At 41.9% G+C, this 121,896-nt stretch overlaps 2 protein-coding genes across 3 annotated transcripts; one reads left to right on the forward strand and one right to left on the reverse strand.

The window, feature by feature from the left end:
• The first annotated feature begins 30,819 nt into the window (after positions 1–30,819).
• LOC137347016 (G-protein coupled receptor 12-like) lies at positions 30,820–32,898 on the forward strand. Its single transcript, XM_068011016.1, has 2 exons — positions 30,820–31,035; positions 31,460–32,898. The coding sequence occupies exon 2, from the start codon at positions 31,475–31,477 to the stop codon at positions 32,456–32,458; it is 984 nt and encodes a 327-aa protein (XP_067867117.1). The 5' UTR covers positions 30,820–31,035; positions 31,460–31,474; the 3' UTR covers positions 32,459–32,898.
• A 33,496-nt stretch (positions 32,899–66,394) lies between these two features.
• On the reverse strand, positions 66,395–118,874 carry wasf2 (WASP family member 2). 2 transcript variants are annotated; one of them, XM_068011717.1, is made up of 9 exons: positions 118,743–118,874; positions 94,715–94,880; positions 93,050–93,184; positions 90,207–90,360; positions 86,638–86,755; positions 83,992–84,122; positions 81,105–81,260; positions 70,194–70,705; positions 66,395–67,886 (listed from the first exon to the last, which is right to left on the reverse strand). In XM_068011717.1, the coding sequence occupies exons 2-9, from the start codon at positions 94,845–94,847 to the stop codon at positions 67,732–67,734; spliced, it is 1,494 nt and encodes a 497-aa protein (XP_067867818.1). In that variant the 5' UTR covers positions 94,848–94,880; positions 118,743–118,874; the 3' UTR covers positions 66,395–67,731. The 2 variants fall into 2 exon arrangements, with proteins under 2 accessions (XP_067867818.1, XP_067867817.1); XM_068011716.1 differs by having other exon boundaries at positions 118,712–118,874.
• Positions 118,875–121,896: the final 3,022 nt, after the last annotated feature.

Raw genomic sequence — 121,896 nt, forward strand, 5'->3', positions numbered from 1 at the left:
AAACCAGGCTTAGCATCTTGCTGGCTAGGATCTTACGAAGTCCTGATGACCAGCAACACTTGTACATGTGGATATGGAAGGGAAAGGCCAGTGGAAACACTGGACACAGATCAAGGAGAATGGAAATGCAAAGAATAATTAGGACTAATTAGTGATGACCGGCTTCTGCTATGTTCTCTCTTTACAGGACCATGAAAACCACAGTAAACAAAGAACAAAGAACAAAGAAAATTACAGCACAGGAACAGGCCCTTCGGCCCTCCAAGCCTGCGCCGATCCACATCCTCAATCTAAACATGTCGACTATTTTCTAAGGGTCTGTATCTCTTTTCTTCCTGCCCATTCATGTATCTGTCTAGATACATCTTAAAAGACGCCATCGTGCCCGCATCTACCACCTCCGCTGGCAACGCGTTCCAGGCACCCACCACCCTCTGCATAAAGAACTTTCCACGCATATCCCCCCTAAACTTTTCCCCTTTCACTTTGAACTCGTGTCCTCTAGTAATTGAATCCCCCACTCTGGGAAAAAGCCTCTTGCGATCCACCCTGTCTATACCTCTCATGATTTTGTACACCTCAATCAGGTCCCCCCTCAACCTCCGTCTTTCTAATGAAAATAATCCTAATCTACTCAACCTCTCTTCATAGCTAGTGCCCTCCATACCAGGCAACATCCTGGTGAACCTCCTCTGCACCCTCTCCAAAGCATCCACATCCTTTTGGTAATGTGGCGACCAGAACTGCACGCAGTATTCCAAATGTGGCCGAACCAAAGTCCTATACAACTGTAACATGACCTGCCAACTCTTGTACTCAATACCCCGTCCGATGAAGGAAAGCATGCCGTATGCCTTCTTGACCACTCTATTTACCTGCGTTGCCACCTTCAGGGAACAGTGGACCTGAACACCCAAATCTCTCTGTACATCAATTTTCCCCAGGACTTTTCCATTTACTGTATAGTTCACTCTTGAATTGGATCTTCCAAAATGCATCACCTCACATTTGCCCTGATTGAACTCCATCTGCCATTTCTCTGCCCAACTCTCCAATCTATCTATATTCTGCTGTATTCTCTGACAGTCCCCTTCACTATCTGCTACTCCACCAATCTTAGTGTCGTCTGCAAACTTGCTAATCAGTCCACCTATACTTTCCTCCAAATCATTAATGTATATCACAAACAACAGTGGTCCCAGCACGGATCCCTGTGGAACACCACTGGTCACACGTCTCCATTTTGAGAAACTCCCCTCTACTGCTACTCTCTGTCTCCTGTTGCCCAGCCAGTTCTTTATCCATCTAGCTAGTACACCTTGGACCCCATGCGCATTCACTTTCTCCATCAGCCTGCCATGGGGAACCTTATCAAACGCCTTACTGAAGTCCATGTATATGACATCGACAGCCCTTCCCTCATCAATCAACTTTGTCACTTCCTCAAAGAATTCTATTAAGTTGGTAAGACATGACCTTCCCTGCACAAAACCATGTTGCCTATCACTGATAAGCCCATTTTCTTCCAAATGGGAATAGATCCTATCCCTCAGTATCTTCTCCAGCAGCTTCCCTACCACTGACGTCAGGCTCACCGGTCTATAATTACCTGGATTATCCCTGCTACCCTTCTTAAACAAGGGGACAACATTAGCAATTCTCCAGTCCTCCGGGACCTCACCCGTGTTTAAGGATGCTGCAAAGATATCTGTTAAGGCCCCAGCTATTTCCTCTCTCGCTTCCCTCAGTAACCTGGGATAGATCCCATCCGGACCTGGGGACTTGTCCACCTTAATGCCCTTTAGAATACCCAACACTTCCTCCCTCCTTCTGCCGACTTGACCTAGAGTAATCAAACATCTGTTCCTAACCTCAACATCCGTCATGTCCCTCTCCTCGGTGAATACCGATGCAAAGTACTCGTTTAGAATCTCACCCATTTTCTCTGAGTCCAAGCATAACATTCCTCCTTTGTCCTTTAGTGGGCCAATCCTTTCTCTAGTTACCCTCTTTCTCCTTATATATGAATAAAAGGCTTTGGGATTTTCTTTAACCCTGTTTGCTAAAGATATTTCATGACCCCTTTTAGCGCTCTTAATTCCTCGTTTCAGATTGGTCCTACATTCCCGATATTCTTTCAAAGCTTCGTCTTTCATCAGCCGCCTAGACCTTATGTATGCTTCCTTTTTCCTCTTAGCTAGTCTCACAATTTCACCTGTCATCCATGGTTCCCTAATCTTGCCATTTCTATCCCTCATTTTCACAGGAACATGTCTCTCCTGCACGCTAATCAACCTCTCTTTAAAAGCCTCCCACATATCACATGTGGATTTACCTTCAAACAGCTGCTCCCAATCTACATTCCCCAGCTCCTGCCGAATTTTGGTATAGTTGGCCTTCCCCCAATTTAGCACTCTTCCTTTAGGACCACTCTCGTCTTTGTCCATGAGTATTTTAAAGCTTACGGAATTGTGATCACTATTCCCAAAGTAGTCCCCTACTGAAACTTCAAACACCTGGCCGGGCTCATTCCCCAACACCAGGTCCAGTATGGCCCCTTCCCGAGTTGGACTATTTACATACTGCTCTAGAAAACCCTCCTGGATGCTCCTTACAAATTCTGCTCCATCTAGACCTCTAACACTAAGTGAATCCCAGTCAATGTTGGGAAAATTAAAATCTCCTATCACCACCACCCTGTTGCTCCTACATCTTTCCATAATCTGTTTACATATTTGTACCTCTATCTCACGCTCGCTGTTGGGAGGTCTGTAGTACAGCCCCAACATTGTTACCGCACCCTTCCTATTTCTGAGTTCTGTCCATATTGCCTCACTGCTCGAGTCCTCCATAGTGCCCTCCTTCAGCACAGCTGTGATATCCTCTTTGACCAGTAATGCAACTCCTCCACCCCTTTTACCTCCCTCTCTATCCCGCCTGAAGCATCGATATCCTGGGATATTTAGTTGCCAATCATGCCCTTCCCTCAACCAAGTCTCAGTAATAGCAATAACATCATACTCCCAGGTACTAATCCAAGCCCTAAGTTCATCTGCCTTACCTACTACACTTCTTGCATTAAAACAAATGCACCTCAGACCACCAGTCCCTTTACATTCATCATCTGCTCCCTGCCTGCTCTTCCCCTTAGTCACACTGACTTCATTATCTAGTTCCTTACAGGCTTTTGTTACTACCTCCTTACTGTCAACTGACCTCCTCAATTGGTTCCCATCCCCCTGCCACATTAGTTTAAACCCTCCCCAACAGCGTTAGCAAAAGCACCCCCAAGGACATTGGTTCCAGTCCGGCCCAGGTGTAGACCGTCCAATTTGTAATAGTCCCACCTCCCCCAGAACCGGTCCCAATGTCCCAAAAATCTGAACCCCTCCTTCCTGCACCATCTCTCAAGCCACGCATTCATCCTGACTATTTTTTCATTTTTCCTATGACTATCACGTGGCACTGGTAGTAATCCTGAGATTACTACCTCTGAGGTCCTACTTTTTAACTTGGCTCCTAACTCCCTAAACTCTGCTTGTAGGACCTCATCCCGTTTTTTACCTATATCATTGGTGCCTATGTGCACAACGACAACTGGCTGTTCACCCTCCCCCTTTAGAATGTTCTGCAGCCGATCTGAGACATCCCTGACCCGTGCACCTGGGAGGCAACATACCATTCGGGAGTCTCGTTTTCGACCACAGAACCGCCTATCTACTCCCCTTACAATCGAATCCCCTATGACTATAGCCCCTCCACTCTTTTTCCCACCCTTCTGAACAGCAGAGCCAGCCACGGTGCCATGAACCTGGCTACAGCTGCCTTCCCCTGGTGAGCCATCTCCCTCAACAGTATCCAAAACGGTATACTTGTTTTGGAGGGAGATGACCGCAGGGGACTCCTGCGCCGCCTTCCTGCTCTTTCTCTGCCTTTTGGTCACCCATTCCCTTTCTCCCTCAGCAATCCTAATCTGCGGTGTGACCAATTCACTAAACGTGCTATCCACGACCTCCTCAGCATCGCGCATGCTCCAAAGTGAGTCCATCCGCAGCTCGAGAGCCGTCATGCGGTCTAACAAGAGCTGCAGTTGGACACACTTCCTGCACGTGAAGGAGTCAGGGACATCAGCCATGTCCCTGAGCTCCCACATTGAGCAAGAGGAGCATGACACGGGTCTGAGATCTCCTGCCATTTTTAATCTTAAGCTTAACTCAGTTAAATGAAAAAGGAACGAAAAGTTTTTACCAATCACGATAAAACCAGAGAAATAGAAAAAGCCTTACCTTATATACACCCCACCGAGTCCTTTTTTTTGGTTAGAGGAGGAGGGCGGGTGGGAGACACTACAAGTGTGGTGTCTCGGGTTCAGAAACCGCCCAAATATATAGTGTTTTACTTACCCAGCAGCCCCCTGGCCTCCGCCGAGAACAAAAGGAAATTAAGTTTACTTTCAAACTGACCTTCCCAGCTGCTCACTCGCTCGCACTCTGCTCTGGAAAAAGCTTCCCAGCTGCTCACTCGCTCGCACTCTGCTCCCAAAAAAGCTGCTGCTGGAATGTCTGGCAACCACCAGCACGGAAAGAACCAAGTCGGTTGACTGGGAGACCCAACATGGCCTGTTCTATAAGAACTTGAGCAATGCCAATTGCAATCGGGCTCGTGGAACATTAAGTGTAACGGTTAACAAACTAGTCTGCCTAAGGAGTAGCTCGGGGCAGTTGGGAATGGGGAACAGCAGTGCCTGAAGTTGCAAAGCATGGAAATGAAGGTTCCCGTTATACTTAAAGCAGTCATGCATAAATCTAGCATATCACCCACTGTAGTTCTAACTTTATAACCCCTATTCTATCTGTGTGCAGTTTCTTGTTGGATTAAGTTCTATTCAAGTTATTTGTTATTAAATTGTCTAATCAACGTGAATGTTGACTGTTGGGTCCCATTTTGGGTAATCTGTTCATTATTTGTATCCTGAATGAGAGAGGTTGTTAGACTCCATTAAGTGTACATGAGCACATTGGCTCACTTCATGGCTGAACTGCACAGCCAGATTCACTGATCAATTGTAACTCTTCATTTAAAAAATTGAATTGCTAGAATAATTGTGTAGAGCCAGTCGGTATTTATTAATGAATTATGGCTGTTAGCTATAATGAGTTTGCTGACTTCTAAATCATATTGAGCAAAGCAATGTTTAAATGGAATTTTAAGTTATATTTAAATTTAACCAACATGCTGGCAAAACACTAAAGAATGCGGGGTGGAGAACACAGGGATCATGGGAGATAGCAATTGGCCAAAGTACAACCTCGTACCCAAATACGCAACCCAGAGAGATTCCCTCCTTACGGGATCTCGCTGGCTGGGTGTAGGGAATAATGTTGTCTGCCTACATCCCATAGGGATAGGGACGAGAGCCTCGCATGGTTTTAATACCACCCTAAACTTTACCCTTGAAATATTCCAGTGCCTGCCATGAATCGACATAGTTGGCACATTGTGGAGAAGGACAATGTTGTGTGACGACCAGCGAACCTTAATACCAGTACGGTAACATCCACTGCCCAGTAATCAACACGACTTTCTGCTTCCACCCCCGGGCCCCAACGACAATCAGACATTCGGCGAGAGCTCACATCCGGCCTCCCCGTAGGGAGTGGATGAGTATAACCGATGATCTAACAGAGGAATTGTTGAGATACCTGCTTCCCGAGGGGAAGCGAATCCCTAAACTGCTGGAACATCTACTGAAGGTGAGGGAAAAGGCCTAGACAGCAATGAAGCAGTATCACCGAATCCAACAGGAGGTCAAGCAACTGGGAGAGGATGTGGTAGCCAATCTGGAGGACGTATCGTGGCGGGAGGCGGTTTGGGACTGGGGTATTAGGGTGGATGTCTACCCCTGGATTAGAACTGATTCCCATGTACTGGTAGCGGTGCAGTTGCTAATTGCTATTGGACGTATGGTTGAATGTTGTACCCAGGCACCTAAATTGAGATGTTAGACATAATTTAGAAAATGTAACCGTGCAGATCTAACCACCAGTCTGGCCAACAGTGATGGAGCAAGGAGCACTTAGTGTTAGTTGGCCATCTTGCTAGTAGCCTAGGGCCAAAAGGGGGACTGAAGAGGAGTACCCAGGGAGTACTGCAGGCTTGACTAAAATTGCAGTAATTTATGTAGCACAATACAAAGTATCAATCCCAGACTAAGCCTAGTCACTTGGACACAGGTGAGGTCATAAGAGGATGCTAGGGAAGGATCCGAAGCTCATCGAAGCCCATAGGATCCCAGATTATTCGCCGGGCAGCGGATCCTAGGGTAATGACTACCTTGGGTCACGTGCTGGCCAAGGACCAAAAGGGGGTTCTATAGGGGAGACTGGCATAGGGAACCATGGGATACTTGGCATAACTTAGGCCCCTGTAACTTGAGAAAGATTGCCTCCTAGATATCCAAATTATATGAATACCTAATCAGAAGGAAACGAGCTCAGGAGGGAGACACCTGAATCCTATGAATAGCCTAAGAATTCTTTGAATAGGGTAATCAAGAGGTTGGTGAGGTGAATAATGTAACCAAGGCAGGATGAGATCAGGGAAAGCAATAGATGGGAGATGATGTAATTAGGAAACAGTTTATCAAGTAAACCTCCTGTAAAACTGTATAAAATTACTGCTGGAACAAGGTACTAGCAGAACCCCTACAATCATTCGTGAGAGTAGAACTTCTCCGTGCATGCTCGTAAATAAAGATCGCTCATTTGTACAAGCAGGTATGATAGCAACATTTAAGAGGCATCTTGACAAATACATGAATAGGATGGGAATAGAGGGATACGGTCCCCGGAAGTGCAGAAGGTGTTAGTTTCGGCAGGCATCAAGATCGGCGCGGGCTTGGAAGGCCGAATGGCCTGTTCCTGTGCTGTACTGTTCTTTGTTCTTTGTTCTTTGTTCTTTGAATGCTGGCCTTTATATCTAGAGGATTTGAGTGCAAGGGGGTACAAGTTACGCTACAGTTATTCAAAGCCGTGGTTAGACCACACCTGGGGCTGAATTTTATTCTCCCACTGCCAGGAGCAGCGGCAGATGAAAAACAATGGCAGCCCGCATGTATGGGCCACACACCGCAACGCCGCCGCACACCACAACACCGCGCAGCGGCTCATCTAAATACGCAGGGCCGGCTGCCACCCCCCCCCCATCCCTAATTTTATAACGGGGGCGGCCTCAGCGACTCTATGAACAGCATTAGCTGCCTCTGCACAAGCGCTGGTGCCATTTTTAAAAGGCTGCCAGACCTGCCACAAAATCTGCAGAGTTAACCCATACTCCCCCACCCCCCACCTCCCACATTATACCGTAAGTAAATTGTTGCCATGTTCCCCCCAAAACATTTGCATTGCATAGTTGCCGTCTCCCTTCCCCCAAAACCCTTGACCTGCCAAGTTTACCTCTTCCCCCCCACAACTGCATGAAGTGCAGATGTCACCCCTTTCCCACCCCTCTACACTAGAAATCCAGAGTTGACCCCATTTCCAACCACCCTCCCCCCCACTACACTAAGAATCCAAAGTTCCCCCCTTCCCCATCCCGGTGGTGCCAAAGTGGACGGGAAAGTGAAGGCGCGTGAGTGCCGTCCATTGCACGGAAGATCCCGGGCATCCAGTAAGATCGCGAAGAATGGTATTTAAATTGATTCATTGCCTTTATTTAAATATTTAAAGATGGGTCCATCGATGAGTGGCGGGGGGTGGGGGGTGCGCCATGAAGCCTCGCCTCCGCTGGGAAGATCGAGCCAGCACTCCTGGCGTCGGCCTCCATGGTGGTGCTGCACCCCCCCCCCCCCCACCCCCCACCACCCCGCCACGGAGCCTGATGTCGGGAGCTCAACAAAATCCCAGCCCTGGAGTATTGTCAGCAGTTCTGGGTACCTCAACTAAGAAAGAACATATTAGCCTTGGAGAGAGTGCAATGAAGATTTACTAGATTGATATCTGGACTCCAAGGGTTAAATTACAAGGAGAGACTATACAAACTGGGGTTGTATTCTCTGGAGTTTAGAAGGTTAAGTGGTGATTTGGTTGAAGTTTTCAAGTTATTAAGGGGAGCAGATAGGGTAGATAGAGGAAACTACTTCCAGTGGCTGGGGAGTCTAGGACTAGGGGGCATAGTCTAAAAATTAGAGCCAGGCCTTCTCTTTGTCTATTGCCCCAAGACAGCTCAATAATATGCCTTCAATTCCATGAGCTTCAACTTTTGATAACAGTCTCTTATGAGGGACTTTATCAAATGTCTTCGGGAAATCCATATAAATCACATCTACAGACATTTTCCTGTCAACTATGTGATGGAAACCACACCTGCCAAATGGAAACATATTAATTTTGTCAGATGGAACACGACTTGAACCTTTTTGCTGGACATTGCACAGAACCTGTTTAAAAAAGACCACAGAGTTGAACAGCTGAAACATGGCTGCACATTTGCATTCTGAAAGACAGTTGAATAGAGAGTCAATGGGAGTGCTCACTGATTCAATTAACAAGATTGGTCTGGGCAATCATAATAATCAACCTTCTTTGTCTGTGTAAGAGCCAGAGCTCCACACCCCACCAAGTGTGACTGGAGAACTTTGAGAATCAACAACCCTTGCAGGCAATACTGTTTCAAACAAAGAGCTGGTCACATGACTTACCTGCTGGCCAGACTGGGAATGGTTTGAATTGTGCCTCACAGAAAGTGTTTCGGGCAGACTGCAATTTGAAGACCAAAGAGAAGGAAGACCTTACTCCCTGTCTCTCTCTCTCTCAAGTAAAGTCCCTGAGACCCACGGAATAGGCTTAAGTCTCAAGACAGAGGACCTCCTCAGCCTTCTGGTACCAGAGAAGCAAATATGAAAGTGTGCATTGAGCCCCAGCGAGAACTACAAGATTGCAATTCTAACCAAGGACTTTACAGCAAAACTAAAGACAATAACTGAATTCCATTTACTACTCCAACCTCGCTGCCCACTTAATTCTTTATCCCCCTTTGTATCTATTTGTGTGTGTTTTTATCTCATATGCATGCTAGCGTGGTTGTGCGCGTATTTTAGTAATTTTAACCAAGTTAGAGTGTTAAGGCTAATAAACTTACATCTTTTGTGTTTAAACCTAAGAAAACCTGTCTGGTTGGTTCACTTTGCAATTACAATTAGAGATCAGTGAGCAAGGACTCACTGAGGCATTAAGCTAAAAACACTGTTTCAAAAGTTAAACCCTGTTACAGCCAAATCAGGAACAGGCCAAGAGGGGAGCCTGAGACCCCTTCCTCACCCGGTTGTAACAACTACTTTATCACAAAAGGGTGGTAGAAGTTTGGAACTCTCTTCTGCAAAGGGTAATTGATGTTAGTCAAATGTTAATTTTAAATCTGAGATTGATGAATTTTTGTTGACCAAAGTTATTAAGGGATATGGGACAAAGGTGAGTATATGGAGTTAGGTCACAGATCAGTCATGATCTCATTGAATGGCGGAACAGGCTCAAGGGCCTGATTGGCCTCCTCCTATTCCTATGTTCCACAGAAAAAAAAGAACAGTTTTTTTCATTGACAAGAACCTTAATTTCCAAGCATGTTATGGTTAAAAAGTGTCTCTAAACATTAGCATTTGTATATTTCACTTCAAGAAATGGATTATTTAAGAAACATGCCAAGACTGTCACACATAGTCTGATGGGAAATCAAACACGAAATCCATTTAGCTCTAACATTTTGATTTTGTGAAGTTATGAATCACCAAAGAAAATCCAAGCAATGAAAGTTTATTGATTATTCTGTCGTCACCAAGCATTCTGAGGAAGAAATTGGTCTCAGGTGCTGATGCAAATGGGTGCTATCAGATTGAGTGCCTGTTGTACACAGTGCCTGACATGCAGCTCCATTGACTGCAATGGAGCATAGGATATGACAGCATAATAATACTACTGAGCTAATGATCTTGAGACATGAGTTCAATTCCCACCATAGGAGCTAAGAATTTTAAATGCAGCTAATTAGATAAAGTGGGAATTGAAAGAAAAGGCTAGTATTAGTAATGGTGACCATAAAACTACTGATTGTCATAAAAACCCATCAGGTTTGCTTATGTCCTTTAGGGAACAAAATGTGTTGTCCTTCCCCAGTCTGATCTATATATGACTCCTGACCAACAGCAATGTGGTTATCTCTTCACAGCCCTCTAAAATGGCTTAGTAAGTTACTCACTTTTATTCTACTACCACCGTCTCAAGGGGAATTAGGGATGGGCAATAAATGCTGGCCTTGCTAGCAATGAATATAAAAAGTCAGCCTAGGTAATGCACAATGATGCTAAATGATATAAGTTGAAATGTAAGCAGAATTCAGCACTGTACAGATTATAAAAGCAAAAATTGGAAAGAAATAAGCTGAAAATCAGTAATAAAATTTGAAAATAATCCTACGTTGCTACAGCACTGAAGTTGTCATTAAAACCTTTAATAAACTAAATTCAGATCCATTGGTTCTAAGATCTTTAAAATCTTCATTATATGTTTAACAAAATTGTGCATCAATATGAACAAACTGCATTAGAATCTCAGCAGCAGTTGTAATGTTCTAATAATTGAATTGAGATAAATATAACTTGTTTACCAATACATTAGGATATTGGACTGGGACTCTTGCAAAACTAGAATGGAACAGAATAAATCAGGGGATTCTATACAGGAGCAGATACGAGTTATTATGGGCTCAGAACTCCACCGCATTATTGCAGGTGGTTCTCTGGTGTCACAGTATCATAGCATTGCAACTCTTAAGTCCCTGGTTCCGTCTATCTCACAATTCATGCTGTGAGGATGAGATTTACACAAATCTAACCTGACAGCAGCTATAATGGACCTTGGTGCTCTCACATTGTCAATACACGATCACTGGCAGAGTAATTATTGGATACCATGGCACATTTGGTTAACACATTTGTCATTACATACATGCAGATCCCTTAGATTGAACACAAGACTTCAACTGATCACATCTTTCCAAGTATGACCTGTTTCATATAATGAAACAGACTCCAGCACTGTGTAAAAGTCACAGAGGACATGGTTAGCACAGTGCCAGGATTGTAATTTTCAAGTCATCAAATCAGATGTCCTCATTGTTTATAACTGATATAAGTTATAGTTATATGACTCAATCAAGACAAGGAATGTATTTTTCACAGAGGACTATTATAGACCCCCTTTGTTGGGACCAATGTTCAAATTATTTGGTTATATCCTTTCAGTAACAGCACGTTCTAATGAAAATGTGTTTCTCACGCTATAAATAAAGCTGTACCAAACATGTCCTACGGATACGCTGGATTAACTGCATCAATTCACTTGTCATCATTCATACCCATATAATTCTACATATATTGCATATTCCTTTTCCTTACAGAGAGAAGGGAGTTGAGAGAGGCAGGGGGTCTGAGGAAAGCATTTTAAAATGACAAGCAGATACAAGAGTGAAATCATAAAAATTGTGAAAGCCCATTTATGTCTGCAGGTCAGAAGTGTGATTACAATATGTGAAGATAGGGGCTGTAAGAAAAGGCAAGCCTGTGGACTAGAGCAGATCTCCTGCATTGCGAAATATGAGCCAGCTTAATTAAACAAACAGTACTGTTTTCTGTCAGTTACCTCAGGAGGGATTTAAGTAGATGAAGTAATGGGCCCCTTTTAAATAAATCTGTCAGGCATTAAACATTTTACTTGCTTAACAAAAAAAAATTGTTGCGAAATCATACCATTACATGCTCCTTAAACTTTTAGTTTGCAAACTATAATATTGCGTATATTGAAAATAACTATCTAAACAATCAGCGAAGATTCATATTGTGCAATATACCTCACAAAACTACAAATAAAATTGAATTTCTGCAGTTAATAGAGGAAATATTGGGACCTATTGGTGGCCGTACTGAAGTCAGCAGTAATTATTTGGGAAGAGAGACAGAGAGAGAGACAGAGAGAGGGAGACAGAGACAGAGAAAGAGAGAGAGAGAGAATATATTGCCCATTATAGCCAGTGGGAGAAAGAGGGTCATCTTTAATGCACTTTGAGAATTATATTCCACTGATGTGACATGCACAGGGGGCTACAGGTATGTTCTGGAGTCTACTACTTGCTTTGATCCACTTCACTCAATCCTAATAGGCTAAAATTTTCCAGAAGACAAAGCAAAAAACACTTCATTGTTTCGGGGCACCTTTCACAGACTTCTTTTCAAATCCTTCTAGTGTCATCAGTATCCCTCCCACATCCCTACAATCCCTCCCTTGGAAAAGTAAAGCATTTAACTCACTATCAAAGTCAAGGGAGATCCACAAGTAATTAATAAATCCTGCAATAACTTAAAATTGAATCATGATAAAAGCACAACTTGTTTAGGAAGAAGTCTTATTCCTGAGTCAAGTACCAAGTTTGAAAAAGTGCACATAGAAAAATTCAAGTTGTAAACCTTTATGCCATTGGAAGTTTAGTCACTTGTTTCATTCAATCTAAATATCCCTGGAAAAGCACTTAGCTAGAGAATATTTTATGCAAAAACTATTAGATGTCTAAAAATATGGTTGGTGTTTTTGGATTTGTTGTATTTAATGTGCTTGTAGTTATGTGCCCAACATTAGAACACAAATCAGTAATTCTACAGAATGGAAAGCAGGTGTAATCTGGAAATGGGTTACACTTATACTTGGGCTCATCTGAGCATTTATTTGAACTTGACCAAACTACTAAATACAATCAAATGTTTTGGTGGAATACAGGCTGCACTACTTACCAAATCAATTCAATGTGAATACTGCTAGAAAGTTAATAAAATGCAGCAACAAAGAGAACACTTAACAGAGATTGGCAGTAATCCTTCAAATTTGAATTATGTTACTTGTAAATCTCAAGAGGTTTTGATTGAAATATCGGCCCATATTTTGCAATAGCAATGACAGTGAAACTGTCAGCATTCATTGTGATTACTCTTCTGAAACTCCAGCTTCTAGAGTCTGCACATGCGCAATTAAATGCAGAAATCCAGAAGTTGCTGTCAAATGATTCTATACCTCTCTATAGGCTGTGCTGTTGAAATTCCCCCAGTGTAAAATCAATTAGAAATTACTGAACTGATGAGAACTTGCCCTTAAATGCTATTAATCTCGTTGTAAAAGTGCTTGAAAAAGTTGCACCTTGTTGAATGAGCTGTAACTGGGTTTTTCACAGCGTACTAAGTTCATAATTACTGCTGAACAGCCTTACTAGCACTGAAAAACTAATTTTATATTTATATTATATTTATACCAAATCTCTCCATTATGAAAAAAAAACACTTGTTTTTTATATGTTTATGATATTTCAGCTTCTACCTTCATTCAATGCTTCAATCATTTATTTCCGTCTCTGAAAATCTAATTGAAAGTGAAGGATAATTAGTTCCCAGTTTGCCGTCTGTCAGAATTCTTCAACGTGATTGGCTGCTTATCCTGCTTAATGACATCACTGCTGATGGACGCCTGGAGACCCCCTTGACTTGGTGCCAAATTCAAACTGATGTCGGGAAAGGGGAAATCCACACCTTAGAGATCACTAGATCTTTGTGGGAAGCTTTCTTCAAGTTCAGCAGTGAGCGCTGTCACTTCACCACTGACTACAAAATCCAGGCCACATCAGATTTTCAATGCCCTCTGACATTTCTGCATAGATAAATAGAGATAGATAGAGAGAGAGGTAGATAGATAGATAGAGAGAGAGGTAGATAGATAGATAGAGAGAGAGGTAGATAGAGAGAGAGATAGAGAGAGATACTTACATTAAGTGACTGGGTTAGATGGTGTGTATAGTGGAACATACAAAATAAGGGTCCAAGGGTTCAACTTATACACTTCAATTGGTTTACTCTAGAAGTTTCAGGATGTGTGTAGTCCAATTGGAAGTTCTCCACAGATTCTATTATATTCTGCATTGATTGAGCCTAGGCTGGGTCTCCTGACTGGAGGCAGAAATTGAGGCAGTTTCATTACAGTCGTATACTCAATTCTGCTCAGTTTTCCATTATTGGTTACGTTGCAGCCAGGATCCAGTGCATCTGGATATAGATCCAAGGAAGTCCATTTATATACAAACACTGGGCTGGAATTTACAGCCCCCCGACATTGGGGGTTATGGCGGAGGGGGCGGATGAGGGCCGTAAAATGCCTCTGGCAGAGGCCCGCCAGAGGCCTCGACTCTGGAAAGGCCCACCCCTATATTGCCGGCAGCGGCAAGGGCTCATGGCACCCACCCCCCACACCCCCCCCCAACTCCCCACTCCCACCCGCCACGCGGTGACAGGAGCAAAATCTTCATATTTTAAAAATGCAAACAAATGAATTAATTACTTACCCGCTCCTGCCATCCGTATCACTCCGATATTGGTGCTGGTGCCGGCACACCCATGTCTTCGGATCTCTATCTGGAGATCCGAGGCCGAACACGGTGGGGAGGGGGGAGCAAGTCAGTTTCTCTGTGCAGGGATGGGGGAGGGCGGGGAGCAGCATCAGAGTAATTTAATTGGTCTAGGGGATGGTGGCAAAGAGTAAAGTTTAAAGTTTACTTTTTAAATTTTAAAGAGGGGTGGGGGGGAGGTCAAGTGCACCAGGTAAGTGTCTTGGGGTGATTGTCGGGGAGGGGTGTGTTGGAAAGGGCAGGTACTTAATTCTATGGTTATTGGTGAGGGGTGGGGGGAGGATCAGGATCAAGTTATTTAATTTTTTTAAAACAATGTCCCTTTAAATTTTAAATTGCAATGTAGGGCTCAAAGCCATTTAAAAATGGCGTCAACCCCTGCGCAGTGGTGCCTGGCGCCATTACTGGGGACGGACCGCACACCCTCTCCACATCATTGGGCTGGGATGGGATGGGGGTGCAGTCCGCCCCGGCCATTTAAATGAGCTGCCGTGTCTAATATCACAGCAGCTCCACGACGTGCAGACAGCATGGGTGGGTCGCCATTGTTAACGCCACGGCAGAAATGTGTGCGTATATACATGTATATAAAAATATATCTATATGTTGGGCTGAATATAAAAGCCTCATTATACCACTGACTTTTGCAAGTGAATTCTAAATGAATACAAATTTACACTTGCTAAAGAAAAAGTGGCAAAGATATAGAAAATCAACCAGGAAGACATGAAATTAAGATGTCAACTCTATTCAATATTTTGGATGAGATGTTAAATCGAGATGTCATGTGCCCTCCCAGGTGGACTTAAAAAAATCCCATGGCACTATTTTAAAGAAGAGTAGGGGTGTTATCCCCAGTGTCCTGGCTAATATTTATCCTTAAATCAACATCACAAAAACTCATTATCTGGTGATTATCACATTGCTATTTGTGGGATCTTGCTGTGCACAAAGTGGCTGTCATGTTTTCAACAACAGGGACTACACTTTAAAGAACTTCATTGACTGTAAAGTGCATTTGGCCATCCTAAGGTTCTGAAAGGCACTATATAAATGAAAGTCTTTCCTTCTTTGTTTTCTTTAACCTTCTTATGCAATATAAAATTGAAGACCGAGTTGAAAAAACTAACACTTAGAGCCTAACTTTTCGCTGTTCTAATCTATGCCACATTTTCCTTCACAAAACACTTACTTTGAGGAAAGAAAATATTTTGACTTTAAATATGATATTACAGATGAATTACTATACCTAACAGCAAGTTCTGACATTATCTTCAACCACATCCTGCTGAATAAATAGCAATGGCCTCTAGATAATGCAACACACACTGTGAGGTTAATTGTATGCTTCTATTAAGTAAACAGCCCTAATGAGCAAAAGCAATTTCTCTGATATTTGTCTCTGCACATTTGTTTTAACACATTCTGAAACACAAAAGAAAATAGTGGGATAATATTTATTTATCTTTATAAATATTGGTATCAGTTTCATTCTTCCTGCTTCCTTGTACATTGTAATATTCTTGTAAAATTGCTAATCTCACAACGCATTCTTTTCCGCTCAGCAATAACATATATCATGCATTCTACAGGATATTAAGTATTATGCGGCACAGTGGTTAGCACCGCAGCCTCACGGCTCCAGCGCCCCGGGTTCGATTCCGGGTACTGCCTGTGTGGAGTTTGCAAGTTCTCCCTGTGTCTGCGTGGGTTTCCTCCGGGTGCTCCAGTTTCCTCCCACAAACCAAAAGACTTGCAGGTTGGTAGGTAAATTGGCCATTATAAATTGCCCCTAGTATAGGTAGGTGGTAGGGAAATATAGAGATAGGTGGGGATGTGTTAGGAATATGGGATTAGTGTAGGATTAGTATATATGGGTGGTTGATGGTCGGCACAGACTCGGTGGGCCGAAGGGCCTGTTTCAGTGCTGTATCACTAAACTAAACATTTACTACTGCAGCTTTACAGAAGAAAGATGAATAATTAAAGTTAAAAGACCACCAATTAAAATGTTTTCCTCTGCCATATATACCACCTTGTTCTTCCATTTTGGTTAATTTTCAGTAGGAGGGCAATATAAAAGTAAATAACATTCTAGTCTTCAGGCTTAACCATTAAGTACCAACAGACTGAAAACAAAGCACCTGTTCCGTTATGGTTAAACATGAATGTAATGTAAAATAATTGCATCCTAATCATCAGGCTTAAAGACTGGTTATAAATACGAGTGGAAAATTAAGCAAATCTAGCTTACAAAACACCACATTTAAAGTTATAATTGAGCCTAATTCTTAAATAAACAAATAGTGCCCTAAACTTCAATAAGTTGTTCTTCAGATTAAGAAACTGCAATGTGCTATTGATCAAAGAGGAGCTTATTCAGACAAAATCATAAGATTTACCAAAGGTCAGATTGTGTAGATGTTTCAGTGTGATAATGGTTCAGTGTGATAATGGTTCAGTGTATTTCAGATGAGTTGTTCAGATACAGGTAAAATATCCCATGACACTATTCAAAGGCAAGTCAGGAGTTCATCTGGTATCCTGTCCAACTTTCATCACTTAAATGACACCATTGAAAAGATTATCTGGTCATTTATCTTGTTAACTGTCTGCGGGATCTTGCTGTGTTTGCATACATAACCATAGTGTCAATGCTTCAGAATAATTCATTGACTGAACTTCTTTTTCGCATTACCTGAAGACAGGAAAGGTGCCATTTGAATACAAATTATTTCTTTCTTACCTTGTTTGTTTTTAGTGATCTTTTTGTGACTGCCATGATTTTTGTCTTCTTACTTAACGGATATATGCAAAATCTCAGATGAGCGGGGTTTCTTTGACTCTTAAATAATCTAAAATTATTGTATAATAAATAAAGCTGTATCCGATTGCCCTTAACTGGATAACAGGCACAGGAATATGGGAATGTACAGGATTGTTATGTCCATCTAACCCAGCTCCCTTCACCTTCCCTAAAAATTCCTGTCATTTGCATTAGCACTGTTGTACCAGCTCCAGCTCCAGAACCTTGTTGGCTTTCAGTACCCTCAATATTTCCATCATTTCCTTTTCAGCTTAGGTAATAAGCACCTAGTCTAGGATGACATGTAGTGCAGTGCTGAATTGTCATATATGCCATCTTTCAAATGAAACCCTAAAGCAAGGCTCCAATTGCCCTTGCAGGTGGAAGTAAAAGATCCCATGGAACTATTCAAAGAGCAGGAAGTTCTCTAGTACTTCTCAATTTACATTAACTTCTATTCTTCTCAACTCTGATGGTGTCCTACCCTACAGTCATCAAGCATGTTCCCTCATATGAAAAAAAGACTGATAAAAGTAGAGCATGGTTGCGAAAAAAATTATTCATCAAGTACTGTTTACTATTCATTTACTGTCAGTACTACCCTCTGTGAGATATGCAAATATAGATTGCCCACTGATAGCACAACTTATGAACTGTAATATTTCACAAGTGTTGCAGACTCAGCAGATACTTTCCTAGATCTCTATTGTCCTCTAAAATACATCTGGGGCCTTACACCTGTGATATTTCATCCTCTGATGCCTACACATGCAGTATTGCATACATCAGTGTTGAAACTGGCAGATTATATTCTGTTTTACAATTACAACCAGACAGTACACCTTATTTTTTCCTAAACCCCTTTCAAAGAGGAAAAGACATCTTTCAAAATTACTTTATACAGGAAGGAACCTATATTTTCTTTCCTTATAATGAATAATCAAGGCTGTTATTAATTACTGCTAGAGGTAGAAATTATGCATTCATTATATGAAATTAATACTCACCATTGCAAACTTACACAAAATGTTTAAATAGTATGACATAACTTTAAAAGCTGACAAAAATATCATTGTTCAGTTAATTCATTCCACATTACAGATTTGATTGCTTCCTATTTATTTTAGAGCAAAGATAGCTTTAATTATTATACAATTGCATTATTAGAAGAAGGAGGAATTAACAACAATAAAGCGATCAAAGACTTGGAGTCAGGATTGACTGGTATGAATGTGAAATCTCAAAATATTTAAAACAAAACTGAAGAGTTATCGATATGAAAAGAAACCTGTAAGGGATACAAATCAACAGATTTTCTTTTTTTTACAATTCTATTAGGAAAAGAGTGTGGTCAGAAGCAATGTGGTCCCTTGAAAACTGATAACGGTGATATTGTGAATCAGGGACAGGGACTCACCAAAATTAAAGTTAGCAAATTAACAGTAATGAAGAAAATAATGGCACTAAAGAGCAACAAATCCCCTGGACCAGATGGCGAATCGACATAAGTGTGCATGGTGTCACTAGAAGCAGCGTTACTTGAATGAATTTCTCCCTCTACTTTCCTAAGTGGGGAATTCTTTATAGAAAATAATCAATACTGCTTTCAAGATCAGTATGTTTCAACTCCAAGAGGCACTGCTTAACTTAGTTCTGGGAAATGAAGTGGACAAATAACTTTCAAGAGAGTAGAACAATTGGGAGATAGGCACCACAACAGAGTTAGGTTCAAAATGAAAACAAACAAAAAAAATCATAGATAAGGATGCTGGCTTCAAATATGTTCAATGAAATAAGAAGAGATGTGGCCCAAAAAAATGGGCAGACGAATTAGCAAACAAAATGATGGATTAACAGTGGGGAATCTTCAAATACAAAATGAATAGAATTCAAAATAGATTCATTTCTACAAAGCAAACAGAAGATGCATCAAAAGATAGAGTCTTAGGATAAATTAGCAAGTTTAAAACTAACCTGAAACTTAACAGGTAGACATATTATAAATATGGGGCAAAATACTAAAGAAAGTCATGAGGTTAAAGAAAGTATAGTGGGGAACTGAAAGGGAGATAAAAAGGCTAAAGGGAATATGAAGAAAAGTGTAACAGATAATGCAAATAGAAACAGTAAGGGATTTCAGAAAGGGAATCCAGTTATGGGCCGTGTTGGAGATATTAAATAAATGTTTTACTTTGCTGTTTACAAATGATGGTGGAAGTGATAATTTAAATGTCCTAGAGGAAATTATGGAAGTTGGAGGTAACTGTAGAAATGGATGATGTTCTGAAAAAGATAGCAGAACTCAAAGGTGAATAGGTCACTGATGGCATGAATCCAAGATTGTTTAAGGAAGTGAGGAAAGAGATAGCAGAGCCTTTCATCACATTTTATTAATCCTTCTTAAATATACAGCTTGTGCTGTAGTATGAGAGGGTTGTCAATGTGACACATCTGTTCAAAAAGGAATGTGGGAATAAAGGAACAGGAGGAGGCTGTTTAGCCTCACAAGCCTGTTCCACCAATCAATGAGATCACGGCTGATCTGTGACCTAACTCCATATAAAGGGAACGAAAGGTTACAACCCTTAACTTGAGATCAAATCAGTTAGCGTGTAAAGATGTCTGGGATAATCAAAGACAACCAGCATGAATTGTACAAATAAAAAGAACACAGCAGCTACAGTATATATAGATTTTCAGAAGGTGTTCAATAAGCTGTCTCCCAGGAGGCTTGTTACAAGACTTCAAGAATGTGATAGAAAAGGAGATTTCGCACATGGATAGAAAGTTGTTTGAAGGTTAGGAAACAAAGTGTTAGGGTTAGGGTGGTGATCAGATCAGAGAAGGATTGAAAACAGTTAAAATCAGGTGCCAATGCTAGGATCTCTTGATATATAGCTGACAAAACAAAAGTAAGAAGTTTGAAAAAGGTATGGTGAGAACTGTAAAGACCTCTGGAAAACATAGTTGGCTGAATTTTAATAGCTCGAAATAAAAGTAGCTTCAAAACATATGGGACACACACTCAAGACGTACGCTGCAGAGCCGCTCCAATATTTTGGACTGGCAGCTCATTAGCATGGAGGGGACAGATGTAAAGGGGCGGACGCTCCGTCCCCACCATGACCCCCGACGTTGGGGGGCTGGTAAAATTTAGCCCAGTGAGGTTAGTAGAATGGGCAGACTGGTGACAGATGCAATTTTGTGTGGAGAAGTTGGGCGGCACAGTGGCGCAGTAGTTAGCACCGCAGCCTCACAGCTCCAGCGACCCAGGTTCAATTCTGGGTATTGCCTGTGTGGAGTTTGCAAGTTCTCCCTGTGTCTGCGTGGGTTTTCGCCGGGTACTCCGGTTTCCTCCCACCACCAAAAGACTTGCAGGTTGATAGGTAAGTTGGCCATTATAAATTGCCCCTAGTATAGGTAGGTAGTAGGGACAGGTGGGGATATGGTAGGAATATGGGATTAGGGTAGAATTAGTATAAATGGGTGGTTGATGGTCGGCACAGACTCGGTGGGCCGAAGGGCCTGTTTCAGTGCTGTATCTCTAAATAAAAAAAGTAATGAGGTAATGCATTTAGGGGAAAAAAGGTTGGGAATATAAACTGAGGGGTCTAGAGAAGACCATGTTCAAATATACATTCCCTTGAAAATGTAAGTGCAGGAAATAAAGCCATAAAAAGCCAAAGCATTTGAGGTTTTATAATTTGGTGAATAGATACACACTATAATTGCAAGCAGATAATGATATATCTGTAAAAGGCATGACTTGGCCACAGTTCTAGTTGTGTGTTAAGCTTTGGACACCCCAATATAGAAAGGACATCAAAGTCACAGAGCACATATAATGTAGATTCACCAGGATACCAGGGATGAGAAATTATAGTTAAGTGGAGAAACATAAGTTAACAACAATAAATTTCATTTATATAGCACCCTTAACTTAAAACAGCCCAAGGTGCCAGCAACAAAGGACCATGAATTTTAAATTGTCATTAAGGCAGTGAGGAGAGACTCGAGAGAAATTTTTTTTTGCAAAGAGTTGTTGGAGCAATGCATAGAGAGTAGTTGAGATAGAGATCATTGCATCTCTTAAGGGAAGGGTAGGATGGGGTATAAAGGAAGAAATAATGGCAGTTTGTCAGAAAGGTACAGCAATAATTATGGGGGATTTTAACCTACATATAGACTGGAAAAATCAGATGGGTAGCGGTAGCCTAGATGAGGAGTACATGGAATGTTTTCGGGATAATTTCTTGGAACAATACATTCTGGAGCCATCCAGAGAGGAGGCTATACTAGACCTGGTATTGTGCAATATAGGATTAATTAATGACCTCATAGTTAAGGTGCCCCTAGGTCGCAGAGATCATAGTATGATTGAATTTTACATTTAGTTTGAGGGAAAGAAGAGTGGGTCCAAGACTAGTATTTTAAACTAAATAAGGCCAATTATGAGGGCATGAAAGCAGAGCTAGCTAAAGTGAACTGGCAAATCAGGTTAAGGGATAGGTCAATAGAGATGCAGTGGCAGACATTTAAGGGGATATTTCAGAATACACAGAATAGATACATTTCAACAAGAAATAAAAATTCCAAAGTGGGGCCCACTATCTGTGGTTACCTAAAACAGTTAAAGATAGTATCAAACTTAAAGAAAAAGCCTATAATTGCACAAAGATGGGAGGCAGGTCAGAAGATTGGACAGAATATAAAAAACAGCAATTAATGACTAAAAGATTGATAAGGAAGGTAAAATTAGAGTACGAGAGAAAGCTAGCTAGAAATATAAAGACAGATAGTAAGAGTTTCTACAGATATTTAAAAAAGAAAAGAGTTAACAAAGTGAGCGTTGCTCCTATAGAAAATGAGTCTGGGGAATTAATGGATAAGGAGATGGCAGATGACTTGAAAAGATATTTTGCATCGGTATTCACTATTGAGGATACAAGTAACATCCCAGTACCAGCTGTAAGTCAGGAAATGGAAGGGAGGGAGGAACTCAAAAAAATTACAAATCACCAGGAAAGTGGTACTGAACAAATTGTTGGAGCTGCGGGCTGACAAGTCCCCAGGTCCTGATGGGTTTCATCCTAGTGAGATAGTTGATGCATTAGTTTTAATTTTCCAAAATTCCCTCGATTTGGGGAAGGTTCTGTTAGATTGGAAAATAGTGAATGTAACTCCTTTATTCAAAAAGGGAGGGAGACAGAAAGCAGGAAACTACAGGCCAGTTAGCTTAACATCTGTCTTAGGGAAAATGTTAGAAGTTATTATTAATGATGTTATAGCAGGGCATTTAGAAAAATTCAAGATAATCAGGCAGAGTCAACATAGTTTTGTGAAAGGGAAATCATGTTTAATCAATTTATTGGAGTTCTTTGAGGGAGTTACATGTGCTGTGGATAAAGGGGAACTGGTGGGTGTATTGTACTTAGATTTCCAGAAGGCATTTGATAGAGTGCCACAAAGGTTATTGCAGAAACTAAAAGCTCATGGTGAAGTGGGTAGCATATTGGCATTGATAGAAGATTGGTTAGCGAACAGGAAACAGAGAGTAGGCATAAATGGGTCATTTTCTGGTTGGCAAGATGTAATGAGTGGTGTGCCACAGGGATCTGTGCTGGGGCCTCAACTTTTTACAATTTATATAAATGACTTAGATAAAGGGACCGAAGGTATGGTTGTTAAATATGCTGATGACTCAAAGATAGGTAGGAAAGTAACTTGTGAAGATATAAGGAGGCTACAAAGGGATATAGATAGGTTAAGTGAGTGGGCAAAGACCTGGCAAATGGAGTATTATGTGGAAAAGTGTGAAATTGTCCACTTTGGCAGGAAGAATAAAAAAGCATATTATCTAAATGGTGAGAGATTGCAGAGCTCTGAAATGCAGAGGGATCTGGGTGTCCTAGTGCATGAATCGCAAAAGGTTAGTATGTGGGTATAGCATGTAGTTAGGAAAGTTAATAGAATGTTATCATTTATCGCAAGGGGAATTGAATACAAAAATAGTGAGGTTATGCTTCAGCTATACAGGGCATTGGTGAGACCACATCTGGAGTACTGTGTACAATACTGGTCTCCTTATTTAAGGAAGGATGTAAATGCGTTGGAGGCAGTACAGAGAAGGTTTACTAGACTAATACCTGGAATGGGTGGGCTGTCTTATGAGGAAAGATTGGACAGACTAGGCTTGTATCCGCTGGAATTTAGAAGAGTAAGAGGCGACTTGATTGAAACATGTAAGATCCTGAGGGGTCTTGACAGGGTGGATGTGGAAAGGATATTTCCCCTTGTGGGAGAATCTAGAACTTGGGGTCACTGTTTAAAAATAAGAGGTCCCCCATTTCAGACAGAGATGAGGAGACATTTTTTCTCTCAGAGATATATATATATATCTCACATATACAAACTGGGTGGTTTTATTTTAATAAATAAAGTCAACAGATGAAACTCTCCACCGAACAAAGGCGGTGGGAGGGGTGCCGCTACCGCCCGGTAAACGGGACCTGGAACAAGCAGAGGTCAGCAGCCGCCAGCATCTCAATCTGGTGCCGAGGAGGAGGGGTAGGGGGAGGAGGGTGGGGGGAAGGGAGGTCGGGAGTCTTTGGAATTCTCTTCCTCAAAAGGCGATGGAAGCAGAGCCTTTGAACATTTTTAAGGCAGAGGTAGATAGATTCTTGATAAGCAAGGGGCTGGAAGGTTATCGGGGGTAGGTGGAAATGTGGAGTAATCAGTTCAGCCATGAACTTATTGAATGGCGGAGCAGGCTCAAAGGGCCGAGTGGCCTACTCCTGCTCCTAATTCGTAAGTTCGTATGGTACATAAACATTTGGATGTTCTAATTGTGGGAGAACGCCCAAACTATTTGGCAGGACAATATAGAACACCGGGCCATCGAATGTGTTATGAAGTTAGAAGCTAGTGTTGGCGTGCTTAGAAGACCAATTAACTCCTGGTTATGAAGCAGTTCCTGAAACATGATCCAGTGGTGTATTTCTTGCTAACTAATCGATCAATAATCAGATATTTGGTCAAGATTCTGTAATTGGTTTGATGAAATCTTACATATCAGTTATATTATGGAAGTTGATCCTGGTCTAATATTCCAGAGAAAATTAATGAAGTGTTGCATTGTTTATTTTTTGTATAGAGGAGATATTGTTCTGACCGACTACTCAAGTCAAAGCCCCCAATCAAAATATCTGATTCTGATTGTGGTAGGAGAAATGCAACATTGATTCAGTCCTGTCCCTCCACAGATTGCCTAACATATCATTTTAAACTTTCCAAATTAAAGAAAGACCCAGCCAAATTGTACCGTCTATTAACCCCCGAATGAGGCTAACCAAACCAGGTGTCTTTAGATCAACAAATTAACTGTTTAATTAGAAAAACTAAATTCTTAAACACTACTAAGATATAAACAACATTTAAAATCAGAAAAATTAGAGTCCTTGCATATTTATGCTCTTGCCAAATTGAAATTTTCCAATGTGGAATAGTCCAAGGTTGCTTAAAGTCCTCACAGCCATCCGATGGGAAATAAAAAGGTTCTTCAACAGTAGAACAGTCCGTAGTCTAATTCAGTGGTTGAATAGATGCTCTTCTTTTCCAGTGATGAATTTCAACAATTACAGTTCAGTAGTTAAAGGAATTGGTTATTTTCTTTGAAGAAATTAATCTGGTTTGACATCAGAATTCTGAGAGTATAATAAATAGGGTTTAAATAAACCAAGAAAGAGCTCTCTTTTCCTTCAGTATATGCTGGTCCGGCTGTCTGTCTGTGTCTGAGAGTTAGAACAGTCTGTTTCCACTACAAGCTAATTCAAAATTAAATTGTATCATTGTATCTCTCGATCTTCCTTCTGAGTGGCTGTATCCCGGGGCAACGAGAATGCATTCTTTAACTCAGTCTCTGGAGCTTGTTGCCTGAAAGCAGTACTCCTCTTCCAGCCTTAAAGGCACACCGCATTCTTCCCGGAAAAAAAACCTATAGGATAATAACAATATTACTGTTGTACATTGTATGGCTGTGTCGACTGGACATTTCTTACTTTTACTAAAATTGTTCCATCATTTACAGCATAAACCACAGTCTAAATGAATGCTTCTTTTATCACTTTCCAAAGTCTATAGATCACATGAGGGCTCATGACCTATCGAGTAATGAGAAACAGGACTAGGGTTTTTGTTCAGCCCGCAGGATCACTACTTTGGCAGATATTGTAAGCAAGAAGTTTCACTCCAGTTCAAAGAGAAAACAGGCTCACTTACAGCAGTGGTCTTTGGCATTGAGTTACAAGAGAAATACCAGAGAAAACCCCCAAAACAGAACTTGCTGGAGATCCTCTTGCCTGATCTGTTTTTTATTCTGCACCTGATTCTGTGCAGATGAATGGGTTTGTGCCAGCACATGGAATTGATAAACTACAACAATAAAGCAGAACAGGAATCCCAAAATGAAAGCCAAGATTCAGAAACCTTTATAACCTGCCAGAAATTGCTTTAATTCCTGTCACATTTAACCATTTTCAAAAATAGTGTAAGGATTTCATTGGGCAAATGGGAAAATAAAAGTCATTAGCCACATACAAAAGCAAAATACTGCAGATGCTGGAAATCCAAAGTAAAAACAGAAAATGCTGGAAATACTTCACAAGTCAGGCAGCTACTATAGAGAGAGAAATAGAGTTAATGGTCTAGATTTTACTGCAGGCTTCAGGACCCTGATATCAGAAACAAATGGGGGTCGTGCCCATACTTGCTGGGAGCCAGACTGGGGGATTTATTTTCCCAGAAGCAGCCTCCTAATTGGCCGCCTCCACATTCACCATCCTGTGAAAGATGGTGGGCAGGCTCCCAATGCTGCTGGTTTAAATCAGACAGATGGCAGTTCTAGATCTCTAGACCAGGAGAGATAAGCACTGCTGAGGCAGGTGGAAGACCAGGAGGGCACCTCAAAATGGAGACGCCCTTGGAGGGGTTAAATTAAATTATTAAATCAGAAGGGGGAAGAAGGTAGGCCCCTCACGTTGTACGGGAAACCACTCCAGAGGCATCACTTGGGCCTTGGGGGCAGCTTTTCCTGCCTATGGCCCCCTGTATGGGGGATGGACCCTCAGGTGCTGATGACGCTCCCAGCCTGCCGCAGGGAAGCCCCCTACAATGAGTGGCCACCTCCACACATGGTGGGGGGCTGCTCTGCCACTGGCAAAATGCTGGCGAGCCATCTAAATCATCCCTAATTGGGGCCTTAATTATGTAAATTGTGTGCCCGCCTCCATTCAGCCGGCAGCCAATCGTTTCCCGGGCAGTCCTGAGAAAATTCCTTGGCTGCGGGAATGTCAGGGAGCCATCCCGAGGCAGCTCCCTACTACATTCCTGCCCCCTCCACCTCCCAGCCTCCCCCCACCACTGGTCAATGACCTTTCATTAAGAACTGGAAAAAGTTAGAAATGTAAAAGGTTTTAACAAGTACAGAGTATCACTGACAACACATCCTTGGAGCTGTTGTTCAAGCTGAAACACACTTTTGATGGAATTTGTGCATTTATCCAATGTGGATAAAAGGAGGCTTAACGTTTAGCCCTAAATATGACTTCTCCTCAAAGGTGCATTATTCAATCTTAACTATGAATCTTTGTTTCCCCCCCAAAAAAACACTAAATAAACAGTAAGGTTTAGGAGACAACAAACAGTTAAAAATTAGTCTCTTTTGACACTGCTGAATCTTGTAAAATGCATAATTAATTTGCTTCCATCTGATTTTTCTAACCTGAAGATAAAAATAGGCAATTTGCAAATCTTTGTACTGCAGCCTCTTTAATCATTCAGCGCTTAGCATAAACCCATATTTTATGCAAAACTGATTAGATTTCAAAATGGCCTGCTGTCTCTGGGTGAAATTTGGCAGGATTAGATTTTGTGTTAGACATTACAAAAATGAGGTAATTAGAAACATTGCATGTATGCAGCAGAGTCTGAATAATGTGAGCAGATGCAATTCAGAGAGCATTTAAATTCTGTATTTAGATCAGGTGATCTTTTTAGTTTGTATTAACTGTAAAATCTACATTTTTTAAAATGGGGAATGAGTATAGAGGAAAGTATTTATTCCTGGAGGAATCTTTCGGAATTTAGACATTTTTGTTTTCTAAGTAATCTAATTTGCAGGATTCTTGTTTTGAGCCCTATACATTGTCCAAACAGAGGAGGGAATAAACTGGGTGTGGAAGCTAAAAGGATATCCTTGGAGCATGTGCACTCCTTATTTATTTGTACTAGTGAGTTTGGTCGATTTTCAGACTAACTATGAATAGTCATTTTTCTTTGGCGCCTCGACTGCTTACTGGTATGTTTTGCAGACAAATTGGTCTGTTTTCAGTCCAGTTACGCTGGACTCTAGTGAGAATTCACCAGTGCAATCACGACTCTGCTGCTGGAATAGAGAGCATTTAAGCTTTTGTGGAAGAACCCTGTAAATGAGGTATTAAAATATGGAACAATATTTAGTTCCCTGCAACATCTGAGTACTGAGCCTGCCATTAATGCATCTCTTTATGTATCAAACCTTGCCATAAATTTAGTGAGATGTGGAAGAATAATTCCCTAAGTGATCCAAAGTATTAAAAATTCAACAGCCCCTGGGCACATTCTAAATGAAACTCTTATTCACTTTTGCAAGATAACTACATTGTAATTTGTGACTGAAAACAATACACTTCAGCCAGAGTGAAAGAAGTCACCACTGAAATTAAATTCTCAATTCCTAAGGTCTTTTGCTTTTATCTACCATGACGATAGGAAATAAATTTGTCTAATTTGAAAATATTTTAGTAATGTTCCTAATATAGTATACAGAAAATATAGTATGGCAGTAGCTGTGGCTCAGTTGGTAATGCTTTCCTCTTTGAGTCCAAACATTGTGGGTTCAAACCTTACTTGGGACTTGAATGTAACAATCTAGGTTGATACTCCAGTATAGTACTGAGGGAGTGCTGCACAGTCAGAGTGCCTTCTCAGGTAAACATAAACAAATTACAATGAAGAATAGGGGAGTAGACTAGTATTTATCCCTCAGTCAACATCAAAGAAACAGATTATGTGGTTATTATCACATTATTGTTTGTGGGAGCTTGCTGTGTGCAAATTGGCTGCTGAATTTCCTACATTGCAACTGTAGCTCATTGGCTGTAAAGCATTTTGAAAGATCCTGTGGTCATGAAAGGTGCTATAGAAATGCAAGTCTTCATTTTTATTTAATTGGCCCTAAACTGATTTACTGCTGATCATGGTATTTTTCCTGTGAGGAAGACTGCAGTTTAATAATTGCAGTCTTCTTTGGGTCTTCAGTTAATTCATTGAGGTGTAACAGACCATTAGATTTTTTTTTTAAAAAAAGCTTAACAGAAAGAGCAAGGTACAGATGTAATACACACAGACATATCACATTCACTTAAGAACATAGGTAAATTAATTTATTTGCAATTTCAGTTATCAACTGAATTTGGGGAGAAAAGGTGATTGCAATCTCAAGTATATTTTTGTTTATTGCTTTGTATTATTATGTTATATTTCTTCCCTTTAGCTTTCTGCCTCTCTCTAGCTTTTAACTCAGTATTATGGCTCCACCTGGGGGCTCCATTCTTTCAGCTCCCTATCATGGTTCACCCTCAGGCTCCTACTGTGCCTTCCCACACCCAACTTTAGTCACAGTACTACAACTTCCCACTCACAGAATTACTACTCATTATTACAGGCTAGCAGCACTGCTGTGAATCACCTGGTCCAAATGACTCACTTCAACCACTTGCTGGGCTCCACACTGCTGCTCTCCCAACTCTTTTTGGGGAGGGAATCACATTTTCAGTACAAAGTACCTGGAGTTTCTGGCAGTTGGGAGAGGAGAGGTGTTGGTGTGGGAGGTGGAATTTGCAGTGTGAAGTCCCTCAGGTTTTTGCCAGGGAAATGTACAATCGAGAATATTTAGGGATTTCTGCCACTGTGGCAGTGGGGGGGAAGGTGGCTGGAGGGAAATGGGGAGGATTTATTTTAGAGAGTAACAGGAGATTTCTGGTGGAAAACTCACATAAGAGTTGCTGAAGAATGCATTTAGAATAGTGAGTATTATTTTGTGCTCGGGGGTGGGCGTTGGATTTGCAGTAGTATTTGGGGATTCTAATAGGGAGGAGTATTTACAGTAGAATAAGCCTGGACATGGAGGATTTACTGTATTTGTGTGTGTGTGTATGAGGGGCGGGGAGTCAATTGACGACAAAGAATACCTGGAAGTTTCTTACAGGGGTTACTTGCCAATAGGGAGCATCAGAAGGTTTTGTACCACAGCGAGGACCTGGCAACTGGGGGATAGGATTTATAGTCGACATCACGTGGGTCTTCCTGGAAGACCTTATAATAGGGAGTATGGAGGAGTTTCTGGATGGGTGGTTGGGGGGGGGGGGGGGGAGGGGGGGGGGTTGGGGTGAGGATTTAGAAGAGAATGCCTGGGAGTGGAAGGAGGTTTTCCTGTACAAAGTACAGAGAAGGGATATTTGCAGCAGAGAATGCTGTGGAATTGTGGATTTATAGCACAGAATGAGGAATGATTTAGTTTAAAAACTGGCATGGGGGAAAAAAATCACAACACCCCAGACCCTGCTTCTTCAAAGAAAGTAATCCATGCCAGCTAGGACTGTTCCATAAAAATGTCCCTTGCACTTTTAATCGTTTCTTTCTCATGCAGAACTACCCCACCTCCACCTTCATCCCACTGCCCTCCCTGCTTCCTATAAGAAACCCCATGGAAGGTCTCCCGAGAATAGTTAAAATTATGTGACTTACTTTCAATGGCCATGATAAATCTATCATAAAAATACAATGACATCAATTTCCGGTTCAATTACTCCAAGGCCTGTCCAACACCAGTGATGTAAATTGCAACAAAAAAAAAGCGGACTTTAATCGGGAATCTAATGCGGTTTTTAATTATAGGACATGTCCTTGAATGTTATTGTAGTCCTTTCCCACCGGGAAGGACGTGTCAGGAGAGGAACCGCGTTCTGACTCTGCGCATCTTTGGAGGCAATAAAATGCGACATGTATTTTCTAACAGTTAAGAGAATTTTTTTTATTTCCAAAATATACTTTATTCATAAAAATCTGTTAAAAAAAATACATTACCAAACAGTTTCAAACAACATCAAGTCAAAAAAAATCAAATAACAGTTAAGAGCATGTTTGGTGAGTGAAGGGTTCTACTCTTTACAAATCGTTATAACATTTTATAAATCTTTATAAATCTGTTAATCCATCATGCTGGTCAGGTCGATGCATCGTTTGTCATTTTTAAAATTTCAGAGTCTTGCTGCAATACAATAATTGCGAATCTCCCCGTTCTCAGTGCCGGCTTTGTTTATATAAATGTATTTGGGGTATTTTATGAATGGAGCTCATTTGCATGCAGCGCGCGTCCCCCGCACCGCCTGATGACTGCGCTCGGTGTGAAGTCAGAGCGGTGCCTGTGCATCAATCTGGCGGCAGGAGTGAGTCAGTGACTGCTTCAACTGCAAACTCCCAGATACAGCAGATCACAGCGACTGGAGCCTGCAAGCAGTAGCAGCTGCTCCTCTACAGCGCCAGTCCCCTGCTTTCTACACACACATATATTTCTCAGATATATATTTCCGCTCTCTCTGCAAACCAAGGACAAGAACTTGAATGTGCAACATCTAGACAAACAGGTAATGTTCAGATTCCAGTTACTGTTGAAATAGGGGCAGAAAATCAGAAGGGTTTAGGAGGAGTGCATTGATTGCTTTTTAAGGTGCTCAGCGTCGGTTTTGGGAAAGGTTGCAAGTTAAATGCGAATGTTTTACTTGCTCTCGTTAAAGTATTTCCAGTGTAACTGGAGAAGTGGATACAAGTAACATGTATCTTGTATGTATTGCAATAATGTCAATATAGTGGGACCAAATAAGATGTGCATGTTTGGATTAAGGAAATGGTAACCGATTGTACTGAAACTAATTCAGGGTTTATTGAACATCAAATTAACTAGAACTAACATGCTACTATATATATATAAATAAATATATATAAAAAACACTAAAACTGTAGTGTTCAGAATTGTTTTTAAATATGTACAAACACGCTCCCTTGTTGCAGGTAGTACCCAACAACATGAATGAGAATATTTCTAAGAACTCCACTGATGACCAGTCGGGCTGGTTCCAACCCATTGACGACAATTCATCTCTAGACTTAGCCTTGGTGATACAGCAGCCTTCACTCAATCCCTGGGATGTTGTGCTTTGTGTTTCTGGGACGATCATCGCCTGTGAAAATGCTATTGTTGTTGCGATCATATTCTACACGCCAGCTTTGAGAACACCTATGTTTTTGCTGATAGGCAGCCTGGCCACGGCTGACCTATTGGCGGGACTGGGACTCATTGTCCACTTCGTGTTCCTCTATTGTATTCGATCTGAAGTAGTCAGTCTGGTTACAGTCGGCCTCCTAGTTGCATCGTTCAGCGCTTCAGTGAACAGTTTATTAGCCATTACAATCGACCGCTACCTCTCATTGTACAACGCACTGACTTACTACTCGGAGAGAACTGTCACCCGCACCTACATCATGCTGATCCTAACCTGGGCTGTCTCCATCTGCCTGGGACTGCTTCCCATCACCGGCTGGAACTGTCTCAAAGACATTTCCACATGTAGCATCGTGAAACCGCTAACCAAGAACAATCTGATCATCCTGTCCATCTCATTTTTCATGGTGTTTGGAATGATGCTGCAGTTGTACATGCAGATCTGTAAAATAGTCTGCCGGCATGCTCACCAGATTGCTCTACAGCGTCACTTCCTCGCAACCTCTCACTATGTGACAACCAGGAAAGGAATTTCCACGCTCGCTGTCATCCTCGGAGCCTTTGCAATCTGCTGGTTACCCTTTGCAATATATTGCCTGATGGGAGACTACACCTTCCCGACTTTATACACTTACCTTACTTTCTTACCAGCCATCTACAACTCAATGATAAACCCAATAATTTATGCTTATCGGAACCATGATATCCAGAAGGTTCTCTGGACAGTGTGTTGTGGCTGCTTCGCGAATAAACTTTCGTTTAAGTCTAGATCGCCTAGTGACGTCTAGCTACTTAGGATCCATTTACCGCAGAATGAGTGGAGTCTTACTGTGCCTGTCTATTTATTAGAGCTGAAGACTGAATGTCCAAAGCTCCTTCAGTCAGACCATTGCACTAAAGCCAAATCAAAATCGGGAAACAAATGATATTGAAGCTGAAAAAAAAAGCAGCTCTGTTCTCAGAATCAATGCAGGACAAACCAAATGGACCAAGACATGAAATGCAGTTAAAAGACTTTGTGTACTGTACTCAAATTTGCACAACTGTTAAAAATTAAAACAAAAACTGTATAAAATGTACACGGCACTTTGAATTTCAATCCTTACTGTAACATTGCACAAAGTTTATTTTTTAAAAAAGTCGTTTGTGAATTTTTGGTTCTTGTTTGAGATTTTGGATGTATTCATGTTTACAATCATCAATAAAAGGTCATAATTTGTGATAGAAATATGTTGCTTTCCTCTTTTTAACTCCACATTCTCTCCATTATTTTGACATATTCCAACAATTAAATGCTTGCACAAATTGGTTATCTTTACCTCTGGCCACTCTTTAAATGTAAGATATGGATTGAAACTAACACCTTAAACATGATTCAACCGAAATAATTTTAATAATCCGTTAATTAGAAATATTCAATAAAATAAACTAGTGAGTCCACAATATATTTCAGTATTTATCTTTTGTAAATATATAGACAAATACATGACAAGTAGCTAACTTTTATGTAATATTTTTGCAACGTAATATGTATTCTTATTGAACAATTACATAATCTACTCAGGTAAATAAAGATACCGTTTGAGCATGATCAGATTTTTTGACAATGTTGCAACGGACAGGAACAGCAGGTGGAGCAATCTTCCAATTTTGCACGGATTTAACTACGCACATATTTATGATGCAGGCTACAGGCGAGATAGGAATTGCAGTGCACCCCCACCCCAATAAAATCCAGCCTCCCTAAAAGGCATTTTTTCAGTGTCAAACGTGATTCCCGAATAATCATCCCTGTAAAATCGCACCTGTCTAAATCATTAAACAAATTCCACAATATAATTACTAGTTAGTACCAGCCAACAGATTCCCTTTACTGAGTTGATTTGGAGTGTACAGCAGTTTAATTAAATAAGAACATCTGTATGCTGATGTGCTTAAAGTGCCCACCAATTACAGTTGTGTCTGTACAATCGCCAGATGTTGATTTATTGGTTTTAGAGGGAGCTGGTTGGGACCAGCGAGCTGAAATAAGGGACAAAATGAGACTGTCCTCTAGCCAGTGTCATTGGCACCTGTCTATTGTTCAGGAGGCTGTTTGTCTGCAGTCTCTCTCTGTCTCTGCTTCGCATGTTCCATAGAGAAACTCACTGACGTCAATGGCTGGATCAACTCCACATTTCAGTGCTCTCTCTGGGAACGTGGCAGGAATAAAAAGCCATGCTAAATGACTTTTGGGAATACAGTAGCTCCGTGCAAGCGGGGTGAGATTGTAACGGGCTCCAGGCAACAAGCTCAGAAAATAAAAGCACCTGCACTCTTCACTGGCAGCAGAGCGCAGTGCCCGAGGAAAACCACAACCCACAATTTAATTAAGCCATTATTATTTTTCATTCATTTATTAAACAGCATGGATGGGTTTGTTCCCGCTCCTAATTAAGGGGGTCAGTTGACTGATTTTTAACTCATGCAAAAGCCTTACCTCCTATTTGAATCAGACTGCCTTTGGTTTCACTCCGCCCTTCGATTATTGTCACTCCCTCCTTTCCACTCTAATCTTGCTGCAAATTATTGTGGGGGGTTTTTCCCAATGCAATGCTCCGGCGCTTTTTCAGGAGGTTGCTCTCTCTCAACATTCTCAGCAATACTGACTAGTGAAAACTATAACGGATTTAGTGGGGGGGAAATCGAGCTCCTGCAGATATTTCACAATTTTGGAGGAAATTAAATGGAATTTAGTTCATACTTTCGGTTGCCTCTTTGCAGCTATTGTAAAATGGGATTGAGTGACCTCCTTCTATTTAGTACTCACTAATTCGCGTTAATCTACACCGGTGGCGATTTAAATGACAGCGTGAAATACATTTTCAAATTGGCACCTTTTAATTTTATTGTCATGTGACATGTTTGACAGAAGAACATAAGAAATAGGAGCAGGAGAGGCTATTCCGGCTGTCCAACCTCATTCGCTATTTCATATGATTATAAGAACTTCAATAATTTCAGAGCATGACGGGCCCCCAGTTTACTTATAATTTTAGTTATATTTTCTTTTTCACAATTTTTTTTTCTTTTGTTTATTTCATTTCATTGTAGTTTGTTCAGTTTGCTTACCCACTGTTTTTTTCATGTTTGTACTTGCTGCTACTCAATCTTCAGTTCGTTAACACCTTATCTGTACTAATGCTTTGTCTTTTAACACACCATTAACATATTGTTTGCCTTTGCTCCGTGACCTTTTGGTCAGCTATGTGGCCTGGTCCAATCTACACCTTCTCCTTTGTTATCTCTTGCCCCACCCCCACCTCACTTGCTTATAACCTGTGACTTTTCTAATATTTGTCAGTTCCGATGAAGGGTCACTGACCCAAAACGTTAACTCTGCTTCTCTTTCCACAGATGCTGCCAGACCTGCTGAGTGGTTCCAGCATTTCTTGTTTTTATTTCAGATTTCCAGCATCCGCAGTATTTTGCTTTTATTACTTGCTCATTATTTTTTTCACACAGGCATTCCTTATTTACTTTGTTCAATGAAGAAACCTAAATTATCTAACATCAATAGGTAAGACATTGTGGATGCAGTAGCTATGGTTAAACCATAGGAGTTAAAATCAAAGGATTGGAAGATAACAAATGTTATGGCATTATTTAAAAAGGGAGACAGAAACAAATCAATTATCTACATGCAACCAGATTATCAATAAGAAAGACTTACATTTATATAGCACCTTTCATGACCACTGGATGTTCCAAAGCACTTTACAGCCAATTAAGTACTTGTCATGTGTAATCACCGTTATAATGTAGGAAATATGGCAGCCAATTTGCACACAGCAAGCTCTCACAAACAGCAATGGTGATAATGACCAGATAATCTGTTTTCATAGAATCGTAGAATGGTTACAGCACAGAAGGAGGCCATTCAGCCCATTGTGTCTATGCCAGCTCTCTGCAAGTACAATTCACCTCGTCTCATTCCTCCGCCTTCTCCCTGTAGCCCTGAAATTTTTTTTCTCTTCAGATAATTGTCAACTTCCTTTTTGAAAGCCACGATTGTTTTTGCCTCCATCACACTGTCAGGCAGTGCATTCCAGATCTAACCACTCGCTGTGTAAAAAAGTTTTTCTTCATGTCACCATTGCTTCTTTTGCCAATCACTTTAAATCAGGGTCCTCTTGTTTTCAATCCTTCTGCCAACAGGAACAGTTTCTCCCTATCTACTCTGTCCAGACCTTTCATGATTTTGAACATCTCTATCAAATCTCCTCTCAACCTTTTCTTCTCCAAGAAAAGCCTCAGCTTCTCCAAATTATTCACCTTACTGACACTCCTCATCCCTGGAACTATGCTCTTGAATCTTTTCAGCAGCCTCCCTATTGCCTTCACATCCTTCCTAAAGTGTGGTGCCCAGAACTGGACACAATATCTCCAGTTTTTGAGATATTGATTGAGGGATAAATATCAGCCCAGGACACTGGGGAGAACTCCCTGCTCTTCAAGATAGTGCAATGGGATCTTTTACATCCACCTGAGTGGGGCCACAGTTTAATGTCTTATGTAAAAGACAGCAGCTCCAACTGTGCAGCACTCCCTCAGTATCACACTTGAGTGTCAAGCTAGATTTTGTGCTTAAGTCTGTTGTGTAAGATTTGAACCCACAACCACCGAACTCAAAGGTGAGAATGTTACCAATTAAGCCATGGCTCCTAACTATGAGAGAGAAGCCAAATAGAATGTTTCCACATGGAGGGGGGAATAGATTAGAAATAAGAACCTGTCCTAACAGACAACTTTGTATATTTTAATGGTTTTGTCTTAATAAAAATAAATGACATGAATGATATATTTAGAACATTACTATCAGAAAAAAAATGTGTTTCTAATATAATAAAAATAAGTGATCAACTATTGAATTACAATTTGGGAAATCTAATAGCCCGTACTTATCAACTTCAGGCAACTGAGAGTTAATGGGTATAATCACAATGGTAGCAATGGTTTACTGTACATGCAATTAGATGCATATGAATTCTTCCTCAAATTAACACAACTAATTTACTGCAGTCTCATGAATATTTATAGGCAAAAGGCACTGCGGTTCATATTTTTAAAATTTAAAACTTTGTGTGGATAGAATAAATCATCAAACACTAGTAGATCATAAAATAAGATGCACCATGGGATTCTTGTTCATTGTTTCTTGTAAAGAAAAATCAAACATGCATTTATATAGCACCTTTCATGTCCCAAAAAGTCCCAAAGTGCTTCACAGTTAGTGAAATAACTTTAACATGTTTTTTAATTAATACATGGATGTGGACATTGCTGGCCGAGTCAGTGTTATTTCCCATCCCCTATTGCCCTTGAGAAGGTGATGAGCTGCCTTCTTGAACCGTTGCAACTGTAGCAGTTTGATACAACTGTGCGGCTTGCTGGTGCATTTCAAAGGGCAGATAAGAGTCAACCACATTGCTGTGGGTCTGGAGTCACATTGAGCCAGATGAGATAAGGACGGCAGATTTCCTTCACTAAGGGACGTTCGTGAACCAAATGGGTTTTTACAACAATTTGGTCGTATCATGCAAGTCTTTTTTAACTTTAGCAATAATTCGCTGCAGGAAGCAGGTCTGCTGGAAATCCTACAAAAACATCTACACTGGACTTGGTTGTTGAATGGAAGACATCAGAGCTCAGGACAAGTCCTAGTACACAACATTACTATACACTGGTAGAATGCATCCAGGTTAAATATATGGCATTTTAAAATTATGGCTTCTTGCTATCAACTTAATTTACCAAGTCAAGATAAATGTGCACTTTCTAGGCTAATGGGTTACAAACAGTGCCCTTCATGGTAACTACAATGGAATTTGATTGCTAAAAGTTCAAAATTCTCTGCAATTTTTTATTGGAAGTATATATTAGAGTTGGAGAGCTCACAAGACAAGAATTGTGGAGCATTGTTCTGAAAAATAAACTTTGCAGCTTGACTTGATAATGTAGATAAGCATTATTTTTGTGGTTTGGAATTGTCAGTCGTCGTCTTCTTCTTTGGCCTCCTTGTCTCAGGAGACAATGGGTAAGCGCCTGGAGGTGGTCAGTGGTTTGTGGAGCAGCACCTGGAGTGGCTATAAAGGCCAATACTAGAGTGACAGACTCTTCCACAGGTGCTGCAGATAAAATTGGTTGTCAGGGCTGTTTCACAGTTGGCTCTCCCCTTGCGCTTCTGTCTTTTTTCCTGCCAACTGTTAAGTCTCTTCGATTCGCCACACTTTAGCCCCACCTTTATGCTGCCTGCCAGCTCTGGCGATCGCTGGGAAGTCGGGAATAATTTGGGAATAAAATATTAGTAAATTTATGTAATTTGCTTGATGTGTTGAGCTTGTAGTTAGGCAGAATACTGTGGTTTATAAATGATGCAATGTTAAACAATGGATTAAAGAACAATAACCTATAATGGCAAAATAAGGAGGTTGTCAGTACACATAAGAATATACAACTATTAGAAACTGATAACTGCACAAACCTGTACATTATTGATAGTTCATAACTCTAGCCCATTCTAACCACATCCATCCATCCTTTACCTCTCCAGAAACAATTTAGCTTTCAGGAAATACCTGGAATCTGTTTATGCTTTCTATTTCAATCACTTCCCTAGCACCTGATCCACAAGTCACATGTTTTGGGCAAACAGTGCTGATTATCTTCCTAATTTGCAATTTATGCTCCATGGTATTTGACCCTTTCATCATAGTAACCAATTCCCCAATCAACTGTGTCAGTGAGACAAATTTCTCTCAGATTTAATCCAATGGCTTTGAGAATGAGGAAATCCTCCTTAAAGGTTACTTACTTAGGTGCTAAGGGAGGAAGGAATACAGACATGCATTTATATAACACCTTTCATGACCATAGCACTTTATAGCCAATGAAGTACTTTTGAAGTGCAGTAAATGTTGTAATTTTTTTTTTATTCATTCATGGGATGTGGGCCTCACTGGCCAAGCCAGCATTTATTGCCCAAGCCTAATTGCCCTTGTGAAGATAGTGGTGAGCTGCCTTCTTGAACCGCTGCAGTCCATGTAGGTACACCTACAGTACTGCTAGGCAGGGAGTTCCAGGATTTTGACCCAGTGACAGTGAAGGAATGGTGATATAGTTCCAAGTTAGGATGGTGTGTGACTTGGAGGGGAACTTTCAGGTGGTGGTGTTCCCATATATTTGCTGCCCTTGTCTTTCTAGGTGGTAGAGGTTGCAGGTTTGGAAGGTGCTGTCGAAGGATCCTTGGTGCGTTGCTACAGTGCATTTTGTAGATGGTACACATTGCTGCCACTGTCCGTTGGTGGTGGGGGTAGTGAATGTTTGTGGATGGGGTGCGAATCAAGCCGGCTGCTTTGTCCTGGATGGTGTCGAGCTTCTTGAATGTTGTTGGAATTGCGCCTATCCGGGCAAGTGGAGAGTATTCCACCACACTCCTGACTTGTGCCTTGTAGATGGTGGACAGGCATTGAGGAGACAGGAGGTGAGTTACTCACCGCAGGATTCCTTGCCTCTGACCTGCTCTTGTAGCCACAGTATTTATGCGGCTGCTCCAATTCTGTTTCTGGTCAATGGTAACAGGATATTGATAGTGAGGGATTCAGCAATTGAATGTCAAGGGAAGATGGTTAGATTCTCTTGTTGGAGATGGTCATTGTCTGACACTTGTGTGGTGCGAATGTTACTTGCCACTTATCAGCCCAAGCCTGGATATTGTCCAGGTCTTGTTGCATTTTTACACGGACTGCTTCAGTATCTGAGGAATCGTGAATGGTGCTGTACATTGTGCGATCGTCAGCGAACATCCCCACTTCTGACCTTTTGATCATTGGAAGGTCATTGATGAAGAGCTGAAGATGATTGGGCCTAGAACACTACCCTGAGGAGCTCCTGCAGTGATGTCCTGGAGCTGAGATGATTGACCTCCAACAACCACAACCGTCTTCCTTTGTTCTAAGTATGACTCCAACCAGCGGAGGGTTTTCCCCCTGATTCCCATTGACTCCAGTTTTACTAGGGATCCTTGATGCCATACTTGATCAAATGCTGCCTTAATGTCAAGGGCAGTCACTCTCAGCTCACCTCTTGAGTTCAGCTCCTTTATCCTTGTTTGAACCAAGGCTGTAATGAGAACAGGAGCTGAGTGGCCCTGGCAGAACCCAAACTGAGCATCAGTGAGCAGGTTATTGCTAAGTAAGTGCTGCTTGATAGCACTGTCGATGATACCTTCCATCACTTTACTGATGATTGAATTGAGACTGATGGGGCGGTAATTGGCCGGGTTGGATTTGTCCTGCTTTTTGTGTACAGGACATACCTGGGCAATTTTCCACATTGCTGGATAGATGCCAGTGTTGTAGCTGTACTGGGACAGCTTGGCTAGGGGCGCAGCAAGTTCTGGAGCACAGGTCTTCGGTACTATTGCCGGAATATTGTCAGGGCCCATAGTCTTTGCAGTATCCAGTGCCTTCAGTCGTTTCTTGATATGACACGGAATGAATCGAATTGACTGAAGACTGGCATCTGTGATGCTGCGGACTTCAGGAGGAGGCTGAAATGGATCATCAACTTGGCACTTTTGGCTGAAGATTGTTGAAAATGCTTTAGCCTTATCTCTGGCACTGATGTGCTGGGGTCCCCCATCACTGAGGATGTGGATATTTGTGGAGTAGCTTTTTGAGTCTTAATATGTATCAATGGATCAAAGTTAGTTTAAACAATAAATACTCTGCTGTGTATAAAGATGTGTGTTACCCAGGCACATGTAGAAATAAAATGCATTTTTTAAAATTAAGTTTTCTTTATTTGTGTGTCGCTGGCAAGGGCAGCAATTGTTGCCCATCCCTAATTGCCCTTGAGAAGGTGGTGGTGAACCACCTTCTTGAACCATTGCTGTCCATCTGGTGTAGGTACACCCACAGTGCTGTTAGGAAGGGAGTTCCAGGATTTTGACCCAGTGACAGTGAAGGAAAAGCGATATAGGTCCAAGTCAGACTAGTGTGTAACTTGAAAGGGAACTTACAGGTGGTGGCGTTCCCATGTGCCTACTGCCCTTGTTCTTCGAGGTGGTAGAGGTCGTGGGGAATATAAAGAAAGTAGGAAGGAACTTAAGCAAGGAGTCAGGAGGGCTAAAAGGGGGCATGAAAAGTCATTGGCAAACAGGATTAAGGAGAATACCAAGGCTTTTTATACATATATAAAGAGCAAGAGGGTTGTCAGGGAAAGGGTTGGCCCACTTGAGGACAGAGGAGGGAATCTATGTGTGGAGCCAGAGGAAATGGGCGAGGTACTAAATGAATACTTTGCATCAGTATTCACCAAAGAGAAGGACTTGGTGGTTGATGAGTCTAGGGAAGGGTGTGTAGATAGTCTGGGTCATGTCGATATCAAAAAGGAGGAGGTGTTGGGCGTCTTGAAAAACATTAAGGTAGGTAAGTCCCCAGGGCCCGATGGGATCTACCCCAGAATACTGAGGGAGGCAAGGGAGGAAATTGCTGGGGCCTTGACAGAAATCTTTGCATCCTCATGGCTACAGGTGAGGTCCCAGAGGACTGGAGAATAGCCAATGTTGTTCCTTTGTTTAAGAAGGGTAGCAAGGATAATCCAGGAAATTACAGGCCGGTGAGTCTTACGTCAGTGGTAGGGAAATTATTGGAGAGGATTCTTCAGGACAAGATTTACTCCCATTTGGAAACAAATGGACTTATTAGCGAGAGGCAGCATGGTTTTGTGAAGGGGAGGTCGTGTCTCACTAACTTGATCGGGTTTTTTGAGAAAGTGACGAAGATGATTGATGAAGGAAGGGCAGTGGATGTTGTCTACATGGACTTCAGTAAAGCCTTTGACAGGGTCCCTCATGGCAGACTGGTACAAAAGGTGACGTCACATGGGATCAGAGGTGAGCTGGCAAGATGGATACAGAATGGGCTCGGTCATAGAAGACAGAGGGTAGCAGTGGAAGGGTGCTTTTCTGAATGGAGGGCTGTGACTAGTGGTGTTCTGCAGGGATCAGTGCTGGGACTTTTGCTGTTTGTAGTATATATAAATGATTTGGAGGAAAATGTAGCTGGTCTGATTAGTAAGTTTGCGGATGACACAAAGGTTGGTGGAGTTGCGGATAGTGATGAGGATTGTCAAAGGATACAGCAGGATATAGATCGGTTGGAGACTTGGGCGGAGAAATGGCAGATGGAGTTTAATCCAGACAAATGTGAGGTAATGCATTTTGAAAGGTCTAATACAGGTGGGAAGTATACAGTAAATGGCAGAACCCTTAGGAGTATTGACAGGCAGAGAGATCTGGGCGTACAGGTCCACAGATCACTGAAAGTGGCAACGCAGGTGGATAAGGTAGTCAAGAAGGCATACGGCATGCTTGCCTTCATCGGTCAGGGCATAGAGTATAAAAATTGTGGAGGGGCGACCTGATAGAGGTTTACAATGTTATGAGTGGCATGGACAGAGTGGATAGTCAGAAGCTTTTTCCAAGGGTGGAAGAGTCAGTTACTAGGGGACATAGGTTTAAGGTGCGAGGAGCAAAGTTTAGAGGGGAAGTGTGAGGCAAGTTTTTTACACAGAGGGTGGTGAGTGCCTGGAACTTGCCGCTGGGGGAGGTGGTGGAAGCAGGTACAATAGCGACGTTTAAGAGGCATCTTGACAAATACATGAATAGGATGAGAATAGAGGGATACGGACCCGGGAAGTGCAGAAGGCTTTAGTTTAGACGGGCATTATGATCGGCACAGGCTTGGAGGGCCAAATGGCCTCCTGTGCTGTACTGTTCTTTGTTCTTTGTTCTTTTTTCTTTGTTTGGAAGGTGCTGTTGAAGGAGCCTTGGCATGTTCCTGGGGTGTATCTTGTGGATGATACACACAGCTGCCACTGTGCTCCGGTGGTGAAGGAGTGAATGTTTACAGTGGTGGATGGGGTGCCAATCAAGTGGGCTGCTTTGTTCTGGATGATTTCAAGCCACTTGAGTGTTGTTGTGACATAGGAACATTGGAAATAGGAGCAGGTGTAGGACATTCAGCCCCTCAAGTCTGCCCCACCATTCTACTAGGTTGTGTTTGACCTCAACGTCATCCAGTCAAATGGAGTATTCTATCACACTCCTGACTTGTGTCTTGTAGATAGTGAATAGGTTTTGGGGAGTAAGGAAATGAGTTACTCACTGCAGAATTCCCAGCGTCTGACCTGCTGTTGTAGCCACAGTAGTTTTATGGCTGTTCCAGTTCAGTTTCTGGTCAATGGTAACCCCAGGATGTTGATAGTAGGGGAATTCAGTGATGTCAATGCTATTGAATGTCAAGGGGAGATGGCTAAATTTTCTCTTGTTGGAGATATTCATTGCCTGGCACTTTTGAGAAACTTGCAGAAACAAGCAGAAATAGTAGGAATATCAGAATATCCTGATGAAATAAGATTGAGGTCTACGTAGTTCACCTTCTACCATCTTGAAAGTTACATGATACAATGATAATGGAGATGTTGACCAATCGTAGCAATCAATCTCTATCAATTAGTCTCCAACAAACAGAGGTGACTTGAGGAAACCCCTAGTGGTGGAAACTTTTGGCAATCATAAGTCCAAAGTCACAAGCATGTCACACTCACCCCACATCATGTGTCAAATCATTCGTATACTGTATCCTAAAATGTTATTTTCTGAAAGAAATATACTGGTAAGACATAAAAAGTTCTTGAGCCAAATTTGAGAGTTATAAGAATCAAGAGGTGATGGCTTAATACTTTGGTGTAATTGTAAGAGCTTGTAACATGCAGACATGTAAATCCTCACCCAGCACAAATGACAAGTATCAAACCCCATTTAGATGTCACAAGCAATAATGCATGTTCATTACGACAGTAGAGTAAACAACATGAAACAGTTCTGAGTTCAGGAGTGCATGGGCTAGCTAAATCCTACACACATAATAATAGCCAGTCCACCGAGATTACTCCCAGTTTTTTGACCATATTGTATTCTTTTGGGTCATCTTTCCTCAGGCTAACACCGGTTTCTATATGGAGCAATATTAAGAAATCCAATTTAAAAAAAATCACTGCCTGTGTGTTCTTCTATGCAAGGTGCTCAAACATGTGAATTTTTTTCTGTTTGACAACACCTATGCAGTCGTATTCAGCTGGCCTCCGACACCGGAAACATAAGAGGAATGTATGATGGCATGAAGAGAGCTTTTGGGCCCACCATCAGGCAGATCGCCCCCCTCAAGTCTAAATCAGGGGACACAATCACTGACCAACACAAGCAAATGGACCGCTGGTTGGAGCACTACCTAGAACTGTACTCCAGGGAGAATGTTGTCACTGAGACCGCCCTCAATGCAGCCCAGTCTCTGCCTGTCATGGATGAGCTGGACGAACAGCCAACAAAATCGGAACTCAGTGATGCCATGGATTCTCTAACCAGTGGAAAAGCTCCTGGGAAGGACAGCATTGCCCCTGAAATAATCAAGAGTGCCAAGCCTGCTATACTTTCAGCACTCCATGAACTGCTTTGCCTGTGCTGGGACGAGGGAGCAGTACCACAGGACATGCGCGATGCCAATATCATTACCCTCTGTAAGAACAAGGGTGACCGCGGTGACTGCGACAACTACCGTGGAATCTCCCTGCTCAGCATAGTAGGGAAAGTCTTCGCTTGAGTCATTTTAAACAGACTCCAGAAGCTGGATGAGTGTGTTTCGAGCAGAGAGATCCACCATTGACATGCTGTTCTCTCTTCGCCAGCTGCAAGAGAAATGCCGAGAACAACAGATGCCCCTCTATGTTGGTTTCATTGATCTCACCAAAACCTTTGACCTCGTCAGCAGATGTGGTCTCTTCAGACTACTAGCAAAGATCGGATGTCCACCAAAGCTACGAAGTATCATCACCTCATTCCATGACAATATGAAAGGCACAATTCAGCATAGCGGTGCCTCATCAGACCCCTTTCCTATCCTGAGTGGCGTGAAACAGGGCTGTGTTCTCGCAGCCACACTGTTTGGGATCTTCTTCTCACTGCTGCTCTCACATGTGTTCAAGTCTTCAGAAGAAGGAATTTTCCTCCACACAAGATCAGGTGGCAGGTTGTTCCACCTTGCCTGTCTAAGAGCGAAGACCAAAGTACGGAAAGTCCTCATCAGGGAACTCCTCTTTGCTGACGATGCTGCAATAACATCTCACACTGAAGAGTGTCTGCAGAGACTCACCGACAGGATTGCAGCTGCCTGCAACAAATTTGGCCTAACCATCAGCCTCAAGGAAGTGAACATCATGGGACAGGACGTCAGAAATTCTCCATCCATCAATATCGGTGACCAAGCTCTGGAAGTGGTTCAAGGGTTCAAGAGTTCACCTACCTAGGTTCAACTATCACCAGTAACCTGTCTCTCGATGCAGAAATCAACAAGCGCATGGGAAAGGCTTCCACTGCTATGTCCAGACTGGCCAAGAGAGTGTGGGAGAATGGCGCACTGACACAGAACACAAAAGTCCAAGTGTATCAAGCCTGTGTCCTCAGTACCTTGCTCTACGGCAGCGAGGCCTGGATAACATATGTCAGCCAAGAGCGACATCTCAATTCATTCCACCTTCGCTGCTTCCGGAGAATCCTTGGCATCAGGTGGCAGGACCGTATCTCCAACACAGAAGTCCTCGAGGCGGCCAACATCCCCAGCATATACACCTACTGAGCCAGCGGCACATGAGATGGCTTGGCCGTGTGAGCCACATGGAAGATGGCAGGATCCCCAAGGACACATTGTACAGCGATCTCGTCACTAGTATCAGACCCACCGACCGTCCATGTCTCCGCTTTAAAGACGTCTGCATACACGACATGAAGTCCTGTGACATTGATCACAAGTCGTGGGAGTCAGTTGCAAGTGATCGCCAAAGCTGGCAGACAGCCATAAAGGCGGGGCTAAAGTGTGGCGAGGCGAAGAGACAAAAGAGTGAAGCGCAAGGCGAGAGCTAACTGTGTAACAGCCCTGACAATCAATTTTGTCTGCAGCGCCTGTGGAAGAGTCTGTCACTTTTGAATTGGTCTTTATAGCCACTCCAAGCGCTGCTTCACAAACCACTGACCACCTCCAGGCACTTACCCATTGTCTCTCGAGACAAGGAGGTCAAAGAAGACCCTGAGAGCAAAGCCAGTGCAAGTGAATGTAGGGTTGAGAACCAGCTGAGGTGATGATACACATCTTTTCAATTACCCACAAGTTCCAAAAACCACCTCTTGAATAAATTGGCAAGTTTTTGGAGCGAGCAAGCACAATGAGTCTGAAGCCTGTTCTTTTACTAGATGCAATTTTAATTGCCTGAGATAGTGATCAAGTGTCTGGGCAGTACTCGTGCATTGTTCAGAAATGCTGGCTACACCTTTGGAACAATGGGTTCAAACTTGGATTCGAAAAACAAATTATTTGTCTTCGAGAGAATATTGTTAAGGGTCACATTTGAAATCTTTGCTTTCCCAAATAAACAGAAAATACTGGAAACACTCAGGGGGTCTGGCAGCATCTGTGATGGGAAGAGGGTAGAGTTCAGGTTTCAGGTCAATAATCTGATCTGCTGAGTTTTTTCAGGAGTTTCTGTTTCTATTTCCGATTTCCAGCATCTGCAGCATTTTGCTTTTTGTTTCATTTCTTTCACACCTCAGTGCAAACCTTCAAGGTGGGATCTGGTTTGTCAGTGTCAGCTTTGAAAGACTCGAAACAGAGAATGTTGATGATGGAAAACCTCTTCTGACGCAGCTGAATTGCTGTTCACGGCTGACACTTTGAAAGATTACAAAATATTTTAAGATTACTTTGAAAATATTGCATTGCGAGGAGCATTTTGTGCAAAATGCAGAATAATATGCCTCTCCTTAGCAGTTAACAATTGTTTATTGCAATATCAGAGTCTTCACTGGAAATTATCACCCACTGCAGTTAAAGAAATCTAGAGATTAAAGGAATGATACTGGGTAAAACAATGTGGAGCTGCAGAAGCATTGAAATCTATTCAAATGATGAACAAGTTCATTGAATCATGATACAGAATGTCCATCTTTGATGAAACTAGAAGACACAATACCTGCAACTTTTGGAATAGGGGCTCATAACCAGGCCAAATGGGAAGACTGGGTATTTCGACCCAATTCCTAGGATCATGAAATCCCATTACATAACTTGGGACTAATTGGCAATCTCATTCAGACGCCACAAAGATTGCAGCTGTGGAAATGGAAGGGCCACAGGGTATAATAAGGGAAGGTTTTCAGTTGAGAATGCAGTTAATCCCCTAGCATGGTACTGACACCTTATTTTGTCAAATGGACAGAGTGGTCACAATCAGTTCATTCAAACCCTTCTGTTTTGAAATGCAGAACAAATTTTAATCCATGCAAGTGCAAAGCTTACCATTGACTTGCATCAGGTCTGTGACATTGATTTGGAATCCCAGAGGACAAAGCACAATGACCTCCATGTGTGTGGATGAGAAATAATACCACCAATGTCTTTTCATCTCTGACAGTCAGTCTTATTTAGACAATGTAGACTTGTTAAACTTCAAAACAATGTTTGATTTTCTTTCTGGAGATCTCCATTTTGCAATCCTGAAGAACACAAGAGCACAAGAAATAGGAGCAGTAGACCATACGGCCCATCGAGCCTGCTCCGCCGTTCAATAAGATCATGGCTGATCTTACATTCAACTCCACTTTCCCACCCGCTCACCATATCCCTTGATTCCCTGAGAGACCAAAAATCTGTCTATCCCAGCCTTAAATGTATTCAACGATGGGACATCCACAATCCTCTGGGATAAAGAATTCCAAATATTCACAACCCTTTGAGTGAAGCAATTTCTCCGTTCTAAATGATCGGCCCCTTATCCTGAAACTGTGCGCCTGTGTTTTAGATTCGTCGGCCAGCGGAAATAATCTCTCAGGTTCTGCCCTATCCGGCCCCTTTAGAATCTTATATGTTTCAATGTGATCACCTCTCATTCTTCTAAATTCCAGAGAATATAGGCCCAATTTACTCAGCCTGTCATCATAGGACAACCCTCTCAACCCAGGGACCAATCTAGTGAACCTTCACTGCACCACCTCCAATGCAATTATATCTTTCCTTAAATGTGGAGACCAAAACTGCACACAGTATTCCAGATATGGTCTCACCAAAACCCCGTACAATTGTAGCAATACTTCTTTATTCCTGTACTCCAATCCCCTTCCAATATGCCATTTACCTAAAATAAAAGCAAAATACTGCAGATGCTGGAAATCTGAAATAAAAACAGCAAGTGCTGGAAATACTCAGCAGGTCCGGCAGCATCTGTGGAAAGAGAAGCAGAATTAACGTTTCAGGTCAGTGACCTTTCATCAGAACTGGCAAAGGTGCCTTCCTAATTGCTTGCTGACACCGGCGTGTTAATCCTCTGCGTTCTTTGGACAAGCACACCCAAGTATCTTTGAACATCAACACTTACAAGTTTCACACCCTTTTTAAAAAATTCTGCTTTTTTATTCTTATGACCAAAGTGAATAACTTCACACTTCCCTACATTATACTCCATCTACCATCTTGTTGCCCACTCACTTAACCTGTCTATATCTCTTTGCAGCCTCTCTACATCCTCCCCGCAGGTTACCTTTCCATCTACCTTTGTATCATCAGCAAACTTAGATACATTACTCTCTGTCTCTTCATCAAAGTCATTAATATAGATTTTAACAAAGTTTAATACGAGAATTTCAGAGTGCAGGAGCTTTGTGATCAAGGTACACAATAGGTCAAAGTTTGACATCCCTTTAATACAAAAGTCAATCCAAGTCATTTGATATGGGGAACTTCTGAGTCTTCTTCTGGAGGCTTCCATTTGCTAATTTGGATCATTCTGATATATCAAGCAACAGATTGACTAACGGAAAGAATTCACTTGTCAATAGAGTGCTGCCCATCAATGATAGCTATCACAATGTAACTGACCCTAGGTGAATGATGTTGCCTGTGATTGGTGCCACTGAATAACAACAGAGACTGGAATGATGTAAGAAGTGGATCACGGACTCATCAAGCATGGCAAATCTGGATAGTCAGAATGCACCATTTCCCCAGTAAGAAGTCAATAGAATCACAGGGATGGGAAAAGGAAAATATATGAAGGAGAAAAAAATTGGAGGGATATGGGGAAAGAGCAGGAGAGTGGGACTAATTGGATTGTTCTTCAAAAGAGCTGGCACAGACTCAATGGGCCAAATGACATCCTTCTGTGCTGCATTGTTTTATAATTCTATGAAATGAGGGCAGGATAAAAGTAGTGGTTGGCGACCAGCTGGAATGGGGATCCTCAACAGGTCTGAGAACGGGAGGCGACATCTTACTTGGAATTTTTTTTTTTAGGTGCTCATTTTCTCCAATCATAAATGGGATAACAGGAGGACAGCTCTCCACTAACAGGCTGGTTTAGAATTTAGGAAGGCGTTGCTACAATTGGTGTGCATCAGTCCAACTAACACCCCAATCAGTTGCATATTCAGCTGCTTCGAGCAGGGAAACCAACATGAATAGACCAGTAATTTGGAGGTTGATTGTGTCAAATTTTACTTGATAACACTCCAGTAACACACCTTGGGGCATTTTTCTACATTAAAGGTGCTATATAAATGCAAGTTGGTGTTGATTGATCAGGGTACTGTTACACAATGAGCACCGAGCTGGTAATTCCATCCTCACACTTTGAGATTATTTTTATACAAGGAGAGCAATCTTAATGCTCCAGATTGTCAATTCTGCAAAACTTCAGCTTCTTTCCAGGAAGGAATAATAAACTGGTTCTGCTAGCAAAAGAATTTTGACCATCATGGCTGGACTTTTAAGGTTTCCAAGGATGATCTAAGGTTCACCATTTTTAATCATTCTAGACTGCTACATCGGGTTTGGCAAATTGGTACAAACTTGGCAACTGGGTCACGACTATTTGAACAGTTCTCATTTGTTTCATACTGTAACTAATGTAGCAGGGTTAGATCTTATGCATCCTCTGTATCAGAGATTGGCAGAGTGTAAGGAAGCTGCTTATAGAAAACGTTGCTGGGTCTGAACGATAATGATGACCTCATCCAGACAGTGATATTTCTTTCAAACATATTAGACACAGCTGCATCAAGGAACAAAAGTGTGTACTCAATTTCCCCTTCTCTAGTTATATTATAGCTTCAGGCTTGAAGCATTAGTATTGAGCTGTAAATTTTGTATACATCTATGAATATGGTCAAGGTATTGAGCTCTAGCTTGAGGGAAAAAAGTTTTATTTTTTGTTGGTGAGAAATGGGCTGGATTTTACAATTGGGTCGAAAATGGCGGCGCGCCCGTGCGGACTGGATCTTGTGGAGCCACCGTGATATTCAGCGCGGCGGCCTATTTAAATGGCCTGGGCGAAGGGCACCCCCCCCCCGCCCCCCCCACCAAATGACGTGGACGGGGTGGGCGGTCTGTGTCCGTCAATGGCGTCAGCCGCCACTGTGCAGGCGCCAAAGCCATTCTTAAAGGGCATCAAGCTCTACGTTGCTATTTAAATTTTTAAAGGGAAATGTGTTATAAAAAATAAAATGTATTGATCTAGACCTTCTCCCACCCTCTCCCAACAACCATACATTTAATTCCTTGCCCTCTCCCCCGCAAAATACTTACCCTGTGCACCTGACCTTCACCCCCCCAAAGTTCACAAAATTTAATCATTACCCCTTCCCACCATCCCTCACACCAATCAGAAGAGTTTGACCCTGCCTCCCACACTGAAATATTTAGCTGCTATCCCCTCCCCACCAGTGTTACACCTCTGATTTCCGGACCACCGGCAACAATATCGGAGTGGAATGGACGACAGGAGTGGGTGTGTCATTAACTCCTTCATTTGCATTTTTTTCAATATGTAAAGTTGGCTCCCGTCGCTGAGCAGGTGGGGTTGGGGGTGGGAGGGCCACCACGAGGCCTCGCCACTGCCAGCAATATGGGCACGGGCCTTCCCGGCATCGGGGAGCGTGGCTGCCCTCTGCCGGAGACATTTTCCACACCTCCCACCAACCCCCACCCACCACAACCTCCGACGTCAGGGAGTGGTAATGGGGGCGGTAAAATCCAGCCCATTATATTCTGAAGGTATTGCTGACTTCTTCCCATCACACAATGAGCATATTTACTGTGCTTCCTGCCGTCGCTCTGATCTTGGGAATTTCATTAACTATGCTTCCAATTTCCACCCACCACTCACCATTACATGGTCCATTTCCGACTCTTCCTTTTGAGACTTTCTGCATCTATGACAAGCTCACCAGACTCCCATATTATCCAAGGTCCCAAACACCTTTTATGCAAATGAGCCATTAAAATGTACTTCCTCCAATCCACTATATTGTATTTGCCACTCACCATGTGCCCTTTCCTTCATTTGGAAGGCCAAACACAGATTATGTGACGGCTTTTTCTGTCTGAACTCCTGGTAGTTTAAATACCCCTCATTGACTTTGATCTCTCCATCTTTGACCTATTTTATTCCAACCAAACTCAATGCAAGCTTCAGTAACTGTACATTCTTCTGGGTACACCTTAGCCCTCTGGTCTACTTTAATACCACCTCTGAATTACAGATGGGTTCAGCTCTGAATTTACAAAGGTATCCATCATTTATCCTGTTCAATTTAATAGATATGGATCATTGTAAAATGGGCAATCAACCTAATTTAAAATGAGAAATGTACATTAAACCAAAGAGAACTAGATTTTAGTTGCATCAGAAATAAAGGTACCAGCTGGTCATGTGTGGAAGTTAACTTCTATCCTAAAAAGTTGTTTGATGGACAAAGTGCTATTGACATGATTCACAGAATTATTCACAGAACACCCTGATACACAATGGACACGATAGTTACTTTCAGAACCCAGCTAGCAGTCTGCTCTTTTCACAGCAATGACTCCTCTAACTTGAAATAAATAACTCGAAATGAGCAACTTTAACTGGTAAGCAATTTTTGCCTCTCCGAGGAGGTTCCATGGCTGTGGAGGGATATAGAGGAGAGGTAGAGAGGAAAATGGGGGAAGAGTTGGAGGGCAAAGAGAGGAAGTGTTTAGTTATAATGTCCTGGCCAGCTGGCCATTGTGACGTGAAATTGTCTTGATGAATCTGTTGCTCTTTTCTTGCCCATCAATTTTCTATGTTTGTGAGACAAAAAGTCTCAAACCAGAAATGTTCCTGCTCCTGTGCAAGTCTGCTGGATCTTCTGGATCATTAAAAACACATTTGCCGCCATTCCTTGTAGAACACCCTGAAATCTATTTTTAAGAATAGATAATTCTTTCAATAGCAGATTGCTGAAACTCTCAAAGTACAGCTCACCTTTCCAACAGACCAGACACAAATACAGTGAAATTTAAAGTTTGCACAAAAGTGTACCTATTTGCTTTCATAGCAAACCATTTAAGCAAGTTAGTGTATGATCAATATAAACATTTCAGTATTTACAATCAAGTATTTCATTTGCTAAAAATCATGCTGTAAGTGTGGCTCTCCCCTCACATTTTTATGCCTCTATTTCTCCTCGCCAAAAAGATTTCAGATTTTTTTTTTTAGAACATTACAGCGCAGTACAGGCCCTTCGGCCCTCGATGTTGCACCGACCTGTAAAACCATCTGACCTACACTATTCCATTTTCATCCATATGTCTATCCAATGACCACTTAAATGCCCTTAAAGTTGGCGAGTCTACTACTGCTGCAGGCAGGGCGTTCCACGCCCCTACTACTCTCTGAGTAAAGAAACTACCTCTGACATCTGTCCTATATCTATCACCCCTCAACTTAAAGCTATGTCCCCTCGTGTTTGCCATCACCATCCAAGGAAAAGGACTCTCACTATCCACCCTATCTAACCCTCTGATTATCTTATATGTCTCTATTAAGTCACCTCTCCTCCTCCTTCTCTCCAACGAAAACAACCTCAAGTCCCTCAGCCTTTCCTCGTAAGACCTTCCCTCCATACCAGGCAACATCCTAGTAAATCTCCTCTGCACCCTTTCCATAGCTTCCACATCCTTCCTATAATGCGGTGACCAGAACTGCACGCAATACTCCAGGTGCAGTCTCACCAGAGTTTTGTACAGCTGCAGCATGACCTCGTGGCTCCGAAACTCGATCCCCCTACTAATAAAAGCTAACACACCATATGCCTTCTTAACAGCCCTATTAACCTGGGTAGCAACCTTCAGGGATTTATGCACCTGGACACCAAGATCTCTCTGTTCATCTACACTACCAAGAATCTTCCCATTAGCCCAGTACTCTGCATTCCTGTTACTCCTTCCAAAGTGAATCACCTCACACTTTTCCGCATTAAACTTCATTTGCCATCTCTCAGCCCAGCTCTGCAGCCTATCTATGTCCCTCTGTACCCTACAACACCCTTCGGCACTATCCACAACACCACCGACCTTAGTGTCATCCGCAAATTTACTAACCCACCCTTCTACACTCTCTTCCAGGTCATTTATAAAAATGACAAACAGCAGTGGCCCCAAAACAGATCTTTGCGGTACACCACTAGTAACTAAACTCCAGGATGAACATTTGCCATCAACCACCACCCTCTGTCTTCTTTCAGCTAGCCAATTTCTGATCCAAAGCTCTAAATCACCTTCAACCCCATACTTCCGTATTTTCTGCAATCGCCTACCGTGGGGAACCTTATCAAACGCCTTACTGAAATCCATATACACCACATCCACTGCTTTACCCTCATCCACCTGTTTGGTCACCTTCTCGAAAAACTCAATAAGGTTTGTGAGGCACGACCTACCCTTCACAAAACCATGCTGACTATCTCTAATGAACTTATTCTTTTCAAGATGATTATAAATCCTGTCTCTTATAACCTTTTCCAACATTTTACCCACAACCGAAGTAAGGCTCACAGGTCTATAATTACCAGGACTGTCTCTACTCCCCTTTTTGAACAAGGGGACAACATTTGCTATCCTCCAGTCTTCCGGCACTATTCCTGTCGACAATGACGACATAAAGATCAAGGACAAAGGCTCTGCAATCTCCTCCCTAGCTTCCCAGACAATCCTAGGATAAATCCCATCTGGCCCAGGGGACTTATCTATTTTCACACTTTCCAAAATTGCTAACACCTCCTCCTTGTGAACCTCAATCCCATCTAGCCTAGTAGCCTGAATCTCAGTATTCTCCTCGACAACATTTTCTTTCTCTACTGTAAATACTGACGAAAAATATTCATTTAACGCTTCCCCTACCTCCTCTGATTCCACACACAACTTCCCACTACTATCCTTGATTGGCCCTAATCTAACTCTAGTCATTCTTTTATTCCTGATATACCTATAGAAAGCCTTAGGGTTTTCCCTGATCCTACCCGCCAATGACTTCTCGTGTCCTCTCCTTGCTCGTCTTAGCTCTCCCTTTAGCTCCTTCCTGGCTAGCTTGTAACTCTCAAGCACCCTAACTGAGCCTTCACGTCTCATCCTAACATAAGCCGCCTTCTTCCTCTTGACAAGCGCTTCAACTTCTTTAGTAAACCACGGCTCCCTCGCTCGACAACTTCCTCCCTGCCTCACAGGTACATACTTATCAAGGACATGCAGTAGCTGCTCCTTGAATAAGCTCCACATTTCGATTGTTCCCATCCCCTGCAGTTTCCTTCCCCATCCTACGCATCCTAAATCTTGCCTAATCGCATCATAATTTCCTTTCCCCCAGCTATAATTTTTGCCCTGCAGTATATACCTGTCCCTGCCCATCGCTAAGGTAAACCTAACCGAATTGTGATCACTATCACCAAAGTGCTCACCTACATCTAAATCTAACACCTGGCCGGGTTCATTACCCAGTACCAAATCCAATGTGGCATCGCCCCTGGTTGGCCTGTCTACATACTGTGTCAGAAAACCCTCCTGCACACACTGGACAAAAACTGACCCATCTAAAGTAAACTTTTGGTCATTTAAGAGTTCCTTCTGTGGTCTAAAACTACAATCTAGTACTCTTCAGTTTTACTTAAAGCTTTTGTATTCCAATATATAGTGGCATTGCTACTGTAATTTGGGTTGCCAAGTTAATCAATTCTGTGTTGCACCACTGCCCTCCAGAGGCAGAAGACACAATTACAGGTCAACACAGGACACCGGAAACTACTCAACACAAGCAATGCCAGAATCATTTGCTTCAATGCGGAATAATTAAAGGCCAAGATGGATAATTATTAAGCTATGAATTATATGTCAGGAATGCAATACGACGAAGTACAACATTTCAATGGCAAAAAAAACAACGTTTTGGTCTGAAGGTCTGCATAACTTCAGAAAGTGAATTAAAATCATTTGTTAATTCATGCCCATAATTAACTGGAGCAAGATGAGCATGCAAAGGGCAACTTTTCAAACTTGCACATTCACAATTAATGCTGTGCTGTTTTGAGCCAAGATCTAGAGACTAATATGTCATGTGTTTTATGAGGTGCCGCAATGGAGACTGCAGTTAAAAGCAACCTATTGAGGGATATTGGGCACAGGACATGCTGAAATTGTTTTTTTTTTATACTGACAGGAATTCAGGAAAAGATGCCAATTACATCCTGCTGTTATATATGGAAGTTGCTGCCAAGTTACTGAATAAGACTGATTATTGCATCTCAAGTAAGCATCTTGCAGTGAAGGACAGTGTTCAGCAACTCAGCATCAACCCTGCGAGGAGTTGAGTCTTCAAAAAGGGCTCCCTCTAGCTGCTGTATCAGTAATGCTTGGCAGGCACCACCAGCTAGTTCAGCTCCAAGTTTCAGCACAATGCTTACTCAGTTAAACCTCCAATGAGCTTACTTACCTCTATAGCTATCCTTAGCACTTCCAGATAACAAAGAAGCCTCTGTTCTGCTTTTACACTTAGTTTACTAATTAAATCAGTTTGAACCCAGATGCAGATTATTCTGGAAATCTGCTAAACCTTCAGCCAATAGTTATTATTATGTCTCTTATATCCCATATCTTCAAATTCTATTTTGGTGCATCTCACTTCAATAGTTATTCTCTCCCAGATTGTTAGTTTGAGTAAAACTATTTCAATAATTCCCATTTTTAAGAACATTACTTTACATAACACCTTTCATTATCTTAGGATGTCCCAAAGTACTTTACAACTAACAAAGTACTTTTCAGATGTAGTCACTGTTGTAACATAGGCAAATGTAACAGGCAATTTGTGTACAACTTCCTGAAAACGACGAGATAAATGACCAGTGTTATGATCCTGTAGTTTTTTTTTTCCTTTCCAGGAAGTATGTGGTGTGCCTTTAAGGTTGTAAAAGGATCTGTACTGCTTTAAGGCAACAAACTCCAGGGACTGTGGTTCCAAGAGTACATTCTTTCGTGACCATAATTCTGTAAGTTTTAAGGTACTTGTGGATAAGGATAAGAGTAGTCCTCAGGTGAAGGTGTTAAATTGGGGGAAGGCTAATTATAACAATATTAGGCAGGAACTGAAGAATTTAGATTGGGGGCGGCTGTTTGAGGGTAAATCAACATCCGACATGTGGGAGTCTTTCAAACGTCAATTGATTAGAATCCAGGACCGGCATGTTCCTGTGAAGATGAAGGATAAGTTTCGGGAACCGTGGATAACGAGAGATATTGTGAGCCTAGTCAAAAATAAAAAGGAAGCATTCATAAGGGCTAGAAGGCTGGGAACAGACAAATCCCTTGAGGAATATAAAGACAGTAGGAAGGAACTTAAGCAAGGAATCGGGAGAGCTAAAAGGAGTTATGAAAAGTCATTGGCAAACAGGATTAAGGAGAATACCAAGGCTTTTTATTCGTATATAAAGAGCAAGAGGGTAACTAGGGAAAGGGTTGGCCCACTCAAGGACAGAGGAGGGAATCTATGCGTGGAGCCAGAGGAAATGGGCGAGGTACTAAATGAGTACTTTGCATCAGTATTCACCAAAGAGAAGGACTTGGTGGCTGATGAGTCTAGGGAAGGGTGTGTAGATAGTCTGGGTCATGTCAATATCAAAAAGGAGGAGGTGTTGGGCGTCTTGAAAAGCATTAAGGTAGATAAGTCCCCAGGGCCTGATGGGATCTACCCCAGAATACTGAGGGAGGCAAGGGAGGAAATTGCTGGGGCCTTGATAGAAATCTTTGCATCCTCATGGCTACAGGTGGGGTCCCAGAGAACTGGAGAATAGCCAATGTTGTTCCTTTGTTTAAGAAGGGTAGCAAGGATAATCCAGGAAATTACAGGCCAGTGAGCCTTACGTCAGTGGTAGGGAAATTATTGGAGAGGATTCTTCGGGACAGGATTTACTCCCATTTGGAAACAAATGGTCTTATTAGCAAGAGGCAGCATGGTTTTGTGAAGTGGAGGTCGTGTCTCACTAACTTGATCGGGTTTTTTGAGTAAGTGACGAAGATGATTGATGAAGGAAGGGCAGTGGATGTTATCTACATGACTTCAGTAAAGCCTTTGACAAGGTCCCTCATGGCAGACTAGTACAAAAGGTGAAGTCACATGGGATCAGAGGTGAGCTGGCAAGATGGATACAGAACTGGCTCGGTCATAGAAGGTAGAGGGTAGCAGTGGAAGGGTGCTTTTCTGAATGGAGGGCTGTGACTAGTGGTGTTCCGCAGGGATCAGTTTTGGGACCTTTGCTCTTTGTAGTATATATAAATGATTTGGAGGAAAATGTAGCTGGTCTGACTACTAAGTTTGCGGACGACACAAAGGTTAGTGGAGTTGCGGATAGTGATGTGGATTGTCAGAGGATACAGCAGGATATAGATTGGTTGGAGACCTGTGCGGAGAAATGGCAGATGGAGTTTAATCCAGACAAATGTGAGGTAATGCATTTTGGAAGGTCTAATGCAGGTGGGAGGTATACAGTAAATGGCAGAACCCTTAGGAGTATTGACAAGCAGAGAGATCTGGGTGTACAGGTCCACAGATCACTGAAAGTGGCAACGCAGGTGGATAAGGTAGTCAAGAAGGCATACGGCATGCTTGCCTTCATCAGTCGGGCATTGAGTATAAAAATTGGCAAGTCATGCTGCAGCTGTACAGAACCTTAGTTAGGCCACACTTGGAATATTACGTACAATTCTGGTCGCCACACTACCAGAAGGACGTGGAGGCTTTGGAGAGGGTACAGAAGAGATTTACCAGGATGTTGCTTGGTCTGGAGGGCATTAGCTATGAGGAGAGGTTGGATAAACTCAGATTATTTTCACTGGAACGACGGAGGTGGAGGGGCGACATGATAGAGGTTTACAAAGTTATGAGTGGCATGGACACAGTGGATAGTCAGAAGCTTTTTCCCAGGGTGGAAGAGTCAGTTACTAGGGGACATAGATTTAAGGTGAGAGGGGCAAAGTTTAGAGGGGAAGTGTGAGGCAAGCTTTTTACACAGAGGGTGGTGAGTGCCTGGAACTTGCTGCCGGGGGAGGTGGTGGAAGCAAGTACGATAGCGACGTTTAAGAGGCATCTTGACAAATACATGAATAGGATGGGAATAGAGGGATACGGACCCCGGAAGTGCAGAAGGTTTTAGTTTAGGCAGGCATCATGATCGGTGCAGGCTTGGAGGGCCGAATGGCCTGTTCCTGTGTTGTACTGTTCTTTGTTCTTTGTATTCTGGTTGCCCCGGGATACAGCCATTCGGAGTACAAGGGCAAAGCTACAATGTTGCCGATTGCTTTTTGAAAACTAACTAAAAACTGGCTTTTGACACAGACAGACAGCTGGACCCGCATGAACCTAACAAAGTTAATTTAAACTGAAGGAAGGTGAATTTTAGACTGATCAATTTTTTACCCATCAAAAATTCTAAAGCCAATTTGATTCATTAAAAAGTGCTTGCAAGTTGTTAATTGCTGAATTAATCGCTGGAGAAGAAAAGCATCACTTCAACTGCTGAACTAGATTATGGACTGTTCTACTGTTGAAGAACCTTCTCCCTCCCCCCATTGGACAGTTGTGAGAACTTCAAGCAACCTTGGAATGTTCCACACTGGAAGATTTCGCTTCGGCAAGAGGGTAAATCTGCAAGGACACTAATTTTTTCTATTTTAAATGTTGTTTATATCTTAGTAATGTTTAAGAATTTAGTTTTTCTAATTAAACAATTAATTTGTTGATCTAAAGACATGTGATTTGGTTTGCCTCATTTGGGGTTTAATAGATGGTCAATTCGGCTGTGGTTTTCTTTAATTTGGAAAGTTTAAAGTGATATGTTAGGCGATCTATGGAAGGCCGACATTGAATCAACAGTGCGTTTCTCCCACCATAATCAGAATTGTATATTTTGATTGGGGGCTTTGTCTTGAGCAGTCAGTCATAACGTATTAATTGGGGGCTCGCTCGTGGTTGAATCATATTTTTATTAAGCGGCTCGTGTCTGTGATCAGTATCAGACTAATTTGGAGGGCTCGCATTTGGGATAATATTAATTACTCATTCTGGGATAACATTTAAATTGGGGTCTCGCGTTTGCCATCATATTTAATTGCTCTCGCATCTGGGATCATAGCAATTGGAAACTTGATCGTTGGGATCTAAATCTAACACCAATTACAAATAAATGAAAGAACCAGGTCTCCTGTAGAATAAGGTACAGTCTATACCATTGTAATGGCATTAGTGGTTACAGCAGAGTTTTTGGGAAAGTAGAATGTTTCCCTGAGTGACTTGATAACTTTAAGAAGGAACAAATTAAAAGAATTGGCAGTGAAATTGGGGTTGGAATTGAAATTAGGTGCCAAAAAAGGAGAGATAATTGACATAATAGCCGAACATCTGGAATTAGTAGAAGATGATGATGATGATGCTGATGAGGGGCAATATGAGGAACTGGAAGGTAGTAGGTCCAAGAGTGTTGCAGTGGCATTGGCTAGGATTCAGTTAGAAATGAAAAAACTTGAAATAGAAAAAGAAACAGCAAAAGCAATAAGAAAACTTGAATTGGAAAAGGAGAAAGAGAGAGCATTTCGGACAGAAAGTGAAAGAGAAGAGAGGGAATTTAAGTTAAAAGAGATGCAACTAAGACAAAAGCTTAGTCTTGAATTCAGGGAAAAATCGGGTCAGGAAGAATTTGAATTTAGGTTAGGACCCAGCGAAACGTTATCTGAATTTATACAGGCTCTTCTTATGTTCGAGGACAGGGACATAGAGGTATTTTTCATATCTTTAGAAAAAAATAGCCAAACAGATGAAATAGCTGAAAGAAAGCTGGACACTGCTTATGCAGGGCAGGTTGGTAGGCAGAGCTCATGAAGTTTATGCCATGCTTCCTGAAGAGGCTTCTGCAGATTATGAGTTGGCAAAAAAAGGTTATTCTTGAGTTAGTCCCTGAAGCTTACCGTCAGAAATTTAGGAACTTATGGAGATTGGCTGGGCAGACATATTTAGAATTTGAGAGGGTGAAGCAAATGAATTTTGACCGTTGGATATGGGCATTGAAGATAGAAACCACATATGAGAACCTTTGAGAATTGATTCTCTTAGAAGAGTTTAAAATCTCCATTCCTTCAGTAGTGAGAACTCATATAGATAAGCTGAAAGTTTTGGAAGCTCGGCAACAGCAGAAATTGCTGATGATTTTGAGCTTGTGAATAAGCCAACCTATTTTGTCCGCCACCTGCATAAACCCGAGTAGGATAGAAAGTTAGAGAGTGAAAGGAAGACAAGTAGCTGAGGACAAGAAGGAACGGCCGGGAATGTCCCAGGATCACCTCCTCAAGTCAGAAAGGAAAATGCTGAGAGTAGAAGTGAGGTTCGCAAGCCGAAGTGTTATCATTGCAACAAAACAGGTCGTCTTTGTTCAGAGTGCTGGAAATTGCGAGGTAAATCCATAGGATTTGTTGGGGTACGCAAAGTTAGTGCAGAGGAAAAGTCTCTGACTGAGCGTATCGCAGACCAGGCTATAGCTTTAACAACAGCTGTGAAACCAGATACTAAAACTAAAAGGAGTGTAGAGGTTAGGAATAAAATACCCAAGAGTTATAATGAATTTCTGTCAAAGGGGCGAGTAACTCCGTATTCTGTAAGTGAGGCAGGAAAACCTATCATTATACTCAGGGATACATGAACAACCCAAACACTCTTGCTGGGGAAAGATATAATGTTTCCACCAGAGAGCACCTTGAGCACTAAAGTTTTAGTTAATGGAATTGGCTTGGAGTATATACCCATACCTTTGTATAATGTATGCCTAGGGAGTGACTTAATGTCTGGGATAGTAACTGTAGGTGTTGTCCACAGTTTTTCAGTAAAGGGAATTGATCTACTCCTAGGAAATGATTTGGCTGGATAAAAAGTATCAGTTTCTCCTATAGTTACAGAGGAACCAAGTGAAATGAAGGAAACGGAGCAATTACAGGGAACAAGTTCCAGGAATAGTTCCTGCGTGTATAGTCACCCGAGTAATGGCTAAACAGGATCCATTGTCAGAGGTAAAAGGGGCACCACAAATAGATAGCCAAGTATCTGAAACCTTATTTTGGGATTTAGATAATCCAAGTGAGATGTTTAACAGATCATCTATCATTGCAGCACAGCAAGCTGATCCAGAGATATACCGAATAGCACAGACGGCTCTGTCAGAAGCTGAGGGGAATGGAGTTCCAGAAGGCTATTATATGGCAAACGGAGTTTTGAGGAGGAAATGGAGATCATCTCATAGACCTGCAAAGACTGGACAGCTGTTGAACAGATAGTGGTACCACCCAAATATCAACAAGGATTATTAAAGTTAGCACACGACATTCCTTCTGCAGGACATAGGGGAATTCAGAAGACCAAATCACGCATAACCCAACATTATTACTGGTCAGGTCTTACAAAGGATGAGAGACAATTTTGCAGGACATGTCATACTTGTCAAATGGTGAGAAAACCACAACCTAGCATAAAACCAGGGGATGAAGTGTTAGTGTTGTTACCATTATAGGGAGAACCATTAAAAGAACGGTTCAGTGGCCCATATGGAGTGATCAAAAGAGTGGGTAAGACATCCCAGATTGCCTGAAGAACCGGCTGTTTCACATCAATATTCTAAAACAATATTACCGCAGGGAGGAGGATAAGCCAATACAGGTACGTCAGGTAATTGGAACTGTTGAGAAGTAAAAGGATAGTGAGGGTAAGGCAGAAGCAGGCCTAGGAGATTCTCAGATTGAAACTCCAACTATCCCATTAGCAAATGCAGAATGGCTAGGAAAATTAAACAATAGGCTTTTACACTTAGAGGCAAAACAGCGTGAAGTCCTAACCAGGGTTTTCACAATGTTTCAAAAAGTTTGTAGGGATAAGCCGGGATGTACAACCTTAGGCACACATGATGTGGGTATAGGGGGGAACCATTCTTTAAAACAACATCCTTGCCACTTAGGTCCAGACAAACCAGCCGAAGTGGAAGTCAGAGGTACAATGCCTGCTGAAGGGCAGTTTCATTGAACCTAGTCAGGACAGTCGGAATTAGCAGGTGGTCTTGATACTTAAACCTGGCGGGTCGGCTCAAACTTGCATAGGCTCTAGAAAAGTCACTGTAGACTCCTGCCCAAATTCTTATTTAAAGGACTGTATGGACAGAGTGGGCAACACAATATGTCTTAAAGAGACAGAGGTGTTGGAGGGATACTGTCAAATTCCTTTGACACCCCAGGGTAAGAAAAAAATCAGCTTCTGTTACACCAGACAGGGTTTTCCAGTGTCAAGTGATGCCACATAGGTTAAGGGGTACGAGAAACTTCTCAGAGAATAGTGAACCCAGTAGTGGTCAGTGTTCCTACCTGTACAGTTCACCTGGCTGAAGGGATGGACAATAGGGACACTTGGAAAGAAAACATGAAACAACTGGAAGACTATGCTTGCAAATTTGAAATGAGTTAATTGCGACAACCTTTGAAAAAATTTAAAGCCAAAAACGTTCTGATGGAGCTTGTTGCTGTAATCTTACCATTTTGGAAGACTCAGCAGAGTGGGGAAAGTTAGAATATTGCGTGCAATTCTGGCCGCCACACTACCAGGACGTGGAGGCTTTGGAGAGGGTACAGAAGAGGTTTACCAGGATGTTGCTTGGTCTGGAGGGCATTAGCTATGAGGAGAGGTTGGATAAACTCGGATTATTTTCACTGGAACGACGGAGGTGGAGGGGTGACATGTTAGAGGTTTACAAAGTTATGAGCGGCATGGACACAGTGGATAGTCAGAAGCTTTTTCCCAGGGTGGAAGAGTCAGTTACTAGGGGACATAGGTTTAAGGTGAAAGGGGTAAAGTTTAGAGGGAATGTGTGAGGCAAGTTTTTTACACAGAGGGTGGTGAGTTTCTGGAACTTACTGCCGGGGGAGGTGGTGGAAGCAGGTACGATAGCGACGTTTAAGAGGCATCTTGACAAATACATGAATAGGATGGGAATAGAGGGATACAGTACCCGGAAGTGCAGAAGGTTTAATTTTAGGCAGGCATCAAGATCGGCTCAGGCTTGGAGGGCCGAATGGCCTGTTCCTGTGCTGTCCTGTTCTTTGTCTTCGCTCGAGTCACTTTAAACAGGCTCCAGAAGCTGGCCGAGCGTGTCTACCCTGAGGCACAGTGTGGCTTTCGAGCAGAGATCCACCATTGACATGCTGTTCTCCCTTCGTCAGCTACATGAGAATTGCCGTGAACAACAGATGCCCCTCTACGTTGCTTTCATTGATCTCACCAAAGCCTTTGACCTAGTCAGCAGACGTGGTCTCTTCAGACTACTAGAAAAGATCGGATGTCCACCAAAGCTACTAAGTATCATCACCTCATTCCATGACAATATGAAAGGCACAATTCAGCATAACGGTGCCTCATCAGACCCCTTTCCTATCCTGAGTGGCGTGAAACAGGGCTGTGTTCTCGAACCTACACTGTTTGGGATCTTCTTCTCCCTGCTGCTCTCACACGCGTTCAAGTCTTCAGAAGAAGGAATTTTCCTCCACACAAGATCAGGTGGCAGGTTGTTCAACCTTGCCCGCCTAAGAGCGAAGACCAAAGTATGGAAAGTCCTCATCAGGGAACTCATCTTTGCTGACGATGCTGCTTTAACATCTCACACTGAAGAGTGTCTGCAGAGTCTCATCGACAGGTTTGCGGCTGCCTGCAACGAATTTGGCCTAACCATCAGCCTCAAGAAAACCAACATCATGGGACAGGACGTCATAAATGCTCCATCCATCAATATTGGCGACCACGCTCTGGAAGTGGTTCAAGAGTTCACCTACCTAGGCTCAACTATCACCAGTAACCAGTCTCTAGATGCAGAAATCAACAAGCGCATGGGAAAGGCTTCCACTGCTATGTCCAGACTGGCCAAGAGGGTGTGGGAAAATGGCGCACTGACACGGAACACAAAAGTCCGAGTGTATCAAGCCGGTGTCCTCAGTACCTTGCTCAATGGCAGCGAGGCCTGGACAACGTATGTTAGCCAAGAGCGATGTCTCAATTCATTCCATCTTCGCTGCCTCCGGAGAATCCTTGGCATCAGGTGGTAGGACCGCATCTCCAACACAGAAGTCCTCGAGGCCAACATCCCCAAGCTTATACACACTACTGAGTCAGCGGCGCTTGAGATAGCTTGGCCATGTGAGCCACATGGAAGATGGCAGGATCCCCAAGGACACATTGTACAGCGAGCTCGCCACTGGTATCAGACTTACCGGCCGTCCATGTCTTCGCTTTAAATACGTCTGCAAACGCGACATGAAGTCCTGTGACATTGATCACAAGTCATGGGAGTCAGTTGCCAGTGATCGCCAGAGCTGGCTGGCAGCCATAAAAGCAGGGCTGAAATGTGGCGAGTCGAAGAGACTTCACAGTTGGTAGGAAAAAAGAGAGAAGCGCAAGGGGAGAGCCAACTGTGTAACAGCCCCGACAACCAATTTTATCTGCAGCACCTGTGGAAGAGTCTGTCACTCTAGTATTGGCCTTTATAGCCACTCCAGGCGCTGCTCCACAAACCACTGAACACCTCCAGGCACTTACCCATTGTCTCCCGAGCCAAGGAGGCCAAAGAAAACTTCTGTAAATGCTGGAGAAAATGTTAGTTTTTTTATGCAAATTTTATTTTTTACACATTGTAATGAAACACATTTCAGGAATGGAGTTTCATTCCGCCAAGAGTGGAGGTATTATGATCCTGTCTTTTTTTTCTTTTCTGGGAAGTATGCGGTGTGCCTTTAAGGCTGGAAAAGGATCAGTACTGTTTTAAGGCAACGAGCTCCAAAACCTGTGCTTCAGAGTGCATTCTGGTTGCCCCAGGATACAGCCATTCAGAAAATAAGGATAAAGATACAATGTTGCTGATAATTTCAAACTGAAGGTAGGTGAATTTTAGACTGATCACTTTTTCACCCCTCAGAAATTCTAAAAGCCAAATTGATTCATTTAAAAGTGTTTGCAAGTTGTGAATTGCTGAATTCATCGCTGGATAAGAAAAGCATCACTTCAACTGCTGAACTAGATTATGGACTATTCGACTGTTGAAGAACCTTTTCTCCCCCCATCGGACAGCTGAGAGAACTTCAAGCAACCTTGGAATGTTCCACACTGGAAGATTTCACTTCGGCAAGAGCGTAAATCTGCAAGGACACTAATTTTTTCTATTTTAAATGTTGTTTATATCTTAGTAATGTTTAAGAATTTAGTTTTTCTAATTAAACAATTAATTTGTTCATCTAAAGAGAGCTGGTTTGGTTCACCTCATTTGGGGGGTTAGTAGATGATCAATTTGACTGTGGTTTTCTTTAATTTGGAAAGTTTAAAGTGATATGTTAGGCAATCTGTGGAAGGACATGACTGAATCAACAGTGCATTTCTCCCACCGCAATCAGTTTCATATATTTTGATTGGAGGCTTTTCTTGAGCAGTCGGTCGTAACACCAGGAAATCTGCTTTAATGGTATTGGTTGAAGTATAAAAACTTTAGACACTGGAAGAATTCCTTTGACACTCTTCAAATAATCATAGAATAGAATCATAGAACGTTTACAGCACAGCAAGTGGCCACTTGGCCCATTGGGTCTCCACTGGCCGAAGAATGAGCCACCCAGCACAATCCCACCGTCCAGCATTTGGTCCGTAGCCCTGCAGGTTACGGCACTAAAAGTGCATATCCAGACACCTTTTATATAATGCCACTGAATTTGTTTATGCCCACTAGGCAGACAAAGCCTCGGTCTAACATCTCATTCTAAAGATGGAATTTTTGACAGTGCAGCACTCTGACAGTAATGCATTGAGGTGTCAGCCTAGAGTTGATAGAAAAACACAAAATACTCCAATTACTTAAATTACCTTTTCTTGCCTCACTTTTTACATTTAAAGTTGATGGACACTGCCCTTCCCCTACTTTGATACACATCAGCTATAAGATCTTGCAATAGTCAAGTTACCATCATTATTGGCTATGTTGTGCTACACTGCAAAGATAATGGAGATGTTTGCACACATCCTGCATTTTGCACAGTGCACTGACAAGTTCAATTCAGCTTCACTTCATCAAAATCAAAATCTCAGTAGCAAAAATCTAAAGCATGGGTGTATTCATGACTCAAATACAAAAGGAGGAAAAAAAGAAATGCATATATTAAAAAATGCACAATTAAGTATAACATTTTTGGTAATCATTTATTTTAACAGTCTTCAGGAGGTCCATAGCAAATTCTGCACATGATTGTTAGTTACATACAATCCTAATTAAATACATTCTTGTGAGCATCCCTGCTATAGTAAGTCTTGGTAAGTTCTATTGAAATTACTTGGAGTAACTCCAGATAACAAATACAATTCCCCACCCCAGGGAGACAAGAGCAGAGAGGGAAGGAAATTATAGAAATTCATTAACCCAGCTACCTGATGCTGTATACTTACAAAATTTACCCAAAAACATTAAGAAAATATCTGTTAAATTTAGATCAAGATATTTTGAACACTTGTTATTGTACATAACATTTCATAGTTAGTTTTCACTAGTGCTAAATTTGCATAGTTTGCCCGTGAAGTTCTCTCCTCACATCTATTCGCTGAATGATTGCATAAGCAAGATGTAGAAACACCTACAAATGATGTAAACAAAGCAAAGATTAAATTGCAGTTCCCTCATAAGTTTAGAGTCATTTTTGGTCAATCATTACATGCTTCCTTACAGAATATTACCAGTGTATACTTGTAGGCAATTAATACAACCAGTATGTACTTTATTTTAGGGCCATGTTGCCATATGAAAAAATAAAATCATTGAGGCCTGAAGATTCCTACAAAAGACATTTTACACATGTTCCCTTTAAAACTTTGTTCAATAAAGCACTTTGGTGACATTGCTAATTACACAGACGACAAGCTGGTATGATTTAAACCAATCAATAGGAACATTTTAAAGGATTTATATAAACCTGATTAGCATGAGCAAATGTGAATATGGACTCTAAATTATATCTGTATATATATTTTTATATAGCTGGTGTGCAACAGATTACAGAATTCCATCATTCTAACTACAATATCTGATTAAAAGGCACAATACCATTAATTTATACGGAAGAAAATATTGGCTGATAAATACAATTATTTGTCAGATGATCACATGGACTGCAATTAAAGTCTGATACAAGGCAGCAAGCTGTTTTCATATTAGTAATCCAGTGGTTTTTAGCACATTTATTCTCCTTGTTGAAATGCATGTACATGCAGTGCATATGGCGAATGCTGCAAGGACAAATGTATTTTATTGCTTTGTAGATGTGGCACTTCATATTATAAGCCCTCCATAACAATGCCAAGTGTTTTCTTGTCTGACATGCATCTTCCCAACAGATTCACAGCCTGTGCAAATAATACATTAGAGTACTATAACTATGTGTGAAGGCATTGTTGGAAAAGGTTTGGCTTTTCAAACAGAAGAATATTGGCAGCTGGTGATTAATGTGTCAGCACAGCCCAGCCCAGCTTAATCAGACCATTCCTCATCATCAAATTCTGATTCTTCAGAATCACTGTATTCAACTGCTATACGTCTAGACAGGATCGTGGCCACGTCATTTCCAACGCGGTCCCGCTTCTCCTCTTGTTCTCGCTGCTCTTCAACTTTACGAAGCTGGAAGCCTATTGAACAAATAAAATAGGTCTGAAACGCTAGGTTCATCCTTTACATTAATAGTTTATCTGGCCGAGTCCTGTTTCCAGCTTTAGATCAAATACTGTGAAATCAACAGCATTTTAATGCTGGAGACAGACAAGATATTAGCATCCTCAAATTCCACTGGAGACAGATTCTGCCAGCATCTCTGCAATCAAATTTCATTCTGTTGTCGACTTTGTCACTATTCTGTACTGACAGCTGTTGCTGTGAAGTCAGACAAAATTGAAAGGGCAATCAAAAATTTTTCAAATCAAAAGAACCCACAAACTATTAGTGATAATAAACTTAAGGGGCTTTGGGACGCCAATGCCAGACCAAATAGAGATTCAGAGACTGCACTTGCAAGCAACAAGCCCTTCAGCACAATCTTCCTAGAGGTGGCCTCCTAACTGGCCTATTAAAGGATGGCAGCTGGGCTCCTGATGCTGCCAGTCCAATCAGAGGGCCTGCAGCTTGATCTGTGGCAACCACACCAGGAAAGGTGGGCACTGCTGAGGCTGGTCGGGGACTCCGAAGGCGCCTCAACACGGAGGCACCCTCCGAGACATGTACTTATATCGGAAATCATGAGAAAAGCTGTTAGGCCCCTCGGAGTGGAGGGGAAAACACTCCGGGTGCATTGTTTGGCTCACACGTGCAGCCTCATCTTCCTGGGGTTCCCCCCTTGGGACATGGAGCCTCCTGCTTGGATGGCCTCTTAGCCTGTCTCAGACAGCCCACCTACATCGAGATTGCAGCCTCCACCACGACAGGGGCAAGCCTCTTAAATCACCTCTAATTGGGGCCTTGATCATCTCAATTGGCTGCCCGCTTCTATGGAGCAGGCAGCCGATCCTGCTCCCCGCCCATTCTGGGACAGTTCTCCAGTGGCAGCAATGTGGCTGGGAGCCATCCTCACTCCAATTTTCCCTGTTCCCCCACCTTCAAAGGGGCCAGAAGAATTCAGCCCAAGTTGTCTGTAGATTTATCTAGATTTTAACATCTCACACTACATTCTTGTACTCAGCTTCACTGTCTGGCAAAACAGTCTCATAGCTACACATCTGCAAGTTTTCCCACTCAGCTAGACAGCAGTTGTGTGAAAAGAGAGCTGGGGGCCTATAGATCCATCTCTACAAGTGACTGATGAAACACGCCATCAGCTAAAACCTGTACTTATTGATTATGCAGAGTTTGTCCATTTACTGCACTTGTCTATAATAACCAGTTAATAAGGTTAATTCAGGTGATTATTAGAGACCAATCTTCTCCTTCCAACCTTCTGTTGCTTCGTTTGTTATATTATAGCTATTGGTACTTTTTCCCTACCTGCCCAACCTCAGCCTTTCCTTACCTCGTCTCCTCAGTGTCATGGCATTGGTTATGCTTCTCCATAAATGTCCTCCCCTCCCAACACAGGATCCCCTCTTGCATGCTCTCCCAGCCTTGATGGCAGCCCCAAAACCCAGGATTCAATCTCCCCTCTGCCATGCAACTTCCTGTCTCTTTCCACTGACAGAGATCTGGGCCCAGCACCAATAACTTCACCCAACACACTAGTACTTTCCAGTAGATGCCGATGGAGCATCGAACCCTGACTTTTGCTTCCCAGGAGCAGTGCATCCAAGTGTATTGCTTCTTTTGATGGCCTGATTGAAATTAGCTGATTCAATACTATTTTGCTGGCTTGCCTGGTCTGCATTACGTAAATAAAACCCACTATCAGGTGAGCAGCTTCGCCCCTTTGAATATTACACACGTATATCTTGAAGTTTACTTTTACTTCATTTTAAATAATACATTTGTTCTGGATTGTAATCACATTTCTTATAACCTAGCCACTGCACAAACTTTACGTCTTCATAATTATATTGCTACTGAAGGATGGTGGATTTGATCAGTATTTTATACTAATAGCATTCAGTGTTAGATTTCTTCCAAAGATAAATTATTTACGCTACATTCTTACTCTTAACTGACCAGGTTAAACCAAAATATTTATAGATACTCTCAAAATGTCCCCTTAAATGAAACAGTATTAAAAAGTACTCTGTAAATCAAAGTTATATACAAATCAATGATCCTTCAGCTATATAGGTGCTCAAGATGTGACAGTAATCTTAACAGTTGTGCACTTGCTGTACGGAGAAAGCCATGGACCTCACCAAAAATAGCCACTGCATTTCACTGCAAGTAGCATATGGTCATTAACTTTATGCAACTGGGCAAGCAAACTGCATCAATTCTATGCTCTCTCTGTATGACTAAACAAAGCAGAAAACCAGCTTTACCTTGCCGAATAGCTGACAGCAAGTCGGTCCTAGCATCACTCACTGGCGGCAAAGCCGCTTTGGATTTTGGCTCCAAAGATGGAGGTGGTGGCACTGGGCCACTGCCAAAGGATAATGGTGGTGGGCCAGGAGGTGGTGGGCCTGGTGGTGGTGGAGGAGGGGGAGGTGGCGGTGGAGGGTCACTTCCTCCTCCAGATGATAGGAATGGCTGCATAGGAGCAGCAGGGAACTGATCAGTTGGAGGAGGTGGAGGAGGAATTGATGGAGCATCAACACTATGGAAATTTTGATTAAACTGAATTGGAGGCATTGAGGGAGGCGGTGGAGGTGCAGCAACAGGAGGTGCATATCCCTCAGGTCCCATGAGTGGTGGTGGCGGTGGTGGAGCTGGTGGTGGAGCTGGTCCGACTCCCACTGGTGGGCCAGGGGGTGGTGCTGGGGGAGGAACGGTTGGGCTGACCAGACTAATCCTCTTAAGGGTTGAAGAATCCTTGTGCGTATCCATGGTGTAACTATAAGAAAAGTAAAAACAATTAGCACAAAAACAAGTTCACATGCATGTACAACAGTTACTAGTTTAACCATCTCACTAACTGTCTTTTCTACAGTGAGCATTAGGAACATTTATTCTACATTCACGGACTTCTACTTTTCTGCAACCTTATAAACCTATAATGAAATGGAGAGTAAAATCACAAACATATACCAAACTTGTTTAAAATTGTTTGGTCCCTGTGGAAATTCCACTGACGTCATTAAGTTTAAGTCATGCTGACGTCACTTTAGTTTATTGCGCTTTGGGAAGCATAAAAACAGGGTGCCATTGATAACTGGAAATATGCAGCAAGTCTGGCAACATCTGTGGAGAGAGAAACAGTTAACATTTCAGGTCGATGCCAGGTTCTGCAGAAAGGTCATCGACCTGAAACATTAACTCTGTTTTTCTCTCTCCACAACAATGTTCCCTCTAAGTTGCACAGACGCTCAGCAACTCGAAAGTCCCTGCGCAGGCTGTGCACAAATGAACCCCTTTACATTTAAAGTGGCCGCACTTAAACAAATCCCCTGCGCACTCCGACGCTGCCAAGCCTGCAGAGTATTTTCAGCACTTATTGTTTTTATTTCAGATTTCTCGCATTCTCAGTATTTTGCTTTTGTGAAGTTATGTGAGCCGGCACTTGAGATCATCTTTTCTGGTCATGCCAAATTTTGAGGTACAGTGACAGCAACGCTCCCATTCCTGGCATAAACATCAAAATATACTTTAAGCACTCAGCAACCTTATGGTGCTGCTCTAGTTAAAACCTTGTAGAGGACCATCAGCCTGATATTTCTACAGTCTGAGAGAGGGGGAACTCTGATATGCTGTAAAGCATGTGTGTGAAATCTTCCAAACCCAACAAAAGGTACATTACTCAGAAACTGGGGTGGGGGGAATGCACGTATCTTATGGAAGCATTCAACTCCAAAAAGTGTTCAGCAATGAGTCATGCGCAGCAAAGGCATGCTGAATGAAAGGAAGAGCTAACCATTTATAATTCTGAGGACCATGAGCCAGAGGGTAAATGAAATTTAGTTAAAACACAACTGGAATGAAGAACTTGAAGCAATCTGCACCACAGCAACAGTAGAGAAGGCCCCAGTTTCACAGTGTAACAAAGAGGTGGTACATCTGGAAGCTAGAGAAGTATAGTACCAAAGTGCTGCCAGAGATTGATTCAAACAGTCTAGTGAATTAAGTGAGACAAAAGAGAAACAAAGAATCAGTCATGAGAGATTGACCAGAGGAGATGGAGGTGAGCTTAAAGAAACAAAGTCGTGAAGATTAATTTAGGAAACCAGCACCAGAGAAAACAGCCCCAAATGCCCTGTAGAAATCCGTGACAACGGAGAAGGTGGAAGGACAGATAGACAGCGTTGGGTCTCATCAGCATGCACGTGGGAAGAAAAAGCACTATATAAATGCAAACGTTGTTGTTGTTCCCCTTCCCTTTTCAATGTTTTGTGCTTGCTCGGTTACATCCCTTAGCCTGGCAAGTCAGAAGCATTACTCCATTCTTGGTACAGCTACTAAGCACTTACATATTCTCTGAAAAGTACCCTCAATTACTCCTGCATTACTGCAATTAGCGTCCCTTCCCTCACCTCTGGTACTGAGGAATTTGCCTGGTGGGAGTAACCCATAGGTCCCCAAACAGTAATTCCATAGTGGTGCACAGTATAAACCAGGTAATACTGGGGGCTTGTAAGAAAAGTACAGAAATAATCATGGGTGATTTAAATATGCATATAGACTGAATTAATCAAATTGGCAAGGGTAGCCTCGAAGGAGAGTTCACTGAATGTATTAGAGATTATTTTTTGGAGCAATATGTTGTGGAACCAACCAGGAAGCAGGCTATTCTAGATTTGGTATTGTGTAATGAGGTGGGATTAATGAATGATCTCAAAGTTAAGGATCCTCTAGGGAAGAGTGATCATAGCATGCTAGAATTTCAAATTCAGTTTGAGGGTGAGAAACTCAAGTTCCATACTAGTGTTCTGGAGTTAAACAAAAGCAATTACATAGGCACGAGGACAGATTTGGCCCTAGTGGACTGGGCAGGAAGGCTAAAAAGTAGGACAGTTGATGAGCAGTGGCAGATGTTTAAGGAGATATTCTACTCCCCCCAACTAAAATATATTCCAGAGAGGAAGAAAGATTGTATGGGGGGGGAGGGGGGGAACATTCATGGCTGAGCAAGGAAGTTAAGGATAACAAAGACAAAAACTAAGGCATACCATATTGCAAAGGCCAATGACAGACTGGCAGATTGGGAAACTTTTAAAGATCAACAAAGGGTTACTAAAAAAAGTAATAAAAGAGCAAAGGTAAATTATGAAAGAAAACCAGCACAAAATATAAAAACAGACAGCAAAAGCTTCTACAAGTATATAAAAGGGAAGAGAGCAGCTAAAGTGAATGTTGGCCCCTTGGAGGATGAGACTGGGGAGTTAATAGAGGGGAACATAGAAATGGCAGAGGTGCTAAATCAGTATTTTGCCTCAACTTTCATGGTGGAGGACACTAGTACCATCCTAATAGTAACAGGTAAAGCAGAGATTATAGAAAGGGAGGAACTTAGAACAATCACCATCACTAGGGAAAAAGTATTGAGCAAACTACTGGGATTGAAGGCAGACAAGTCCCCAAGACCTGATGGCCTATATCCTAGGGTCTTAAAGGAAGTGGCAGCAGAGATAGTGGATCCATTGGTTATAATATTCCAAAATGCCCTGGATGCAGGAAAGGTTCCAGTGGATTGGAAAAAAGCTAATGTAACGCCCTTATTCAAAAAGGGAGGGAGGCGGAAAGTAGGAAACTATAGACCAATTAGGTTAACATCTGTTTTGGGGAAATTGTTAGAATCCATTATTAAGGAAGTAATAACAGGACATTTAGAAAGTCAAAATGCAATCCAGAGTCAGCATGGTTTTATGAAGGGTAAATCGTGTTTGACTAATTTGCTAGAGTTCTTCGAAGATGTAACAAGCAAAGCAGATAGTGGACATCCTGTAGATGTAGTATATCTGGACTTCCAGAAGGCATTTGATAAGGTGCCGCACAAAAGGTTGATCACATGGGGTTAGGTGCAATTTATTAGCTTGGATAGAGGATTGGCTAACCAACAGAAAATCGGGATAAATAGGTCTTTTTTTGGTTGGCAAGATGTAACTAGTGGGGTGCCACAGGGTTCGGTCCTCAGGCCCCAACTATTTACAATCTATATTAATGACTTGGATGCAGGGATAGAAAATACTATAGCCAAATTTGCAGATGACACTAAAATAGGTGGAACAGTAAGTTGCAATAAAGAAATTTACAAATGGATATGGATAGGTTAGGTGAATGGACCAAAATTTGGCAGATGGAGTTGAACATGGATAAGTGTGAGGTTCTCCATTTTGGTCAGAAGAATAGAAAGGCAAATTATCTAAAGAGAGAGAAACGTCAGAGTCCTTCAGTGCAGAGGGATGTGGGTGCCCTCATGCATGAATCGTAGAAAACTAGTATGCAGGTACAGCAGGTAATAAGGAAGGCAAATGGAATTTTGGCATTTATTGCTAAAGGAATAGAGTATAAAAGTAGGGAAGTGTTGCTGCAACTGTACAAGGCATTAGAGAGACCACAGCTGGAGTATTGCATACAGTTTTGATCCCCTTACTTGAGGAGGGATGTAGTTGCATTGGAGGCAGTTCAAAGGAGGTTCACTAGATTCCAGAGATGAGAGTTTTGCCTTATGAAGAGAGGTTGAGCAGTTTAAGCCTTTACTTTCTAGAGTTTAGAAGAATGAGAGAAGATCTAATTGAGGTATATAAGATGATTAAGGGGTTTGACAAAGACGACGTAGAGAGGATGTTTCCTCTTGTGGGGCAATCTAGAACGAAGGGTCATAGTTTTAGGATAAGGAGTAGCAGATTTAAAACAGAGATGAGGAAAAATTACTTCTCTCAAAGGGTCGTGAGTCTGTGGAATTCACTACCCTAGAGAGCGGTGGAAGCCGGGACATAGAGTAAATTTGAGGAGGTGGACAGATTTTTAATTAGTAATGGGTTGAAGAATTATGGAGAATGGGCAGGAAAGTGTAGATGAGGCAAAGATGAGATCAGCCATGATCGTATTGCACGGCGGAGCAGGCTCGAAGGGCTGAATTGTCTACTCGTGCTCCTAGCTCTTATGTTCTTATGATTGTTCTTTTCGAAGTTACTGCCAGCATTATAGGTATTTGATACGGCTACGCCAATATGTTTTGTTGAATGATAATTTTCTTTAGCCCACTGACTGGAGATCTGAATTTATATATATTTTTTAAAAAAGACAAACTGCCAGCAAAGTCATCCTTTCAGCTTAAGATGATCACCTAGTTTGCTATACTGTACCCTACACTGCAAAGGACTGAGGGAGACGAAATGTCTGCATTTCCTAGCAAGGACCAAGACCCAGGAAGATTAAAGGAATTACCTACCTGTTCTTTCAACAAGCAGAGAAATACTGCTAACTGCTATGTTTGAATCATTGAGTGACTGCCATGCAACAAGCCCCTCCCCATCTGTGATTTTAAGCTGGTGTTTTTCTCCACAGCAGAAGAGAAGCAACTAGACTCTGACATGAGCAGACCCCAAGTGGGGGTCCCCCTCTCTCTCTCTATTCCAGCTGGAAAGCTTTCAAATTCTGCCTGTTGACTGACCACCTTTGCATACTTCGGCTACAATCCAAAACCCCGTTGGAGGAAATCATCTGCATAGTTACCTCCAAGAGACTCACCGAACCAGTCATCTACCTCTTCAAACTAAAAGCTCAGAACCACCGAATTTAGCCAAAAGCTAGCCAAATCACCAAACGCCATGGACTGTATACTTTTTTTTTTTTAAATGGTCTCTAACTCAACCGCTCTATCTTTCCCCACTATGTAACCTATTTGTGTGCGTGTAAACCGCCAGAGTGTGTGAGAGTGTGAGAGAGAAAGTTGGCACGTTGTTTATTATTTTATTAGTTCGGTTTAGGTACAATAAAGTTTAAACTTCTTTCTTTGTTAACTTAAGAATGCCTGTCCGATTACTTACTTGCTATGATCATAACAAGAACTAATCAAACACCTACTGAATTGGCCAGTACATTCACTTTAAGAAAGATGTAAACCTGTTGTTGTCAAACAAGGAGAGGGAAAAGAGGAAAGCCCTTCAACTCCTCCTCACTTGACCGGAACAGAAATCTGGTGGCTCACATCTGGGATCAAACCCAAAAACAAACGAGAAATTAGAAGTGGGAAAGCAAATTAGTCCCTCGCAATAATAGGGTGGCACAGTGGTTAGCACCGCAGCCTCACAGCTCCAGCGATCTGGGTTCGGTTCTGGGTACTGCCTGTGTGGAGTTTGCAAGTTCTCCCTGTGACCGCTTGGGTTTCCTCCGGGTGCGCTGGTTTCCTCCCACATGCCAAAGACTTGCGGGTTGATAGGTTAATTGACCATTGTAAAAAATTGCCCCTAGTGTAGGTAGGTGGTAGGAAATTGAGGGAAGGTGGGGATGTGAGAGGAAAAATGGGATTAACGTAGTATAAATGGGTGGTTGATGGTCGGTGCTGACTCGGTGGGCCGAAGGGCCTGATTCAGTGCTGTATCTCTCCATGACTCTAATTTAAAAACTTCAATACAGGTTTTCTTGTGGTTTTCAGTGCTAGAGTACTAAAATATCCACATTCGAGGCTAGTACCTTCCTAGAACAGAGTGAAGTAACTTGGGCAAGGTTAAAAGCCTAAGAGTTGAGGAATGCAGCTGGGAAATTAGAGATTACTATCCGTCCAAAAGCTAGGAAGCCTGAAATTCTAAAACTTGTGGCCAACTATTTTAAAATTGACAATGAAGAACTGGAGACAGGCAAAGAATCTGAAACAGACAAAGTAACATTAGCTAAGGTTATAACTAGAACAGAGGAGAATAGAATTAGAATTCCAGAAGGAGAAACAGCAGAGTGTGTTTCAGGAAAGGGAGAAAGAAAGAGAATTCCAAAAGGAGGAGGAAAGGGAGTTAAGGCGGCTCAAACTGACTAGGGGAAGACCCACTACAATTAGCGAAGGCACCACGAATGAGGAGTTACCCCTAGCGCAAGACCGGATGCTGAGCTCAGCGCTCCCAGTTGATACCAAAGTTCAATGAGGAGAATGTGGAAGCATTTTCATCTCTTTTGAAAAGCTTGCAAAACAGTTGAAGTGACCAGTTGACAGCTGGACATTGTTACTGTAAAGCAAATTAACAGGAAAAGCCCATGAGGTTTATTCACTGTTGCCTGATGACAGTTCATCAGATTATGAGATGACTAAAAATGCTATCCTGAGTACATATGAGCTGGTACCGAAGGCGTACCGCCAAAAGTTCTGAACTTTCCAAAAGCGGAGGGAACAAACTTACATCGAGTTTGAAAGGGTGAAGCAACTCACTTTCGACCGACGGATAGGGACACTTAAGATAGAGTCCACCTATGAAAACCTCAGAAGCGATCCTCCTCGAGGAGTTCAAAAACTTGCTTCCCCTTTCCATAAGAAACCACGTGGAGGAACAAAAGGTTCCAAGAGACAGACAGGCAGCAGTCCTGGCTGATGATTATACTCTTATTCACGAGCCCTTACCCCAAGGGAAAGAAACCCTTCCTTAGTGACCTCCAAAAACCTGAAAAGGACAGAAGGTGGGAGGGTGATGAGGCGGAACAGCCATGAGCAAGAAGGGAAAGCAGGAAACAAAGAGGGCTCTTCTCAAGCCAAAAAGGAAGGTGCTGAGAACAGGAGTGATGCCCGAAAGTTGGAAGTTACAGGAAAAACCCATAGAATTAGTCAGGGTACACCAGACCAGTGCAGAAAAAGGGGCCCTGATGGAAAGCACAGCAGACCAGGCTGCGGCTTTATCTGCAGCACTATAATCCACTAAACCTAACGCTGAGAAAATGGGAAAACTTAACAAAACCCCCGAGTGTTACCAAGACTGTGTCCCCAGAGGAAATGTGACCCCATACCCCTTGAGTGAGGCAAGTAAGTCCGCAGTCATACTTGCTGTCTGGTGATCTGAAACCTTCTTTGGGAAGTTAGAGGACCCAGAGGATGGGTTAAACAGGTCTTCCTTGGTCAAAGCTCAGCAAGCTGACCCAGGGTTAAAAGTTAGCACAGCCTGCCAAAACTGAAGCTGAACCAGAGGGAGTTCCAGAGTGTTACTATTTAAAGGATGGAGGTGCTGACAAGGAAATGGAGACCTCCTCACAGACTGAAAACAAACAGTGGTTCACCAGGTAATGGTGCCGCCGAGGTACTGTAGGGAATTATTGAGAATAGCCCACGAGATTCCAACGGCTAGACATGTTGGTATCAGAAAAACCCAAGCCCACATAAGACAGCATTTTCACGGGCCACAATGCCACAAGGGTGTGGTGGACTTCTGTAAGACTTGGAACACGTGCCAGGTTGCGGGGAAGCCAAAACCTGCACCCCTAATTCCCATACCAGCTTTTGGGGAACCGTTCAACAGAGTGCTGGTAGATTGTGTGGGACCCCTGCCAAAAACAAAAAAGGGGCAACCAGTATCTTCTCACCATTATGGATACGGCTATTCGATTTCCAGAGGCTACCCCTCTAAGAACTCTCTCTGCCAAGGTAGTGTTAGAGGGGCTAATACAATTCTTTACCCGATACGGGCTGCCTGCTGAGATCCAGTCAGATCAGGGAACAAATTTAGTGTCCAATATTTTTCAAAACGTCAATGCTAATCTGGGCATAACCCAGCTGAAGACCTCAGCCTACCACCCACAATTATAAAGGGGCTTTGGAGCGGTACCACCAGACACTAAAGACCATGATCAGGGCATATTGCTATGAGTACTCCCATGACTGGGAAAAGGGTCGGGATTTCTTCTGTTTGCTACCAGAGACTCACCCAATGAGTCCACTGACTTTAGACCCTTTGAATTAGTTTATGGACACGAGGTGAGAGGTCCTCTAAAACTAATCAAGGAGAGGCTTTTGGGATACAGGAACGAATCTAACCTGTTAGACTACACCTCCATGTTCCGAGAACAGTTCGTGAGAGCCTGTGCAGTGGCTCAGGAACACCTAAAAACCTCCCAGACAACTATGAAAAGGCAGGCAGATAAACATACCAAGGCCACATGTGTTAGTGCTATTACCAATACAGAGTAATAAAGAGAATTAGCCAGGTGAATTATATAATTGACACCCCAGATTGTAGGAAAAAGCAAAGGCTGTGACACATCAATATGTTAGAACAGTATCACAGCCGGAAAGGAGGCAAACAAGCAAACGTCTGTCAGACAGTCAGGAAAGATGAGGGCAAAAGGGACAGCAAGGACAAGTTAGAGGAAGGCTTGGAGGATTACCAAATCGAAGCCCATACTGTCTGGTTAGCTAACACTAAAATGTTAGGGAAATTAGACACTGTACTCTCCTATTTAAACACAGTCCAGAAAGGAGACCTAACAAGGCTGCTCACAGCATTTAAAGGGATCTGCAGGGACAAACCAGGGTGCACAATCCTAACCCTACACAATGCGGATGTAGGAGAACCCCTCCCACAAAACTAAATCCCTATCGCCTAGGTCCCAGGAAACTGACCCAGGCTCGAGAGGAAATTTAGAATGCAGACGTAGAAATTACAGATTTTAAATTTGGACGGGAGACACAGAATAGCTTATAAGCCAGAGGAAAACCCTATAAAGGCCAAAAAAAGTTTTCGTGGCAGATTTGGAGGGTGGCGACTATAATACAAGTATCCTAACTGAGGAGGGATTGACAGCCAGGCTGGATAAGCACAGAAAAAAGCATGAACAAAAAGCACTGGATAACCTTCACAAAGTTATGAACAACTTTGAATCCAGGGTTGAATTCAGAGATAGAGAAACTAGAAAAGGAAGATATTGTAGAAATACATGAGGAAATTCAGTATATGCTGGAGCACAAGCTGATTGAGCCCAGTCAAAGCAGTTGGAGTTCCCCAGTTGTGCTCGTGCACAATCCCGGATAAAAAGAGAGTACGGCTATGACAGTGAAAATGATTGCAGGTTACAGTTTCCTTTTAATTTGTGGTCTGTTCCTATTGTCACATTTCATTTCATATGGTGGGGAGGTGTTACACCAATATGTTTTGTTGAATGAAAAACTTCTTTAATCCACTGATTGAAGATCTGAAGTTATATATGTATTTTTAAAAAGACATTTTAAAAAGACAAGCTGCCAGCAACATCATCCTTTCAGCTTATGATCACCTAGTTTGCTACACTGTATTCTACATTGCAAAGGACTGTGAGGAGGGAAACAAAAGGTCTGCATTTACCAGCAAGAACCAAGACCCGGGAAGTTTAAAAGGAACTAGCTATTTGTTCTTTCAACATGCAGAGAAACACTGCTAACTGCTAGGTTTGAAGCACTGAGTGACCATCATGTGACAAGCCCCTCCCGTTCTGAGGTTTTAAGCTGATGTTTTTCTCTGCAGCAAAGGAGAAGCAACTTAGCTCTGACATGAGCAGACCCCAAATGGGGGTCCCTCTCTCTCACTATTCCAGCTGAAAAGCTTTCAAATCCTGCTCGTTGACTGACCATCTTTGCATACTCCGGCTACAATCAGAAATATGACTGGAGGAAATCATTCGTATCGCTATCTCCAAGAGACTCACCAAACCAGTCATCTACCTTTTTAAACTAAAAGCCTCAGAACCACCGAATTCAGCTAAGCCAGCCAAATCACCAAACATCACAGACTGTATGCCTTTTTGTATGGACTCTAACTCAAGCAATCTACCTTCCCCCACTCTAGCCTAGTTGAGAGCGTGTAAACCTCCAGAGTGAGAGAGTGTGAAAGTTGTAGTGTTTTGTTATTTTATTAGTTCAGTTTAGGTACAAAAAAGTTAACCTCTTTCCTCATTAACTCAAGAAAACCTGTCCGATTACTTAGTTGCTATGATCATAACAAGAACTAAACACCTAATGAATTGGCCAGTACATTCACTTTAAGAATTAAACCTGTTGTGGTCAAACAAGGACAGAGACAAGAGGGAAGCCCTTCAACTCCTCCTCAGTTGACAATAACAATACTGAATAACTGCTAATTTAATACTCAGCAGATCCTTGCGCTCGGTCCTGCCTATTGGAGCAACTATGCTGAACTCCTGCTGAGGCTAAACTCTATACTCTACTGGTCTTTTGCACTATATTGGGGTCTCGCTGCTCAAACTGGCTTTTGAAAAATCAAATGAGTAGAGACTTTAAATTTTGTACAACTGCTTTTACTTGAATTGAAAATTAGTCACGTTAACCAATGATAAAAAGTTCTCAAATATCTGATAACATTGTATCCATGTTAACTTTTAATTGATCTTACCCAATATCAGGTGGCGGGGGAGGTAAATCAGCCCCTGGTGACGCTGGAGGAGGTGGAATGAATGAATCACGATACACTCCATGAGTTTTATAAACAAATTCCTCACTTCCATTTGAGCCTATACTTCCATTTGGATAAATCTCATTGTTATTTGATCTGTAAAATAATACAACTTGCTCATCAGAACATTGAAAATATAGTCAGGATCTTTTCATTTAGGTCAGGGTATATAGACATCATAATAAATAATTTATATGATCTTCTACTACATACCAAAGCTAGTCATATCCAAATTAAAAGGAAAACTCCAGGGATTTAGAAATGCCTCATGAGAAACTGGATTCTCCGTTATATAATGCTCCACTCCTCCAAATGCACTGATCTGTGGCCCGTGTTGTATTTGCTGATCTCAGCCAGAGTGGCAGCATGAATTGGTCTTAATGCCTCTCAGTTGGAGGGGGGAGAAAATTGGCTCAGTATGATCATTTTTCAGCAATGTTGGAAGCGTTTTTGCGAGGACAAGGATGCCAGCTTGCTAGCACTCAAATTCTATGATAAATGAATAGAAAGCTATGGGGAAAATTGGTGGGAAAATGCAACAGCAAAAGAAAAGCATAAAATTCAGAAAACAAAATGCAGGCAATAAAATATTGTGGGGGCTTCCCATTTCATTAGTGGGTCTAAGTTATGTTTTACATATTTTAAAGGTGAGCTAATCATTAGAAATCAAACATAACTGGATAGAGAGAAAAGCAGAGCATACCCACTTCTGCAGAAATTATGAAAACAGAAGGATGATGCTGCTGTTTCACTGAGTAAGCCAGGGCTGCAAGATCGTCCTATTGGTTTTCACAATCTTTGGTCACTCTCTTGTGCTCACCCACAACCAGCCATCAGTGAATGAGGGCAAGAGGGTGACTGAGGAGCTTAAGGATAAAACAGCTTTCTATGCTTTAGTTATTGGGATATTTTATAAACTACAAGGCTTTGAAGGCAAGATTCCCTTCTCTTTCTAAATGTATTTTGTATTTCCCATTTCTCAGTCTCATCATGTTCCAATTTCAACGAAAAGATAGGTTTAGACCCACTGCTTGACGACTTAGCACGATTCCCTGTAATTATTAAATAAGTGTCCTTCTCACTTTGCATTACAGCTAATGCCACTATACCATCTAAAAGATTTCTTGCATCAAAATGATACAGCACAAGAGGCCATTTGGCTCATCATGCCTGTGCCAGCTCTTTGAAAGAGCTACCCAATTAGTCCCATTCACAGTCAGTCCCACTCCCCCACTCGATTCCCATAGCCCTGCAAGTTTATTTCCTTCAACTGGCCATCCAATTTCCTATTGAAGTCATTGATTGTCTCCATTTCCACCAGCCTTGCGGGCAGCAAGTTCCAGGTCATTACCACCTGCTACGTAAACAAACTTCCTTATATTTCCCCTGCATCTCTTGCTCAAAACCTTCAACCTGTGTCACCTGCATTTTTTTTTCCCCTTTCAATCATTCATCCAATTCTCTTGAAAATTATTGAACCTGCTTCCATCACCCTTCTAGGCAGTGCTTTCCAGATCATCATAACTGTGTAAAATTCTACTCCATCTTGCCTCTAGTTCTTTGGTCAATTACCTTAAAGCTGTGCCACCTGTTTACCAAGCTTTCTGCCACTGGAAACAGTTTCTCCTTATATACTCCATCAAAACTCACGATTTTGAATACCTCAATTAAATATCCCCTTATCCTTCTCTGCTTTAAGGACAACCTCAGCTTCTCTAGTCTCTCCACGTAACTGAAGTCCTGCATCCCTGCTACCATTCTAGTTGATATCCTCTGCATCCACTATAAGGTTTTGACATCATTCCTAATTTGTGGTGCCAAGATTTGCACACAACAACACAACTGGGGCCTAACCAGTGATTTATAAATGTTTAGTATAACCTCTGTGCTTTTGTAATCTGTTTATAAAGCCAAGAATCCCATTTGTCTTTTTTTTTTAAAAAAGACTCAATTTGCCCTGTCAGAGATTTGCATATGTGCACAGGGATCTCCAGTTTCCTGCACCCCTTTTAAAATTGTACCTTTTAGTTTACAATGGCTGTCCTCAATCTTCCCACCAAAATGCATCACCTCACACTTCTCTGCATTTGCCATGCATCTGCCCATTTCACCAGTCTCTATGTTGTCCTGAAGTCTGTTATTTTCCTACTCCCTGCTGAATAAAGTTTCCAATGTTGTCTCATCTGCAAACTTTGAAATTATTCCCTATGTACCCAAGTCCAGGTCATTGATATACAGAAACTATATATTTATTCCTAAAGTAACTAATCAGAACTGCAGAATATATGTGTGTTTTGGAGAAAGCATGCAAACTTGTGTCATGGTCATCAATAACCAGCTTGGACAATCCTTTTGCAGTGCAGTTATGTGAAAATAGGTCATCTTTAAAACATACCCAACTTAAAAAGAGAGTGAGGACTGACAATTAGATACATAAAATGGATCATTAGCACTAATTTCATCAACTGTAACATTATGCTGAAGTTTTTTCCTGCAATTACAATTAAATAAATACCTCGATTGGCTCTGTTGCATGCCCATGTAGCTTGCATTTTTTTTTTTGGAGGGGAGGAGAGGACTGTGACATTTAAAGCAATAAAGTGTTTTATTGGTTTCATTAAAATATCTGCATGTTGGTTAGTTTATTTCAGAATTCAGGATGTGTAGTTTTGCCTCTGTACTTTGCAATAATATAAACAGGCCTCATTCAACAATCAGAATCCCATGTTCTAATGTACTCAACACAGAACCCAACTGTCACAAAATATTTATTACTGAATTTAAAGTCAGAGCCCAAATATTAGATTTCAAAATTGGTAAAACTTACATAGCTTCATCAATCATAGACTTTGCTTCCACGAATTCCTTGCCCATTTTCATCCTCTCCCACTCATCTTTCCTTGTCCTAATTTTCCGTGGATTTAGATTCCCTCTATTTGAAACATCCTTTTTCTCTTTCTAGATAAAGTCAGAATAGTATCAGATACATTTCATTTATAATGTTTTGTTGGACTTTGAAATTTAAAACAAAATAGAAAAAAAGCAAATTAAAGTACATTCACACGGTTCTGATGAAAGGTTATTAACCTGAAATGCCAAGACTGTTTTTCTCTCCAGATACTGCCTGACTCGAATATTTACAGCATTTGCTGTTTATTTCATATCGCAACTTACCACAAGTATTCACACAGTACCCTTACCATTTTACAATACCTGTTTTGATATTTATCATAAATGCCTATCATCACAAATGAGCTCTGAAATATAACACTTGAATAAGACCACAGAAACAAGCCATTTAGCTCTTCGAGCCTGTTCTACCATTCAATGATATCATTGCTGATCTGCGATCTAACCCCATAAACATGCCTTTGCACCATATCCCTTAATATCTTTGGTTAACGAAAATCTTACTAATCTCAGATTTAAAATTTCAATTAATCTTGAAAACTGATCAAATCACCTCAACCATCTAAATTGCAGGGAATACAACCTTGGTTTGTGTAATTTCTCCTCACAATTTAACCCTTGGAGTCCAGGTATCATTCTGACAAACCTATGCGGAACTCCCTCCAAGGCCAATATATCCTTCCTAAGATGTGGTGCCCAGAACTTCTCACGGTACTCCAGGAGTGGAATGTAATCAGGGCTTTGTATAACTGAAGCATGACTTCTGCCCCCTTCTATTCTAGCCCTCTCATTATAAAACCCAGCACTCCATTAACTCTTTTTGATTTTATTCTGTACCTGTTCATGGTATGTTAATGATCTGTGTACCTGCGCTCCCCATCAACCCCCCTCCACCCTCAAACCAAGTCTCTTTGGACCTCCACTGTTTTGAGCTTTTTACCATCTAAGTTCTATTCTTCTTAAGTCCAAAGTGGATGACCTCAAATTTGCCTACACTGAAGTCCATTTGCCACAGTTTTTTCCCATTCACTTAATCTATCAGTATCTCTTTGTAATGTTATGCTTCTATTTGTTAATGCTCCCATTTGTTAATACTCTTGGGACAAGATATATGGAACTGATGTCATGACTACATTTTTGTAAACAATTTACAAATTGAATTATTCAGTTAAGCGTTAAATATTCACACTTTGAATTGAGGGATCAATGTACTCACGATTAAAAAGCCTTTTTTAGACTGCTATTTGAACTTTACAGTACAACAGTTTCCCCAACAGGAAAAGGCTGACCTGCTTCCAAGTGACTGCTACTAAAATAGAAATCGTGGCATTGCCTGCATCTCTAGTAACTTGCTATATGTTTTACTCAGCACAAACTTTAACAATTCTACTGATATTTAACCAACCTGACTAGCAATTTTTATTGCAGAAAGCTGGCTGAAGATCCTAATTTTTTTTCATGGAAAGTCTATATTCATTCTATATTTTTTATAGGATCTCATTACAAAGTACTCCACCCAATATTTCTTTTTAATACCACAACAACCAATTAATACATTCCCCTTCAAGTTATTAATTAGCTACTATGGGATCTGAAATGTTGTCCTCAGGAGATCTGCTGTTTTGGGTTCCTCTTCAAGAAAGTTGATAATGCAAACCACAGAAGTAGCCCTTACATGCATCCTAGATAACTCCGTATGATTCAAATGAATCAGGTGCCGTACCCTGATAAACTACAATGAGCTAATAGGTGAAATGGGAACACAGACTGAAAATGTCAGGTGTCCGAGGCTGAATATATTGAAATGAAGACATTTTCTAAGAGGTGGAAGATAACTTCAAGTAGAGATAGCGGACATTGAAGAAAGGAAGTATTCACTAGCCTTTCTTTCTCCCTTATCTATTTCTTCCCCTTTAAGCAAATCTGGTTCTGATACACTTACCAGTGATTTTTTTTTTTCTAAACACCTTTCCTACAGACCTTTGGCTTCATAATTAAACTTAGTGCAAATAGCTTTGCTCAAACAATTACGTATTAACTCTGGCAGACAGCATCAATAGATCATTCCTCCACTATCTATTAACTGCCATGTAAAGGCTCACAACATAATCCTTTTCACTCTGGACTTTAAAGACAATAACCTTCAAGTCCCTATTCTGATTGTACTTGCAGGCTAAAACTGAAAGCAGCTGGTCTACAGCTACACTGCAAGTCACTGCCCAGTGACATATTGTGTATAATCAGGAGTTTTAACATATCATGCATGCAAGATGGAAAACATGGTTACATTTCTGTGATATGGGGTTTTTATTTTTAAGAGACTATAGTTGCCTGGAACTATTCCTTCTGGCACACAATGTCATGTTGGCATAAATTTAACAGTTTAGACTGCCAAGCGCTCGTCATTTTTAAATTCAGGATCAACTTGCCAGGATAAAAGAAACAAAAAGGAAATGCGATGAGGACAATTCATAAAACAAATGAATGGAATCAAATACTCCACACAATTTCAATTTCGAGTCATGTATTCAGCATTATTTGAGACTGAAATATAAAGCAGTACCCTATGTTTCCTTTTTTCTTTCATTATCTCCTTGGTGTCTTGCAGCATTTTTTCTTTCCAGAGATCAAAGAAATAGGAAGGATCGGTATAAAACTTAAGGCTGTCTTTTCCATCCTCTCTGCAACAAAGAAAATTACCATCACAAGACAAGAATTGCGATTGAACTGGTTAATTTCTAAGACTTGGTAATTAAGGTAATGAAAAGCCATTTACAAGAATATCTGATACCGAGTTTGAGAACCTTTGTGTCCAAGTCTCAAAAAATTCCATTTCCCTAAACAGCTAACTTTGTTGGTAGCAGCTTGCCTACCAGTCAAAATGTTGTCAAAAGGGGAACTAGTGGATGTACTGCACTTTAATTTCCAGAAGGCATTTGATAAAGTGCCACATCAAAAGGTTATTGCGGAAAATAAAAGCTCATTGTGTAGGGGATAACATACTGGCATGGACAGAAGATTGGCTAGCTAACGGGAAACAGTAGGCATAAATGTCAAGTTCCCCTCCAAGCCACACACCATACTGAATCGGAACTATATCACCATTCCTTCACTGTCGCTGGGTCAAAACCCTGGAACTCTCCTCCTAATAGCACTGTAGGTGTACCTACCCCACATGGACTGCAGTCAAGAAGGCAGCTCACCACCACCTTCTTAAGGGCAATAAGTGCTGGCCTGGCCAGCAACACCCACATCCCATGAAACAAATTTCAAAAAAACTTCTGGTTGAAAGCTGTAACGAGTGGTTATGCCACAGGGATCAGTGTTGAGGCCTCAACTTTTTACAATTTATATAAAAGGAATTGAATGAAGGGACTGAATGCACGGTTGCTAAATTTGCTGATGACACAAAGATAGGCAGGAAAGTAAAGTTGTGAAGAGCACATAAGGAGGCTACAAAGGGATATAGATAGGTTAAGTGAGTGGGCAAAGATCTGGTAAATGGAGTATAATGTGGGAAAATGTGAAATTATCCATCTTGGCAGTCAGTATAATAAAGAAGCATATTATCTAAATGGTGAGTGACTGCAGAGCTCATGAGATGCAGAGGAATCTGGGTGTCCTAGTGCATGAATCGCAAAAGGTTAGTATGCAGGTACAGCATGTAATTAGGAAAGCTAATAGAATGCTAGTGTTTATTGCGAGGGGAATTGAATATAAAAGTAGGGAGGTTATGCTTCAGCTATACAAGGCATTGGTGAGACCACATCTGGAGTACTGTGTACAGTACTGGTCTCCTTATTTAAGGGAGGATGTAAATGCGTTGAAAGCAGTTCAGAGAAGGTTTACTAGACTAATACCTGGAATGGGCGGGTTGTCTTACAAGGAAAGGTGGTCAGGCTAGGCTTGTATCCACTGGAATTTAGAAGAGTAAGAGGCGACTTGATTGAAACATACAAGATCCTGAAGGGTCTTGACAGGGTGGATGTTTATTCTTGCGGACTCTAGAACTAGGGATCACTATTTAAAAATAAAGGGTTTCCCACTTAAGACAGAGATGAGGAGAAATTTTTTCTCTGAGGGTTGCAAGTCTTTGGAACTCTTCTTCGAAAGGTGGTGGAAGTAGAGTCTTTGAATACTTTTAAGGCAGAGGTAGATAGATTCTTGATAAGCAAGGGGGTGAAAGGCGATCAGGGGTAGGCGGTAATGTGGAGCTGAGGTTACAATCAGATCAGCCTTGATCTTGTTGAATGGCAGAACAGGCTCGAGGGGCTGAGTGGCCTACTCCTGCTCCCAATTCGTACATGTGTATGTTGTTGTTCAACGGAGCAGTGAGGATCATCTGCATTAGCATAGATGCATTTCAGATGACACTTGGAATTCAAGCCCTGCTTGCCTGTTCAGATCAAGTAAAAGGTTCCAATGGCGCAATTCAAAAAATGAGCAAGGAATTCTTCTGGTGTCCCAGTCCACATTGGTCCTCAGGCCACACCACAAAAAGAGCTACTTCACTGACTATTCAACTCATTTGCCATTTTTGACAATTTGCTGTGCACAAATTGGTAGCCACATTTACCTACATGACAACTGTATCATTGGGCATGAAACACTCTGGGACATCTTTAGGACAAGATAAGGTGTTCCATGTTTACCAACAGATTTTGGTCTACAGCAATATAGATTATTCGTAGAAATAATAATTGAAATTGAAAAAGGGAACAGTACACCCTGTGCTTCCTTTAATGACTGTAAAGAGGAGATTGTTTAACAGATAGTTGCATAAAGCGGTTATTTACATGAAGATTAAATTGTCGTTTGATTATACAGAACTTGAGTAACCCAACCAGCCTATGCTTGCAAAACTCAAAACAGTGTCCAACATTAGATGTGATTCCGTGATTGGACAACATTTGCTAAATAATCCTCAGTGTGCGAAGAATTACATTGACAGCCATTTTAAGATTGTTAGTAGGGCGCGCAGTGTGCTCCATTTGTGCGTACTGGAAGCTACATATACTAATACACAAGGCCCTGTTCTTTGCACATGGAAAGAATACGTACAGACATTGCGCCTGTTTCAGCTAAACAAAGTAAGTGGCAGCCATGCGCTGGCTCATTCCTCAGGGCAATGCCTTGACCAGAGTCAAGCTGCCTGGTTTAAATTTCAAACAAAGCTTGGCAGTTAACTATCAGTCACCATAAACTGGTGCATTCTCCATGGCAACGCCCCTACCAGAGATCTCTTGCCAACCAATCAGCACTCTCTTCTCATACAGTATAAAGTTGTTGTTTTCCCTTCCATTGGTATTCTTGTGGATTGTCCTGAAGAGTGCAAGATGAAAAGCTTCGACAACATGTCTCTATTTTCAGCAATACTGAAGATTAAATTAGTGGATCACTGGGATGGGGGTGGGGAAACATTAGCAGTCAACAGTTGCCAAAGGACAGAAAGGACAAGCTGAGCAACATCCCAAAGCGCGAAGTCTGCAGGCAGCTTGCAAAATTAACTAAGTTTCCAATGCAGATGTTTCAGGCAATAGGTCATAAATAATTGCTCCCCAGAGTTTGGGGGCGGGGGGGGGGTTCAGTTTTCAATAAGTAGAATTCTAGGTAATTCAGGTTTTGTGCCAAGCAACTTAGTTGACATTATGATGCACAAAATTTTAAAAATTATTTAAAAGGTTGAAAATTGGTAAAATCCTGTAAGGTTTTTACTTATTCACTATGAGATTTCTGAGATTTTACCAAGTCCATTACAAGAATTGTGTACTGTGCATCGGCAATTGAGCAGAGACAGTGACATAGTGGTAATGTCACTAAACTAACAATCCAGAGGCCAAGGCTAATGCCCTGGGAACACTAGTTCCAATCCCATCATGGCAGCTGGCGGTATTTAAATTCAATTAATTAATTTAAAAAATTTGTAATTGAAGGCTAGTCTCAGTAATGGTGCCATGAAACTACCATTGATTGTCGTAAAAACTCATCTAGTTCCTTTAGAATACTAGCAAGATTCATTTTACACAAATGAAGTTAAAAATTAAAAAAATCCTCGAATTTTCTCACTAAAATACAGGCTCACCAAAATTTCAAATGCATTCTTATTTATATCAAATGATTAGCATCTTATACCTGTAAGGAGTAAGAATATGAAGGGGTGGTGGCTTGTCACATGTATTGTATGTATCATCAATAGGAACTGGCAGAGATGACCGACAGAACAACTGTTGATCCTGCTTTGTGGAGCTCTTGAAGGCTTTCCTCAGGTTGATAGTTTGCAGTGAAACTGGAAGTAAATAGATTAGTTTAAATCATCAATTGCGCTGATGCGGATCTGTACAATTCTTCCATCATCCAATTTTCACAAGTAGAGTCTTCCAAAACCTTGTCCAAGACGTCATTCTGCATGTATGCACCTAACCAGCAAGTCTCTGTAGGCTATTCGACTATGGCTGTGGGCTGGGGGGCATCATGGCCAAGCTTGATATCTCCACCCCTCCCCCACTCACCCAAATATTCACACATGCTTATTTTCCCCACAAAATGCATGGACTGCAATCAGGAGCAGAAATCCTGGTTGCTATTTCGTTTCTCTAGCCAAGGAATAGAGACTAATTGCAGTATCCCCATCACCATCTCAGCTGATATCAGTTTAGTACAGTCCAGGAAAGTTGGACTCTCCTGGGCTGCATCAATATACCACACAGTCAGTTTACACATGTGGCCATTAGGGAAGCCTATTTTAATATCTTCTTCCAGTCCTATTAACACATTTTATCTTTTTTGTTTATTTATGTGCAATGAGCAATGTAAAGCTAGCTGCTTTTTTTCCATAAAAAGTTATTTTCAAATAGTCCAGTTAAAAAACATACAAGGCAGATCACATGCTCTAAATTCAAGTTTAAGATCTTCTAGACTAGTGATACCAAAAAAAAATTGTAATAGCAACATATGGGAGGAGAAAATATAAATTGACATCACTCTAAAGATGCCAAAAAAGGGATATTGTATGTACTGAAATACACATATTCTATAGTATTTTCTGTTAAGAATTTTGATATGGATGAAGCACCATCACCAGAAGGGGAATATTAACACTACCTTTGTTTAAAAAGAACTCATTTAAATTTGAAGTATTCCGTTATCATAACTTTTGTTAAAAATGTGGAGGTTTTTCTGCTTGTGGAACGGGAAAGTACAGGAGTAGGAATGGGGACCAAGCAATGAGATTGAGGTGAAGTCTCTGCATTTTCATCACTCAAAAAAATTGTTATAAAGCAAAAGAGCATGTATATTTGTTGTTAGGAGGAGAAACACATTATGCTACATAATCCAAATCTGCCAGCCTGTTTTTAAATGGTTGCTACAGAGGTGAAGCACTATGCTGTTGAGAGTGCACACTGCTAACAATGCAATTGAATATGCTTCATAGTATATTAACATACACAGGACCTTATCCAGCTTATTCACAACAAATCTAAGTCACGTACAGTTTTAGGAAATTTCACCACAGTTTGTGCATATGAAATTACAGAGAACCATACAAACCCCCAGTGTAGCTCACCTGGCTGATTATAAAGTTGCTGGGCATGTGTTCACACAACACAAAGTTACAGCGCGTAATTTGGCAATCTCATTTGGGATGATTGATGTGGGAAGCGAACACTGTCACACTGCTCCAGAGTTAGATTTGAGATTAGGGCGAGGGCAAATTATTGGGGTAGAATGAACTTTATTATTTAGGGTAGGTTCCTGTACCTTTCCCAAACTGGAAAATTTCATTCATTTTACCTTTAATTTCCACCCCTCCTGCATCTTTACATGGTTCATCAGTGATTCTGCTCTTCCCTAGCTCCATCTCCGGGCATAAACTGTCTTTTGTTTCCAAAACCGTCCACTGATTACTATAAGCCCACTGACTCCCACAGCTATCTCCTACAAGGACTCTATTCCCTTCTCCCAGTTTCTTTGCCTCTGTCACATCTGGTCCCACAATGACACCCTCCACAACAGAGCTTCTGAAATGTCCTTTTTTCCCTTAGCGAGGATTTCATTTTCATTCCTTCCCCAAGAGCCTTCCCATGCAAATGCAGGAGATGCAAGACTTTCCCTTTAACGTCCTCCCTGTCTACCGACTAGGGCCCCAAACATTACTTCAGGGTGAGGCTGCAATTTACTTGTACCTCTTCCAAGCTAGTATATGGTATTCACTGCACATTATGCAGCCTCCACTACATGAGGGAGAGCAATTGCAGCTTTACATCTGCATCCTGTTTTTAATTTATTCAATCTAATTTGGGCTGTGCTTGGCCAGGAAATGCTCGGTGTTGATAATGGGTGCCTGAAGACATTGCTCTGTTGACCAGTATTAACCTCTCACTTTAAAGCACAAAATTCACCAAATTATATTTTAATTTTAAAATTCACCAGCTACAATAGCAAAAATAAGTCTTCTTTGCATTCAATCACTGTGCACCTAAACTAGTAATAGGATTACAAAAATACAGTTTTTCAGACTAACACACTACATAAACTTTTGGTAAGATCATGGTATGTTTCATATCTTAAGTATGTAATTACGGTCAACTTGCATTTTTATATATAAAAAAATAATTATTTTTCTTAAAATTAATGCCTAGCTACTAAACCAAGGCTGAAGCATTTTTGAAAGACAAGGGAGCTGTTTTGTAATTCTGCAATCTTAACTTCAAGCCCTTGTGTCCTCCAACACTTCAATAACCTAAGTTTAAATAAATACTAGCCTGCAAAGCAATGAAGTTCTGCTGGTCTAGGTTAGTGGAATGGTTAAAGAGTTTGTAGGTGCTTCTAAGTTAAGACATGAACAGAGCTAAAAGCACAGAATGAAGGAGGTTTCTTTGCACTACCACCAGATGTTTGATATGAACTCATGAATGGAAAGTAACATTTACATGATCTCTGCATGAACACAAATTACGTGACAAGGTCGTTCTTACCATCTTCTACTTTGGGATCCAGTTGTGTTACTTTAACCTGCAAACGGTCAATCCGTTCTCCAAGGCTGTTTACTCGAATTGCAAAGCTGCCTGCTTCTCTAAATAGCTCACCAAAGATATCCTCGGCATATTTACCTGACAAGAATTAATGATAACAGGTTAACAGCCAAGTATTATAAAAATGCTAAAATTGAAATTCTGCAATGCCATTAGATTTCTTCAGCTACTTCTGTGCTTTTGCACGCAAACACATAACAGCACCTTATGGACTACATCCTGTCCAGTCAGCCAGTAAATGAAACTTGCAAATAAAAGGGAACAAAAAGCCTGTCCGATGGAGGCAGGTTTGATTTGCATCAAGTTAAATACACAAAGTATTCTGAATACAAATATTGCTGGGGGAGGGGGGTGTAGATTAATAGCATTAACAGACATGGCTTAGGCAACAGTTTAACTGGGAGTCCTGGCTACAGGATATTCAGGAGGGATGAAGGATGATGAAAAAGGGAGGCAGTATACAGCGCAAGAGTTACAATTAAAACAGTCTGAATTTAAGAGGTTCACGTAAAATATTTATACTAGCTAGACTCATACTTACATCTAGATTTGTTTTTAAACAGTACACCAATGCATTTTCTTTTAAATATGAAAGTATAAATAGCTTAATGTTTATTTATTTATTTAGATACAGCACTGAAACAGGCCCTTCGGCCCACAGAGTCTGTGCCGACCATCAACCACTCATTTATACTAATCCTACATTAATCCCATATTCCTACCACATCCCCAACTTCCCTCAATTCCCCTACCACCTACCTATACTAGGGGCAATTTATAATGGCCAATTTACCTATCAACCTGCAAGTCTTTGACTGTGGGAGGAAACCGGAGCACCCGGCGAAAACGCACGCGGTCACAGGGAGAACTTGCAAACTCTGCACAGGCAGTACCATGAATTGAACCCGGGTCGCTGGAGCTGTGAGGCTGCGGTGCGAACCACTGCGCCGCCCGGATTAATTTACAGAAACAAAAACAGAGAGCCTATATTTATATTTGCTTCCATTTATAAGGCAGACGGCCAAATTTCTAGGTGTCTGCACTACCCATCCTAGACACTTCCTTCATTCTGGGGCTCAAAAAGAACGGATATTGCAGTATTTCCTATGATACACTTCCCCTAATTTGACTGCACCATCTGAAAAATATTGATGAGTAAGATGAGCCAAATACCATGACACAGGGGCTTGGTCAGCAAAAGAGAAGTTATGAATAGCTGGCGGCGAAGAGAACAAATCCCATCACACAAATTAAAAGCTTTGTACAGAGACAAAGAGGTACCTAAAGTTCAGACTTGAGCCCCTTCACTGTTGCAGACAGCATACGCGATTATTTTCAGAAAGCTAAATTTAACTTAACCAAATGAATAGACAACTGAATATAGCAAGATCACGTTCTATTGAGATTTAAGTTAGACACATAGCGAGTAGCAGATCGTAGCAAAGGAAAAAGGGCCAAAAATAAACTAGAGTTTACAATTTGAATCTTGCCTTTTTTGTGTTAAAAGCAATCTAATATAAATGGAGACTAAGTAGCAACTTCTGAAAGTTTCACGCCAGAAAAATGGGCTTTTTAAAAAATAATAACAAGACGGACCATAATACTTACTCAAGCTGCCAAGCTGCCTGATGACATTTGCAAGCGTAACATTTGTTACACATTCCAATTCATTTTGAACACTCTTGGGTAGAGGTTGGCGGCACAGATACCTCGGCTCAATGCTCCTCGTCACTAAAGGCATTGTGGTTCAGAAGCTAATTTGAGATAAAAAGACCTAGAAATACAAATATTTTTAAAAAGATGAAAATCCTGAGTGAAGTACACTTTAATATCACTGAACATATTAATGGAATGAAGCATGGAAGTTTCAACCCTGACTTTTATGAACAAATTACTTCGAAATATCTTCCTTCTGCTAAGATATCGGCTTCAAATTATTTTCACTGCCAGAAATACTCCACACCCAGTCTCCATTCCAACCGAATTCCCACAAAATAAACACTTAATAAAACCACACCTCCATTACAGATTTTTGAAGTTTTTTTTTCTAGTTAATTACCATCTTACATTCATATAGTGTTACTATGTAAAACAGTTCATTTATTCATATATGGATGAGAGCGAAAGGGAAGCAAAAAGACGTGAATTGTAAATTAAACATTACACATCTGAGGAATTTTCGGAAGTACAATTACTTGGCTCAGCAAAACCTCTTGCGTAGTTACAGTTTTGTAAAAAAACGGCCCTTCAAGACCTGTTCCAATAGTAAGGCCAGTGTGTTGGAAACTGTAGCTGTTGAATCCATCTCTTTTTGGCAAGCTACAGAGAAAACCAATCTCCCGCGACTAAACTCATTACAAGCTCACCACGTGCAGGATTTGATGAAGATGGTCTACTACACAGAATCATAGACAATTACAGCAAGCAAGGAGGCCATTTGCCCCATCGTGTCAGCACAGGTTGGCAAGCAGCCATCCAGCCTAACCCCACTTTCCAGCTCTTGGTCCGTAGCTTTGTAGTTTACGGCATTCAAGTGCATATCCAAGTACTTTTTAAATGTTATGAGGGTTTCTGCCTCTTCCACCCTTTCAGGAAGCGAGTTCCAGATCCCCACCATCTTCTGGGTGAAAAGAATTTCCCCTCAAATCCCCCCAAAACCTCCTACCTCAGACTAAAATCGATGCCCCCTGGTTATGGACCCCTCAACCAAGGGGAATAGAGCCTTCATAATTCTAATACACTTCAATTAGGTTTCCCCTCAGCCTTCTCTGTTCCAAAGAAAACAACCCTAGCCTATCCAATCTTTGCTTATAACTAAAATTCTCCAGTCCAGGCAACATCCTCCTATCTCCTTTATACCCTCTCCATTGCAATCACATCTTTCCTATGGTGACCAGAACTGCACACGGTACTCTAGCTGCGTCCTAACTAGTGTTTCATACCGTTCCAGCATAAACTCCCAGTTCTTATACTCTGTGCCTCGGTTAAGTATCCCGTATGCCTCCTTGACTTATGCCTTATGGTCGGCATGGACGCAGTGGGCTGAAGGGCCCGTTTCTATGCTGTACGACTGTAACTTGACCACCTTATCTACCTGTCCAGCCACCTTCAGAAACCTGTGCGCTCCAAGGTCGCTCTGTTCCTCTAAACTTCTCAGTATCCCACCATTTACTGTGTATTCCCTTACTTTGTTAGCCTTTCCCAAATGCATTACCTCACATTTTTCTGGAATGAAATCCATTTGCTACTGTTTTGCCCACCTGACTAGTCCATTGATAGCTTCTTGCAGTCTACAGCTTTCTTCTTCATTGTCAACCACATGGCCAATTTTTGTACCATCTGCAAACTTCTTAATCATACTCCTACATTCAAGTCCAGACCATTGATACATATACCACAAAAAGCAAAGCACCTCCTACTGAGCCCTACAGAACCCCACAGAAAGCTTTCCAGTCACAAAAACACCCATTAAACATTACTGTTTACTTCCTGCCTCAATGGCAAGTTGGATCCAACTTGGCACTTTGCTTTGGATCCCAAGGGGCTTCTACTTTCATGACCAGTCGGCTATGTGGGGCCTCAAAAACCCTGCTAAAGCCATATAAACTACATCAAAAGCACTAATCACCGACCCTCCTAGTTACCTCCTCAACCAATTCAATGTTAGTCAGACGTACATCCCTTTAATAAATCCGTGCTGACCGCCTTTAATTAATCCTCGTCTTTCTAACTGAAGATTTATCCAGTCCCTCAGAATTGTTTCCAATAATTTTCCCATCACCGAAGTTAGGCTGACAGGCCTGTAATTGCTCGGTCTATTCCTTTCTCCTTTTTTGAACAAGGAGGCATTAACTGTCCTCCAGTCCTATAGCACCACACATGTAACCAGAGAGAACTGGCAAATGATGGTCCGAGCTTCTGCTATTTCTTCTCTTGCTTCTCTTAACAGACTAGGATACATTTTATCCAGACCCAGAGACTTATCCACTTTCAAAGATATCAAACCCCTTAATTCTTCCTCTAACATGTTAATTTCATTGAATATTTCGCACTCCTCCATCCTAATTGCAATGTCTGTATTGTCTTTGTTTTGTGAACACACACACGCAAAGTATTCATTGAGAACCACACCAACTTCCTCCACCACCACACACAGGTAACCCTCAAGATCCCCGCTACGACCCGGTGAGGAAAAAATAAAGTGGAAAAATTTGAGGCAATATCTGAAGAGTTTTTGTTATGGTTCTTCGAGCTCACTGTAGAGTCCTTGATTGTAGGTAGATTTTGCTTTTCGTTGGGGCCCAGTATTCTTCTTAAATCTTGTCCGTTGCAGCAGACTTTTCTCTTGGGGGTTCATGTGTCTTCAGTGGATTCAGAGGCTTCAGAGAAAGGGATGAGAGCAGACAGGAGAGATCTTCTCAGTCCAGGAGCAAACAGTCTTTTTTAGTTCAAACTCTCTGCGGCCGGTTCAAAAAACCCTGGAGCAGCCAGTTAGTTAGGTGACCAGCTGGTCTAACTAATCCTGGACTGCATCACCTTAGCAGTCTCTGGAATGCTCCTCTTACACACAATACCTGATCAAGGTCCATTGCGGCTTGAATGTGTCAGGGAATGATCCTTTGTCCTTCCAAGCCCTGTCTGTTAATATGCAAATATCTTTTCCAGCCACGACTGATCTGTTCAACAAGTCATTTTCTTGCTCCAGCAACAGTTTAAAATCAATGTTCATGACAAAATTTACATGCCTCATTCTTGGCAGGTGGAGGCATAGCATGACAGTCCCTAGTAGGCTCTACATTTTATTCTACACTTGCTCCTTATGTATTTATTTTAAAAAAAAATCTTGGGTTTTCCTCGCTTTTACTTGCCAATACTATTTTTGTGCCCTCTCTTTGCTTTCCTAACTTACTTTTTAATTTCCCCTACACTTTTTATACTCTAGGTTTTCTGCAGTAGTGAGCCTTTGGTATCTGTCAGGAGCTTCCCTTTCTCCCCCCCCACCCCCCCTTTATCCTCTCCTTTGAGTCCCTTGACATTCAGTGGGCTCTGGATTTTTTTATTTATTTAGAGATACAGCACTGAAACAGGCCCTTCGGCTCACCGAGTCTGTGCTGACCAACAACCACCCATTTATACTAACCCTGCAGTAATCCCATATTCCCTACCACCTACCTACACTAGGGGCAATTTACAATGGCCAATTTACCTATCACCTGCAAGTCTTTGGTGGTGGGAGGAAACCGGAGCACCCAGCGAAAACCCACGCGGTCACAGGGAGAACTTGCAAACTCCGCACAGGCAGTACCCAGAATTGAACCCGGGTCCCTGGAGCTGTGAGGCTGCGGTGCTAACCACTGTGCCAAGTCTCACCCTTTTTCTTTAAGGGAACATACTCATTCTGAACCCTCTATCTCTTCCTTGAATGCCTCCCACTGATCTGGCACTGATTTACCTTCTAGTAGCTGTTTCCAGTCCACTTTAGCTAAATCACATCTTAGCTTAGTAAAATTAGCCTTTTCCCCAATAGAGAACTTTTATTCCTGGTCTTTGTCCTTTTCCATAACTACCCTAAACCTAACTGAATTATGATTACTTCCAAAGTGCTCCCCACCTAATACCCCTTCCACTTGCCCAGCTTCATTCCCTAAAACCAAGTCCAGAACCAACCACCACCACAGCTCCTTTGGTTGGGCTTGCCACGTACTGGCTAAAAAAGTTCTCCTGAATGCATTTTTAGATATTCTGCTCCCTTTGTGTCTTTCACAATAATTCTATCCCAGTTATTAGGGTAGCTGAAATCCCCCTCTATTATTGTACTATTGTTTTTGCACTTCTCAAAGATTTACCTACATAGTTGTGCCTCTATCTCCCTCTGACTATTTGGGGGTATATAATACACTTCCAGTAGTGTGATTGCCTCTTTTCTGTTCTTTAGTTCAACTCATATGCCTCATTGGATGATCCTAACATATCATCCCTCCTCACAGCTATAATTGTTTCTTTAATCAATATTGTGACCACCCCCCACCCTGCTTTCCATTATCCCCATCTCTATTAAACTATAAACCAGAAATGTTGAGCTGCCCTTCCAGTCATGTCTCAGTAATGGTTATCATATACTCCACTTGTCAATCTGTGCTCTCAGATTATCTGCCTTATTCCCTTGACCATTGGTACATACCATTTAGCATAGCCAGACTTCTTTACTCCCTCTGCATTCCAAACATGCTTATTAATTTTCTGTCTTGCATTTCCAACTTTCCTTCTCTCCCTTCTAAATCTATTCTCAGGTTCCCATCCCCCTGTTGAACTAGTTTAAACCCTTCCCAACAGCACAAGCAAAACCTCCTGCGAGGATATTGGTCCCAGTCCTGTTGAGGTGCAACATATCCAGCTTCTACAGGTCCCCTCCTCCCAAAGAAGTGGTCCCAATGCCTCAGGAAACTAAACCAGCCACATATTCATCAGGTCCATCTTCCTACTTCTGTACTCACAAGCACATGGCACTGGGTGTTAACTGGAGATTACTGCCTTTAAGGTCCTGCTTTTCAATCACTCTCCTAGCTCCTTAAACTCTGCCTTCAGGACCTCACCCACTTTCTGCCTATTGTTATATGACGCCGTTTCTATATTTTTTGTTAAGTTTTTTTTTGAAGACTCATGTATTTTAGAGTTATGGACATTCTTTTATTTGGGAAAACTAAAAAGGATTCCATGTATGTTTTTTTCACTGAGGTCATTGAAAGTACACAGAGGTCTTGTTTGAAAACAAGATTTACTGGAAGTCACCTGTCTTCAGATAAATACCCAGCAGGAGCTTTCTGACTTGGTGGAGATGTTTACAGAGAAGAAGTGATGGGTCAAGATTTATAGGGGTCAGGAGGCTTGACTCTCGAGATAGTGTTGGTTTTGCTTTGGACAGTATGTTGGAGTATGAAATGTTTTGAAGGCAGTTGAAGAAAACCAGCCAAGAGAACAGTCACCATCTGACCCTCTTCCATCTCTCAGAACTTCATGAAAATCAAGTGTAAGAAATAGAGAAACTGATGCTGCATTTCTCCTGAAAAACCTGCCAAACTGATCTTCAATATCGACTGAAAAGAACTGTTCTGGAAAGATCCCAGTGACAGCCATCTACAGATATCTAGGACACCAAACCAAAGAAGGGACAACTGACATCTTTCCATAGCTTCTGTTTTTTCCTTCAAGAATTAGCAAATATTTGGCCAACATATTCTTTTGATTTTTTTTTGTAACAGAGCTCTAAAAAGAGTGAGTCTGTCGTGTGTGTGTGTGTGCGCGCGCGCGTTGGGGGAGGGGGGGCTAAGGTAAAAAAGGAAACTCTCATTTCAATCTGTGTTAATGCTTTTCTACTAATTAAGTCTTGTTTTGTAATAAACTGATAATTTTGTTGTTTAGTAAAGAAACCTAGTTGGTGCATTTTATTCTGGGATAAAATAGAGTCTATGATTGATAGTATTGGTAACCAGGTACACATTTAAATATATGTTGTGACCCGTGGAGAAGTGGAACTAGGAAAAAAAAACAGTGCACTCCTCCCGCCTCAGTCATAACACTACGTCATTGGTGTGGATATGACCCATGACCTCTGGCTGTTCACCATTGCCCCTCAATGTCCTGCAGCCACTCAACAGCATCCTTGACCCTGGCATCACGGAAGCAATACAATGTTCTGTGATTCATGTCTGCAGTCGCAGGAGCACCTGTCCTGTTCCCCTCATTATCGAATCTTTGACCACGATTGCTCTTCCACTCTTCTTCCTCTCCCCACTCCCACCCCATGCAGCTGAGCCATCCATGATGCAGTGGACTTGGCTCTGCCTGCACTTCCCAGAGGAACCATTACTCTCAAAGAGCAAGATGCACTCATGGGATCCCTGCCTGCCTGTCCCATTCCCTTTCTCCCTGCACATTTTTAAGCTGTGGGGTGACCACCTTCAGAAACATGCTATCCACAAAGCTCTCAGCCCCACAGATGCCCCATAGTGACTCCAGCTGCCGCTCACGCTCCAAAACCCAGAGCTCAAGCTGCTCTAGCTGGTGACATCGCCTGCACATGTCATCCAGGCCAGTGTCCACTCTCTGCAACAGAGAGTTGTAGCTGGGCTGTCAAAATGAATTGCCGGGGTAAGAACACAAGGCTTCTTAGTGTTTAAGCCAGGAACATGACATTTCTAGAGCCACACCTTAAAATTCTGCATCAAAAACACTGTGAAACTCACTCCACAATAATGCTGTCATTTAGAATGTTTATGCTGGCATATACTTTAATTTCCATTTACACTTCTACAGCCTGTTGAACCAGGGTTGTTCAAGTATGTATTAAACCTTAAATGCCCTTCCATGCACCAAAGTTCAATGTCGGGAAGGATCCATTGCACCCAACACCTAAATCTGAAGTATCGAACAGTCTGAAAAAAAAATACTAGGCATTATAATTTGTTGATCTTGGTCTAAGACCCAAAGTTATTAGTGCATTGGAATTTATTAATCCATTATATGGTGCAATCTGAAGAAAGTTCAGTCAATAGCAACAGAGTAAATAGAAATTTGGTCATTAAAAGATGCTGACTCCAATTTTGAACACTCGAACACTGCTTCTTCCAACCTTCCAAATGCAATGACAAAGAAATTGTTATTACATATCGTCAAGATTGTTCCCCAAGTGACAGAAGTCCAAGGATTGTGCAGCAGGAAAATTCTCATTTTAAGATGAATACTTTATTTTTTAAATCAATACTTTATTTTTAAATCAAGATACTGGTACAAAACAAATTCAAGCAAACACAATATGCCAATCACGCTAACTCTCAAAAAGGATCTGGCAGGATTTGAAATAATTACACAAGAGCTGGCATGCAAAGGGTTAAAATGAGCGCTAGTAAATTCACCAATGCAACTGTTAATCTTGTCAAGTTTGTCTCTACAGTTTAAACAGACCATAAAGCGATCTGACCCCTGGCCCAGCATATTTCAACAAGATGCCCAACTTATGCCATATATTGCACAAATTTTATTCAGTTCACTAACTGGAGATTTCCCATCGGAAATGTTGCAGTCCTTCCTAAACTGCGTGTGGAAACAGCTGCAGACTGACTAGCAAAGGCAGTGAAGCTCATCCCAGATAACTATGAGTCTCTGAATGGCTGGTCTACATTCCAGCAATGCTGTAAATATTTACTGGCAACTGTCCATCTAGCTCATATTTTAAGACATCACATCACTCTCCACCAATGGCTGACACTTTCTCTCTCCCCCTCCACCACCACTTTTAGCCAAGTAGTTCATGATTCTAAAAATACTTGTTATTTCATCAACTGGAATTTACAGGAAAAGCATGTGTACATGCTATACTGGATGGCAAGCTGCAATGGCATACCATTTCAAATAACGATGTTTAAAAAAATATGAAGCATACTATCTTCATTTTCACACTGCTAGTGTTGTTATTTTTGCATCTTTATATTGTCATGCCACCAAAGCTACTAAGTATCATGACCTCATTCCATGACAATATGAAAGGCACAATTCAACATGGTGGCTCATCAGACCCCTTTCCTATCCTGAGTGGTGTGAAACAGGGCTGTGTTCTCGCACCCACACTTTTTGGGATTTTCTTCTCCCTACTGCTTTCACATGCGTTCAAGTCCTCGGAAGAAGGAATTTTCCTCCACACAAGATCAGGGGGCAGGTTGTTCAACCTTGCCTGTCTAACAGCGAAGTCCAAAGTACGGAAAGTCCTCATCAGGGAACTCCTCTTTGCTGACGATGCTGCTTTAACATCTCACACTGAAGAGCGCCTGCAGAGTCTCATCGACAGGTTTGCGGCTGCCTGCAATGAATTTTGCCTAACCATCAGCCTCAAGAAAACGAACATCATGGGGCAGGACGTCAGAAATGCTTCATCCATCAATATTGGCGACCACGCTCTGGAAGTGGTTCAAGAGTTCACCTACCTAGGCTCAACTATCACCAGTAACCTGGTTCTAGATGCAGAAATCAACAAGCACATGGGAAAGGCTTCCACTGCTATGTCCAGACTGGCCAAGAGAGTGTGGGAAAATGGCGCACTGACACGGAACACAAAAGTCCGAGTGTATCAAGCCTGTGTCCTCAGTACCTTGCTCAATGGCAGCGAGGCCTGGACAACGTATGTCAGCCAAGAGCGATGTCTCAATTCATTCCATCTTCGCTGCCTCCGGAGAATACTTGGCATCAGGTGGCAGGACCGTATCTCCATCACAGAAGTCCTCGAGGCGGCTAACATCCCCAGCTTATACACACTACTGAGTCAGCGGCGCTTGAGATGGCTTGGCCATGTGAGCCGCATGGAAGATGGCAGGATCCCCAAAGACACATTGTACAGCGAGCTCGCCACTGGTATCAGACCCATCGGCCGTCCATGTCTCCGCTTCAAAGACGTCTGCAAACGCGACATGAAATCCTGTGACATTGATCACAAGTCGTGGGAGTCAGTTGCCAGCGTTCGAATTGGCCTTTATAGCCACTGCAGGCGCTGCTTCACACACCACTGACCACCTCCAGGCGCTTACCCATTGTCTCTCGAGATAAGGAGGCCAAAGAAGAACAAACCCCCACCTGCCAAGAAAGAGGCATATTAATTGTCATTATGAACATTGATTTTAAAACTGTTGCTGGAGGAAGGAATTGACTTGTTAAACCGATCAGATGTGGCTGGAAAAACATTTGCATACTAACAGACAGTGCTCGGAGGGACAAAGGGGCTATTCCCTGATCCAATGTAACCCACAATGGACTTTGAGCACCAGGTATTGTGTGTAAGACACATTCCAGGGTCAGCCAACACAAGAGAATCCACAAACAGACATGGTCAAACCAGCTAGTCACATGACTAACCTGCTTGGCAACCTGAGTTTTTGCTGAATTGTACAAAGAGTTTGAACTCAAAGGAAAATCTTTTTTGCTCCTGGAGTGAGAAGACCTCTCCAGTCTGCTCCCATCTCTTTCTCACAAGCCTCTGGGCCCACTGAGGACACATGAACTTCAAGAGAGAAAAGTCTCCTACATCGAACAAGGTTTAAGAATACTGGGCCCCAACAAAAAGACCTACCTACAATCAAGGACTTTACCGCGAGTTCAAAGAGTAACCAAAACCCTCATCAGATATTGCCTCAAACTTTTTCACTTTATTTCTTCTGCTCTTTTCTGTCTCTAACTGCATGGGTGTATCGCGTATGCATGCTAGCGTGGGCGCATCGTGTATCGTCGGCGTTAACTGAATTTGAGTTTAAGTTCAATAAATCTCAACCTTTCTTCTTTAAACCTAAGAAAACCTGTTTGTGCTGGTTTCTTTGCCTTATAATTGGAAAGCAGTGAACAAAGATTCACCAAGGGGGAGCTAAATACATGGTGTATTTAAGATTAAACCCTGTTACGGTAAGATCCAGGTGAAGGCTGAGAGGGAACCCTAGACCCCTTTCTCACCTGGTCGTAACTATATAAAGACTAAAAATCGAATAGTCTACGTGCAACTGCGACAGTAGATGATTAAAATCTGTGCAATGAATCAGTATTTGTAAAGTTATTTTGTTTAGTAATACATAGCACCTAACTAGAGAAACCTAAAGGAACTACAATTTCAGTCAACTAAAGATGATTTCGGCCAACTCAGTACCATTAGTTGCCTGGAATATTGTTCCAATATAAAGAACTGATTCAATCAAAAATCAAGTAGTTATTACATTTCACAAGAATGATGATTAGGTGAGACTTCATAAGAACATACAAAGGAGTTTCTCCATTTGTTTCTTCTGAAGCAACTTTCCTCATGTAATCGAGTTCTCTTAAAAAGATTTGCTCACCCAAAGTGCACGTTACATTCACATCTATACAACACTGCATTCATGTGATGCAAAGGCTTATTGCTTGAAGTTTAAACCACAAAACATATTTTTCAGGGAATTATTTTCTGTTCCACATACAGGTGCAAAAGAATGCAGTGACATTCATATCCTAACAACTTCAACAATGACAGTATCACAGGAAGATAACAGCACAAAAATAAAGGATTCATTACTTTGCCAAGTAGCTAAACTTGCTATGAATAAAATCATTTTTAAACAAGCATAAAACGTTTCAGGCACAAGAAATTATAAAAAATCTTCATGGCTGGGGAATGTGCCTCATTTTCTGCAAACCAAGAGCAGAAATGACCTTGCAGATCACATAGTTTCCCCAAAAGATAGTTACAACAAATTGCATTTATATTGCTTCACAGAAGTGTATCAAAAATGCTAATGGAGAAGATATTAGAACGGGTGACTAAAAGTGTGGTCAAAGAGGTGGGTTTTAAAAAGAGAAGCTTGTCAAGAGGCAGAGGTTTAGGGAACAGAATCATGCAGCACAGGGCTTAGACACCCGAAGGCAAGGCCACCAACGGTGAGGCAAAGGGAGTAGGGTTACATAAGTGGCCAGAGTTGGAGGAATGCAGAGTTCTGAGGGGGCTGAAGGAGGTTATAGAGATAGGGAGGGATGAGGCCACGGAGAGACTTAAAAACAACGACAATTTTAAACTTGAGGTGCTGCAGAACTGGAAGCCAACTAAATCAGCAAGTATAGGAGTGATGCATGAGCAGGACCAAGTGCCAGTTAGGATAGAGTCAGAGTTTTGTGAATTTTATGGAGAGAGATGAATGGGAGGCCAGCCAGGAGAGCAATCGAACAGTCAAATCTGACAGCAATAAAAGCATGAATGGGGATTTAGCAGGAGGACTGAGGCTGGGGCAGAAGCCTTAATTTGTATGACTTGGTTAGTTTCTAATGAATTTGTATGCAACATTAACTACATCCATAAAAATAAATTAACAGAAATTAAGAGTTCTTCTGTAACTAAGTCAGCTGCTTATGCTTCTAAAAAAAAGCATTGGTCATTACAGAACTAAATAATTGTTTGGTCATCATGTGAAGGTTGCACCACTATACAGTAAATTAATATTTTGCAACTACCCTGGAGAGATCAGATTTTTTCTGACAACTTGCTCCTTGCATATAAATAGCTAAATATTTTGCAAGAAAAAGCAGTGGATAGTGTAGGAACTTGGTTATAAAAAGCTCCTTAAGTAGCTGCCATGTTTAGAATGGGGGGAATAAAAGGAGGTTCCTGAGTGTCTATTTTTTTCTCTGGGTAGACAGGAGTGCTGACATTAAGGTTCAGCTGCCCTCAGAATATAAGCACATTTTTTCTAATAACAACTGGCTCAAAGTGGGCCCACATTTAAGAGAGATGGGTAGTACTAATGAAAAGTATTCAACTCGGAAAAATCTAGGGAAATAGTTAGGTGATTTGCTGGTAGGGAATATATCAATACAGTGCTATGGGAGCAGACATGGCTAATCCATGCCTTTTGCTCCAAGCAGCTGCCCCCCCCTCTCTCTCTCTCACTACAAGATACAGTGATAGGGATTTCTTCCCAGAATTATCACACAATGTGATTCTGTTACCATGGTCGTTGCATAACTGAGCTTTGCTTTCCTTTGGTAACAGGGGCAGGGCAATAGGGCAAATTTATGCAAAGATACCAGACTTCATTTACTGCATCTATTGAATCCTATGCTCTGGATATATTATTGCCAAGACCTCAGTTAAAGATTTATTTTTCTTTAATTAATGTGTAATATTTCACTAATTAACCAGCATCACTGCAAATATATGAAGAGGAAGAGGCCATTCAGCCCCACAAGTTTGTTTTGCCATTCAATTAAGATCATGGCTGATCTGTACCTCAACTCCATTCTATATCCCCAGATGCCCTTATCCAGCAAAAAATCTATCAATCTTGGTCAATTGAAAATTTCAACTGACCAAGCATTGCAGCCTTTTGGGGAAGACAGTTGCAGATTTCCACTACCCAGCGTGTGAAATATTGCTTCCTGATTCCACTCCTAAATTACCTAGTTCTAATTTTAAGATTATGCCCTCTTGTTCTGCATTCCTTTATAGCTAACTTGTCAAATTCCTTTCTCATTTTTCACAGATCAATTAAATTGCCCCTCAACCATCTAAACACAACAGGAACACAAAACATGTTTACACAACCAGTCCTGATAATTTAATCCTTCAAACTATTCAGTAAATGAGTTTTACCTCTTCCATGGCCAACATACCTTTCCTGAAAAAAGAACAAAAAGGAAGGTGTATGATCGTTAATCTCTCCAGCCCTTTGTCCTGACAAGGAGTTCACGGGCGAAGGCAAAGAGTGTGCGCTAATGGAGTGGTGAAAGACAAAGCATTAGCGCAGACAGAGTGTTAATGACAGATTAGTGAATAGCCTACCCAAAAGCACAAACATGAAAAACCCAGTTTAAGGCAGGCACATGGTGAAAAATGATTTTAAAAAAGGGGGCCAGTCATGCTCTGAAATTATTGAACTCAATGTTCAGTCTGGAAGGCTGTAGAGTGCCTAACTGGAAAATGAGGTGCTGTTCCTTGAGCTTGCATTGATGTTCACTGGAACGCTGCAACAGGTCAAAGACAGAGACATGTGGGCATGAGAGTAGAGGGGTGTGTTGAAATGGCAAGCAACCAGAAGCTCGGGGTCATGCTTGCGGACAGAGTGCAGGTGTTCCACAAAGCGGTCACACAATCTGCGCTTGCTCTCCCCGGTGTAGAGGACACTGCATTGTGAGCAACAAATACAGTACAGTAAATTTAAAGTAGTACAAGTAAACCACTGCTTCACCTGGAAGGAGTGTCTGGGACCCTGGATGGTGAGGAGAGGAGGTAAAAGGGCAGGTACTAAACCGCCTGCGATTGCATAGGAAAGTGCGGTGAGAAGGGGATGAGGTGTCGGGGGTAATGGAGGAGTGGACCAGGGTGTCGCAGAGGGAACGGTCCCTTTGGAATGCTGATTCGGCAGGAGAGGGGAAGACATGTTTGGTGGTGGCATCACGCTGGATGTGGCAGAAATAGCAGAGGATGATCGTTTGGATGTGTAGGCTAGTGGGATGGAAAGTGAGGACAAGGGGAACCCTGTCGCATTGAGGGGAAGGGGAGGGGAAGGGCCGAGGGCAGAATTGCGGGAAATGGGTCGGACACAGGTGAGGGCCCTGTCAATCACAGTGCAGGGGGAAATCCTTGGTTGAGGAAAAAGGAAGACATATCAGAAGCGCTGTTGTGGAAGGTTGAATCAGAACAGATGTGTCGGAGATGGAGAAATTGGGAGAATGGAATGGAGTCCTTACAGGAAGCAGGGTGTGAGAAAGTGCATTCGAGGTAGCTGTGGGAGTCGGTGGACTTATAACGAATATCAGTGGACAGTCTATCCCCAGAGGTGGAGGCAGAGAAGTCAAGAAAGGAAAGGGAAGTGTTGGAGATGGATCATGTAAAAGTGAGAAAAGGCTGGAAATTGGAAGCAAAGTTGATGAAGTTTTGCAGTTCGGGGCGAGAGCAGGAAATGGCACCGGTCATCAATGTATCCAAAAAACAGTTGGGGGAGGGGGCAGGAGTCGGACTGGAACAAGGAATGTTCGACATGCCCCATAAAAAGACGGACATAACTAGAACCCATGCAGGTACCCTAGCAACACCTTTTATTTGAAACAAAAACAAGAAATGCTGGAATCACTCAGCAGGTCTGGCAGCATCTGTGGAAAGAGAAGCAGAGTTAACGTTTCGGGTCAGTGACCCTTCTTCGGACCCTTTGAAGGAAGTGAATGGAGTTGAAGGAGAAGTTGTTCAATGAGAGAACAATGCTCTGATGATGCAACCTTCCACAACAGCACTTCCAACAGGTCTTCCTTTTTCCTCAACCAAGGATTTCCCTCCACTGTGGTTGACAGGGCCCTCAACCGTGTCCAACCCATTTCCCGCACTTCTGCCCTCACCTCTTCCCCTCCCTCCCAGAACAGCGACAGGGTTCCCTTTATCCTCACTTTCCACCCCACCAGCCTACACAAAGGATCATCCTTCTCCATCTCCAGCGTGATGCCACCACCAAACGCATCTTCCCCTCTCCTCCCGTCAGCATTCCGAAGGGATCATTCACTCCACAACACCCTGGTCCACTCCTCCATTACCCGACACCTCATCCCCTGCCCACGCAATTACAGGAGGTATAATACCTGCCCTTTTACCTCCTTTCACCTCACCATCCAGGACCCCAAATACTCCTTTCAGATGAAACAGGGATTTACTTGTACTTCTTTCAATTAAGTATACTGTATTTGCTGCTCCCAATGCAGTCTCTTCTACATTGGGGAGGCCAAGCGTAGATAGGGTGACCGCTTTGTGGAACACCTCTGCTCAGTCCACAAGCATGACCCCGAGCTTCCGCTTGCTTGCCATATCAACACACCCACCTGCTCTCATGCCCACATGTCTGTCCTTGGACTGCAGCACCTCATTTTACGAATAGGCCTTCCGGACTAAACACGGAGTTCAATAATTTCAGAGCATGATTGGCCCCCTTTTTTTATTATATTGTTTTGTTTTATCATTTTCACCATGTACCTGCCATAAACTGGGTTTTTTATGTTTGTGTTTTTGGCTAGGGCTGCTCATTATTCTGTCATTAACACTGTCTCTGCACTAATGCAGTGCCTTTCATCACACCATTAGCACACTCGCTTTGCCTTTGCCCCATGACCTCCTTGTCAGTTAATCTGTCCGGCCCTCTGTGTTATCACACACCTTCCCTTTTGTTCTTTTCCCCCTCACCCCCACTTCACTTGCTTAAGACCTATCATATTTCTAACCTTTGCCAGTTCTGATCAAAGGTCAGAGACCTGAAACATTAACTCTGTTTCTCTCTCCACAGATGCTGCCTGATCTGCTGAGTATTTCCAGCACTTTCTATTTTGATTTCAGATTTCTAACATCTGCAGTATTTTGCTTTTATACCTTTCCTACGATTCAGTGCCCAAAGCTGAAGACAGTGCTGCAGAAAAGATCACTTTTGGACTTTTAATTCCAACTCCCTTGAGCTAAAGGCCAGCATTCCATTAACCTTCTAAGATTACATTTTGTACCTGTGGACATGGACACATAAATGATCAGAAGCTAATAAAACAACAGCTTCTCTGGCTGGAGGACTGGGCATTCAGACCATCCAAAAAGAACTTCCCCAACCATCACTAAAGGTCTATGATCTAAATCAAAAGTTGTAATTCAGTTTTTAAACTACAGGTTCAAAACCACTGCTTTTCTATTGCCAAGAGTGCTCTGAAATCCACCCCTCAATATAAATGGGATCAATTTTACAACATTAGTGAGCTATACCAAGAAAACCATGTTTATTGGATGTGATTCTATATAATTCGAGGTTGGCATCAGCAAGGAGTACCTTAAACAGTTACGCCTGCACCCATCTGAGAAACATCACAACCACCAAGCAGCTCCCTTCAATGTGCAACTCCAGTCCCTGATTTAAATTTTGAAAAAGAATATTTTAATATACAATCCTAACTGCCCACCTTTTATAAAATATTAATCTGTCAGCAGGTAGGCTACCGTGGCCCTGGGATTTACTTTCAGACTGGTGGAGCTAGTGGACCTTCACTGAGCACTTCCCTCAAACTGGTCAAGACTGAAAACTCCAGCAAAACACCACAATCATCACAAAAAATATTCATCTTCAAGACAAAACAAAGGTATTTGAAATTAATATCACATAGTCCAGAAGTCAAGTGTCAAAAGCCATACCATTGAACTACATGAGGGCCAGGTGCAAAGACCTACCTTAAAGAATCATTTATTCTCTCCCTTTCCATGAATCCATCTTCAGCCACATACCAGAGCTATCATGTTAATGGCCTAGTAATCTGGAGGCCTGAGCTAATAATCCAGTGAATGGCAGTTTGAAAATTTGAATTACATTTTTTTTTAATTTGGAAATAAAATTGGTAGCATGATTATGAAACTGCCAGATTGTCATAAAGCCTAAATGTTTCACTAAGACCATTTAGTGAAGGAAATCTGACAAGCTTTCTGGTCTGGCCTATATGCGACTCCAATCCCACACCAATGTGGCATCACTATCAGCAGTTCACTACCAGCTTCTCAGGGCAACTAGTGATGGGAAATAAATGCCAGTCTTGCCAGCAACACCCACATCCCCCAGTAGAGGAAAAAAAGACAGCCATGAACTAAGGCCAGGGACATATGAACCAGCAGGTCACTGAGCTACAAGTGGCTCCTAGATTAAGCATGAATGACGTGATCGATGCTAGCGGATGAATTTACAATTAATACAATCCAATAGTGCACTATCATACAGCAAGCGACAGGGAAAAAAAAACTTATTTTGACATGCTGCATTTGTTTGCACAGTGTATGAGTTTTTGTAAAAACCATGAGGTCCTTTGAAATACATCAAGATCTCCTAGGAACCATGCAATACAAACTGAAAAGTAAAGAATTAAACCAGTGTGATTGATATTTGTTCTCCTGCCAAGGTGACAAAAATAGTTACATGTCGGTTGCTCACCAGTTGCATGACACAGTGCTATTTCCTACAGACTTCTGCAAAACTGAAGTTTCCTCAACATCAACCACTTCACAATCTGTCTGCTGTGCAGCTTTACACAGACTTTTTCCCCCTCTTCTCCAAAATCATAAAACCAAAATTTATGAAACTAAGCACTGAAATGAATTTGAAATGCCACAAGTAAACCAGCAAAATTCAGTCCTTGTTTTAGGGCATCTGTTTAAATTGCTTGTTTCAATGATTAGTTCACAGATTACAGTTTAATGCGAATCTTTGGTTATAAAGCCAAGACTTTTCATCACCCCCTCCCAGCCTACATATAGCTGACAACTGATGAAGGCTAAACTTCTTCCCCCTCCCCCATATACTTCTGATCTTAAACCACCAGCATACTTCCTGTTGGATGATTTCAGTCACTTATTATTTGCCCCACCCATCTACTTGTACTGCCACACATCTGTGTCACTGTTTGACAAATAAACAACATCACTTTCTTGCAACCATCTAGAAGTATTCTTTTCACTTGGGCATTTGATCAATGGCCAAAACATTTTGTGGGGGGGGGTGGAGAAAAACAATAAAACCAGCAAAGCCAACATAATGTTTCATGGATCCATGGTGGAGGTTTTCATATGGTGTCTGAAAACTCTGTAGGATGTAAGGCTGAGTAGTTTAAAGTTCCATGGCAGCTGACAAGTAATGTCAAGGTAGCTTGAGTTTACTGTAAGTGAACGCAAGGTTGGAAAGGTGGCGAGTTGTGTATTTGGAAAAATATATCACACCATGTTAAACTACGTCTGCTTGTTCATATATCTTTAGGTTATTAAAACAACTTGTTTCAAATTGCGTGATTGGAAAATCATTTTTGCCAATCTGCAATTCATAAAAAAAGACAACAGTATTTGATACAATCCTGTTGCAACTTAGAGAAAAAGCTTTTTTTTGTAATTTGTTAATGGGATGTGGGCGTCATTGGCAACGCCAGCATCTATTGCCCATCCCTAATTGCTGTCGAGAAGATGTCACGTTCTTGAACGCTGCAGTCCATGTGGTGTAGGTACATCCACTGTGTCATTATGGAGGGACTTCAGGATTTTGACCCAGTGACAGTGAAAGGAACAGTAACATATTTCCAAGTCAGGATGGTGTACGCCTTGGAAGGGAACTTGCAAGTGGTGGTGTTCCCATGCACCTGCTGCCCTTGTTCTTCTAGGTGGTAGAGGCCGCGGGTTTGGAAGGTGCTGTTGAAGGAGCCTTAGCGAGTTGCTGCAGTGCATTTTGTTAATGATACACACTGTTGGCACTGTGAACTGGTGGTGGAGGAAGTGAATATTTAAAGGGGGGTGGGGGGGGATAGATGGGGTGCCAATCAAGCAAGCGGCTTTGTCCTGGATGTTGTTGAACTTCTTGAATGTTATTGGAGCTGTACTCATCCAGGCAAGGTGTACTATTCCATCACACTCCTGACTTGTGCCTCATAGATGGAGGACAGGTTTTGGGGAGTCAGTAGGCGAGTTACTTGCCACAGAATTCCCAGCCTATGACCGGTTCTTGGAGCCAGAGTATTTATATGGCTGGTCCAGTTAAGTTTCTGGTGGCGGATTCAGTGATAATGCCATTTTAAAGTCAATAGTTTTGGTGGGTGGGGGGTGGTGGGGAGATGTTTAGATTCTCTCTTGTAGGAAATAGTCATTATCTGTGACTCATGTAGAGCAAATGTTACTTGCCACTTATCAGACCAAGCCAGAACGTTATCCAGGCCTTCCTACATGCAGAAATGGACTGCTTCATTATCTGGGGAGTTACAAATGGGACTGAACACTGTCCAATCAGCAAACATGACCATTTCTGACCCAACAATGGAAGAAAGGTCATTGATGAAGCAGCTGAAGATGGCTGGGCCTAGGACACGATCCTGAGGAACTCCTGATATAACTGGCCTCTAACAAACCCAACCATCTTCCTTTCAGCTCGGTATGACTCCAGGCAGTGGAGAGTTCCCCCGCCCAATTCCCATTGACTTCTTGATACTACATTTGGAATGTTACAATTCAGGGATTATATTGTAACTTACCTAGTCAACAGAAAGTAGTCTCATCACAGGGAACTCATGTTTTCAGGGTACTAAACCAGAGCTAACTTGCACAATAACACAAAAAAGGTAGAAGTTGCGAATTTGGAAGGTGCTGTCTAAGGAGCCTTGGTAAGTTGCTACAGTGCACCTTGGAGATGGTACACACTGCTGCCACTGTGCGTCGGTGGTGAAGGGAATGAATGTTTGTGGATGGGGTGCTAATTAAGCAGGCTATTTAGTCCTGGATGGTGTCAAGCTTCTTGAGTGTTGTTGGAGCTGCACCTATTCAGGCAAGCGGAGAGGATTCCATCACACCCCTGACTTGTGCCTTGTAAATAGTGGACAGGCTTTGGGGAATCAGGTGGTGAGTTACTCATCGCAGGATTCCTAGCCTCTGACTTGCTTTTGTAGCCACAGTACTTTTATAGCTATTCCAGTTCAATTTTTGGTCAATGGTAACCCCCAGGATGCTGATAGTGGGGGATTCAGCGATCGCAATGCCATGATGGTAAGATTCTCTCTCGTTGGAGGTGGTCATAATTTGGCACTTGTGTGGTACAAATGTTACTTGCCACTTATCAACCCAAGCCTGGATATGGTCCAGGTTAAAGGCCTGCTACCCGACCCGAACTCGACCGGACCAGACATGTGTCGGAGTCGAGTCGGGTCGTGCTTCTGGTTCTAGCATTCGGGCTCAGGTCAGGTCGAGGCCGAATCAGATACACTCTATCACCACCTCAGGTAAGTGACTTTAATGTTAATTTACGTTTTGGACTTTAAAAAGGTGGTTTCGTTACAGTTATTCTAAGCTTGTGCAGGTAAGGAACAAAGTGAAAAACGGAAGGTAGGTTAACTGATTGTCGGGTCTCGTTTGCAGACGCAAGCAGGCCTTTAGTCCAGGTCTTGCTGCACTTCTACGTGGACTGCTTCACTAACTGAGGAATCGCGAATGGTGCTGAACATTGCACAGACATCCCCTACTTCTGACCATACGATTGCAGGAAGGTCATTAAATGAAGCAGCTGAAGATGGTTGGGCCTAGGGCACTACCCTGAAGAACTCCTGCAGTCATGTCCTGGAGCTGAGATGATTGACCACAACAACCATCTTCCTTTCCATTAGGTAGGACTCCAGCCAGTGGAGAGATTTCCCCCCGATATCTATTGACTTCAGTTTTGCTAGGGACCCTTGTTGCCATACTTGGTCAAATGCTGCCTTGAGGTCAAGGACAGTCACTCTCACCTCACATTCAGCTCTTTTGCCCATGTTTGAACCAAGGCATAATGAGGTCAGGAGCTGAGTGGCCCTAGTGGAACCCAAATGGAGCATCACTGAGCAGGTTATTGCTAAGCAAGTGCCGCTTGATGACACTGTTGATGACATCTTCCATCACTTTACTGATGATTGAGAGTAGACTGATGGGGCAGTAATTGGCGAGGTTGGACTGGTCCTGCTTTTTGTGTACAGGACATACCTGGGCAATTTTCCACATTGCCGGGTAGATGTCAGTGTTATAACTGTCCTGGAACATCTTGGCCAGGGGCGCGGTAAATTCTGGAGCACAGGTCTTCAGTACTATTGCCGGAATATTGTCAGGGCCCATAGCCTTTGCAGTATCCAGTGCCTTCAGTCGTTTCTTGATATCACGCAGAATGAATCGAATCGGCTAAAGACAGGCATCTGTGAGGTTGGTGACTTCAGGAGGAGGCAGAGATGGATCATCCTCTATGCACTTCTGGCTGAAGATTGTTGCAAATGCTTCAGCCTCATCTTTTGTACTGATGTGCTGGGCTCCCCCATCAGGTATTTGTGGAGCCACCTCCTCCAGTTAGTTGTTTAATTGTCCATCACCATTCACCACTGGATGTGGCAGGACAGCAGAGCTTAAATCTGATCCGTTGGTTATGGGATCGCTTAGCTCTGTAGATCACAAGTTGCTTATGCTGTTTGGCATGTAACAGCCCTGGGTTGTACCTGCACCAGGTTGACACCTCATTTTGAGGTATGCCTGGTGCTGCTCCTGGCATGCCCTCCTGCACTCTTCATGCAACCAGGGTTGGTCCTCCAGCTTGATGGTAATGGTAGAGTGAGGGATATGTCAGGCCACGAGGTTACAGATTGTAGCTCGACATCATCCAGGACAAAGCAGCCTGCTTGACAGGCACCCCATCCACAAACATTCACTCCTCCACCACCAACGCACAGTGGCAGCAGTGTGTACCATCTACAAGATGCACTGCAGCAACGCACCAAGGCTCCTTAGACAGCACCTTTCAAACCTGCGACCTCTACCACCTAGAAGAACAAGGGCAGCAAATGTATAGGAACACCAACTGCAAGTCCCCCCTCCAAGCCACGCACCATCCTGACTTGGAACTATATCACCGTTCCTTCACTGTCACTGGGTCAAAATCCTGGAACTCTCTTCTTGACAGCACTGTGGTTGTACCTACCTCACATGGACTGCAGCAGTTCAAGAAGGCAGCTCACCACCACCTTCTCAAGAGCAATTAGGAATGGGCACATTGCTGTGGTTCCGGAGTCACATATAGGCCAGATTTAAATATAACTGATCATTTTTGGCTTAATTGATGACACTTTCTTGACACTACACCATCCACCACCTTTAAAATGTTTATCAGCTATTTTCAGGGCATAGTGCTGGCATAAAATGGCAGGGGAGGACATGTAGCGATAGGAAAACAAATGGAACTCAAACAATGAGTCCACAGCCCAAAGATGGAGAATTCTTGCTGGGGGCAGAAGGCAGTTCTCTCTACCCCAATGAAGGCCTAACATGAGGAGGAGGCAGGGTCAGCACAATAATCACACTCACCAGATTTGCCACCTCCTTTTCTCCATGCAACCTGGACCAAAAAAGGTGACACAACAGACAGGAAACAGTTGTTTGTACCATTTGGTTTCTGCCTGGCCTGAACACAGCTGACAGCTGGAAGTTGGCGGCATAGGGATTACACATGCCCATCTAACTTCTGTTTTTATTTGAGAGGGGGGTAGAATAATGTTTCACCTCCCATATTCTGAAAACTGTATGTACACCAAAAGTTATTTCATCCCCATGTTCCTCAGCTGAGAGTGGGCTAAATGGGCTGGGAATGAGCCTTGGCAGACAACAACAGGTGGGAATGGATAGGGTAATGATATTTGGCCTTTCCCTCATTCTCCGAACCCATTATTAGTGACCTGATGATCATGTTCCAACACTATCAAAGCTCAGAATCATCCCTCTGTTGCTGTTGAACACATATGGGTGTGAAATCCCTTGGGATTAGTTTGACAGCATGATGTTAATCACATTAGCAAATGCCACCATACAGCAGAACTTTGGGTTGCCAGAAATCAAGTCAGAAACAGTGTGCATGTGATTAAATACTCCATTCTAGATTTTAGGGCAAGATGAAATTTTTTTTTTAAAACTCAGAAATTTCAACAAGAAATTAGAGGAAAGTTCTACACCTAGCGAGGACCATGATACAAAGGCTTAATGACTTAATGCCACCTCAACACAAATTTAAAAAAATTTCAGCCCTAAATTTGACATCAGTATACAATCCCCACTTAGCCTTGTGACGTTCAAGGCAACGAAGGTGTGATTTGACCAAGTTACTTTGTTTGGAAGCAACTGTTATCTTTAACATGGTAGAAGTTGGAGACCTGCAACTTCCCACTTCCGATGTAGTCACATTTCCCAAGTAATTTAATTGTACAGAATTTAAATAGGCCCACTGTTACAAAAAACATTGTACATGACCAGGAAACAGCACAGATCTGGTAAAGGATCTATTAACTGAACTCTATTTTTTCTCTTTTCACATGTGACAGATCTGCAGTATATTTCCAGGATTTCCAATTACATTTCAGATTTCCAGTGTTTTCAGGGTTTTTTAAAGCTCTGAGATTTAGTACACAAGTGAAAAGTAACCAGTGGCATTAAAAGCTCATTTTTTAAATTAAAAAAAAGATATTTTGCTCAAAGCTCTAGTCAGATTTAAGAGTCTTCCCTCAATATACATGGCTCACAACAGCAGTGACTTGTGGGAAGGCACAAGAATAGTTAAATACACTCCCAAGTATGACTCAATGATTGTATACACAACCATTCCAATCAACAGATGATTTATGACACTTCAATTTCCAATCTTACAACACTACATCAGACTCCAATTTGATTAACAAATGCTTCTTTTAAAAAAGTGTAATGAGGAAGTGAGATATTTATATCCAAAAGCAGGTTACTATAACAGATTTTAAGCATCACATTAAAGCCTGGACAAAACAAAACATACATTTTTATATCTAATAGTCAATTACTCAGTTCAAAGTTTTTTTTTTACTTCAAATCATCTGATAATTCAATTTTGAGGAGTAAGATATGAAAATCTAGATGACTCCCTCAAAACGAGTGCAGTCAAATGGCTCAGTTCAGCACAATCCGGAACAAAGTATTTCCCCTTCCTCAAAATGAAAGCTTAAATGCCCGCGACGGTGCATCACAAGTTTGGGCTTAAGCTGAAACATTTTGGCAAAAAAAAATCTTTCCATGTCCTCATGTGAAACAGTTGATACAAACACAGCAAGGAAACTTAACTGTAGCAAGTACTGCTGCAGAAACAAGAGGCAAACAAAACAAGCCCAGCTTTCAATCTGACAACTGGAACATTGCAAACTGTTTTTGCTCAATGCACGTGCACCTGTCTGGAGCATTTTACAGGAGACATCTTATAAAGGGAAGTATTGCAAAGTCACAGCAGCATGTAGGAATCTCTCCTTCTCTCCACAGATGCTACCCGACTTACTGAGTGTTTGCAGCATTTTGTGCATGAATTTTGACTGAGCAGTTACTGCCTGTAACACAGACTGAGACTCTCCAAGGGAAGTTTGGTGCTGGGGAGAGCCTCACTATTTGGCAGGAAGTAAGACCCAGCCCCGGGGAGGCCGCCTGTGACCGGCGCTCACAATCTGGCAGCGGCCAGGCCGGACTCCGTCCCGCCCTTACACCACAAAAAATAAACTTCCAGCTCATACCTGAAACGGCAAAAACTTCTCTCGAACTCACTTTCGATACGATCCACTTCCACATTCGCATCTTAAACAGAGGCCGCGGCCATTCTTTTCCCTCAAATCCCCGAGCTGCTTCCTCCACAGACACCATCAGCCGCCATAACTCAACCCGACATAGCAACGCCTGGGCCCGCCCCGATAGGCTAATCAGCCCCGGGCTTCCGGTAAAATTTCGGACTCTGAAATCTCATTGGGTATAACTGATGTCAATTTATTTTCGTCATTTCCGTATTGAGGGGTGACGTAATGCCAAACCTGAGACACCGAAAAGACCATTACCGATTCCTGGGGGGGGGGTTAAAACTGTTTGTACTATAAATAAGAAATTATTCAATTATAGGACGTTATATTTTTAATATTATAATGATAAAGAGTATAAAATATCTAAAGTTATAGTTAATATATAAAAGAAAACTGTTTCTTTGCTTATTATTAATGAATCTGTGCTCCCCTATAGAAATGTTGGTGCTGTCCTGATGTTGCACATTCCAAACAGGTCTGTGCAGAGGCTGAAATTCTCAGGATTGGTCTCTGTGTAGGGTTTGGAGCAGCTTCAGGCATTTTATGTAGTAATTTGGCTTATTTTGCAATATGAACTATCTTGAAATTATTTTCCCTTGGACCATTTGTATTTAAAAAAAAAGACATTTCAAATTTGAAATATTTCTGCAATAACTTGCAAACATAGGATCAAAGCAAAATACTGCAGATGCTGGAAATCTGAAACATAGTGTTGCAAACATGGGACATTGGCAGCACAGGAAGAAGCCATTCGACCCGTCCTGTTTGCTCCAGCCAAAAAAGTACGATCTAGCCTAATCTCACTTTCCAGCTCTTGGTCCGTATCCCTGTAGGTTACAGCACTTCAAGTGCATATCCAACTATTTTTTAAATGGAATGCGGGTGCTTAAATGCGATGATGTTGACTGTTGCAGGGAGAGGGTTCTACGACAGTCCTTGTCTAATTTGCGATTCCTTGTCTAACAAGGGCAGAACATGCTGAAAACCCACAGAAGGTCAGACAGCATCTTTGCATTTATCAGGATTTTCCCTTCCTTTCTGCATCACACATAATTCCTGATGGTGAAGCATCTTTCCCACAGTTTCTGAAAATTGAATGCCAACCTTTTATCTAGCATATTAAATATTATTGTGTGATTCACTCAATGGTTCAGATTTCATTAGCACAATTTAAATTTCCACATTCAGTGTTTCCAACATTGTTTCTTGTTTGTACCTGCACTTGTGTTCTTGTGTTCAAACAGGTTCTTAGTGGTTAGGAGTTAGTTTGTGCCAGCTAGGCATACAGAGGTATTGCACTGACCTTTGGACCCTTGAAGCAACATTATCTATTATCATTATCTAGAGTACTTTTCTTCTTCTTCGGCCTCTTTGACTCGAGAGACAATGGGTAAGCGCCTGGAGGTGGTCAATGGTTTGTGAAGCAGCGCCTGGAGTGTCTATAAAGGCCAATTCTAGAGTGACAGACTCTTCCACAGGCGCTGCAGATGAAATTGGTTGTCAGGGCTGTTACACAGTTGGCTCTTAACAGCAATTAAAGAAACTAATTATAAGTTGTGCATTAGGCAGGAGAAGATTATACATCTGTCCACAAATATCCAACTTTTTGGAGGTGATGTCCAGACATGCATGTCTAATCCAATGAGTGCCACATGCAATTACACAATAATATAAGCCCCATTCGTAAAAATGCATGACTGCACACCTCCCTCCACAAAAATATACGATTCTCTTACATGTTGAAGGTGCTTTATAAATACAAGTTTTTGTACACACAAAAGGCAAAATCCCTTAAAGTGAGACCTCTAAACGCAAAAAGTAAGACTCCATATATTAAAAACACAAAAACACAAGAAACAGGAGCAGGAGTAGACCATATGGCCCACTGGACCTGCTCCACTATTCAATACGATCATGGCTGATCTTAGGTTTTAACTCCACTTTCCCGCATGCTTGCCATATCCCTTGATTCCCTGAGACATCAAAAATCTGTCTATCCCAGGCTTAAATGTATTCAATGATGGAACATCCACAACTGTTTGGGCTAGAGAATTCCAAAGATTCACAACCCTTTGAGTGAAGTAATTTCTCCTCATCTCATTCCTAAATGATTGGCCCCTTATCCTGAGACTGTGTATCCGTGTTTTAGATTCCCCGACCAGCGGAAACAATCTCTCAGTGTCTATCTTTCCAGCCACTTCAAAATCCTGTTTATTTCAATGAGATCGCCTCTCATTCTTCTAAACTCCAGAGAATACAGGCCCAATTTACTCCGCCTCTCATTATAGGACAACCCCTCATCACAGGGACCAATTTAGAGCACCTTTGCTGTACCACCTCCAATGCAAGTATATCTTCAGAAGAAGGGTCACTGACCTGAAATGTTAACTCTGCTTCTCTCTCCACAGATGCTGCCAGACCTGCTGAGTATTTCCAGCATTTCTTGTTTTTATTTCAGATTTCTAGCAACTGCAGTATTTTGCTTTTATCACAGTATTCCAAATGTGGTCTCAACAAAACCCTGTAGAATTATAGCAATACTTCTTTATTCCTGTACTCCAACCCTTGCAATAAAGGCCAACATGCCATTTGCCTTCCTAATTGCTCACTGTACCTACATGCTAATTTTCAGCATTCCTTGTACAAGCACACCCAAGTCTCTTTGAACATCAACACTTACAAGTTTTACACCTTTTAAAAAATATTCTGTTTTTCTATTCTTACGAGCAAAGTGAGCAACTTGCCACTTCCCAACATTATACTCGATCTTCCATCTTGTTGCCCACTCACTTAAGCTGTCTATATCTCTTTGCAGCCTCTCTACATCCTCCCCACAGCTTACCTTTCCACTTACCTTTGGGTCATCAGCAAATTTAGATACATTACTCTGTCTCTTCATCTAAGTCATTAATATGGATTGTAAATAGCTGTGACCCACAGCACTGATCCTTGCAGCACTCCACTACTCACTGCCTGCCAACTTGAAAATGCCTTAAAATAAAAGCAAAATAGTGCGGATGCTGGAAATCTGAAATAAAAACAAGAAATGCTGGAACCACTCAGCAGGTCTGGCAGCATCTGTGGAAAGAGAAGCAGAGTTAACGTTTCGGGTCAGTGACCCTTCTTCG

The sequence above is a fragment of the Heterodontus francisci genome, chromosome 31 (genome assembly GCF_036365525.1).
Source record: "Heterodontus francisci isolate sHetFra1 chromosome 31, sHetFra1.hap1, whole genome shotgun sequence".
NCBI classification, from domain to species: Eukaryota; Metazoa; Chordata; class Chondrichthyes; order Heterodontiformes; family Heterodontidae; genus Heterodontus; species Heterodontus francisci.

Bases quoted from the DNA above. Each gene is read 5' to 3' on its own strand.
- LOC137347016 (XM_068011016.1), top strand. From the start codon at position 31,475: ATGAATGAGAATATTTCTAAGAACTCCACTGATGACCAGTCGGGCTGG.
- wasf2 (XM_068011717.1), bottom strand. From the start codon at position 94,847: ATGCCTTTAGTGACGAGGAGCATTGAGCCGAGGTATCTGTGCCGCCAA. The intron at 90,361-93,049 runs GTAAGAACGACC...ATTTACTTCCAG, and splicing joins GGATCCCAAAGTAGAAGATG to TTTCACTGCAAACTATCAAC. The intron at 81,261-83,991 runs GTAAGTTTTACC...ATTATTTTACAG, and splicing joins TCTATGATTGATGAAGCTAT to ATCAAATAACAATGAGATTT.